General features: G+C 41.7%; 1 protein-coding gene across 8 annotated transcripts; it reads left to right on the plus strand.

Annotated features, from left to right (window-relative positions):
• The first annotated feature begins 3,060 nt into the window (after positions 1 to 3,060).
• On the plus strand, positions 3,061 to 121,271 carry mef2aa (myocyte enhancer factor 2aa). Of its 8 annotated transcripts, XM_072695877.1 has the most exons (12): positions 3,061 to 3,234; positions 9,169 to 9,306; positions 45,605 to 45,854; positions 60,268 to 60,471; positions 92,001 to 92,132; positions 92,203 to 92,337; positions 94,581 to 94,806; positions 111,458 to 111,642; positions 114,878 to 114,901; positions 116,915 to 117,041; positions 118,391 to 118,514; positions 119,844 to 121,271. In XM_072695877.1, exons 3-12 carry the CDS (start codon positions 45,801 to 45,803, stop codon positions 120,184 to 120,186), a joined length of 1,554 nt encoding a protein of 517 aa, XP_072551978.1. In that variant the 5' UTR covers positions 3,061 to 3,234; positions 9,169 to 9,306; positions 45,605 to 45,800; the 3' UTR covers positions 120,187 to 121,271. The 8 variants fall into 8 exon arrangements, with proteins under 8 accessions (XP_072551978.1, XP_072551974.1, XP_072551969.1 ...); XM_072695873.1 differs by lacking the exon at positions 92,203 to 92,337; XM_072695868.1 differs by lacking the exon at positions 92,001 to 92,132.
• Positions 121,272 to 125,844: the final 4,573 nt, after the last annotated feature.

The following is a 125,844-nucleotide window of genomic DNA, read 5'->3' on the forward strand; positions in this document are numbered from 1 at the left end:
GACCCTTATCGGGTCAATTTCTCACTTGTATTAATAATCATAACACAAAACAAAAACGCACCCAACGCCCTCGGTGCGGCTGAGTGACAGCTGCGGCTGGTCCAAGCTCTCCCCTGAGCCAAGCCCTGTCACACACACGCATGCCCAGAGTGTGTGTGTCCATCTGGGATCCTACCCTTCAAACTGCTGTCGCCCAGCTCCCTCCCGGCAGAAAGACTGGGGGACAAGAGGAGGCAGAGAGTGTGAAGGAAAGCCTCACAGGGGCGAGAAGGAAGCCGTCCAAAGCCAGCTGGTCTGGCTTTGAGGAAAGCAGGAGAAAACGAAAGAGAGGGCGAACAAGAAAGAAAGGGAGAGCTGGAGAGAAAGAAGGGAATGAAAGAAGAGAGAGAGAAGTGTTGAGGTTAAAGGAAGATTGCTTGTGGGAAGGGGAAGAAGCGGCCCAGCCAAAGAGAAGAGAGAAGCACGTGGAGGAGGCCATCACAGCAGGTTCTGTGAAGGCATCAGTAGCTCAGTAGATGCAGGTGAGATGCGGAGTGGGGGTGGGGGGTGAAGTCCATTAAAAGTGTTGAAAAGGAGCACAAATGATCCATGCAGCCCATCATACTATGATGTATACTCATATGCGGGAATATGTACATTTTGTGTATGCAAATTACAGGCCCTGGTTGGGGCCTGAGAGACAACATCCCAATGGCTTGTGTTACTGATTCTAAAACTAACAATGTAGATCTAGATATTTCAGAATGTATCTTGACTAACCTGAGGTCGGGGCAACACCCCTGCATGTGAAGCATTACCTGCAACTCATCTCCAGTATTCCACCGCCAAATGTTTGGTGACAAATTGGCCATTGCGTATAAACTTGATGACAGGTTAAATTCACAGTAATCAGGTAATGACAGTATAACTGCATGCAGAAGCTTCTGTGGACCTCAAGCACGCAGTGTGAGCTGGCAGTTCAAACCAAGCAGAGTGAGGGCACATGAAACTATGTCCCACTGGGTTACAGCTAATCCCAGGACCACAGGTGGCTGAGTTTTAGGGGTTTACGGTGGTCGGTAAAATCTCTGGTGCCAATGAGCACTTGCTGAGTGGACCTATATGTGCCCAGCCCTTGACGGCTTTACTCTTACATACAGCGCCAGACTGGAGCAGGAGTCGGAACCTAGTAAAAAAAAAACTGGGTATGTTACACACAAAAATGTGTTTGTTTTTATTACGTTGAATCCCAGGATGAATAAATGTTGGCCCTCTAAGGTCGAGCTGTGGTGTAATATTGCATGATGCACCACAGTAGTAGAAGGTTGTAGTAAAATGTCTGTAAAACAAATGTGTTTCTATTACACCCAAACAGGTTTTGCGTAATAGAAAATGTGACACCCCCCACCAAAAAAAACCAACAACAAATCAATAAAAAATCACTTCAGTCTGTTCAAAAGTAATCCACCGTCAGCTGCTAACTGAAAAGCGGACGTTTTTTGTCCATCCAAGATTTTACTTTTTGCAGAGTGAAATGAAAACACATAAAAATGTTATTAGCCTTCAGTAATGTGGGTCTTCTTCTATATGCATATAGAGGCAAGACAGGAGCCGTCTGAAAATCTTTAAACATTTCTTCACTTTTCAGAGAACATTCTAACACCTTACTTATTATATATACCTAATTTTATTTATGAATATGTATGCATTTATTAATTAGTATGTTAGTAATATATCTTATATAGCAAAATAATAAAGTCATTATGACCTAGCACAACTCTTGAGTAAATGATATGAACTGATGTAGATCCTGCTTTGTCAGTTATACGTAAAAGCAATGACCTAAACCCTGTTCACTTTTTTAGCTTCAAGTTAGAAAGTAAAGAAATAAACCATAGCTAAATTTAACATGCTCAGTACACTTATCAACCTTTTTGTCCTATGTTAGCTCAGCCTATACATCAGACAGAAATGTTGCTGTTTGCTGTTTTATTATCAGCATTGCACAAGCTGGGACTGATCATTACAAGGATTATCAGAAACTTGCAAGTGATACACAGTCATCAGACCCAAATCATGCTATATTAGTCATGTTCATTTTTCAAGAAAAGTTCCATGGCACAAAACAGTGAGGAGCATCAGTTCTGCAGAGCTGCTTTGAAAAGAACGAATTCTCAGCAGGCTGGTGTTGATTTATCATGTTTTTTATTTAACCTGATTGACTTGTGATGACTGAATAGAAGGTGTGACTTGTTTGAAAGTGAGGGTAGTCTGTGCGGGACGTTGCTCCTTTAAATCCCGGTAAAAACAACTCGTGTTGTTCAGCACCACACCTCTCCCCTCAGATCCTGCAACTACACGTGACTCGGCCACATGCAACGCAGACGTAGGCGAACCTCCTCTCTGTGATTGGCCGCTGTCAACCCGCCGACGGATCCCATTGGTCGAGGCGCGTGTCACTCTCAGAGAGCCGCTCCTATTGTTGCTGTTGTTTTACCGAAATGACGTCAATCGTATCTAGGGCCGCGCTGCCTACAACTACAGTAAACAGTGAAGTTGATCGACTGTAACACAGTCCAGAGCTCAACAACTCGCCCATTTCACTAACCACACAGTTCGAGCAGAAAGTTGTATTAAGTTCTGCCTTATATATCGTTTAAAATGTCGGACTTTCTCTCTCTCTCTCTCTCTCTCTCTCTCTATATATATATTCTTCTATTATTCTAGGTTGTGACATGTCTGTTTTATCTAGCGCTAGCTAGTTTCTTGTACTTTGAGCCATTGGACCGTCTCTCTTGCTCCTGCTTCCTGACTCATAGACTCTCCAAGCAGTGAGTTTTATATCCTGCACTGCTTTTTTCACCGGCTCTTTGTCGCATATAAAGCTGAAACGGCTTAAAACTGACGGGCTTAGCGACTCAAAGTCATGTCTTTATGTGTTCCGAAACGAACCGACGAACCCTCTGTCCGTAAGTTTCCATATTTGTTGTTAATTGAGACACGAGGAGGAGGAGGAGGAGGAGGAGGAAAGGAGGAGGAGTGGAGGAGGAGGTTGACTGACTTTCGTCTGCTGTTCGTCAGAGTCGGGGAGGAGCTTCTCTTTGACAAGAGACTGCTTCTTCTGAGTTTGTCAGCTCCCGAAAATAGAAGCCCGTGTGCGAATGTGACTGAAAATACACTGGTGTCACACCGCGTCCACAGGACCCACTCATACACACGTATCTATATACAGCGAGGGAGTGTGGAGGAAAAAAGGTGAGTAGCAAAAATAGCAACAATATTGCACGGGAGAGCGAGAGGGACTTGGTGTGGAAGAGAGGGAGAGGGGGAGAGAAAGCGCAAGAGGGAGTCGTGGAGTGCATTTTGGGAGCGTACAGTACTACACATAGTTCACAGAACGGTTAGATTAGGTCTTTTCGTCTGAGTAGGACCACGAGCCTGTCGCCGCGCGTTTACGAACTTTCCTGGCTAGAAGGCTTTTCTGCCTTCACGTGTACCTAATGCTCTGTCCGCGAGCGTAGCTAGCTACGTGTTTTAACGTTGTGGGCTCCGGTGGGCTACGCGAAGGTTTAGAGGGCTATAGTTGTTTGTTTACTTGCGGCGCGTATTTACAAACAAGCCAATTAATGAGGCACGATAGTCCTGAGACTTCATATGTAAAGTAGCGAGCAGACAGTGAGATTATTGCTGTTACTTAGCACTACCTTCAACAACTGGGACAAGTGTGTGTGTGTGTGCGTGCGTGCGTGCGTGTGTGTGCGTGCGTGCGTGCGTGCGTGTGTTCTCCGTTAAGGAAGAGAAGCTGAAGTTGTCACGAAACTGCACGACTGTGTCTTAATGTATGAGTTATATTCTTATAGTCTTTTACTGACAAATCAGAGCATACCATGCTATAGATAACGAATTAATTTATTACATCTATTGTTTTTATTGTTAGATTTGCAGCATTAATACAACAAATACAGTAAGACATACGGTGTTTATTGCTGTTAGTTATGCACCCGGTTGAAAGGCATGCATTTCATAATGCTCAATAAAATGTACAAATGTTTGGCAGGCTTCAGGAAGGTCCTTTGGTCAGACGTTGCTGGTCACTGTTGGTCCTGCATGACTTTGGCACATAGTGTCACAGCAGTGTTCAGCTGGCATGCTTTAGAGAAAGCCTCCTTTTGCTGTATGCTTGTGAACAGTCGTGGTGTCTCTTGAGAGCAGTGCTAATTGATGCCATCAATTACACTGTAATACCATGTTAATTTCTAATTTGATTTACGGTTGTTCATAACGTTGGTCCACCTCATGCTCAGCCGAGTGATCCTGACACATCCTCGAGGGTCGCCACCGCAACAGACGTATTCAGTTAAAATTCATTTCAAAGGCATGGTTCATAGAGCAAGTGTTATTATTAGTGACTAACTAATGCTAGGAAGAATACAGAGGGCCAGACCAGGCCTGGTGTTGAGTGACAGCACTGAATAGCTGCCTTCAGTGAGCTGATCATGACTTTCTTGTTTGTGGTCCTTAATGTGACTCTAGGAAACTTGGTGACCTTTGCTACTGTCAGATGTGTGCGAAATGCTGCTGTTCTTATAAACGGACGATTGTTGCCAGGAAAAGGCAGTTTTGTATGCAGTAAAATCAGAAGTGTTGAAATAACTCTTACTGTGTTCATTCTGGACTCAGATGAACTCTCTAGGAGTTAAGACGGCACGGGGGAGTGTACGGTGTAAATCTGAATGTACTGTAGATTCAAAGTTTCTGTCCCTTCTGCGCTCACACATGTGGTCAGTTGGATCATATGCATTGGCATACACTTTTTACAGAGCTCATTATTAAGATTATTTCATGCTGTCATTACATTACAAATATAGTCATATGCATAAGTTTAGATGCATGTATTGTTGATTGATATTGTTTGAGGAAAAATAGGTTAAAATTCCTCTATAGAGAAAAAAAGCACTGCAACTTTTGTTTTTATTATTAGTTAATTTTATTATATTATTTATATTAGCTTAATTTAAAATATTGGAAAGACATAAAATGTAGGATTTGTCATGTACAAAAGTAATGGCACATCTAGTATGTTTCATTGTTTCCAGTATGTAAATTCAGAATAAAAAGTTTGCAGAAGAATGCAGTATTTAAGTTTATTTTCTAAAGTGGAACTACGGGTTTTTTTTTATCGTAAAAAAAAAAATGCATTTTCACCAGGGGTTCACATTTGCTTCTGATTGTACTATATAAATATTGTACACGGTATATATTTTATATTAAATGAACTATATAATCATATGCCTAAAGCTTAGATCTTTAAAGACACCATCTTCCAAGTAAATATATTTTTTTAACGCTTATGAGTTTGTCATGTAGAGGTGGGAAACATGGCTAAATTAATGATGATAATATACAATAATTTTCATGATACACAGCACACATCACATTGTTTTAAAAAAAACAAACAGGGTTTTACACACTGTGATACTGTACAACAAACAGTCGGCCTTTAAATACTGACATTGTCTATAATGTCCATGATATGCTTGTGGCCCAGATTCATCAGCAAGGCACATATGCAAATTGTTCAGTATTATGTATTTATTTGTTTATAATATATATATATATATATATATATATATATATATGTATATATATATATATATATATATATATATATATATACTATGTGATGTATTCTGTGTATAATGAAAATTATCATATGTTATCATCGTTAATTGTAAATAAAGGAGTAGATTTATTTATTGTTTTATTGTCACTTCAGGCCAACAGAATGTTTAGAAGTGTCCCCAATAACTATGATATACTCAGAACAACATATTGTCAATTCATATTGTTTTAAAAAAATGAAGACGCAATTCAATAAGCCCGCCTGCCCCATCTGCCTAATCACCCACAGGCAAAAGACTTTTATGAGTAAATGATTATGTCTCAAAGATTGCACATGCCATTCCAGAATACCATATAATTTACCTGTGTGTAACCACGTCACGTTTGGACTGTTTCCCAAGCCTTGACAAAATGATCTTTATCTTGACCTTGTTATTAAAATTTCAAGATAATAAGTACTTTGTGACCACTAAAAAAATGTAATTTGCAGTGTTTTAGTAGAAAAGGTGAAAAGACTTTTCTTCAGGGTTATTTCGCCACGGAAGAGAATGGCTCCTCCTGACTAAGCCAGTAATTACATGAAGCAGGCAATCAGGTCATGGTATACAGTCATGAAAATGACCTTAGGAGCAGTGCTTGCCTGTCACGCTCACTATTTAGTTTTATAAAGGCTTGTGTACAATGCGTTGGGGCCTTGTCCGACAGCAGATGCAGAATTTTTCAGCTTCTCGGAAAGATGAGATAATAGCCTGTCGCAGCGCTTTGTTTTATAAGAGTGGTCCGAAGTGAATGGCAGATAATGGCTTTTGAGCACGTGTACTTTCTCCGAATGAGAGCTGGAGTGGATGTGTTGGAGCAGCGCCTAAACCATGACACACTAAAGTAAACAAGCAGGAAAGAACGTTATCAAGCAGAAATCAAACATCATAATTGCATAACTGGAATATTTGATGTAGGGCGCAGTTCCATTTCAAATCTGTGTTATGAAACTGATTCGTGAGTAATATGATTGGATGTAATTTGATGTCATTTTAATTATTACAAATGCATTTCATTTATCAGTGCTGATTTTCATTTCCCTGTTGCACAGTGAAGAGAAAGCTTTCTTTTTCACCGTTCATCTTGCACACATAACAGATTAATAATTTCCAAACTTGCTATGGTTGCAAATGCAACACCAACCATGTCAGTGAAACTCAGCGGTTATGCATTTACATATTTCACACTAGATCAAGATGTAAAACACATTCTTTTCTCATTCATACATTTCACTGTCACCAACCAAGCTCTCGCTCCGCAGACATGAGACAATATGAGAAACTTTGGCACGTAGGCAAACAAGATATCATTAGGCCCATTGGCGTGTGGTGGGCCTACTTGTGAAGAAGAAGTCCCTCCTAGACAAGGTTGAGAATATAATCATTTTCCTCTCAGTCAGTGCCTTGCATAAGGCCAGGATGTAGAGATACAGAAGACAGCTCGCAGAAGTTTCCGTCCTTGCTCACCGTATGAGGTATTCCTAGCTTGGTGGTTAATGGAAATAGCACCTTTTTTAGGGGGGTGCTAGGCATCTTGGCATGGACATAAAGCCCTCTTTGTGCATTTTTATTGAGTGTCTATTTCTGGTCTCAGCGCGAGTGGACTATTATTATTTTTTTTTGCACCTCACATCGATCGCATTTACATTACATCCCTGATAGTCTCCTTGTGACTGCTGATGTTGTTGGCTAAAGTTCTGTCCAGACTCTAGCTTAAAGTAAAAACACAGGGCTCCCACATACATCTGTTATCATGTGATGTTTCTGTACCTAACATACTTAGGTTGATGTGTTGATGAGGTGCATGGAGGAGTGTAGCGTGTGTAGAACCATCTGACAGCAGCTGCTGGTCTGCATGGTTCGTATACACCCCCACAACTCTAGCGCATAGACTGGAAACTTAGTAACCACATTATTCTTCCATAATCGTGTTTGTGCCATCTCACAGTGATTCGAGTGGAGATTGTTGGTTATTGTTGGCCAGTACATCGCTTGTACCAGTAAAGACAGCAACATAGATTTTTAGTTTTAGCATTGTTGCAATTGATAGCTAGTTAACTACAGTTTACATGTCAAACAACAACTTTAGCAGTAATGATATTGATGACTAGTTAACTACAGGTTTTATGTTATTTCCAGTAATATATCAGTTCTGAGCAATATTGATAGTGATTTTTATTTTATGAATTATATATTGATTGATTTTTTTTACTAATATTGTGCAGTCCTATAACTAACTGACGTTGCAAAAAAATTGTTGTCAATAATCCATGTCATGTTATGATATTAATAATGCAATCTGGGTATACTGAGTACTGGAGTAAAATATACAAACGATACTGGGCAGATATAATCTACCTCTGGTAGATATGTCATGGAAAATGAGACCAGTGCGTAATTTCCTTTAGTATCAAAGAAAGAAGTGTTTTAATTTGAGTCTTATGTGACACTGCGCGTCCTGCGGTGTGCGCATCCACACATGTGAAACTGTATATTGTGTGGCTCTAACTACAGTCATTAATTAAGCGTTTCAGATTTTAGTTTAGAGAAACATGTCACATGGTGTGGGCAGTATGATGGTGTAAATTATGTCACTGTGTGCTTTCTGTGCTAAACACTGTATGTTTCACTAAAGTGAAAGGAATAATTAGCCCCACCTAACCAGATTTAGGGTTTGTCTGTTCCAACGTCAGAAAAACTAAATATTGTGAAGCATATCAAATATTGTGAAAATGTCTCCACGTACCGCAGTATTAGTTTTGGCATACTGCCTACCCGTAAGCTTAAAATCCATGAAAGCATAAACAAAAATGTCTGTTTTCTTTCTGAGAATGTGGTTTCTGTTCATTTGGAGAACTGTATAGGGTGTCATTTTAGAAGCCAAGTACAGAACAACACGTTCTGATCAATCATTACTGGGTTTCTTACCCTCATTCATGCAAATGGAAGTATCACATGGATTTTATCAATATGGCACTACTTCTAGTGAAAAATAGTAATGCGGCAAAAAGCTGTAGCACACTTTACAACATGCCGTGGATAACAAGTTTCACGCCCTGGTTTCTGTGTGTGTGTGTGTGTGTGTATGGCCCATGTTGTGTGAGATTGCAGAGTATGAAATAAAGTTATAGGTGAAACTACAGAGGTGGTGATTGGTGTGGCACGGGTTTGTGTGTGTGCGTGTGTGTATATAGTGATGGTGGTGATGGTGGGAGGGTTGAAGTGTCTCCTACCGTGCTCTTCACAACCCCCCGAACCCCCCCCCCCCCCAAAATCTAACAGCTCCTTCCAGGAGAGCGCGCGTGAGAGAGAGAGTGAGAAAGAGAAAGAGAGAGTGAGGGTGAGAGAGAGAAAGAGAGAGAGACAGAGAGAGTGAGGGAGTGAGGCTGAAGTGTGTGGGCGAGCCTGATCTGCAATTAACGCTGGCTGTCAGAAGGAGAAGGCTGGCGTTTACACCGTTGCTTCTGAATCACTGAGCGCAACACTTTCCTTCTTCTCCCCACTCCCCCAACCTCCCCCCACCTCCCAGGAAAATTTCTTTCCCAAGGAGGAGCAAGCAGCAGGAAGCTCAGAGTGAAGCACTGAGAAAGGAAGGAAGAGCGAGAGCAAGAGTCGAGCTGGATATTGTGGGGCCAGAACGAAAGGTTATCAGCGCTTTGATCGTTGGGTGAGCCCTGTTTTGTTTTTGTTTGTTTTGTTTTTCTAGAGCAGCAATGTGTGGCTATTTTAGCTATGGACTGGGGTACTGGAGTTTTTCTCAGCTGCTTCTAAGTTCAGCTCTGCTCAGTGCTGTGCGCTTTGAATACTGTTAAGCCAAACATGATATAATGATGATAATTGACTGGTAGTCCTGCGACGGTTGCTGCAAAGTGGGCAGAGTAAATATAGGGCATAGAGTGAATCTTTGGCCTTCTCATCCAATACAGTGATGAGCCTTAATAGTTTGACTGCCCTATTCACACGTGTTTCAGCTTTGCAACAATATCGTAGTCTTTATGTTGGCTGCATTGTGAGCGCAACAACCTGCTCTCGAGTGTCTAATTTGTGTCAGCTGCATCTGGCAAAGGGTGCATTGTTCAGTCTCAAGGTTAGCCACAGACGCACTTTAGTTGATGCGGAGATGTCATTGTAAATGACTGTGCATTTATATATGTAAAAGGCCTTGTTAAAACAATGATGTGTAATGCGACTTTCATACAGTGGTTTACACACACACACACAAAAAAAAAGTTGTCAAATTATTGATATGTCAGCTAAACCAGCAGCTACAATGAATAATTTGAAAATATGAGTAATTTTATTATGTGAGCGAGAACAGCAGTGACTCTAGGACTGTATAAATGTGTATGTGCTATCAGTAGATTACTTTAGGGAATCGAAAGTTCTCTAAAATTATTATAATTAGTATAATTGTCAAAAAGGAGACTGATTGCATATTTATATTCCATCCATAATTTTGTGCAATGTGCAATTCAACGCATAACAGCATATTTCCACACACAGTGTGTAGAGATACAGTAGGGAAAAGATACAGTGTGTAGAGATACAGTAGTGAAAGCACTGGAGGCCATTACTTGACCAATAAAGCTTCTTATTCAAACTTTCCATTCCACCTTAAATGGTGCAGCATCTACATTTTAGCCTGTGTACAGCAATACGAACAAGCAGGAATGCTACTGCTGCACCATTTAAGGTGGGACAGAAACTTTTACTAGCACATTTCAGCAAGCGCATACTAAGCTCATTTTATGTTTCAGCTAAGGTTACTTAACTAAAATATTGTTTAATGCAGCAGTGGCATATTATATTAATCAGAATAGTGTTTCTGGTAGAACGAAATACCCATTTTCCTTCACCTAACTACTGTCATACTGGAAGTAAGCGCACACGAAAGAAGATGCGCTAGCGACTAGACGACACAAGGAAGACATAGAGAAACATTACAACCTAGTTGCAGTTTTGCTAAACGTACTTTTGCTTTACTTTACTTTGCTTGACTTGATGGTGTCAAACTGCATTTTATGTTATGTGCTGAACTAATTTCTTCCAAATAAGAGCATGCAAGCCATCTAATCAGCCAGTTAGTTTGATGTGGAACTAGGGCTGGACGATATGGTAAAAATACCATGTCACAATATTTAAAGACATTTTTCCTGATATTTATCAGAATATTTATCATGATGCAGTTAATCACAGAATAAATACATCAATAGCGAACTACTATCAGATACTCTCCCATACTGAACACCAAATCTGCTGCACTTCATCTACTTACACAAGTCTATTTAACACTATTGAGACCTGCAGTTGATCAGTGGCCCTTAAGCACTTACAATATCCTCAATATGCTTTGAAAACTTACTTAAATAACAAAGTTATTGTCACAATACCAACATTTATCATGATAGTATTAAATATCGTCATATTGTCTGGCTTTGTGTGGAACTCAGGGGGACCAGTTACATTTCAGTCTCCCATTCTACATCACTGGCAAGGAACTGACTTGTGAACCCAATGCAAAGACTTAAGGCTTAAGGGTTTAAGAAGCCAGTTTCAGACTTTAACTTTACTTTTGAGTTGGGGTGTAGGAAAATACTGATATATCAGAGTATTAGTATTAGTAATATTATGTTTACCAGTACTGTATCGATTCTCAAAAACACAGCATTGTTTTTTCATGAACAGTTTAAGGTTTGTGACATACAGTGGTTCATTTTGTGTTGTGTTCAAACCCCAACCGCTAGATAGCAGTGTTGTACTGTCTTCAGATCCCACTGTAAACTTTTCACAAAATCTCAATAGTTTGTCTTGCTTACAGTATTGAAATATACCGCAATTTGAATTGTGTCATGCCAATACACAGCCCTACTTTTCTGATCGGTTACACAGTTTAAAAGTGTGGGACTTATGAAACAAGAGTTGTACATGTAAAGCCATTGTCTTCCTATAGTCACTAGTCACTGGTACACTCTTGTAGAGGGCCTATCCTTTTTCTCAGAGTATAGTGTGAAGGCACTTTGGCAATTGTGCTCCAAATATTTCCTGGATCAGCTGTAAGGAATGTGCCATACTTCTGCCCCACGTTTGTGAAACTCTCGCTAGCTTTTTGTTTTCATTTCGACAGCTCTCCCTCTCGCTCACGCATGCTCAGAGCCAACGTGATTCATTGTTTACTGGAGCACCATCACTGAGCTGGAGATTCCAGCGCTCTCCCGCGAGACCTGGAGGCAGGATGCAGAATCTTGAACCCAGCAGATAATGTTTTAGCCATAGTTGTGCTTGTGTGGGCAACGCAGACTTTTGTATTTTCCTCCTCCAGGAAACATCTCTGAGGATCTTTTATTGAACAAGAAAACGGCATAAATGAAGCCGCTTCTACCGCCGAAAAGGGCAACAGGGCTATGAATATGCATGGCTTCTGCGCTCATAAGTTCGGGGTGATTTAGCCACTGCTGACTTCCCCCTCTCTATTATCTGTGGGTTTTGGATCGGCTCGCTAACCAAGTGGAATGCACAGCGTCCCAGCGGGGTCACCCAGCAATCAGCCCAGAGGAGCAGCTCCAAAACCAGAAACCTCTGGCTGCCTCCTGTCCCACCGCCGCGCCACCTCGCCACACGTTTGATGCTAAATAGGTTACCCCAGGATACGAGAAACACGCTAGGCAAACAGAAAGATCATCGCTTAAGACGTGTAGCAAAATATTAGCTCCTCGTCACTTTTTTTTTGCCCTACCCACTCCTTCCTCTGCACAGACCTGGGCCTGTTACAGCCCGTAAATAGGCTTCCCTGACACTTGCCAAATAAAACCATCTATCAGGTTCTTAGGCTCCACAGTTTTAACTTTATTAGGTAGGCCCTTAATATGTAGCGATGATGACTTCCAAAGCCATTGGCCTGGGGATTAGCGAGCAACGTTGGCACAGGCCTCCGCACCACATGTGCTTTATAAATACTGCTCACTTTCTGACATGCGGATAAGGTTTCAAAGTGAATATTTATCAAATCATATTTAAACACTTATATCCAGTGTTCTTACATTTTGGGGGGGGGGGGCTTAGAGGGGGGACCAGGGAAGCGCTAAGTTATAATTAAACAAGAACATGTGAGGGGGCTTTCAGCTGCGAATTATCTGGCTAGACACACGTCAGCTGAATGTATTTTTGTTGCTTTTTTTTTCGTTACCTGGAAAGACTTTTTTCGGATAGTCACACATTATTGGTTGTCTGCATGTTGGAACAATTAAGAGGGTGCCTTGTTAATCAGTGGACTGACCCAAATACTTATAAAACTAAAAACAGCTTTTCCAGACAAAGATCTTGGGAGTTGTTAGGTTAATAGTGCACAATTGACCCAACGCTATGCTTAAACTGAGCCTGAAACCCTGCTTTCTTGGTATATATATATCAAATATGTAAGTCTGAACCTCACCAAGAGTTTTTAATATGTGAACGTGCCGTGTGCTAAAAACATTATATTTCATTTCATTTAACAGTAACGAAAGCTGGAGATGTGGTAGGTTTAATAAAAGTCTCATAGAGCACAATGCATACAATGCCACAGGGCCACTGTATCAAATATCCAATTAAATAGATTGTTCATATTGTGAGTGTTCAGGAAAATTAGAATTTTATTATGGGAAAAAAGAAAATTTTTCCACTGATATAAAGAACCCACGTCCCAAGTCTGTAGGTTATGTGTTTATGACCTTAACCAAGCTTTGTGAATCATAAAAACCGTTTCATTACATTTAATATGCAGTTTAAGACTCGTCTTTGACATTGCCCAGACATGAGACCCAGTTTCTTGCCACACAACTTCTCATTTGCGTGACATGCTTGAACCCTGCTACACCTCCATGCTAACCTTACTTGCCCAGTGGAATATTTAAGGTTTCTCACACACACTGGTAGGCATAAACAATAACAACAAATCCCTTTTGTAACTGTATCCGTGGGTGCAGCTGACGTTTACGCCCTCTGCTGAGTTAATGGAGCGCGGCCGTTGCACTGCGACTGTTTAGCCTAAAGAATCGCCCCACACTGACCTTTCAACTGCCCTGCCCTTGGCTCTGACCTGTGGTGGTAAGCCACCTTATACGGCGCACTCAGCACATGTGCTGCTGAGCAGGACAGAGCGGCTTAGGGATCGCCGGGCTCCTCCCTGCCTCCTCTTTGCCCTTCCTGAAGGCACTATCCTTGCACCAGACTCCCTGGCTGGAGGCGTCCTCACCCCGGGCCTGGCTGCTCTGCTAGAATAGTGCCAGACTGTGTGTGTGTGTGTGCGAGCGGATGTGTGTGTGTGCGTGCATGCGGGTTGTGTGTTCAGCCTTGGAGCCAGAGCAGAAGCCCAAATCTCCAGCTTATCCTCTTTCCACCCCACACTGATCCTCCTCCTCTCTGCCTCCTCACGCCGCCAGGCCGCTGCCCACTCACAGTCGAGAGTGTGGCTAAACACTGCCCCACCAAAGACAAAACTTAGAGGAGCCAATTGGTTTAATTTGGAACTGGTGGACTCACTATAGGAATGGATAAATGTGTCAATCTGAAGACGATGCTATAATTTAGAAATGCTTTTATTAAAAGTTTACAGTTTATGTGAAGGATAACCTATGCATCTTTAATTAAAGTTCTGTGTATAAAGACGTTTTGAGTTTTGACCGTTGAACCAAACTGAACGGCACCACGCTTTTAGTAGGTAACGCTAACACAACGCTACTAGTAGGCTTTCAGAACGGTCAGATGACCGAAACTCTGTGCTTCTAGGTATAAATAGGCCGCCGCAGTACAGCAGAAATTGCTGCTTACACAGTTAATTTAACTGCTTATGGGTCGTCGCAGCGTTAGCCAAAACAAGCTAATGTTAGCCTTACTGAACACAATTCACACACTGTAAAGATAACATTTCAAATTACAAATGTTTTGACGAAGTTTGCTTACCTTGAATTCTGTGGACAGATCTGGATGTGTGATCTTTGAGGTGTTTTGACCTTTCGTTCTGAATGCTTTGTGACATCATTTACATACAGCTACCGACACCTTTACACATGTTGTTGTTGTTATGGTTACTTTCCTTCTTCCGCCTCCCTTATTATGTTGCCTTCATCAGTTCCGGGAAAATCATTATGCGAATTAGTGACTGCTGTGGTAGTTATAGTTCCTTTCGGTAACATGAAACCAATATCGATATTGACGTATCGGTTCTTAAGACACACCTAGTACTAACACTTGTTAAAACTAACTAAATGTGTGGAGGCAGTACTTTGGCCTGGCCAGCTCTCGCTATGAGTAGTTAACATGTTTCCAAGTGTTGCTATATTACAGCTTCCGATACAGATAATATGATGTAATAATACAACAATTACAATCAATTCTGTTTATATCAATGACTGGAAAAAGTTATAATATAAATATAGACTTTTATGGTAAAAAATACCATTTTGACTGCTTATGGTCAAAATGTGCAAATGATATTTCTATGAGCAATGTTCATGATCCACTTGTTACATTTCTCCTTCATATTATACCATTTTTGTGTTGCACTAGGCTTGAGCCTGCTCTATATTGTGAAGACATTTTGTGCTGTAAGCACTTTTAGCTGAGTTTCATGTTTGTTAACATAAGCTGTTACTAGAACTTTGATCTGTTGTGTTGTCACTACTGGACCCAGTTTAATTGGAACAAAACTGCTGTTTCATCTCTTTTACTGTGAATTCTTGAGGAATCTTTGATGGGGACCAGGTTTGATATTATTAGTCAGAGACGTACTGTAGAGCTATGATTCTTTCCTGTGAGGTGAATCCCCTCTCCACCACCATCCGCCAAATTTGTATTTATTGTGTTGATCGGAGAGCTGGAGCGAAGAGCCAGCGCCCATCTTTTGTTTCCTATCTTCTCAAGCTTTTTTTCATAGTCTCATGGGATTGACGCTCAACTCACTATCTTTAGACGCATGTCTCTGTCCTTTTATTACAGTGAGCTCAGCTGGAGTTGTAAATATAAAACTTTCAGTCGCAGTGGAGTAAAACTGTCCACAATAGATATGAAATATGCAAAGGTTTAATAACCTTGACACAAGCCAATCTTAGCATGCAACTTTGAGTAATAGGTTCTGTTCCACCTGATAACGTCTTGCCCTACTCTCAGTATGCCCTTATAAGAAATGTTTGCCATTTTCTTTTTTTTATTGCATGTGTATTTGTTCAGAGAGTTATCAGTAAGCACGTCTGTGAATATTCTAAAGCTTCATATTCCAAGAATATTCTTGTTTTAGACTGTTTACCTGTCTAACAGGTCTAAACATTGGCCCAGTTCACTCCAATATAAGCCAAAAAGTGCTGGAACTGTAGGGGCAATAGCATATTATTTATCTCTTACCCCAGATGCAGTCAATCAGCCAAGGTACCTGTCATGTACCTTACTTAAGTTTAGAAAAGGACATGCACGGGTAATGTTCAAATACTGGACTACAAAGACAGTCACCTCATCAATCTAATTTCTGGAAACATATGCACAAAAACATCTGTAAATTTACACAAATCACATCAAGATCTTCATTTGTTCAGCACAGGCAAATTAATATGTTTAAAATAAGCGCAAAAGTCACTGTAACTGGAAACATTTTTACCTCAACACAGCTTAAAAGTGTAATAGAACTACAAGCAGAAGGTAATATGGACTCGTGCCTGTCTGACACTATTAATATTGCCACTACTAACTTTCTGTTGTATCTGCTTTGGTAATTTTTATCATTAATGTTTAAAACAGTCTGGCCAGAGGAGGATGGGTCCCCCTTGTGAGCCTTGGTTCCTCCCAAGGTTTCTTCCTCCAGCTCTGAGGGAGTTTTTTCCTTGCCACTGTCGCCGTTGGCTTGCTCACGGGGGTCTTTGACGCTTCATGTTATTCCTTCTTTCTTCTCTGTCTCTGTTCTTTATTAAGTACTAATTATGTAAAGCTGCTTTGTGACGACAACAGTTGTAAAAAGCGCTATACAAATAAATTTGACTTGACTTGACTTGACTTAATATGTAGATGATAACATAGTTCCAGTTTCCGCCCAAATGTTTAAATAAGTTTAGTTCATCATGTTTTGCTAAATCAATAAAATAAAAAGAAAATTGGTGATATTTGTGACAGTCTCATTGCATTGTTTGTTAGCGACATAAGCATCTAGTATCTCCCATTGTAAACTAAAGAAGCGGACATCAGATATCAAACATATCTTGGCTGATCAACTGCATTTGAGGTAAGTGATAAATTATGTTAACCCTTTATGCTCTGTGACTTTTATTAGACCCTAAGGGTTACTAATTGGTTACTACATGGAACGCGGTGCACTCCAGTCTAGCTGCATTGTTCCTAAGTTAACCATTGAGGAAAAGAGCCAGTGACCGAGGTTAAGTTTGATTTTATTTGCCTATTCATTTAAAGCCAGCATCCTGATAGGAATCCTAAAGGAATAAATCTTGCTGAGTGTTATTCCTACGTACTCTCAGTTTGCAGAGGTTTATGTAACAGTGTTACTGTTGTGGTTGTGGTGAAATACATATGAAATGGCAGACAAATTCCATAGAATTGTACAGTAAAAATGCTTTCAGAAACTCTGATATACTACAAATGCAGGGATTTAATGCTCTCCCAACAGTTTTTCATCTTGTAGTTCCACTTAGGTCCATAAGTATTTGAACAGTGACACAATTTATGGAATTTTGCCTCTGTACACCACATCAGTGAATTTGAAATGAAACACATCACGACATGTGTTTGACATACAGACTTCCAGCTTCAATTCAGCGGGGTTAAGTTCAAATACTGCTGTAACCAATTTTAACATAGTCTCTACAGGACGGTTGACTGATAAGTAGTTTTATGGTCACGCATGGCCTGTTTCTATGTTATTGCAGAGCGAATAAAGAAAGAAGAAATTGCAAGTGTTGAATTTACATTTGGTAGCTGTTTATGTAACTTATAGAAGTGGCCAGATTAACTCTGCACTGGTGAGTTCACAAACCTAGAAGACCACAGACAAATTGTGGCACTGTCCAAATAGTTACGGACATGTATGTTTAAAAAATATTAATCTTATAATTTACATGGTACTATTTTTTCGCTGCTCATTTGTTTAAATGTTGTGGGTAGTGATATGTTTCCACACGTCATCACTTTCCACTTCTGAGTGCTTAAATTCAGCACTCCCTCTTAGGCATGGGAACGCAGATCACTTAAGCTTCTCTTCTTCAAGATCATTTTGAGCACTTTTTTTGTAGAAGTATAAAAGCTGAAGAAAGTTTTCATTAAAAAAACCTTAATTGAAGACCTCTTACAAAAGCCTATGAAATAGTGACAAAGACCCTCACTTCTATAAGGTCATATCATGCAATCAGTTGCAATAGCTGCATGGCAGGAAGTGGGTCTTCTGAGGTGCTCCCAAGAGGAGTGCTGCCTGAGACAGGGGGGCTGATGGCTCTGAGTGATGCAGTGTGCACCTGTGTTCTGCACTCCCCCCTCATCTTTCATTACCTCTGCGCTGCGGGCACCGCTAAGGTAGCTTCAGACCGCAGCTGCGTGCTGCGCTGCATGTTGAATTGCATGTTCAGGATATCCTAGTTGAATGCTGTCATGCATACACTTCATGAGTGACATGTTTTGAGCAAGTGCTGTGCAGTTATACTGGCAGTTGTTTTGAGTGAATAGCAGAGCTCCAGCACTCATTCTGTTGGGATTGTTGTACCCCTTGATCTCTGTCTAGTGGGTAGCAGTTTTAGAAACTTAATTTCATACCACTGTGTTTGATGGCATTATTTGGTAAATACTTATGTTTTATTATCTCCAAAACACGGTGTCATAAAGGGTTCTTTGGAGGAGATGCTAAAGGAGAAGCACTTTTGGCAACCTCAATAACATTTCAAAATGCCTGGACCATAGCCAATTAGAATTAAAGCCACAAACAAACATCTATCAAAATATAAGCATCTTTCAATGGTGACTAGATCTAATGTATTTTCAAAGCTATTAATTCTCAGGCACCTAAAGAAACCCTTCTTATCTGAGCCCTCTGGCACACAAAACTGGGTGAGATTTTATCAGTTCATAGGAGCTCTCACCCTGACCACGTCATTGAGTTCTCAGACATTCCTCAACTGCACACTGACATCACCCAGAGCTGAAAGCATGTTTGGCACTTTAGGAACAAAAGCTGAGCCATGGACTAGTTCTGGGCGTGCCTGCTTTGTTTAACATCGTATTCTACCAGAGGCATGCTGCTCTTGAACTCCAAACCCGCTGCTGAACCCCAGCAGCAAATAACATAACGTCAATTAGCTTGATTGCATCACAGGCTTAGGAATATTGGCTTGATCGTCTCATGTTTTTTTTGCCATTTGTTGCCATTGTGTGGCACAATGTGCAGCTTTTATTTTACATCATCATACGTCATCCAAAGAGCTGGTATGAACTATAAGTTTAGGCATAGAATTTAGGTTTAGGTTCTATAAGTTTAAGCACAGTTAGACAGAATTCCTCCACTTGTTGAATTCTTCACACTTTTGTTAGCCCTAACTACAGCTTGTAAAAGTTCAATGTTACTAACCGGTGAATTGTTGTGGGCTTGTTCTCAGTATGAGGCCTCTGATTCAGCAGGTGCTGTGTCCAGCAGGGAGCAGGAAGAGGGGCCTACATCCGTGTTTTTCTCTCAGGCAGTAAGCTCTGCCGTTCCGGCCCCACCAGAGGGATGTGGCCGTTCCCACTGTCCTCTAAGGCTGAGGAAGTGACCTAAGATGTGGTCTAATTGACCTCATGGTCAGCGGGAGAATGGAGAACGCACCATGCTGAATCCACAATGCTGATTTTGTAGGATGGCTGTGTCATTTGAGATCCCTTTCGTTACCCAAATGTTGTAGCAGCGCTGTTCTAATTTGCTTTTGCTGAGATTTTAGCCTCTCTGGGGGAAAAAAAGCTAAGAAAATCAATTACTGCCCAAGAGCTTGTGCTTAGGAGGCGGACGTTTTGTGTTTACGCATGACTGGAGTAATTAGTCGTGTGTCTGTTTGGAATATAAGATGCTAAATGACGGTATTTTGGACAGGGCCGCACCTCCCTAACCCCAAACACATGTCTGATCTGGCTGAGAAGGCTGCTGATATGGGCTTGGCACAGACACTATGTCACTTTTGACTGCCGGGGAGTTTTAAATGACCCTAATCCCTTCAATTTGCGAAGATGTAATTCCTGTAATATACGACCCTAGTGATTTGTCAGGGCCTCCTGGAACATGCTCCATTTTTTCCCACTGTCTGCACTGCCCTGATAGTGGGATGGCCGTGTAAAATCTCAGTTGCTGGATGTAAACGGGGTTCTTTATCTTAGCTCTCTTGAAAGATGAGCAGTTTCTGGACTGTGGATTCATATTCATATGCATGCTGCAATGTGTTTTTATTGCTAAGTGTTTTTGGCTCAAAGCCAGCTTTCTGCCTCGATTTTTCAACCCGCTCTACAGCCTCTTCTCCACGGTCTGAAGTTCTCTATGGATTCCGGCCTCAGAAAAGGAGCAGTTTGTTTCCTCTCATTAACGGCCACCCAATCCTATTAGGTTTCCCCATGCTGTAGCCCGAGCATTGACTTTACTCTCATCGAACACAGATCAGTATGCGAAAGGGTCAGCCGCGGCCATCTGTCAATAGGCTTCCGCGACCCTACACCAGTGGTCAGGAGCGAGTGAGATACAGGCGGGTGGATGAGATGAGATGAGAAGGTTCGGAGGCCAATACAGCGCAGCTGACCTCTGCCATGTAAGGACAAGAAATGAAAGGCAGGACAGGGAGGTATCAGCTTTACTGGCATGACATCAGCCTCCCTATGGCCTCAAACAGGCACAGGCGCTTTTGAGCCAGGGAAAACATGACGCCACTCCCTCCGGGAAGAAGGGCGCAATTACGAAATCACAGTGAGCAGTCTTTAACAACGAGTAGTGCACTTGATGAATATGTTTTACAGTACGTAGAAAGGCGTCCCAATTATAGACAAAATTGGTCAGTGTGCAAATACAGGCACAAAATGTTTTTAAAATAAAGATGTAACCTGTAAACTGCAGGGCTAGTTTTAAATGTTAGGATGATATTTATGTTAGGTTGATATTTAGCAATTACTATATAATGTTCAGTACCTGTCAGGATAGGTCAAATATGTCAGTTATGTGGTTTTGAGAATGAGGAATTTAAATGTGGACACACATTCAGTTCTTAGCAGTTTAAGAGTTTAATAATTGTTGATAATTACTTGATTTTTTTCATTGTATGAAATTGATTGAGAGTCACATAATTATTTAATAAATTAAAGAATTTAGGGATAAGCAAAACTGTCATTTTTAGTTATGAGCTTCTCTGACGTATCTGCAATCTGCAAGTGTGTAGGTTCAGCTGTTCATCAGCCTATTAGTCGTTCTTGCCTCTTGCCTCTCTCTCTCTCTCTCTCTCTCTCTCTCTCTCTCTCTCTTGCTCTCTCTCTCTTTCGACATCATCTCCCCCTCTGTGACATGCTGTGCTGATCCAGGTGAAACAGTAGACTTGGGCGGGGGCGGTGGTATCTCAGCTGTTCTCTTGCCGTACTTGGCCAGGGCCTCTCTGGGCCCTTATCGGTCGAGCTGCCCTTCTGTGGCCCTTCACTGAGCTCCTGACAGTGTTCCAGTTGCCTCTACATCTCTGGCCTTGGGTTGGAGGGAGGTGGGTGAGAGCAGACCAGTCACAGGACTGCAGTCTCAGCTACCATCAATCAGGGACAATTGACCGATCCATGCTCAGCCATCAGATTTATACTTTTGCTGCACCTGTTGGGAGATTAGACAACTTTCCAAACCTTTGTGTAGTCCACAGCACCTCTGAAATTGTCCTATGGGATCTGATACCAAGACGTTAGCAGCAGATTCTTAAGGTGCTGTAACCCGAAAGGTAACCTCCAAAGATCACATAAAAAAATCTTGGGCGCCCATGACCTTGTCACAGGTTCATTTTTGGTAGGTACCATACTGAGTGCATACTGAGACCATCCCATAGAACAGGAACTGTCATTTGGAGATGCTTGGACCAAGTCATCTAGCCATAACAATTTGGACTTAAAGCTGCTAAGATCTTTGCACTTGCTCATTTCTTCAGCAATAACTGTCTGTTCACTTGCTGCCTAACATCCACTATATTTCCAAATGTTTGTGGACACCTCTTTAAATGAATACTTTCAGCTGCCTAATATATTCTATATTTCCAAATGTTTGTGGACACCCCTTCTAATGAATGCATTCAGTTGCACCCATTGCTGACAGAGATGTGAATGTCAATGATAACTGTATTTGAATAAAAAACAGGTGTGTTGCGCTACTTCATTAGTTTGAAGGGAATTTTTGCCAGTGTTTCATAAAGCCTCGCAACACCTACTGTGAAACAACACCTTTGTGGGCGGAGCAAAGATTGGCTGATTGGACTCTAACCACCGGCCTACTCTGTCTCTGCTTTATACCTTCATGTTTCCTCTCTGTGTCTGTACTATATCATGTATCCTCTCTCTAGCTCTGTCAAGTGTATCACGCACTATAAGGTTTCTTAAATGCCTTGTAATTCATATCTGGACTAGTCCTTCAACTGCTTGCACAGTCCATGCCTTTAGCAGATGTATTCTTTGTATTCAAGGTCATTATATTTATTGTGTTCAATCTGTTTTTTGCTCCTGCCTGCTGGTGTTCATATTTAATGAGCCCAAGTAGAGCACATCAGGAATTCTACACTTTCTACACTGAAAATGGGTATCTAATTGAAAGTCCGAACTAGGAGTGTGTCGATCCTTGTTCGAAGTTTCAGTATGTGCAGATTTAGTTCATTACTAAAAGAGCTGTGAGTTTTCTAAGGAAGAGCCTCCATCGAAGGCCACATTGCGTAAACAGCAGTGCTGCTGCGAGCAGATGTTTATGTAAGAACATCTATATTTTAAAATGAAAATTGTTACTCAGCTTTGGCTCTGAATGAAAGAAGGAAAAAAAAAGACGAGACACAGCAGCCATCTCTTCAAATCCTCCCTGGTGCCTGGATGCTGCGATGATCCTCGGTTCTACATCTTTTCTAGTTTCTCATCAGGCAAACGCAAAATTGCCTGCGGTTTTAGCCTTGCAAAAACTTAACACAGGATTCAAAACCAAGCAAACCCTGAATGAATCGCACCATTTCAGCCTTTTAGCCTATAATGAACTGAAAGGATTGGTTGCACTTGCCAGTTGTTTTCTCTTTTTCTGCAGTTGTGGCCCAAGGAAATTGCAGGGTATAAGGCAATTCCGTTTTTGTTTAGCTACCCCACGAGGTCTGGGGGGGGAGGGGGGAGGGGGGGGGTTGTGGCTCGGACAGCTGTCATGTTACTTTGAAAAATATTCTCTGCCAGAATGCTGTTATTAGTATTGTTGTTATTATTATTATTATTTCAGTCATTTTAATAAACTGTATCACCGGTAGAACTCCTGTGGTATTTTAAGGGTCTCATATTTTGAGAAAATTGGTGTTAGTGACAAAAACGATGCATCTGGGCGCACCCTATTCGAATAAATTCGAATAACCCCCCCCCCCATTTAAATCACTGTGCTTTTAATATATTATAATCTGTGGGGGTTTTTGGTTTTAGGTGTGTATGTGAGGGCGGCACAGCAAGCAGTAAAATGCTTCTAATGGAAAACATTGATTCATCTCAGCCAAACTCATCTGTGTAATATAGAATTAAAAGTCAGTTCATTCTTTTTGTCATGTCTAACTTAAAAACATATTTTTTTAACATTACATTAATGTGAGGCCTGACAATTTCTGTTATACCCTTAGTGTATGTAAGCTGAACTCATGAAGTCCATTATCAGGCATTATTCATTATTTTTGCTGGTTGAAATTGGCATGTATCATATCGAGACACCTCCATATTGTTATCACATTGAATTTTTAATGTACACCCACAATTCACCTGCAGTGTATATATATATATATTTCAATGCATATACTGAGAGATTATTGTGCATCAATTTTTCTTATAAAAAATCTCATCAGTTCACAACCTTTCCCAGTTTGTGAGTCATAGGCTTCCACGCTGCCTGGATTGCATAAACCTTTTATATAATGTAGCATTGTGGAACATAGCCACTATGAAGAGGATTGAAATGTCACAGGGGGGAAGAGCATAGTATCAAATATTTATTCAAAGCCATTTGAAAGTTTTCCCATAAAAAGCCGAAGCACTAACCCACCAATAAGAGGGTGCTGTAACTGCTTGGGAGTTACAAAAATAAAGTCTTCTCTGTGTGTTTGAACGGAGGGAAGCAGCTCTGTTCTCTGATGTAACCACAACGCTTGTTTTTCCAGTACAGTATCTCCTCTCAGATGGAAATAGGCTATGATGCTAGTAGAGATCTTTAGTACCTCATGCTTACGACTCTGCCATCTCTATATTCTGTGATTTGTGTGTGTGTGTGTGTGTGTGTGTTTGGTGCTGAAACGCATTAACTCGTGGCATCTCTAATATCCTCATGTGTTCCGTTCCCTCAGGAGGAAGATGTCGATTCATCTGCGCTGTTTACCATTTCTGAGTTGGGATCTGGGCAACATCAAAAGGCTGCCATGCCACTTAACACAGCTCGCAGACTGCCTTTGGGGGCAAAGTGTGTGTGTGTGTGTGTGTGTATGGTGGGAGGGGTAGGGGTGCTTGCAAGGGTGGTTGACTGCTCAATTCTTCCGTGGGATTGGTTATCTCTAGTAACGACTCACTCTCCGTGTTTCTATCTCTCTCTCTCCCTCAATGCTAATGGACAGCTTTGCCAAAAGAGCCAGGGTCACATGCCATCACTTCACATGGCAAGTCCAGAAGAATGCTTTCATGGAGACTTTAGCGAAAGTGTTGTGTTCACGCAGGAATGTGTGTGTGAGCGGGCGTTTGCGCGTGAGAGATTGAGAAGAAAAGAATAAGGTCTTCATTTAGAGTATAGCGTTTCAGTGATTCGCCTCAAGCAGGGATGATTCACTTATTGACTGATTCATGAAAGGCGACAAAAAGCTTTGAAATCTTTGAGGCCAAGTGCGGAACTGTCTGCATAATGCTCCATCCCCACCCATAGTGTTATTTCACCACCTATTATCGGTTTAGATAAAAAAAATAGAAAACAGGACTAGAGATGACACCAATGTGATACGTTGCAGTGGGTTGCGGAGCCTACCCGGATTTATTGGATGCAAGAATCCAAGGCAGGAATACACTCTGGACAGGGTGCGAATTCATCGCAGGTTACCACACATACAGTATATGGACACTGGCTCACTCATTGTTCCTTCCCAAATCAAGGGAATTAAAAAAGAGTTAGAGTGACTGTCTGTTCGTGGAAGGCTTTCTACTAGCTTTTTGAGGATTGCGTGAGGATTTGACTGCATTCAGCGACAAGAGCGCTAGTGAGGACATGTAGTGTTTCCATTCCCTTCATACACTCTACTTGGGCCAATTTACTATAGCCAATTCACCTATCATGTGTGTTTTGGGGAGTACCTGGAGGAAACCTACCCAGACACACAGAGAACACACCAAAGTTCTCGAAGGCAGTGACCAGAGGGTAGCTCAAACCCACAACCCCAGGCCCTTGGAGCTCTGCGGCGTGCACACACACTATGGCTGCACCACCGTACTGTACTGTATTGTGCGCGAAGACATCATTGCATTGGAAGCTTGTGAATCTTTGTCTTGTTATCACAGTGTGGATTACCTTCTAAAGTCAAAGTGGAACCTCTACACTCTTATCATCACACCACAGTAGTTTTTAAAACTAAAACTATAGATTTAAAAATGAAACACAGTGTTTCAGTATTGGAACCAAAACAGAAATAAGTGGCATTGTAAAATTCCTAGATAATACAAAAGTTGAAGAACATGCAGAAATATTGATGTGCTCTTCCAAGAGGGTCCTCGAAATACATTGCTTCAGCGTCAAGCCGTCTGGTCACTCAATTGACAGACTGTCATGCTGAACTTTTGGGATGAAATAATTTCAGCTAAGCTCACAGTTCTTCCTCGATGACAAAGCACTGTGATGGAGATGTTTAGAGAGCTGATGAAAGCTTGGCCCTCCATTTGATTTGAAAAGACAATCAGGTGTCACTTGTAGACACTATTGTTTCAGCACTGGAATGTCGCAGTGCTTCAAATAAAGCTTCTGTGTAAGCCTCAGTTTGGTTTGCAACAAAACAGGCTCACTTGAAACCCCATTCAGATGTTGAATCCATTCGTGTGCAAGCTAGCTGCGTGTTTTGTTGTTCCAGGCATGCATTTGATAGGAGGTGGCAGTCTTAAGTTAAGCCTGGTGTGCACTAAATATCTCGCTCCATCACATTATGCCTTTCCAAACACACATGCACGCATGCATTAAAGTGGTGCCAAATAGTTTTGCCTCTCTGATCACGGAACCAAAAAAAAAAAAAATCCCAGATGCGCTACAATTAGCACGAGCTGGAAAAAAATTCCACCAGGAGAATGGCCTCCCCACATGAAATGGATCTGTTCGGTGAGGGTCATCGCTTTATCCTTGAGAAACTGAGAATCCATTCATCGGCTCGGCTTGGAAACCTGACTGACGCAAATGGATCACTGGGAATAGGAGCGTCCCAGCAGTAATTATGTTACAACGCTTCTACTGCACACGACCGTTGGGGAGTGGGGGGTGGGGGGGGCAGCAGTGGTGGCATATCTCTTGTTCCATTGCAAGTTTTTTTTTTTTTTTTAATCTCATGTCCTTTTTTGATTGCCATACACATAGAGGTACACATGCACACACACACACACACACACCAGCAGCCTAATGTCAGTTCTGTTGTATCAGCTCAGACACAGTTTTTGTTGTACCAGCCCAGATCCAGATGGCAAATATCCTGACATCCTGATGTGCGTTGCTCTGTTTGCAGCTCCTCACTCTTTCTCCGCCTTCCAAAGTTTTAACCACATCATATAAAATGACCGATCATAAGGAAACTGAACCAAATCCATCAAGGAAGGCAGAGTAGGTAGGTACTTCTACTCCAGAACTGATTAGTTTTTAGTTCCCTTCCTTTTAAGGTGAAGTGCTCATTAGGTACCACTCAGGTAGTGTTGTTGTGCAAATTCTGTAGATATGTAAGCTTTAGTATCAGAACTCATAGAGACATAATGAATGACAGAGCCAGAGGGACTTTTCGAGTGTAGGAGCCACGCTGACATTTCCTCTGTGGCTTTTTCTACGGAGTCCCGGAGGCGTCTAGTCTAGTCAAAGTCACCTTGCGGAGTCCTCCCTCCATGGCTCTCGCCCTTGCTGGGGTCCGTGATTGATTGTAGCAATGACTATTGTGGAGCACTCTTGCTTTCTTTTATACTGCCCTGTTCAATTTCTGTAGTATCTGCTTCCACCATATTAATGTCACTCAGAGTGGTTTGGTGTAAATTGTGCTGTTGTCAAGAAACTTACTAAGTCAGTGGTGTTGGTGAAAGCTGGACATCCATTAAGTGTTCTATGTAGACTACCTTAGCAGTGCTAAGCAGGATTTCTTCTATAATTTATTTCAGAACGATGGAAAATGTACTAAAATATGACATAAGCGATGAAACACAATGAAACTAGACTGCACTATTTTGTTAGATCCATTCATACATTTGGCATCTTGGCTGTCGCTGTTATGTGAAAGATACAAGCTGTACAGGGCTAGGATAGTAATGTTATCTGAGGTAACGTTAGCTTAGCATTAGTTTGTATCCCAAAAGACTGGCTGCCTTTTGTGGTCTTGATATGGCTTTCATTTGAGGTAGTACTGTCAAAAGGCAGCTTGGCGCGTTGTGGTGCACTGAGGAACTGAAAAGTGCTATAAAGATATAAAGTGCCGGCGCCTGCATACGTGCCTTTATTAGAAGCAGTGGTTTCGAATTAGTGCATGTGGCGCGGGCTGCGACAGGCTTTATGTTACATGAACTATGAAACCTATCTTAACTTAAGTTAGGTAGTTTAATCTGTTCTCTCTTTTCTCCTCTCCCGGTCTTTGTTCCCCCCTTTTGTCAGGTGGTAGGAATCAGAATCAGAAATTAGAAATACTTTATTGATCCCAGATGGGAACTTACAGTTGTTACAGTTGCAACTGTTCATTTAAGATTAAACACTCTATAAAATAAAATATAAAGCAAAAACATAAACAATTCAAATATGTATATAAATTATATTAAGATAATAAAGTGGCAAAGTGGCAGTAACTGTGATAATAAATAGGGAACATTCTGTATAAAGCAGTTAAAATTATTAAAGTGCAATAAAATTATTGCACTTATGAGTTATTGCACATATGAACAGTATAATTTGAGTATTGCACTGGTGAACCATAGTGTCACACATTGAGGGAGGTATAGAGTTTGATGGCCACAGGTAGGCATGCCCTCTTTTGGCGCTCTGTGGTGCTCTGAGGTCATTCCTACCTGTGGCCATCAAATTCCCTAGGAAGACTAGCTTGGGCATTATCATATGTTTCTGCTTCTTATACCCGTCGTTTTAAATGAAGAGTCCACTGCAGAGTTTTGTATTTGCGATTTCATGACACTTTATAAAGCTGTAAAGCAGTGGCAGCAGTCATTTTTGTAGCAGTGTAGCAAAAACACTGCTTAGGGTTGTTGTATGGCTGCATTACTCACAGTTAAGCCCTAGATATGTTGGAAGATGTTATATTTATATTATTTTTAGCTTGTGAAGGAATAAAACCTATGTTTTGCATCATTTGTTTGTTTGGGTATTCTTTATCTAATTTTATTTTATGGAACATCTAACCACATTTCAGATCAGAATGTCTATATTTTTTATTAATATATTATATTAATACAATTATTATAAATAAATATATATATATATATATATATATATATATATATATATATATATATATATATATATATATTTATTATTATTTTATTTTATTTTTTTTGCCCAAAAAATGTGAACGTCTTTTTCTTCTCCTATAAAGTGACAGTTCATTGTGGAGCATTAATGTATCAGTTACAAGGAGCGTTCTCAGCTGAACATTTCTCCACTCTTACTACTAGGTTTGCTGCATGATCATCAGCTATCAAGCTGCTGAAGAGCAGTGGGAGCTTCTCCATCTGGGGGTTTTGGATGTGGTGATGGTATTCTGAAGGTGATAAGTGACTTTCTCTCCTGCTCTGTGGCAGGCCCCTCCCTGGTTGAGGTTAGCTATGTGTTAGCAGGATAGGTGATTGATCCAGCATTGATCCGGCTTGGGATTACAGTGTGGTCAGTGGAGACTTGAAGAGAGCTAGCACTTGCTGCCAGAGATTAACCACTTGCTGCTTCCTTTCTCTGCGGTGTTAGTGGCAAGTGCTGGCTGTCCTGGGACCAAACAAAATGTTCACTTCCTTTTTTTTTCTCTCTCTCTCTCTCTCTCTCTCTCTCTCTCTCTCACACACACACACACACACACACACACACACACAAAACACACATACGCACACTGGAATATTGTCGCTATTAAATCAAAGTGTTTTAGCCTATTTTACATGTCTTTTGAAAATGCCACCTGCCCTTTTGTAAACATATACCGACAAATATACCAGTGGAATTGTGGAAAAGTTCCAGGAAAGACATTTTTGCCCATCTGTAAAATAATTTTAGACTATTGTGACACCGACAGTGTGTTGTAAACGTTTGCACATGCATACAAGTATGCACATGTACGGTAACACATGCACATTCATACCTGCTAACCACAAAACAGGATACACAAATCCACACTCTTGGCAGACCTGTATGAGAGATTGAACGCTTGATAAAGGGATGATTAAAGAGATATTCCTGGCAAGAAAAAAAGCGAGCTATCATTGGATCTGGCTGGTCCACCACATTGCTTCACTTTAAATAAAACCCAAAAAAACAACAACAACTTATGTTTGTATGACATTAAGTCGGTATGGGAATTATGCTTTGGAATGTGTCTGTAAGGCCGGGTGTAGCTGTCTGTGCAGTTCCAGACAATGAAAATCTCCGGCTTTCAGACACACCTCTGAAACGTTGCCATGTGGAACCATGACTTCGAGACAAATCTCGGATTTGCTCCTCCATAGACACATCCTCCTGTGAGGAGATATGCTGTCAGCTCCTATTTCTGTCCGTTTTGGAGAAATGAAACCGTGCTATTTCGGATCGCGCCACATCCTTCCCCTTTCCCTCCCCTCCGCCCATGCAAAACATGAAATCCCTCCCCAGTCAGTGCAAAAGAACACTAAGGGTAGCGTAGGCAGCATCACATGTGGAAGAAGCATGACCACCGATTTCTTCAAAATTAGTTCTTTTTGCACAATCTCTTGGCTTCCAGGCGCTAAATATAGACTTCCCGAGGTCACCTTTTTTTTTAAAGCATCTTTTTGGACTGTCCCCTTTGGCCTCTCAATAAACAGAAAGCTGTTAAGAATTTTCCGGAGATGTTCAAGATTGCCAAGCGCTCCTTTCCTCTGCAAAATCTTTTAGAGTGCTAACATCTTATTGACTCTCTCTTGAAAGTAATTTGCAGATTGTACCCTGACCATCATATATGTGCATTATAGGAAGTTAACACAGTGTGAAAAGTCCATAATGTACAGCACAAGCTTAGCGTTTCACATGGTTCTGGGTGAGCTCTCGTTGTTAAAGCCTTCTTCTCACTCATTTCTGCAGCCCCCCCCCCTTTGGTAGATCTTATTAATTATATCTCATTAGTTGCCTTGGAAACAGGTGAGGGAATGAAGAGTGGAGCGAGGAGAGTGAGAGAGAGAGAGAGTGAGAGAGAAAAGAGAGAGAGATATAGACAGAGAGCGAGAGAAGTGGCTCCTGTAGGATCAGGCTAGTGTTAGATTAGCATCAGTAGACATTAACACCCGCGCCACTGCTGGCTTTGCTTTGGGCCTGCTGCGGAGAGTGAGATAAGAGGTATGCTTATCCCAGCCAGCCGCACTGTCTGCAGGTACACAGCGGCCCAGAAGACCCTCGCAACACAGCTTCAGTCCCAGCAACTCCTCTTTCACTCTCGCTATCGCTTGCCCTGTAGTCTGTGTCCTCTTCTCCCCGTGTCCTCATCTCACTGCCTCTCACACATGAACTTCATCTGGGAATGCTGCTGATGCATCTGAGCTGTGTAACACATGGATACTATTCACTTGCATATTTAACCATTTGTATTAAGAACACTCTTATATAGTCATATCCTATCGTAGTGCCAGTTAACTCCACTGATTCGTAACTCCTCCTCTCATTAGAAATGCTTTCAACACTAGAAGGGTAAGGATTTAACGCGTCTCCTCAGTTACATGCAAAGGATACTTGTCAAAAATGGCTACATTTTGGAGCTTTTGTTATAACAGGAAGTCAGTCTCCATGCATGGGTTGTCTCTTATAAATAGGGAGTAGTAGAACAAAAATGTTAAAAATCAAATGACACATTTTGTTATATATTCTCATACCGAAGAACTACGAGATGTCTGACATGCATGAGACGTTTCTTATCTGTTTGTTCCAAAGAAGGAAACTACTGCAGAGAAGCTTCATGCATGGCACCATGCATAAAGTAGCATAACGTTTTAAGCTGTAAGAAAAGAAATAAACAAACATCTGGAGTTTGTTTAGCAGTCAGTGTATTTTTATTTAGTGGAATAAAAATGTAATTGTTAACAAAGTAAATCTTCACAAATGTTCTCTTTTTGAGCTAATAGAAGGTATAATTGTTGTGCCGGGACCCTGAAGAGGCGTCTATAGATATTTATATAGATATAGATAGTTGTTTTACAGATTTGTAGATTTGCAGTTTCTTTAACGTTTGATAAACTTCCCAATTACTTTTCTGTTTATGATTTGATGGATCTTTTTCCACTAATCTCTAAATCTATCTCAATTGGAACCATGACCATTTCTTTCGCTTTCACACTGTACCAAATGTTTGTGTTGGGCTTAACCTACCGATTTGTGGTTCAAAAGTTCCTTGGCATTGCACAGACATGTACTCTCTGCTTTGTTGTTTTCTCACCAGTTAACTGACTCAACAAGTCCCTCTTTGGTATCGCTTGTTGTTATCACATGCCGATTCTCAGTTATGTAAGCCAGGGCATGTTTCAGCCCCTTATCAGCTGAGGCCAAAATAAGGAGAGGCTTGCCATTTCCCCCCCCTCCTTTTGTCAAACAGCAGAAAGTGAGAGAGAACATGCGGGGAGGGCCTGGAGTAGCCCGCGAAAAACGACCCTGGTTGTAAACACAGCGAAACGCGGCGCTAGAATCCACTGGAGATGGGCTCGTGTTGTTGTTTAGTCTCTGACTTTAGAGGCAGGAAAGATAACAAGGGGAAGGATCAGAGCGGATGCTTGTCCCAAAGGCGTGCTGCCTTTTTTTTTTTTTTTTTCTCTTTTTCTTCTCTCTCTCATGTCTGACTGCCTGTTAGTGGTCATCTGTAGGGGTCTGAAAAACAGGAAGTGGGGAGCAGGATGTAGGAGCGCGCTCAGCGCTGCCCACGGGCCTTCGGGACGCACCGCCCACAGGAAGTGGCGCTGCTGCCACGACTGTGTCTGCCCGACGTTCTGGCAGCCGCCTTCAAGTGGGAGAAACGAGGGACTGGCCAGGACACTCAGGCCTTTTTTTATTCTGCCGCTTTCATTCACTTTCACTTGTGAGGGAAAAGCTACCTTTGAAGTTCGGGAAGGAATAAAAGGGTTTGTTTTGCTTTTCATCACAATAAAGTTCATGGATGTTCTGCAAATTTCTGGGCTCTGTGCAAATGCAAATGCAGTCTGTCTGAGCCCCCTTTCCTGTCACTTGAAAATGTAAAAAAAAAAAGAAAAAAGAATTGCTATTTGCAGAGTGTAGTTCACTTTTATACTGCTGTACAAATACAAATACAAATCATGGACAACTGTACACATGCATTTGTTGACATGCTAAATGATACAGAACCAAAGTAACACTTGGTGGCAAGCAAGCCAACACAACTAGACAGTGACCAATGCAAGAGCACATATTACCAGTAGTGATTTCCAAATGTGTTACCTAGCATGTTTGCTAACATCGTCTTCAGATGTCTTGCTAGCGGCTAAACCTTGTTAAAATGGGCTGACGTAGCTAACTTGCTAAGATAGCAGAACATCAAGCAGGCACAACAACACAAAACAAGTGAGCCATACTCCACCAAAGTTGCAGTAGCAGCGCTCTGAGCCCAATGTGGCAATGTAAGAGACATTCTCCCAATTAGAAGTCAGTGTACCGTAGCTCATTTTAATGCATTTTTTTCTGTCTACAGCCGTCATCATGATAAGCTACGTTATTTATGCCCAACAAGGGGTTGTACTGCAATGCAGAGGGTGACCTGCAGTGTTGATATGGATGATGAATTTAGCCTCAAAATAGTTGTTTTGCCAGTGTTCATTTAGTTATAAGCTTCTTTCCAGGCTCCTTAAAGGCCTCTGTTCCTCCCAGGTTGGATCTCTACAGGGGGGTATCCCCTCAGTTTGAATCCTCATCATATTGCTTCTACCAGTAAAAAAAACTTGTAGTCATTTTGATTCATTATAAAATGTACATAGACTGTAAACCAGGCTACTGCCATCAACATGGTATATAAAAAGGATAGCAATAATACAGCTTTTGAGATGACATGATGCCGCGATATTGGAGTTATGTGAATTGGGCACATGAATCAGACCAGTCATTTATCAGGGTTGTCAGGAAACAGCTAAAAAGCAAGTGTATGGAAACACTATAGCCCAATAAAAGGGCTATTATGTGCAAAACTCCTGTAGATTTAATGTTCAGTCCATTTTTTTAAACAGCCCACTAAAGTGAGTTGTGGAAAGGGAGGATTAATGTAGTAAGGGATTAGAGCAGCCCTCAACAAAATGATAGGTTTGTACTACAGTGAGGTGCTGGGGTTGTGAGTAAAGGTTTTGGCAGCCACAAGAGGAGTAGTACTGTATGCTGTGTGTATGTGTGTGTGAGAGTGTGGTGGGAGGGGGATAATTACAGTGTGAGTAGAGTGTGTTTTATTGAGTGTGAAAGGCCTGACCCCAGCACGAGCCCTCCTACTCTACTAGAGCCATATCCCACAGGAGAAAGGTAAAGAGAGAGAGAGAGAGAGAGAGGGAGAGAGAGAGAGAGAGTGCCAACTAACACAAGACCTGCCTCACTCTTTTTTTTTCAAATACACACATACATACACGCCCAACACTCACAAGGACTGCAATTTACATTTATATTGAACCTCTTATCCTCCCATCTCAGATACAATACACACCACTCTAAAGTAGTGTTAGGAACAAGCGAGTTCACTTGTTTTCTAAGGCATGAGAGAGTAAAGACCTTGGTGAGAGGTGTCTTTTCTTGTCTCAGTTACCTTTACCGTGTTAGATAAACAGGTATAACACCTAGGTTCTGACTGCATTATACAGTTGATGGAGAATATGGAAACATATGTGAATCGATATTTCGTTTTGAGAAATGTGAAAGACTCATTTTAAAAGCACTTGAATTCCCCCCCACACACTTTGAAGACAGGAAACTTTGCGGCATTTCTCACAGTCACCCACTGTCATCTGTGAGTGTTACGAGTGTGAGGTAAACCGGTTTGAAAGTTAATGCCGATTTTATCATGATATGAATTGCAGCATTTCATTAGTACCATAATGAGCCACAAAAAGTGAAGCACCAGTAACCCTGCCCCCAGTGGAAATTATGATTATTATTATTACTGTTACTGTAATCTCCTGTCATCTCTATTTTTGACATAATTTTAATCTGACAGTTCTTCTAAAGGTCATGATAAATGGACCAATAGAAATGCTCTATAATCTTATAAAAATCATATTTTTATGACAAATAGAATACATTTTGTTGAGATTGGACAGATACTATTGGGACACCTTCTTATTCATTCAGTTTTTTTCTGCAATCAAGGGTATTAAAAAGGCTTCATCTGGCAGTAACTGTCTCTATTGTCCAGGGAAAGCTTTCTGCGAGGTTTTGGAGCACTGCTGTGAGGATTTGATTGTATTCAGTGACAAGAGCGTTACTGAAGTTAGAATGGTGGATGAACTCCCCAACTCATCCCAAAGGTTTTGGATGAAGCACCAGCATTAGGCATGGAGTAATAATCTATTCTATTGGCGGTACTAGTCAAGCTGTGTGTTTGCATGTGCACATCTGTCAGAAATGGGTGCATGGGTGAACTTAAAGTAGCCAAATGCATTTACATACAGTGTAAATTTGAGTCCATATTGCCCAACCACAGTGTGAGTGTGTATGTGATGTGCACACACGTGTGTGTGTGTGTGTGTGTGTGTGTGTGTGTGTTTGTGTGTCTTTGTGTGTGTGTGTACTAACAGGTCAGGGTCAGTGCAGCACATGGACATGTGTGCAAGCAGCCCGGTCAGGCTGAGCAAGTTCCATGTGCCATGTACTTGCCATTGATTTTTGTCTGAAACACAGGCAGCCGATCCCACAGAGGCATGTTTCCAGCTTATTGATCAGCGCTGCTACAAACGTTTGGTAAGCACCTTTCACGAACACTGGACTGTTTTAAAACAGAGCCACCACGAAACAGGTGCAGCCCAAGCACGTCAAGCAGTACGAGCAAACTGCTCCCATCATGGGGAATAAAATTCATTGTTTAATGCTTCACTTGATTCAAATCACACTGGACTATTTACTGTACTCTACGTATGCACATGTATTTCCTCTGCCACTCGTTTGCTTGGTAAATAGAGCATAGGGAAGAGAAGAACACTGAGGAGGGACAGCAGATTGTCGAGGTAGAAGATGAGTGCTGGTAAGGTTTTACTGTGTCTGTGCTTGGGGGTGGGGGTGGCTCCGGCTCCTGTGCGACAGCGCTGGATCGGCTCCCAGCAGCCACGTGCTCATGCCGTCCAACAGAGTCTTAGACGAGTCACTGCCAAAGCAGATTTGTAACTGACCACAGAACAGAGGACAGAGGATCCGCTCTTTATATGTACTAAGCTCCTCTGACCTGACCATTTTAGGGTCAGTTTTAAATATATTTATTCAGTATTTTAACTTACATACATAGGTATGTACACCGATCAGCCATAACTTTATTGTGATGGCTGGACCACTGGGTCAGAACATCTTGTGGAGTGTTCACTATATGCAGTGGACAAGTACCTACCAAATGTGGTCCAAGAGAGGACAACCGGTGAACTGGCGATAGGGTCATGGGCATCTAAAGCCCATTGGGGTGAGCTGTAGAGACCTCACCTCACAATATACAGGACTTAAGGGATCTGCTGCTTACGACTGGTGCCAGATTCCACAGGACGCCTTTAGAGGTCTTAAAGTCCTAGTCTCAAATGCTCAGATTTGTTGTTGTGGCACATGGGGGACCTATTCAATGTTAGGTAGGTGGTGCTAATGTTATGGCTGATCAGTGACAGTATTAGACTTAGACTTAATTTTACACACCGATTTACAACTCTATGACTTGGCCCTTGAATGCAACAAGCTGTTTTTCTCCTAATGGTGGGCTCATGAATAATTTGATGAGCTGACTCATTTACAGCGAGGCTATGGCCTACACAGAATCACAACCTAGTATCTAGTCACACTGTTAGCACAGTCATAACCTTGTTCCTTGGCTAGTGGAATCAAGCAAAGCCACATGGTCATGAGGCCTGGTTTGGGCCTTACAATTTTTCCAATATCAAGCCCAGTCTGGCGGCGATGCACATGCTCACCAGTGTTACTGATGCAGTGTTAGTGGTTCATGGTATGTCATGTGGTATACAAGGCTAATGTAGCTACTGTGCACACTGCATGCTTAAATCAACAGCACTAGCTAAATACTCTCAAGTAAACACAATTATGTTGTTTTTGCTAAATTTTCTAGACAATAGTATGTCATATAATGCTAGGCCAAGCTAATCTAGCAGCTACACTAAGGAAAAAATATAAATGTGATTTTTAAGGTAATCATGCTCTATATATGTACAAAGCATGCCCTATGATTAATATTCCAGTGACTTTTCACATAAGCACTTCCCTCACCAATCCCAAGCGCGCTTCATTGTCTCACTCTGTTCAGTCAGAAAAACATAGATGCCAAAAGCTAGTGAGCTAAAGGTAACCCAACTGCTCATAACCAAGTGAACTCATCTGTCTCACTGTCAGCCTGTACACTATGTTCCCTGTGACTTGACCATCTATGGATGAACCCTTGCTATAATAGATCTAGATTGTAACTGCTACCTATTCCAAAAGAAGGAAACCTAGCATAGCCTAGCCTCAGTTCTAGCATCAGACAGTCTTTCAAAGCAAAACAGATCCAGAAACAGCTCCATTATTTGCCCAATTATATCAGCCTCCTTCCTCATCTACCTGTGCTCCTCTCACACACCCTACCCGTCAGTCATGTGCCAGAAGGTACCGCAGCACACATGTCAGTCTCGCCATTCTGAGCTGTTTAATTGATGCCTGTCGTGTGCGCGTGGCTTTTTTGCGACAGGTGCGAGAATACTGCACTAACAGACAGGCGATAGATAAATAAATAAATAAGCAAACAAACACCACGGGCCCCTTGTTTCCTCCGACGAGGTGTTGATTGTCTAAGCAGTTCCATCTGCGTGTCTGACTGAACGTGTGACTCAACTCACATGTACAGACATTAGTGGAACTTACCAAGTGGTGCCGTGCTTAAGGAACTGCACTCTTACTAACCGTGTTCAAAATGTCTCAAACAGCGGATTGGGCTTTTGGCCAGTGATAGAGGAATGGATTGCCAGCACAATGAGGTAACTGGGGAATGTGCTCCTTTTTTTAAAACACAGAGCACATCCATCAGCCCGGATGAGTTATTGTATTTGTGCACCTGGCTATTCGTTTTCTCTCTGCTCCTTGCAATGTTTGATAATATATATTGGAGCCATGGACTGAGCATCAGTACTTCCACCAACTTAAGCACACACTGTGTAGCCTACATTGCTATTAAGGTGACCCAGTATGTTTAGTCAGAATTCTTTGATAGCTTGTCTGTGCTCGAAAGGCCTACAAGGTACCTTAATAATTTTAACAATACATTCATTTTAGGAGCATACAGCACTGTACAGACACCAGAGGCCATGGTTTGTTTATTTAACAAAGTTACATATTGGTGTATCAGCAAAAATAAAGCATAAATATGGGTTTAACAGAAAACTAAGGATAACATCACATATCTCACTATTCATCATGCCCTCCCTTTTAATAAGCCTTTTCAGACTCTCACCCTCCAAGTAATCCTAAACACATTCAGTGATGTAGAGATCTGGACACTGAGGTGGACAACCCATTGTTCTGAGAGCATCAGTGACTTCTTTGTGTGATTTGCAAATGTTCCTATTTTATGTTTCTTCCTTTTTCTCAGTAAGATCTTCTTGATCAGCTCCACGTTTTTTTAGATCCGCAGTGTTGAGATATCCTCTGTCACACACACACTTCTGTGGATTCTATTCAGATCTGAAATGATAATGGAGCTTGATTTTCTCCTCTCTCTTAAAGACGAAAGTGCTATATATCTGATGCAGCAGTGTTTGTGGTCTACCAGGTTTTGCACACTTGCTAGAGGCTTTAATTCCTGTGTATTTTAAAATAATTTTTAAAAACTCTCCTCAGAAATATCTTCTGTAAAAACTTGTACTTAATTATTGAAAATCCAGAAAAATGAAAATATTATATTATGGGTGACATTTACACAGTGCTGGTAGTGTAGTAGGTTAGTAGGTTAGTTAAGCACCATCATAGGAGCTTTTGAGACAGGTGCAGATGGGTCTGTACTGATAAGTGCATTAGTCCACACTTTGATTATGACTTTTTCCGTGTACTTAAAACCAATAGTGTCTAGTAAAGCTTTAAAGGATGGCAGCACTGTGATCAAAGAAATCCTAATGGGACAATTAGTCAAGTAATCAATTATTGAATAATAGTTGCCAGCTTCATTGATTATAGAAATAACCACTGGTTGTAGGCCTATTTACAAAGTGTATTGCAAGCAAATGCCCTTGAGTGTGTGGTGTTATGGGGAGTGGGTGTATGCAGTAGAGCTCCAGTGAATTGTACAAGACAGAAGGTGCCGTGAGACACTGGCAAGGTGCTGCTTCCATCTGCCCTCCTTTAAAGTACTGCATGGTCTGTTCTCCAGAGCAGAAGCTCTTAGAGAACCTGAGTGAAAGCAGGCGGCGTAAGCACGGGGCCAAATGGCATCCTTCCTCCTCCGCATCCCCCGCCTGATCTGAGCATGCCGCCATGGTGCTCCCATCATCCGGAGGCAAAGCACAGAGACACAAAGAGGAACACACGAACGCTCAAGTTCCATTCAGGCCCATTAGGCTGAGCTCTGCACTCCCTGACCACGGCCTCACACAGTGCAACCTTTTCTTACCTATAAAAATGGATAATACTACAGACATAATACACATACTTCAATAAGGCTGCTACTACAGCTTTAAAGTGCAATGTACTTTTACTCCAATGTACAATGTACAATGTACAATGTACTCCAAATCAGCTGTCTGCTCCTGGAAAGCTACCTTCACACACACTTAGGTTCCAACCCTAAGCTACCCCTCCTGATCCAACTTATAACTATCTTTAGAAGTCCATGATTGGCTAATTGGGTTGTTTTAGATAGGAGGTAGCTCTTCAGATGGACGGTTGAAAACCACTGGTCTATACACAATATTTTGTTTCCATAAAGAACCATGTTTGTAATAGAAGGCCTAAAAAAACACCTCTTGATGGAAAGGTTGTTTGTGACACTCACATATCTCTATTACAAATTTACATGGTTCTTTATGGACCTTCTTTGGCATCACTCAAACAACCTTGCAGCACCATTGTTTTTAAGAGTGTATGCTCAGCCAATAAAATGACATATTTAGGATGCTCTCAGGACAATTTGACAGGTCCCACAGATGTAAAGGATGTCTTTTCTGACGTCCTTTCAATGTTACAAGAACTTCACATACTACTAAGTTTGTATATTGTTTTTATACTGACCTGGACATATTTTTTCTCCTGTTAGCTCACGTCATACTTTAAAGCATCTAAAACACATTTATTGAACACTGCAAATTATGCTAACATTAACTAACCAAATATTTGCTTTGTTCCGCAGTGTCATGACTGAAGGGTCAATTTCAAACATTTAGAGGACCATCACAAAGCTCTCAAGACGTCTTTCTAATGTTATTCAGCTAGCCAAAGTTTATAATGTCAAGATGTCCCCTGTTAGCTGGGTTCTTGGAAACAACTGTCCAATCATAGAAGGGCAGCTAATGCAGTTTGCTGTATAACAAATTAGCAAGCATTTAATTGGCATACAAAGCACCCAATGTTTACCATAAGATGTAGGGGCAGGTGTTTTATTGGATAGGTTTGTTAAAGTATTGGGACACCTGCGTATTCTTTCCTTGGAAATCATGGTCATTGAAAATAGGGAAGACTTTCTACAAGATTTCAAGAGTATTGGTGTGAGGATTTGATTGCATTCAGCGGCAAAAGCATTAGCGAAGTCAGGATGATGACCACCTCACCTCATCCCCAACTCCTCAGCTTATCTCATCCAGAGAACACAGTTCCACTGCTCCACAGCTCAATGCTGGGGGCTTTCTACCCCTGTAGGCCACACCTGGCATTAGGTATGGTGGCAGTAGGTCACCTGCTCCCTAGTCCTATTCCTACAAGGACTAGACAAGCTGTGTGTGTGCATTTGCACATTTGTGTCAGCAATGGTTGCAACTTAAAGTAGCTGAACGCATTCATTAGAAGCGGTGTCCACAAATATTTGGACACATAGTGTACATGGAAACAGTGGTGGCTCTGCAGCTAACAGGAAAAGCTGTTGGGTTCAGAAAATCTGGGATGCTGTAAACCTGTAACCCTTTTTGTTCCTGTTGGTCTAGCATTATATGACATACTATTGTCTACTGTTCCAAAGCCAGAAGTAAGGCGCAGACACCTCCTTACTTCTGTTCACTAGTGATTAGCTGAACCCCCCCAAACATTACAGCCCCCCTTTCCAGTTTTAAAATCAATCCTAAGCCTGTGGCTGCATTAGACCCTACCATACCTCCAGTTCTGAGGAGCTCCTCATAGCTCAAGAAGCAAACCTCAGTGACCAAACATCCTGGTTACTTATGAGCAAGTGTACCTCACTGAAATGTCGTAACAGGGTTACGCCCCTCCTCCCCTTTGCACGAAATCTGTGGCAGCTCCCAAGTACACACAGGATAATTCGGTTGCACTGTGTTTGGATAAGCAGAACACCGTCAGTATACACAAACACAAACAGAAAGACACACAAACACACACACATACAAACACCGTCAGACAACGCATCCCAGCCACGCGAACATTTCCATTCAGAGAGCTTGTAAGCTCTTACACAATACATTTAATCCAGATGTTTTTATTTCAATTTGACTGCGACTGAAACAAAGAGGGGAAAAAAAGATTAAATCTATCTGAAACATTTATTGTCTGCTGTCCTGCAGCTCTTTTATGATTAGAATGTGTCAGGAGGGCATGTGTTGTCTAGCTTCTGTTAGATCAGACAAAATCACCAAGCTGGGTCACATTTCTCAACACAAAGCTGTATTTCAGCTGTGCTAGAGTGGCCTTCAGAATTATTGCTTTTTTTTTTTCTTTCGGCTGAGTAATTCCACAAAGGTTAGGTTTCGCTCATATTTCAGTGTAAGATAATGTTTTCAGATAAACACTTTTCAGCAGCATTTCCTGCTGATCTTTACCATGGATAATTCTGAAGGTTTTGTATTGTGTTGTGTTGTGTTTGTTTGTTTTTTTTTTTTTCCTCCCAAATACTACATAGGCAATTGCTCAACCCACACCTTAGTTCTCTCCCTATCACATGTAATGCTCCCAACACTGGGAGAGTAAGGACTGACACATGCCTCACGCAACGTCACAGAGCAATCAGTGCGCTCTGAGGAAAGTGCCGGGTACCCAGCTCTGATGCAACAGCTAGCATCACACTGAAGTAGTGTGGAGAGAGAGAGACATCCTCCCACTCTGGCAGAGCAAGGCTGATTGTGCTCTCTCGGGCTCCGGCTGCTGATGGCAGACCTGGGTATTGTATTGATAATTGACTTCACAATCACAGTGAAACTGGAGAATTTGAGTGAAGAGAACTTAGCAGGCAAGTTTTTAAACAACATTTTGGTAGGAAATAATGTCTGTCATAATCAGCTTAGTAGCAACCATGTTGCTCCATAAAACACTGAAACAAAATTGTTGAATTGACTTGAAATGTAGGGTAATTTATTTTAAAGAAGTTGGACATTGTGATCTGCACATTTAAGTAACTTGTTGCATACGAGCTTCCCTCTCAAAGTTTCCAAAGTATTCCACATCATCTGTCAAATTAATCAAGGCACTGTTATGGCCTGGCATGTATGGCTGCAAAAGCAACTGGGTCATTGTAGGCAGAAATACAAGAAGCAACTGATGGATGCTGCAATTAAAGCCTGATTAAGCACCTCAAAGGGAGGAAACTTGTTGACTACAAACTATTCACATCCAGGCATTAAATATACTTATTATAATTATTTGCTTCTATATTCCTGAATAGTTATTGCAGTATATTTGTTAAAGCTCTTCAATTGAAACACATACCTAAGCCTAAATCCCACCTAAATTGTTTCATTTTAGGTTTGGTGAACTGAAGTTCAGCGCAAAACCATGAGCTGAAAATAACAATGTTTTGTAATAGACAATAAAACAGTTACTTCTTTTTATGGAATTACTTGTTAAAATAAGTATTCTTTCAAAATTGACTTGGGTTCCAATAATTACTCTGAGATATAATGACTTTCTCAATGTAAGTGTTTTTTTCTGTAAACCAGTTTTAACTTAAAACGTCTCCTGTCTTGTAATAACAGACTTTCAAGTAAAAATTAAAGAGCTATTTAGTAAATCATGTCATTTACATTTCCAAAATAGTGTTTGTAACAGCACACAAAATGTTTTTCAAAAATTCATTTTAAAATTCAGTTCCATTATGGTTGTGTGTTTAGTACCGCTCTTTTCTCAAGGCTGGCTTGTCAAAAACAGTAACCTGAGCATGCAATGGATATCAGTACTTGCCATCATGTAACCATGCTTGTAGGATGCAGTGGGGGTTAGTTTCAGCCCTAATCTCACACACCTGCTTCTGATATTCAAATGCTCGTGCTTCCACATTGTTTAGTGCACACACTAAGCACACTCCATCATCTTGAAATAAAGGGGCTGAGGGTGTGTTGCAGCTAGCATGATAGACAGCTTGTTACTGTAGAGTATTTGAATATATCTTAAGTCCAGCGGATTGCATGTCAGAAAGTGTGCAGAGCATTGTCCGTGTGCGCGGTGTGGGATACGGTGCGCTGAAAAATGCCGTGTCCCATTCATTGTAGGGAAATGTTCTCATTTGCCGTGGCCAGAGTTTCCAGCCTCCATCTGCCGGGGACATGACCTCCCGTGAAAACTTTTCTGCGGCGCTGGAAACACCTAAACACCCCTGTTCTCTTTTAACCCACTAATTACTGGCCCTGGGCACCCGCTGCTCCATTCCCAAACCTCCTGGTCATCACATTCTGCTGCTGTACGGCCAGGGGAAAAAAGAGGCAGACGGAGGGAGGGCTGCTTTTTCCTGCTGCTTCTCAATCTCTGGAGGAGAGAGTTCAGCAGTGTCTCTCTCTGATGAGAGATGTGTTTACATAGGCATTTTCTATTTGGGCGCACGCTCGTCTGTCCTCCTGTCTCGCGCCGGACCGGGGGGGGATGATGAATGCCTCTGCGTAGGTTTGGGACGGGGCAGTGGCGCGCCTCTTTGTGAGCAGGTTGGGCCGGAGCGAGGGGGCAGACGGAGCGCTCCCCGGGGCGAAGGCAAAAGGGGCCCCGGCTCGGCTTCCACCGCATATTGCCTCATCCTGGGGCCCAGAGGATTTAAGGCTCGTGTCAGCCTGAGACTGGGTGCACTCTTAATCATCTTAAGCGCAAGAGGCTGGCAGCAGCCAGGGTTACGGTGAGGGACCGTGAGGGCGTCTCTGGAGGCACTCGCGTATGTGTGCGCGCGTCTGCTTGTTTGTCTCCTACAGCACGACAGCGAGACACAAACATGGACCTGATGAAGGGAACTGAGTAAAGTAAACCACATCCAAACACACCATGAGAAAACTGAAGGCAGACTCTTGGGGTAATACACATTGCGAAACCAGACAGACAATCCGATCTGCTTTCTGGTGTCATATTGATTATAACATCTCACTTCCCACTCAATCAAATGTCAGGCTGTCAAGCAGCAAGGGCCTATGCATCTGTTTTACTTGTAGCTGGTGTGTTTGGCCATTTGCTTGTTTGCCGAGGCTGTGGAACCAGTGTTGTTTTTTCCTCAACTTTTTGATTTTGTCCTTTTTTTAGTGTTTTGGTCCTGACATATTTATGAATTTCAGTCTAATCTGAAATGAGTCTAAAATGACATTTTTGCCTTCTGTAACGTCACCATGTTTTTTTTCATTGAACAGCGATGATACTCGGTTTAATACTTGTGTTTTTGCACCCCTGGTCAGATTTAGTGTTGTTGATTTCCTAAATGAAAGTAAGTCACATCCTCTACAGAGACACACTTCTGCTCATGCTAAAGCAGAATTACTGTTTGCGTAATTTACCATATTGCTAAAAACATATATAAAATACATTTATTTTCAATGTGTTCCAATATGGTAAATGTAAGTTTATCTTGTGTAGTTAGGTCTGTTTAGTTCATTTACATTTTGAAAATCAACAATTTTAAAAAAGGTCCCCAGACCTTTGCATAAGATCTTTGCATTCACATTTGTGACATTTGACTGATGCTCTTATTCAGATCGACTTACATTGAAATTTTGTTACACAGGTAGGCGAATATAGCATTAGGAGTCTTTACTGTGAAAACATTTGAATATATCTTAAGTCCAGCGGATTGCATGTCAGAAAATGTGCAGAGCATTGTGCATGTGCACGGCGTGGGACACGGTACACTGAAAAAAGCAGCGCCCCATCTATTGTAGGGAAATGTTCGCATTAGCCATGACCAATGTTTCCAGCCTCCATCTGCCGGGTACGTGACCTACCATGAAAACGTTTCTGTGGCACCGGAGTTCTCTTTAGACCCACTCATTGCTGACCCTGAAACTTGGACTGTATAACTTTACATGGCATTTACAAATGGCATTTGGCTGATGCTCTTATTCAGAGTGATGTACACATGTACACACAGATGGATGGAGTGTTAGTCGTATCCATCCCTAGTCTTAACTTTCATCTCATGTTTCTATTGGTCTATTATTCATGAAATTTAGACACAATGTAAAGAACAATTACAAGATTCAAGAGGTCCATTAATCCACTTTAATAGCAAAACTCACAACAGAAATGTGGTTTATTATATTGTCTTTTCTTAATTCAGTGCAGCACTTCGGTTAGCTATTGGTGTTTTAAACAGGCTTTCCAAACGAACTACTGCTTCTCCGTAGTTCACTTATCAATGCCCTATATTAATCACCCACAGACTGCATTCTAAAGCCGCATGCATGGCTGGAGTGTGGCGTATGCACAGTGAGAGCGCTGTGCGTTGCGTTGTGTTGTGCTGGGCTGCGTAAGAGCGGCAGTGGGTTGAGCCCCAGCTGTTCTCCGAGGTGCAGGTGGGGAGATAAGAAATCATCACAGGCCTTCCTCTCATATCCTCTCTCCGAGTGGCAGCCAATAGAGCACAGAGTGCTCGCCTCCTTTCATCTGCCTCGCAGCGCTTCCTATGAGTTTGAATGTCACTAACTCCAGCTCTCTCTCTCTCTCTCTCTCTCTCTCTCTCTCTCTATCTATCTATCTCTCTCTGTGTCTCTTTCTCTCCATCTCTATCTGTCTCTCTCCACAGATAGTGGTCCGGACACATCAAGAGAAAGGCAGCGAGAGAGAGAAATCGCAGGAGAACGAGTGTGAGAGAGAGACAGAGAGAAGAAGACGAGAGAAGAGGAAGGTGGTGTACAATGTGCTAGTGGAGTGGAGGAGGACAAGCACAGGTGTTTTTCTGATATTCTCGGGGTGTCAGAGAGACCGAAGAGGACGTCAAGATGGGACGGAAGAAGATCCAGATCACGCGGATTATGGATGAAAGGAACCGGCAGGTGAGTCCTCCTGCTCTTTTTCACCATCCTCTTCCTTACAATGGTCCAAAGAAAGCTGTCCTGTAGCCTTAATGCCCAGATCAGTGATGTTTATCTTGTTTGCCCACACCTCAGTTCCTCACTTTAACTTACACAACAAACTTGTTGGTACAAGGCCTGATAGTTTGTAATAGGCACTGAATAATATATTTTAAAGCAGCATTATGCGAGAATTGTCATCAAACCTTTCTGGACAAGCAGTAAAGTAATATTACAGGAATATAAATGTAAAATTGGGTTACTTAATACTAAACAGTGTTACGCAGTTTTCCTGCACATTTCACCAAAGTTACATTGCGCAGTGTGCAGAGTGCTGGGCACAAAGTTGCAACCCCCACTGTTATGACTTAGGAGCAGCTCAAACAACCAATTGCATGGATTTACCTATTAATATTGAGTTTAATAGAAATCTTGGAGCACGAGGGGTTTGAATGTTTGAATAGTTCTAGAGAAACCTGACTGATTGATTCTACAGCAACATCTATAAAAGCTTAGCAACATTTAGATAGACCAGCAGTTTCAAATGCTTGGTTAGAAAGCATTGCTGCAGCTATTGTAGCAGTTATAAGAGGCTGACTTCCTCTAAAATCATCTGAAACTTGAAATGCCACAAATTGGCAGCAGAAGAAGTGGGAATTTAAAAGGATTATAAAAGCAAACACACTACAGTGTTGCAGCATTACTAATGAGCACATATACCAAAGATTCAATTACCATGCTCCAGGTTCAATACATAGACCAATCCAAAAATCGACAGGTCAGACAGGTCGTTTGATTATTGGTTAATTAAGGGTCATCTGCACATTGGCTGAAAAATGCTGCCCCAGCATCTCAACCAACCCTCAGCTGCCCTCGCCCAGAGTGTACCCAGCCAGCCAGCCAGCCAGCTAGTCAGACAGGCCGGCAGACAGACATGTAAAAAGGGCTGGTTGTTAAAAAAGGGACCAGGACACGTTGTTGCAGTCGTATTTACAGACGCGCCTCCCACACGCCACCCTACAATTTCAGTGCTGTGGAAGTTGATGAGGCAGCAGAAGCTGGCGTTAGTCAGGCAGTGTGTGGGTGCAGAGGCTAGCAGGGGGTGAGGGAGGTGAAGAGGGCTGACTGTGGCCTCTCTCTCTCCTTTTCTCTCTCTCCCCTTCTCTCACTCTCTCTCTCTCATTCTCTCTGTCTCTCCTCACTGGAGGGCTCGAGCCGGGGCCCAGAGGGGGCCCCTTGCGCTCCCTGTGGTTGCAGCTGGTTGCTAGTAATTAGGAGTAGCCACTTCACCACAGCACCCTCTCATTAGCAGGGAGGGTCAGCAGGACACACAGCGCCCTTCTATCTGTCTGTCTGTCTGTCTGTCTGTCTCTCTCTCTCTCTCTCTCTCTCTCTCTTTATTCTCTTTTCTCTCTCCTTTTTCCCGCACACACACACACACAAAAATGCCAACGCTCTGGCCTGCCACAGAGACAGGCTGGAATTCACCCTCGTCTGCTCACGCTAAATATAAACAGCGCAACCCAGCTCAGTCTGGCCTGCTCCAGCCGCTGTCTCCCACACACACACACACACACACACATCTCTTCTATTCTCTGTGCCTGCTGTCTATGCCATCCAGGACTCATTGCTGTTCCACTATCAGGACAATACACTGTATGCTAATTCTTGGGTCAGGCTGATGTAGCATATTACTGTAATTGAATGTCCGTAAAAAAAAAAAAAAAAAAAACCTCCTCTGTATAATTCAGGCATCTTCTTCTCGACAGCTTTTTGTAAAGGCTCCTCTTATAGATAATGAAAAAAAGAGAAAAAAAATAAAGTACCATATCAAAACTGCCTGGATGCACCCCATTCACACCCTCTCAAAATATCATTTGCACCGTCTTGCCGGCGAAAGAACTTTCTTGCCGCGCTGGCGGAAAGCTAATTGAGGTTTTGCTTGCTCTCCTGAGGGTGATAACATAACAGCCAGCTCCCCCCCACCCCGTCCTCTCCTCTCCAGCTCAACCCCTTCGCTCTGAAAGCAAGTGTGGAGGTAGCAGTTCGTCCGAGTGAGAAACTCAGAATTTACAGGACAGGCCAATTATCAGCATAACACCCGGCCCTGGGTGGGATCCAAACATGGAGGCAAGAAGACAGAAAGACGGCTGCTAGGAGCATCAGCATCTGCGCTCCCTGCCCTGGCCTACACCTACCTACAACATCAGCAAAAAAGAGAGAGAGAGAGAGCCAGAGACAGAGAGGGAAAAAGAAAGACAGACAAGAGAAGGGGGGCGTGTTAGCGTAAAATCACTTTGTTGCTGGCTGCTGCTGAATTAATGAAATGTATTAATTTATGCCAGAGTGAAGATTCACAGGCAGGTCTAATTGAATTGAAAATATGGGCTGGAGTGGGATGAAGAGGTAAGGAGTGGCGGTTTGAAATTCACCACTTTGGTAGTCATCATTAGCAAAGCGTGTTGTTTCAGGAGGGCCTCGGCCCTAAGCTGCAGCTGTAACCACAGAACAGCTCAAAAGACAATGGCTGGTAATTAACAGCTATCGTGTCCATCAGATTTTCAAATGTCGCCGTCTGCATCTTAGCGAGTGGTTATCAGTAGCAGGCAGGCATCGCGTTAGTGGCATTTGGCCTCATCAGCATAGGCTTCTCACTAGAGACTCTGCCTCTAAGTCCTTTATTGGGGAATGTGAATGTGTGTTGACTGTACGTGTGTATACGTCTTCCTCCACGGACTACGAAGCTCGTCTCCTCTACTCTCCGGGGTGCCTTTCCTCACCCAGGCGAGCTGGCCATTAGCATACCGGGCCCACTGCGAAGATCAGCTTGAATCTTCATCTGTGCAGCCGTGCCGCCAGCGGCCCCGTGCTCACGACACGGAGTGGAGAAAGCGCCCTAAGTAGGCTAATTAAATACGCCGGCAATGCTGCACGCTGCTTCTTGCATCATTATGGGAAGTGCTCTGGAAAGCCTGTTGACCTATCAGGGTTTGTATGGAAGAGGCTGGCAGGGGTTGGGAGGTCTGTAATTGCAGTATCCATCAAAACAAATGGATTCGCTTCAAGAGCAAGCAGGGAAACAGGACATTTAAGCATATCAGTTTTTTTAAAAAACATATTTCATAACAGTGTTGCAGCCTGAAGGTTCAGGGCCGCATTTATTGCTCTGTTTTGCTCTCGGAAAGAACCCTGTTTGGGTGCCCTGTGTGTTTTGCAGCCTGTGGTGCATTTAAGCGATCCTTGTCATGCTGGACATTGCGGATGTAAAGTCTTTTTGACTGATATATCCGCTAGTATATGGTAGGGATAGTCCCTGGTTTTAGTATTTCTATATGGTGGCAGAAGAAGGAATCACCAGAATATATAATTAATCATTAATTATCAATGTTCATATTTTCTAAAACAATTTGATTTACCTCTCTGATCAGTTTTTTTAAGTTGAGCATCCCCAAAATGGCTGGTCTTGTGGAGTTTTTCTGGTATGCAGTGGTCAACCCCTATCAAAAGTGCTCCAAAGAAGGACAACAGGTGAATTGGCAACAGAGTCACAGGCGCCCAAAGCTCATTGATTCAAACCATGGAGCCCCACCATGAATCTGCTGCTGATTTCTGGCTGCCTGGTACTTTCAAAGGTCTTGTAGAGTCCATGCCTTGATGTGTCAGGCCTGATTTGGTGACACGAATAAAACCTACACAATATTAGGCAGGTGTTTTGATATTGTGGCTGATTTGAATGGAAAATCTCTATGCAAAAGCTTGAGTATTCCATGCCTAATTGTGAGAAAACTGACCCTGAATGCTGCAGAAAAGTCACTTCCTAGTGGTATGCATAATGATTTCCACGCTAGAACTACAGATATTGAATGTTTTCAGGTTAATTTAATGTAAACTAAAACGAACCAATAACCAATAGATTCATTAAAATATACCAGAACCAACTGCGTTTCTGATCCACTGGATTAATTCAGGACATCCCTAAGTAGTTCTTATCTTACAATTTGTGGTGCACCCAGTACCTGTACACGGATTGAGCCACTGAGGTTGCTTTGTCAGAGGGTGTAGGTTGAGTTTGACCCTGACACTGTTTCGTGATGATGCCAGTAGAGATTGTTCCTCTCTTCCCGGCTCCCTCGTCGGCATGAATTAAAAATGGAAGAGGCAGAGGCCCTGTCATGCATGCCACCCTATCCTTCTGGAACGTTCCCCTAGCTGCCCCTTAAGTGCGTCCTGGCGGAGCACTAGGAGGAGAGACGGGGGAAAAAAGAAGAAGAAGACGAGAGAAACCGGCAAACAGGCCAGGGTTGACAAGCTAATTGCAAAGCTGTGTAGGGGCGGACGCCTGCCATAATAGCGCAGGAGGGCAGAATTATCCCATAACAACCCCCACCGTTCTCCCTTCACCATCCACTGCTACCTGCCCATCCGTCCACTCAGTTCAAGTTCCGATTTTGCTTCTCGCGTTCTCCAAGCCTGCATTTATTAGCCTTGACGATGACATGCACCTGTCTCACTTGGACAGCACAGAATGGATGAGCGAAAGCAGAAGTGCACTGTTAAATGAGCTCCCCCAGTGAAACGAGCCTTAATTACTCTAGTGGACTCAAAAGCCTTTAACGAGAGATGCCTCTCTCTGAGAAAACAGTGGCTCTCCAGCGCAGATTGTATAGTGACAGCTCTTTGCCTGGTGGATGGCAGAGCATAATATTATGAGCGCTATTGTAAGTAAAGACCCCAGGGGACAGTCCTGCGAAAGCGTGCCACGGAACTTTCCTCTGGTTAAGTGGAAAGCGAGAGCGCGATTGAGAGCGAGAGGTGGAAGGGATTGTAGCGGGTACCTTTTCAGTTTGTTTTTACACATTAGGGTGTTTAATTCACGTTTGGCTCGTTGTGCGCATGTGATCCTCATGCCTAACGACGTCCTCTGTACGCCATTAAGCAGGCTCACTGGGGGTAATTGCTTCAGTCATTAAAAGTTTGATGATTTTCGCTGTTGGGTGGAGTGCCGCCCGCCCTTGCCTCGGCTTACTTTGGCTTCTGCATGTCACATGCTCACGACACGCTCTCTCTGTCTCTCTCACTCTCTCTCTCTCTCTCCTTCTCTTTTTTCCTCTCTCTCCTTCCATCCCCCTCTCTTTTTTTACCAGGGGAAGAGCAATGCGCATCCCTCCAATCCCCTCCCTTCTCTCTCCATCCAGTTCCTAAAAGCTCTTGAGCTAACACTATTATTCTTTAATGGGTGAAAACATGCTTGATAGGGAATGGAGTGCTGAGAGAAAGGGGAAAAAAGAAAAGAATGGAGGGTTTACGAAAAAAGGCTAGCTTTAGAGGACATTTGCTAGGTGAAGTCTGCCTAGGTAACAGGGTTCTTAAACATTGCAGTGTATAATCAACGGGGGGTGGATTATATGAAGTGAAGTTTCATTTTTAATGTAAGTACATTAGCTTACAGTTATTGGTTTGTGAAGGGAAATAGTGTTGACCGTTTGCGGGTAATTTATGACTGATGTCACAAACATTAAGATGATTCAAACTGTAACACACCCCAAACACCCCCCCCTCAACCATGATCACCACCACCAACACCCTCCACCCCCAGCTGAGAGACTGTGTTGTGCCTGATGATTCATCATAGTGCCAGAACAAAACCATCTGAATCATGCACATCATAATTATATCATACGATGTGTGGTCATGAATGTCTTGCCCCCACATGTTTGTGGCTTTTAATTTTTTACTCTTAGTAAGAGTAACATGGAGTCCAAGAGCTATCTCCAATCTCCTCACTCCTCACTAACATCCTAAGAACGTCAGATTACAACATCCATAAAACTCTCTTTTAAGGCCAGCCCCAATCTAAAAACCCATCCCTATTCTGGTTTTAGTTCTTCTTCTTCAGAACTTCATTGTGATATTAAATAACCAAATATCTGTAGGATAGACCTTGACTAAAAACTTTTCTTTTTGTCCAAAATGACTGATTTTAGGCTATATGTATAGTACTTAACAATTATTTATCAAATTATTTATCAAAATTGACACATCGCCATGCAAAGGCTCTTTACCCACCGGCACCCCAAGAGCAGCAAAGGAGAAGACCTAGAGAACTCTGTTCCAAGGTCGCTTCATCACGGCCCCAGCTGGCTGCCTAGACCCTCTAGGCTTCCATAACTGAGGAAGCCAGTGGTATTTTCTCTGTACCCTGCCAGAGATGATCTGGCCGGACAGCAGCGAGGGACCTCTGCCTGTCTCGCAGGCCTGTGAACGGCATGGGTCACTCCACCAGCTGCTCACGCGACTGTGGACCACAGGAGCCTCCTGCTGCTTGTTACGTAGATCATTGGAGCTGACATGTAGCTCTTATGCTGTATCCCTCCCTCTTCTCTGTCAGCCTCCCAATGTTTTCCCCCTTGTTCCAGCATCCTTCCATCCTTCCCCATTAGATATCTGACACAAGCATCACCTCCAGTGCCCCAGACCACTGCAGTCCCACATGGCTTGTTTTTCATGTTGGCTGTGCTCCCTAAGGACAGCTTGTGATGGAGTGTCTGACTGACAGGCCAGTCCTTGTCATTTTTCGGAGGTGAAACATACATACACATAGGCACACACACACACAGCATGCACATGCATTTAAAAACCTAAACTTGAACCTAACTTATTCTTAAAAGAAATCATATTTGATTCCAGCAAATAGCTAAACACATACACACATATTTAGGTATTACAATAAGGCCTGGAAAACTGAGGACTCAAGTAATTTAACCTACACAGGTTTGCAAAAAAAGACATATACCACCAGGCCCAAGAATCACCCTTTAGTCAATTTGATTGTAAACCGATCAGAAGCAGAAATGGTGTATTCCTAGTATTTTAATGATGATCATGCAGTTGTTCAGCGTTCTAGTTCAGACAATGTATTTGGACATAATCTGAACAATAGCATATCATCATTTTGCACAGACCTAAAGGTATGCTTCTACAAATGAATGTGCACTCACACGGATGGCCAGATGTTCTATGATAAATAGACGGACACACTGTGTACACACAAAGCATTGAATGCATTTGTTTTACAGAATCCATGTGTCAACACTATCCAGAGTAAAGAATCATAAAAAAAAACATCAGCACTTATAAACATTACCCAACACACTTCACCCACACAATCTCACCCATTTCCTCTTCCGTGGGAATGCGGGCGGTTTATTTTTAACTCCATGCCGCTCTTGTTCATGCCCTACAACGATCACGCCTTTTTGGCAGACCCATTCTACAAAACCCCCTGCCAGCACCCCCCCACCCTGCCACGACATCAACCTCTTCACAACCATTACTGGCCTCAGCATCTACCTACCCAGCATTCTACACGAGAATGGACCAAACAGAGACAGACCAAGCTGAGGTATCTGTTCCAGGCTTGAACAGATTTAGCAAAGCAAGGTTCTCACTTGGAACTTAAAAGAAGAAAGAAATAGGAGAGTTATGAAAAGGTCAGCGTTTTCATTCCTGGCATACAATTAGATGAGAAACGCTAATATAATTACTGTATTTCTGGCATCGCGGGTCACCACAGTGACCTTATCAGAAGCTGCAAGAAGTTAGGAGAGAACAAGAGAGAAGTATGGCATACAGTACATGACTCATAGCTTTACTTCTTCGTCGTGCTCCTCTTCCCCTTCTCGTTAGATACTCAATATTTTTTTGATGTCGGATAAAGCTATTCCAGGGATATCTTTTTGTATTGACCAAAAACTTCCAAAACATCAATACTCTAACCTATACGCCTTTTATATTGTTGAAAGGCAACTGGAGGTGTAACTCTTGAAACTGAGACTCTTGAAAGGGCCTCAGCCCTATAAATTCATAATTTACTGTTGGAAAATCTGTTGTTTTAAAATTAATTACAGTCTTCCTCAGAACCCGGCTGTGTTTAGTCTCGGTAATCGAGTGGAAAACACAAGCCCAGCATTATTTCATGTACTCTCAGACTGCTCTGTGGTTTTCCACTGTTTCTATGGTCAGCCATGACTATGGGGGTGTTGTCTAAGGTTTACCCCACTTCCCCCATCTCTGCTTGTTCTTGTAACTGGGGTCATGTAACTATCACATTTTGGGACATTTTTGCAAGACAATATAATGTCTGCATGGCCTGGCATGAGAAAGTTGTGTAACTACAGCTCTATCAATCCATTCTCAATCCAATAAATGTTTCAATTCAAACAGACATCAGGAGAGCAGAAGTGCAGGTTGACATTGTTGATACAGTCAAGTTCACACAAATATGTTGGTCTACAGTCAGATTTAGGCATTTTTTTGGTCCACTGTCGAGTTTAAAAAGACTTTTGTTGTTCTACAATTAGGTTCAGATGGAATTTTGTTGGCATGCAGCCGACAGAATTTTATCACATTGCATTCTCAATCGAATAAGTTATTTAATCAGATGTCAGGAGGGCAGGAAAGGCACTGTTTTGATGTTAACACTGCCATACAGACTTCCTCTTTTTAGCAAGGCTTAAGGGGCTAGTCTTGTGAGTGTCACTTAGTCATTATGTGTGTATGTGTGTGTGCACACACCATACTGTCCTGCTCTGCAGGTGAAATGAAGCGCTAGCCTGGGTCAGCAGCCTTGTGCATGCTGAGCAGCAGTCAGGCAGAACAATGTCACAGCACAGCACTGAACAGCAGGACTTTTCCTGCTCAGCCGCTGACACGTCCAAGTCCACCTCTCCAGCCCAGCCCCTAGACTGCTCTCGAAATGTTTGTCCAATCCCATTGAGGCCCAACAATTTATACAGGGTTCGGCCATCTTTTCTCAAATACTTGTCAAGCTGAGGTTGAGTTCAGGTTTCATGTACAGGTGTCTCTTTTTTCCTTCTTCCACTCTGTGTGGAGGTTGGCCTGCGTTTAACACGTGGCTTTATTTTTTCTCCCTACTTTATTCTTCCTCTCTACTTATTAGACCTCCTTAGACCATTATTCATCTGACCCGCAGTTGTGGTGATGTTGGTTCAGACAATTTTGTTGATCAACAGTCCGATTCAGACAGACATTTGTTGGCCTGCAGTCAGATTCAGGCAGAATTATGTTGGTCTACAGTCAGATTCAGGCAGAATTTTGTTGGTCTACAGTCAGAATCAGACAGAATTTCAGATTCAGGCAGAATTATGTTGGTTTACAGTCAGGTTCAGACCATTTTGTTGGTCTACAGTCAGATTCAGGCAGAATTTTGTTGGTTTACAGTCAGAATCAGACAGAATTTCAGGTTCAGACAGAATTCTGTTGGTTTACAGTCAGGTTCAGACCATTTTGTTGGTCTACAGTCAGAATCAGACAGAAATGTGTTGGTCTGCAGTCAGGTTTAGAGATTCATTATAGAATTGACAGATTTTCAAGCAGACTTGCTTTATGTTCATAGTAAGTGCTGTAGGCTGTGCCATGAATAGAGAATGTTCCCCTAGCTGTTAATCTGAAGAGTTTTTAATATAATATTTATAGTCGGTTGTCTTTGTATACCTAACTCTCTTCTTTTCTAGCAACAGTTATTTTCATTTCCTTAATCATTCATCTGCCTTTCATTTTCTCTTAAAAAAGTGGAATCTTTATGTCTTCAGAAATAATACAAAACATGTGATCATTCATTTTTACTAATAGCTGTTAAGGGGTTTATTACACACACTATTGTTAATCTCCAGAACACTTTTACACCACTCAGTTAGGCATCCGTCTCTTCCCATCTGATCTCAGTGCGCATGCTGCAGGAAAATTTGGAGTGTACCATGGTGCGCTGTGCTGTGCGGATCAGTTTGTCATTGCCAAGGCTGTGTGCGTTTGCAGTGAGAGCAGGCGGGGAGAGAGCAAGACTAATGACAGTTGGGAGGGAGCTGGTCTCACTGGGTGTGGGGATAAAGAGGCAAACAGTGCAGGCTGCTGTCTCGCCATGCTCAGCTTACTGCTCTCTCAGGACCACTCAGGTACACAGCCCACCTCACCAGCACACTCCACAATCCACTGCCTTAGCCAGAACCAATGCCTCTATCCTTTCTCCTCTCATGGGGCTTACAGAGAGGACAAATACACCTGTAATCATCCTGTTTGAGTGGAACAGCTCTATCTGTTGAACATTTCAGTGTGCACTGTTGGCTGTTGTATACCATGCGATCCACAGCTAATTGAACAGGGACCATTTTTGTTGTTTTGGCTCTGCATTCCAGCACACTGGATTTTAAACGAATCAGTGATTAAGAGGCTAATCCCTCTATCATTCATTTATTTAGGGCTTTTAAAGGACCCATAACATAAAATAGTTGTTTCCTAATTCTGTGGTTTGATAGTTTGTAAACATTGTTAAAAGTTTTAAAGGCATCAGTTCACTCCCCTGTCAATATAGATATACTATATGGACAAAAGTATTGGAACCCACCTCTTAGTCATTGCATTCAGGTGTTTCATTTAGTCCCATTGCCACATGTGTATAAAATGAAGCACCTAGCCATGCAGTCTGCCTTTACAAACACAAAGCCACATAGTGCATAGAATTTGCCAACACTCCCCAATAACTGTCTCAATAACTACAGAGTACTAAACATGCTGTTAGAGCTGCAAAGAGGGACCAACTCTATATTGATGCCTGTGGATTTAGTATCGGATGTTCTAAAAAGAAAGCTCCTGTAGAAATAACGCATAGGTGTCCGAATACTTTTGTCTGTATAGTGTATATGAAAACTAGGAACAAGCTACAAAACACAGCAGCCAGTTAGAACACAGGTTGTTTACATATGCCAGTCTTAAGCAGTAACAAACAGATTAAGATCTTAGAGTTGGTCTGTTTATCTTTATCTACACTAGGCTGTCAACTGAAGAACACTGAACACTGAGATACACATGATCAGCAGCAATACTTAAAATGACATTCAAGCGATAATTGAATGGTATTAACCGTTAAGGCTCAAAGTGTGCCAACACCATTTCACCACTTCTACCATCCTGATTTGTCAGACCAGGCAAATTTTCTAGTCTACAGCTGTCTAATTTTGTGCCCACTGCACCTTCAGCTTTCTGTTCGTGGCTGACAGAAGTGCAACCTGACATGGTCTTCTGCTGTTGCAGCCCACATTCATCAAGGTTCAATGTGTTGTTCATTCTGAGATGGTTTCCTGTTCACTACAATTGTACAGAGTGCTTAGCTGAGCCTTATTGTAGCCTTTCTGTCAGCTTGGACCAGTCTGACCATTCTCTGTTGACCTCTCTCATTAGCAAGGCGTTTCCGTCTGCAGAACTGCCACTCACTGGATGTTTTTCCTTATTGCAGCATTCTGAGTAAACACTAGAGACTGTTGTGTATGAAAGTAACAAGAAATCAGCAGTTACAGAATTACTCAAACCAGCCCGTCTGGCACCAACAATCATGCCACGTTCAGAATCACTAAGATCACTTTTTTCTTCCTTCTCAAGGTTGATGTGTACATTTGCTGAAGCTTCTGGCCTGTACCAGCAGGAATTTATGTTATGCACTGCTGCCAAAAGATTGGCTGATTAGATAATTGCTAATAGATAAAAGTAAATGTACGTTAGATGAATTGCACTTAATTATGGTCATCTGAAGTAGTGGGATGTATACAAAGAGCCGTGATTCCTATACAGTTTACTTAAAAATTGTAGTTGCACTCCCTCCACTTACAATTTTATGTCATATTCAGTGTGCTAGAATACAGAGCTAAACCAATTACTGACACACGATCCAGAGGCCAGCTGTAATATTCAAAAAGTGTATGACTTCAGTCGCTCCCTGGTTGCATTTGTGTACACTTTAGAGAATGAATCGCTTTAAATTCCCATAAATTGAATGAAGAGAAATGAGAGATGATTTGTGTTGTGTTGGAGGAAATAATTGGGCGCTGTAATCACCTGTAATGTGGAACATGTGACATTACTCCCACTCCACTGGCGCTGACCCAGGGGCTGTGTGCTTTCAGAGACACTGTATAGCTCATTGGATTATATTGCATTATACCATTCGAAATGAGGCTTGCCGCAAGCTGTGACCAATTAAAGTTGAACAAAGCCAGCTCATCTGCTCAGCTCTGCTTAGTAGGTCAGTGAAATTGGCGGAAGTGAACACACACATACACACGCTCACACAGTCACACTGATACACACATTTACCCACATATACACACACCCTCCGACTCCTTTTTAGCTCAAGGCATCGCTTTTCTGAGCTGCAGCACTGGCATCTTTGACCGTTTTGCCATGTGCGGTGCCATCCTGCTCCATGTGAGAGCACATTACCATGCTTCCACATGCTGCCATTCTGTCACATCCAAATCACACACACAAATCTTGCCTTCACTCCGTCATGCGTTGCTTGTTAACCAGGGTGTAAGCTCTATTCCTTTAAACAGCCGTTTGTATATGATAGAAGAGGTACGCCAAGAAAATATATAACCCCCATCAGCCTGGACTGTTGAAACAATGCAGGTTGGGTCTGTGGAGTCAAGCTGCTGGCTCATATTCTGACCCTACCTTCTGTTTGCCTCAGCAGACATCGAGATTCATCACACCAGGGTACTGTCCAGTTTTTATGAACCTGTGCCCAATGCAGCCTCAGCTTTCTGTTCTGAGCTGACAGTGGAAGTGGAACACGACATGGTCTTCTGATGTTGTAACCCATCTAACTAGAGGTTGAACGTGTGTTCTGAGATGCTGCTCTGCTCACCACAATTGCAGTTTTACCATAGAGTGGTTATCTGAGTTACTGTAGACTACACACACCCTCCAACTCCTTTTAGCTCAAGACAGCTGTACAATAGGTACCTTTATTCTTCTTTGCCATATGCAGGGCCTTCCTGCTCCATGTAAAAGCCCAGTACCATATTTCTGCATGTTGCCATTCTTTCACGAACAATCACCTCCACTTCACCTTAAATTTCATGCTAACCACAGTCTAAGCTCTGTTCCCTTAAACTTGCTCTGTTGTGATATTTGGTGAATCAGTAACATTACTAAAGATTGCTACTTTATACGTTTGGTCGATTTTTCAGGAAGTGGTTGATTAAATGTCTTAGCCCTCTGGCAAACTAGCATTGCAACATCCAACATTGCAAAAGAATTTAGCAATTTAGAATTTATTTGGCTCTATTGCCTTGTTTTTTTTACTACAAGTGCCACAGGTATAAGCAGGTAAAATGGCCCAGCCCAGTGGAGCCTAAAGCATGACGATAGGTCATCTCTGTATGGCTCGGATTACCACAGGAGTGATGCACGAGTTGCTGTTATGCACCAGAAGGCTCGTGTTACAGTAGCAGCAGTTACAGGAGAGAGCAATGAGGGAGGGAGCAGGGCAGGAGCAATGGAGTTGCTGTTTCACTAATGACACTGATTGTGCAGGCCGAGGATCCACTGCTGCGTGCGTCTGCTGCTTATGTAGAGATTGAGGCTGGATTGGACCAAAGACTAAGTACAATACTTCTGCTCAATATGCTTGTTAGGGCTCCCCCTATCATATGATGCCACCAGCCAACCGGCCCATATTTTTGAAAAACCACATTATTGGACACTTAACGGCTAAGTCTGTCTCCAATTTTATTACAAATTCTGTATTCATTCTTTTAAAATTCTGCCAGATCATCCCACTTGTCCAAAATACCCAGCCACGGATGATGAAAAAAATCGATTTCCTGACAGAAGGGCTCTTTATTTGCTTTCATTTTTCCCAGTATATCCCATAGCTGATTCCCTATCATTAAGTGGACCTTTACTTTATGACCCAACAGCTCCAGCAGTTTCAGAGGTTAAAGGCCAATAGAAGTTGAAGATGAACAAAGACTACTTATTGTTTAACTGTATAATACTTATTCTATTATTGTTATACTTATTAATATAGCCCTTTGTATCATCATTTGTTATTTTCACTTTATTGTAGTTCATTGCAAAGTAATAAAACACATTTTAACCTCTACCTCATCTGTGTGACGCTAACTCATCTGTGGCAGTAAACACACACACACTTACTCACACATACTGCAATGAATAGGGGCACTGAATAGGGGCAGTGAATGCACACACACACCCCTGGGCAGCAACCTTAGTGCCCAGGGAGCAGTTATGGGTTAGTTACCTTGCTCAAAGACACCTCAGCCATAAATGTTGAGGGAGGAAAAGGGCTGTCCCTTCACACCCCAGCCCCCCGGACTTCACTTACTGGCGGCGACCTTTTGGTTCCAAGCTCGCTTTTCTAACATTTAGGCCATGGTTGCCCCAATGTAAGCAGTATTAAATATAAGACTTATTATTGAACCACTATGAATTGTTTCGCGACAGAGGGAGGTTATCTAAACTGTATTTTCCATTATCGTTTCACCAAACACAATGGTTTCTGTCTGTTCTTCTCTGCCAGGTCACCTTCACCAAGAGGAAGTTTGGTTTGATGAAAAAGGCCTATGAGCTGAGCGTCTTGTGTGACTGCGAGATCGCCCTGATCATATTCAACAGCTCCAACAAACTCTTTCAGTATGCCAGCACTGACATGGATAAAGTCCTGCTCAAATACACAGAGTACAACGAGCCCCATGAGAGCAGGACCAACTCCGACATCGTGGAGGTGAGTGGGTTTTCATCCACCGCTTTTAGCATGATTAATAGCGACTACAGAAAGGGCTGAATGGAAACATGTGTGAGGATGTGGTTCATCTGCTGTTCTCAGGTTGACTAAATATTTGATTCCTTTCTCAGATACACATACAGTACAAAACATTACCGACTACATCAACAGAAGATGTATTTTAGCACGGCTGTTTTCTAACATTTGTAACATTTCAAGATGTAGCTCTGAGGGGATATTCTTTACCACATTGATAACAAGAATAGGATTCTTAGTAAGTTTAATGTTCATCTTAAGTTACAGCTGGTAAAGTATGGGTTCTTTACCATTTCTCACACATTTCATGAAAAAGCTGTGGTGATTAAATGTGAGACTGTGTTCTGCAAAAGCGACAGTACACAGATACAGTATATTTGTTTTTGGGTTCTCTCAGTGCTGATCAGCTTAGCACATATGACAGTGATGTGTACTTGTAACTACCAGCCGCCAACACAGAATTACAGTGAATTATGAGCTGAAAGCTGAATACTGTATGAATTGGCCTGACCAGTTAATAAAACAATGAATATTAATTTCATAACAGTTCAAAAAATGAATGGTGATTGAATGTGAGACTCTGATTTCCCATAAGAGTTTATTGTTTTTGCATATGTGGGTGCTCATCAGCTTAGCAAATATCACGAGAACATCTGCCATTATGAGCTGAAGTTATTATGTCATTTCCTTTAGTATTTCTTAGCGTAACTGAAGAGGCACGGTTGACAAAGTTTGCAAAACAGGGCTACGTGCGGACGTGATTAACCCCCCACAGTGCCTGACCAGCGGGTGACCGTTTTTGTCTCATCTTCGCTCTGATAGGGCCTCGGGACGTCTGCAGTGCCTGATAAAGTTGCGCCCAGCTTCGGTCTGGCAACTGACAAAGAGCACAGGTCACGAAGCAACTCAACTGTTGCCAGACACGCTGCATATAGGCTTCTGCTCTTTATTCTATAAAACCATCTTCAAATTCCAAATTTCTTTCTTTCTTTCTTTATTTATCTATCTCCTAATTTGCACAGTGTAGGTGTGTTTACTCACGACAAGCCGACCCAGCTGGTCCTCAGAATGCAGAATGCAAAACATAAGCATTCTACTGTAGTGCTTATTACACAGCGGTAGATTTGCCAAGCGTGCACTGTCCTCATTTGTCAAAGCAGCATTCCAGTTTTGTAGGCCAAGACTATCGGCGAGTGGAGAACAGGACTGACTGCGGCTTCCAAATTTTCCCTCTCTGACGCAGTTGAGGTTTCTCACTCCGTCCAAGACACCCTCGGCTGTAGCTAGCGTCCGCACCTTCGAAGTAAATGAAAAGCAAAACAAGTTGGCGCGGTAGCGATAATAACAATAGAAAGGGGCTTGTTTATTTTGAAAGCCAATATTCGGCTGAGGCGTTTTATTAAACGCTTTCATCCTCAGCACAGCCACTACATATTCCTGATTCCGCTGACCTGCGTCGCCTCGGCCACGCTATGTTTTTCGGCCTGTGTTTGACATCGAGAATTTAATAGCTCGATAGCGTGACGTATGAAAGTCTGTGATCCTAACTAAAAGTGTTTCACTTAAAGAAAGAAGGGCTAAAATGGCATAAAAGGAGTCAGCTGTGGCTGTGTTATCTTTTATTCATGCTGATGCTGCTGCTAGTGAATTACCTGCTCGGCAGAGCTGCAGAAGAACGCAAGATGTCTGGGAGGCCTTGGCTTTCCATCAGGGGCCTTCTGCTGGCCCAGCCCTCCCCAGCACAGTGCAGCCCCTCACCTGCATTAAATATGAATAGGCAGACGCTTCTTCTCTTATGTAACCGCCAACCCATCACAGCTTTGCCTTTTCTCTAACTGTCTTTTTCTTGTCTTCCCTTTGAGGAGGATGCTGCAAAGCCATGCTAAGGACACTCTGTTTGTTTCTTAAAGCAACAGTTAGAGGCAGTTTTCATTTACACAGTTTCCCCCTTACTCTAACTGTGGTTGATCTGCCAAGGCGTTGTGTGTTTCCAAAAGTGTGTAGACACCTGCTTATGTAAAGTTTCTGTATTGATCAGGGGCTTGCCATTCCACTGCTATGCAGCTCAATGCTGGGAATGTTTATACTCCTAAAGCCAATGCTTGGCATGGAGCATGCTGACCTTAGGCTCATGTGTAGCTGCTCCAGAGTATGCTGCGGTGAGTTCATATTAAAATATATAAATCCACTAGAATTAGCCATTCCAACCTAAAGCATTTTCATACATCAAATCAAAAGGGCAATGTCCCACTTTTTAGGCACATTGAGGCTCCTAGTTGACGTCCTTTGTAGATGATTTAGTGGCTGCACTGTCCTGTTAGTTGCATCTAAGACACCCGAACAGCAGAGTGCTGTCAAACAGTGAGGCCAAGCACAGAAGCCGGTGGCGTGGCGCCGTTCTTTCCCACGTCAGCCCAGTGGCCGCTCTAGGGGAGCCTGGCCCAGTACACGAAAGTGGCCAACAAAGCGGCCCTTGTCCCTGCTCAGCAGGCCAGCATCTGCGCATGGCCATCCAGATCCCCCCTTCAGCCCCGCTGCCTCTGCAGCCGGGGTTCAGAAGTGAAGAAGCAGAGCAGAAGTAAGCCACCCAAAGCCTGCACTCTCTTGTTCCCAGCCCAGGGCACACGCACCACCAAGCTCTGCTCTGCCAGGGAATGGGTTGATAAAGTAATCCAGGATTGCCGTCAGCAGGAACAATGCCTTTGATTCTGGCTGTGATATCTGTACTGCTGCTCCTTAAGACCCCATTGAGATATGATATGCAAAGCCATGTAAGAGTGGCACTGTACAGTGATAAGGTGCTGGAGTGTACTGGTGCTGCCTGTACTGACTGAAACTGTTAAAGAGCAGCACCAGTAAGATTATATATATGTGCCATAACTTCAGCATAAACTAATGCCGTAGCTTTTCATAAGCTAAACCTCTGACGCTGGTTAACCAGTAGATTTGGTCTTCTGACTGATAACTATAGCTAGCTATCAACTGTTTCAGACCAGCTAACCTAGCTAATGTTAGGGATATTTGGACAATATGCCTCTACAATCAACCTGCTAGTAACTGTCACAACACTTCTGGTGTTGTGTTCATGAGGTTTCAGGTGTGAGCAATTTCTCAAATGTGCACTGTGACAGTGCTCAAGACCACACTATAGACACTGAGCTTGACTCTTGACTGAAGACAGCATTGAAACGGTATTAAGTTAAATATATGTCCCACATTTTAACATGTTGGTGATGTTCTAGCACCCACATGTTGAAGAATGTTAGCATCACAAGAATGGTAGTGCTTGGACATCCAACGAAAATGCGATCTTTATAATGAGTAAAATTTGATGAGTAATGTTTCTTAACTTAAACAAGTGCCGCAACGCTATAGTTTAAGCAATTGCTACTGGCCCTCTGTCTGTTAAAACCATAATTTGAATCAAGAAATGTCCTCAAGTTGTTTGAGAACACTGAAATTGTCAAGGTTTACTGCGTGGTTAATACCCTGACAGAGTTCATGTCAACAGGTCATTGGCATTGATGTCTAATTCATATATCTGTTATTCTTCATTTCAGAATTTAGTAGGGCTTTGAAATAAGCAACACAGCAGTACAGTATACAGAGAAAGCTCCTATCTGACTGCCTGTGCAAGAACTGGTGGCTTGTTTCTCATCCGAGCGTCACAGTGTTGTGCAGCCACGCTATCCGATTTGGCTATGCACACGGCTCATCCTAATGGACGTGAAAGGCTCTGAATGAGTATTTAATGGATGAATTCTCCCCACTCCTCCCTCCCTCTCCCTCTCCCTCCATCTCCCTCCCTCTCTCCATCTCTCTTTCTCTCTCCTGGTGAAATGTGCTTCACATGGAGGCACTTATACTTACACTTATCTAAATTAAACAATTGCATTAAACCTCTAAACGCCACCCAAAACAGTTTGTGCTCATTTTTCTCTCACCACGCTCCTTCATTGGGCGGCAAAGGCTTCCCGTTCCACATGAGACACCGAATCAAAGGTCACATTTCTGCTCGCCGCCACCATCTGTAGATAAAAACTCGGCCTTGTAGTGGGGAAGAACAGATGCCGCACTTTCCACAGATGGATGTGTGCCTGGGGCACAGTTTGATAACCAAGTGCGGGGCCTATGGACTTCATCTCAAGCCGGGCTTCTTGCAGTTACCACCAGAGCCCGACACTCAGATTGCCGGGCAGGGGAGGGGTGGAGAAAGTCCACGTCAGAGTGCGCGAGTCCTTTAGAATGTGTGTGTGTGTGTGGCCGGCGCGCGGCGGTTCAACTTCAATAACACTCCAGGCGACAGGTGAAGCGTTGCGTGAAATCTCCCTTTGTGGATCCTGTCCACTTCTCCGTCTGATTAAAAGTGGCCGCGATCCCATCTGCGTCTCCCTTTTCAAAGGCTCCTGGTCTGAAGCGAGCCCTTTTATTTACTGAATAGCGGCACGGGGTTGATGGAGCGTTTCCTCCGAGGTTACAGCTCCCATTCAAGGGAGCTTGCGGGGGTCTTTAAGGACCACCGGTGTTCCGCTGTATCAGGTCTCCGCTAGCACATTCTGTCCTTGCCTTCACCTTCTGCGCTGGCCACGGAACGTGTGCGAAAGTGGGCCTGAAAAAAGCGGGCCGGGATGGATGTTTGCTCAGAGACCGCTTTTTAATAACACACCTCCGCAGAAGTTCATTTGAACAGACTCTGAAAATGGCCAGACCAAAGAAACATGAGACATGGACAGGTGATTTTAGCCAGCGGTGAAACTTCATCTCCCATCCTCTTTCGTGTTTACTATGGCAAAGCAAAGGGCATGTGTTTAGCCAAAGCCGTAGCAGATGAGCCTAGCGGAATAGCTTAGATGCAGGAATTTACATGCTATAATGATTTACCATCAGTACGCTAGAAAGGAAATGCACCCAGTGAACGCAGGCTGATAAGCGGCACAGTGCAGAATCATAGATTGGTGTCTGCGGTCTCCCCACTCTGTAGAAAGACCCCTATAGTTCCTGTTCCTCTTCCTGTGCGTTTCAAATTCAATTTTATTTGTGCTGCAAATGAAAAAGCTGCTGCAGGTAATTAAAATAATTCAATGATCCTTACTCTTCTTCCTCTCCGACTGGAGGTAATGAAATCTTGCCCTAGTCGCTCTAGGAGCTCACTCTCTTATTCCAAACACAGGCTCACAGTGTGCGGAGGATTCCTTGAAATCAGATATCAACTTCACAGCAGATATGTGGCGTCTGCTCGTCCCCTAAACCCCTCACCCCCCACCAATCGTCTCTCTGTGACACTCCCCACGGCGTTACAGTGCCATGCTGGTAGAAATTCATTCCCATTATCCAAATTGTCATGCTTTGAACAGATTAGTAGGCCCAGCTACACAGTGGAGATTCCATTGAATATTTGGCTTACGGTTTAGTTGCCTACTGTGTCTGTACTGCAAATGCTTGCGCTGATTGCATTTGAATGAAAGATTAAGTTGCAACAGACAGAGTTGGCATGTGGGCTCGTGTGACATGGACTGACATTTGAAATCACTCCGCTGAATATTTGGATTGGTGTCTTGCAGCCTGCCGTGTCCGTATAGCAAAGACTTGCTTCATTAAATTTGAATGAATGATTGATTTTCGAACGCAGGTCCTGTGAGTCCCAAAATGACGAAGCTCGCACGCGTGCTTGTGCAGTGCAAGTTGACATTTAGGATCACCCTGGCTGCCGTTCAGAGCCTTCAGTCGATTAGAATAGTAAACAAATCAGAGGCAAATGTGGCGTCTGCTTTTCGGAGGTCATGCAAGGCCGGTATTGTAACATGTGGTTTTGAGAAACAAATGTTTTATTTCCTCTGCTGAGCAAATATTCAAAGTCTGAGTAGTGTATGCAGCCAGAGTTTGTAGAGTTTGAAAAGTGAAGACGTACGGCATAGTAACTGATCCTGCACACAGAGTAAGGGAATATGAGTTAAAGGAAACACATCCCCATCATTCTTTCTGTTACAGTTTTTTTTTTTTTTTAAAGGCATCAAAAAGAAAACGTCTGGCCGTCCCTTAAGGGCGTGCTTTTGAGGATGTCTGATGGTGAAAAATTAAAATGAGCAAGATATGTAAATCTTGACCATTTTGAAATGCCAGCCTTGCCTTTCTCTTTCCTTCCATGAGATTCCAGTTTTGTTCCACGTGAATCGCACCATTGTCTTTCCACAAAGCACGAGACCAAAAAAAAAAGGTCCCTCAGTCCCTTCGCTCCACACTCTGGAGCTGAACATTTGAGCTGGCGTACAGGGCTTTCCAAACAGCAGCGCTACTGAATTTGCCATAGCATACATATTCATTATATAGCCCATAAAAGCCCCTGTGATAATGAGCTTGGTTGGCGGGTAAGGCTGCGAACATGGGATAGGGAAAAACGAGTGTTGGAGGGAGGAAGGAAGCGGGCCGGTTTTGTGTGTCTGGGGTGGGGAGATATTTCTGATAAAGGACCCTCCTTCGTCACCCTTGTCTCGAGGGAAGGCGAGAGTGTGGGTAGGGGTTGTAGCTGATGTCATGTAGCCTCTGGGACATTTTTCTTTAAGTTGACCACTGCACATGGGGGCCCTGACATTCTTGCTAAGTTTCTGCAGAAATACCACAAGAGTTAGATCACCCCTGCTAACTCTTGATCTGAGAGAGGTGCCAGTGTGAACTCTCCCGCAGACTTTTCACAGAAGAGGCCCGACATACCCTTCAGTGCATATCATAAAACTGACGGGAAGGCACACACTGTGACACACTGTCACACATTTGGGACACTGAGCTTCTGAATACAAGTGAGCATATCATTGCTGTCACACAAAAACTTGCAAAATGCAAACATTACAGGAGGCTTAAAAAACATCTTAACTTTCAATGGAAGTCAAAAATGTAAAAAAGATTTTATTCCAAGTTGATTTGGAGCATTTTTTTGTATTGATCCATTGAATCCATTGATCATGAACTTTTAAAACCATTTTAAAAACAACTGCAAAATTTTAGTTGTGTCAAAAAGTAACAAAGGCAGTACAAGGATTTCACGGGACAGCTAGGATATTTTCCATTGTGAATTTGCAACAGATCTACCTTTATCCTTTAATAAACTAAGGTTGCATTTGCTGCACAAATCAAATTTGTTTTTTTAATAATTATGTTTCTGCCCAAATTATACACAATTTATAAGTGTTACCATGAACATGCATGAACAAATGTTCATTAAACTGCCTTTAAGAGATGTGCTCTATGTAAAGATATAATTTCCTGAAAAACATAAAGCCTTATTCGGACAGTTTTACACAAGAGGGTGGGGTTATTTTAACACAGGATGTCTGTAATGTCAATGACTGATTCGCATGGGATGAGAAATCTTGGTATAAGTGACGGAGATGGGAGTGGCTTCTCGATTTATGCATGACTGTCACACCAAAAAAAAATCAATGTGACTAGTCTACCTTTGTTTCTAAGTGTGAGGGAGTCATTTCTCACTAAAGGTGATTGATTTGTGTCGAATGTTGCAGGCTTCACTTACCGCAACTAAATGCCTGCTTGAGTGCCTCCACACTTGAGTGAACCTGCAAAAAACTCCTTTTCATTGGGATGTGATGGAGGTATTACCAGCATGCCCATTCGCATAGGATTAATATGAACTGGGTGTTTTTATGTTTTTTATAGAAAGCAAAAGGTGCCAGAATCTTTACTAATGTGGAAGCACTGTAATAAAACAACTTTGATAATCGCAATCGATAAGGAAAAGTATTTGAAATGTCTACCTTGTTGTTTCTCTCACTAATTTCTTACAGATAACTGTATGTCTTACTTTATGTTGCAATATGTGTACATTTGGCTTTCCTGGAGAGATGTTTTTTGGACATCTCTCTCTGTGAGAGCATTCCAGCTATATCTCCCTGCCCATGCCACTGTATGAGGGAAATCAGTCACATGACAATTCTTTGCATAAATGCCTTGTTCCCTCCTACCAAAAACAAATCAATTTCAAATGTAGGTTTAAGCGACACTCACCAGTTACTGACAAACAGTTTGTCTGCTACAGCTAAATTTCTGTTTTCGTAGCCTACATTCACAATCTTCCACAATCAAGTTCTTCAAGAAAAGTTCTTTAGGAAAGCCAGTAGTTCCATATAGAACTATGACCAGCATTTGAATGCGTAAAGGACTATTTAAATGTGTTTCTACACGAGGTGTCCCCGAACATTTGACGGGCAGTGTGTGTTTGGAGCTAAAAGAAACAGAATTGTTTGTGCTGTCAATCACAGTGGGCACAGTGATTAAGACCCCCACTCAGTCTTAATGAATGCAAATTGGCACATCTGCTTCTGTGAGCTAGATGGCCAGACTGTTCAATTAGCGTGATTGATCAATTATCCTCCTCCTGGTGACGGGGAAGACAGAGAGGAGGAAGGGAAGGAAAAGCAGCAGCGTGCTAAGAAGGAAAAGGGCCAAGAAGCCCTTAAGTCCATTAAAGTACAGTTTTGAAATGTCATTTGGCTAAATTGTCGATGATTGAATCACTCAAGGCCTTCGCAAACGATGCAGCCTTCAAATTCTCTTTGACAGGATATCAAGGTGCCATTCATGTCCTGGCAGGAAATGCTAGGAAAGTCCCATGCATGATTACATTTAATCCGTGGGTGTGATATTTTTTAACAGGAACCTTGTACGCAGTGCCTTGGTGCCACAGCAGATAAACTCACATCACATTATCCATCTAGAGCATGAACTTATATGTTGTTATGGTGGTGTTATTTCAGAGATGAAAAGTGAGTTGTGTGATGCCAAGCGTTTCCGCTAATCAGTGCCTTCAAGAGACAAATTCGCTGTCATTGTTTTTACTTGTTCATTTTTAAGTCTAGTTAATAAAAGCAAGCAAAAAAAAAAACCCACTACATCAGAGCAAGCTGTCAAATGTTTTAATTGTCTTTGTATTGCTGTTTGTCTGCGTTTCCCGACTATTAAATCAAAGACTGCTCTAGGGTGCTCCCTGAGCACAACATGTGCAGTTAATGCCATGGCAATTACAAACCCATTTCTCTTTTAGCAGGCAGGGGTGGCAGTCTTAATAGGAGTATTATTTATACGCCGCTGTTGATTCGGCCTTAGCCGCTAAGCTCATTTTCCAAACATTAGGGGGCTGGGTGTCTCAGAGGGGCCCTGTCTGGGCTTTTTCACTGACAGATCAGGCCCAGAGTGCTGTGGAGCTGTGATCCTGACATGCCTTGATAATGGAGCCTCACTCACAGGAGGCTGGAGCTGGCACCATGCGGCCCTGTCACCACCCCACAGGCCCCCGGTGCTGTAGTTAAGTCCCCAAATCTCCAACCTGTCCAGTCATGTGTGGCACCCCTGCCCACTAAACTGGCTCTGAGTTGCCTTCTTTGGGGTTTAATGAGCACCAATGAAAATCCAAAGTCAAAACGTCTGTTCCATCTCTAAAAAATGTAAAATGTTCTTTGTTGTAAGCCACTAATTTTGTGTAGCTAAAACAACCTAATTTTAAAATAGAACAGTTAAGACACATCAAGCTGTTAACTGGTAGGTCGGTAGGTTAGGAAAGTTTCAACTTAGCCATTTCCGATGTAGACATCCTGAAGCCTTTGCGACACGACGCAATGCATGTTACATTGTAAGGGTATATAACTATTGTGCGTCATTTAGTTCTACCGAAGTGTTAAAACCACTTGCGTTAACCACAGTTAGTCATACTGCAATGGCTTTTGTTCCAGTTTGATATAAGTTGCAGATCTCATAAGAAGTCAAACTGTCTGTCATTTAAATATATGTATCATATATATATATATATATATATATATATATATATGCCTGTCTTTATACCCCTCTAGCCCACATCTGGCATTAGGTATGGGGCCAGTGGATGCATGTTTATCTGCTCCAGAGAGTACTGTTCGTTTGGCAGGACCTCTCAGCAGGGACTAGGCAAGCTGTGTGTGCATTTTCCCATCTGTGTCAGCAGTGGGTATAACCTAAAGTAGCTGAATGCGTTCTTTTAAAGAAGTGTCCACAAACATTTGGATTTGGACATAAAGTGTATCTTGCATTTACATTCATATCATGTTCTCTTTCTTTGCAAAGAGTAGGCTTTGCCTAAATAATGGTTTGACAGTAGTTCTTTGCGAAAATGTTGTTGACACTTTGATAATGATTAAATCTTTAAAATTACTTTTGACTAAATGAGAAATCGAAATACATGGTGTGCTGCATGGCATGCAGTGGACCTAGCCACAAGCTGAAAGCCAGCTTCATTTGGATTTATGAAGGGCCAGGTTGGGCATATTGCATATTTATGAGGTGCCTTTAATTGAATCATGCAACAGCGTCGCGTAAATGAGGTCACTTTGCGAGGTCATCCCTGGCACAGTTTCAGAGAGAGGCCATTCTTGAGCTGAAAGCAGGGGCATCCAAGGCCTTCCTTGGGGTTCTGCGGGCCACACACAACTGTATACACGCTCATTCACACACACACATCTCTTGCACTCCAGCAGTCACTAGCATTGCCCCGAGTCTACCAGGATGAATCTAAAAAGGGGTCAGGGGCTTAATTTGTGTCTGATATGTACAGATGACAACACGAAACACGAAAAGATGGGGAGGGGGTAGAGAGGGAAAGATGACATTTAATTGGCAAGTGCTTAACTTAGCAGCTTGATTTTGAGGCTGGCCAGAGGCCAGGCTCCCTGTATGATCTGCTAAAGTCTTGTTTGACATTTGAGACGGCTCAGGGGAACGCATGGTCAGTTACAGTGCTTGGCACAGCTTGGGCCGCTCCCTGGAAGGATCAGACATACGTATCAGTCTTCCATGCTTTTAATGCAACTCTGACATTAATGCCATTCTCTTGTTCTAAGATGGGCAGTGGTGTTATAATAATGTTGTTCCATCGCCATTACTGCAGTCAAAAACGGACATAACACTATCTGAACATGTCACTTACATGTATGTTCACATATGACAGACTAGACAAAGTCCACTTTAGACATGCATCTGTGCTAACACTACACTAAAATACATAGTGTGATACCTACCTTTATTAGGATTTGTAAAGGGCACTAGTGTAGTGTTGCAACTGTGCACCAAAGAATCACATCTGAGGAGACTGATTTATCTTATTCACAGCTAAAGGTAGCGAAGGACATGTCAGCTATGCCAGTTCAGTGAGAGCCGGCAGATAACTGACGAAATACCAGAACCTTATCAACCTATAAAAGGCCAAGACTCACCACCTCACAATAGTCAAATGGACTGTATTAGGGGTGGCTCTTTTTCATGTCCGATACTGATACTGATACCGATACCACAGCCTGGGGTATCCGCCAATACTGATACCAGTACTGTAATGTATGTTTTTCTCTCTTAGTCTTACCATCATTCAAACATTCAAAGGTGGATAGTGGACGGTATGATGCTTAGATAGGGTTAATCTTGATGTTTGTTATGATATGTGGATCATGTGGATAGGTTACTCCAATCCTAAGTTACTAAGTATCGGATCAGGTCATCCCTATTCTGTATAGGTGGTTATACAGTAGACTGATATACTGTAAATACACCTATAAATAGCTAAATAGCTCTGCCACGTTCTCTGCCAACACTGACTAGCTTAAAACCTAGTAATATATGGCAGTTCAGTGTGACAGAATTGAACAAATCATAATGACAGTAATAGTAACACTAGCTGCAGTTCCAGTCCAACAAATGTTATTCATTATGTCATCATTTAATTATTCATAGCACATAGAAATAATGCAGTTATATAAATATAAAAAACTTGTATTTTAAGTTCATATTAACACCATAATTTTTACATAACACTCAAAATTGAGGTCTTACGGAGTGCAGTATATACTTGCACACATGTTGGGGTTAAGGTCCCAAAGAAGTCACTGTATCCAGCTGTATAGACATGTTCTTTTTGAGCTGTTTGTGCTGTTTGTTCCTGGATGTGATGGGCTTTGTTAGGTCACATTCTGTCCATATGGAAGTAAATGCTCCAACAGCATTGAGAAAAAAAGGCAGAAATATCCACTTTAGCAGTAAAGTGTTAAGGGTGTCATGGTGTCCATCACATTGCAACTGTAGTGCGATATGAAATGATGTCACCATTCATAGTTTTCTAAGTCAAGGCCAAAGCTTAACAAAAAGTTCTTTGTTCTTTGCCAGACTTGGGGGTGGGGGGGATAAGAAGTTCTTGACATGATAATTTGAGCAATCTTTGTCGCCCCGTTTTTTAACAGCTGTCGGTTCGATTCAGATATCACTCAGGAACTGTGTTTTTGATCTAACAGTTATTAAGGCTTGTCTAATTTCCCTCATGATCTGTAACATTTCGCTTCATTTCAGCGATCCTCGTCTCTGTCTCTCCTCAATTCCCTAGCGCTCACCCCTTAACGTCTCTGCCTCTGCAAGTCTTTAACCCACCACACACACACACACACACACACCACCACCACCACACGTACCTCTCTCTCATTCCCTCGCCCTTCTCACATTGAGATGTCTCCATATTAAAGAAGCGATTAAGCCAAACCAAATGTCAGCTGTATTGACACAAGGCTGAGCCCTCTTTTATGGGGCAGTCGGGTGTAGCGGCATTTTAATAATAAGTTCCAGCCACAAATAGAGGCAGTTGTGTGCAGTGAAAAGCTTGAGTTTCATAAGCTTATCATTTATTTGGTCTCCTCATAATTTCATAATTCTTGGAAAGCACAGCAGAGTATAGGCCTCATGTATTTATTAAGGACTATCTCCTGCTGTGCTCAAGGGGATAAATTATATATATATATATATATATATATATATATATATATATATATATATATATATATAATTCTTCAATGAGATATTTATATTTCCATCTCTGAAATAATCTGATGCCTCACAGAGGGATTATGTAAAGATTAAAATAAATATTTGACTCTTAATTCATTTTGTCAGTCTTAGGTCTAAGATGTACAGTACGTGTGGTGTAAATATAAATGGTCCTTTCTTTGCTTCTGGTATGCATTTGGAGCATGTGGTGTTTAATTAGAAAATACCAGAATAGATGTACCAGGTTGATGTAACACAGCACAGTGCTACAAAAGTACAGTAGCCCGTCACTGTCTGGGAACGCCATCTATGCTTTCCCTAGTATAAAGCGACGTTCAGTCATTCAGATTGACATGTGGCACGCTGTGGGTACCTCACGTTACACCGGATCAGCTGCAGCGTCTGTACTGTCTCTGTCCCAGAACATTGCAGCCATTTGTAGGAACATGAAAACCCAGCAGAAATGCGGGTCCATTGAAAAGCGTTCCAGGAAAGCTCACTTGCCCGATCAACCTGTTCTGTTGGTCCGCATGATCAAAACAAACAAGGTATTCTGAGCACAGCAAGGGGAGTTGGGAGGGATCCGTGTAGTCCCTCCATTCAGCTAAAAATATTCCAGAGAACGGCAGATGTATACGTTAGCAACGGAAATAGCGGCACTATCTTGAAAGGGTACAGTAATAATAGAATAGGCCCTCTGGCCGTTGCAGGCCATGCTACTATATAAACAATACAAAGTAAACATGTTTCTGCAAAGGCAGGAAGGCCTAGCTTTACTTTGCTCTTACTTCAGAGAGTAGTAATATAGATATGAGCAGGGTAAATGAAGACATCTCCATGACCTACAGTAATGTACACAATATAATAACAGTACTCTGCAGTTTGCTAAACTAGAATACTGTATATGCTGTAAGAAAACTAAGAAATAGTATTTTTATGTTTACATGGATGTTTTTACATATTTTTACATTGAGTACTATATACAATCACGCTTGTTTTGAGTCAAATCTGTAGTCTCGTATGAACCCAAGAGCACATTAAGTATGATAAAGTAAGCAATGAAAACCTACATTTACTAATTTTTTCACAAAAGATCAAAGAACATGTGGACCAATTAAATGTTGACTAGCACTGTTAGTCATTGCTGCTTTGCATCAATGATGCAGTGTTATTGTACAAGAGCTATAAATATTGTATATAACATACTGTAGGTCTTTATTCAGTGCATCTTGAAAACATCATATTCGAAACAGTGTATCACTGAAATGCCCCTCCATCTTTCTGAGGGTCTCTCATTTTTCATCTTTCATGGAAACCACTATCAGTGATCAAAACAAGGCATCTGCTTAAAGTCTATGTGAGTAAAGTGGGAGGGGCTAATCTTGTGCATGCTTTTATTTGATTGAGTCATGTTCAAAGCTACTCCATATTAAAGCCCTCAGAAATCCCCCTTGAAGAGTCCAGCTCAACGCCGTGATGGTCAGTCCAGGAATAACTTTTTAAATATATTGGTTAATCAACTTTTTGAACTTTGTGAACAATCATCAAGCCTTGCCTGTGTGACCAAACATGTTTGAAAACCCTCAATTAAATCCACATTGGCTTCTTAATAGGGCATTTCCTGTCAGAATTGTTCATGTGGAATTCTTTGTATGTTGGTAGGTGCAACTGGACCAGGACAATATTAACTTTTAATGTAATGGGAACAAGTATTATTGCTTTTCTCTCCTAACCATTAGGATAGCTCTGTTTAACTAGGTAGACTTTGACAGTTAAGTTCACTGTAAGGTGATTAATTACCTTTTACAATTTGATTAGAAATGTTTAAGTCCTCTACTGGGGTGTATGCTTTCATTTCCTCTAGTGCATCTGTCTGTGCTTTGCACAAGTCCATCGGAGGTCACAGACTAGAAAGAGAGCTCAAATATAATATAGCTCTCATGAAAATGATCATTTCCATTTTGGAAAAGGCTAATGGAAAAGCCTCTGCTGTGTAAATGAATTGGCACTAGCCTTCCTCTTGTGCTGGGGTGAAGTATGTGTAGCAGGTTAAAAAAGCTCTGCCTTAATAGACCACGCTGAGTTCCGGAACACTAATGGTGTGGTAGCAAGCGTCCTGCTGCGTTTCAAAGTGCCCTCTTTTATAGGACAAGGACTCCCTTTCCTCTGGGTTTTCACTCTAGGACAGGGCCGACGCTCTCGATGGGAACATCCCATTTTTTTCTCCTTCTCTCTCTTTCCTTTAACTAAAACAGTGGCTTTTTTGCTGCCACATTCGGCTCCTATTCCCTCCAAAGTACCTTCTGTTTCATTTGAGGAACGGTTTGAAGTCGTTTTTTTCTCTCTTTTTCCTTGTGTGTTAGGTTTGACCAGGTTGCTGTGGAAACACAGTTGCGTATTTACTTCCTAACTCGAGAACAGACGGCGAGCGAAAGCAGCTCAGATCCTCCTCATTCACACCAAGCATCCAAGAAACATTCGGGGTCCATTACGAGAACCGCAGCGATAAACAGTGTGAAAAAAAAAACAACAAAAAAATTAAACAGGCGACTGATGCGTTGGATTGAGCCTGAACTTCTTTTCCATTACTGGCCTTTTTCATCAGATCACATCTAACTTTTTCATTATGGTCTATTTTTTGTTTGCTGTGTTTTTGTGTGTTGTGTTGTTTAACCATTGGCACAATGACGCATCAATTAACAGAGCACGGCTAAGAAGCCCTGCAGCGTGGCTCTGTGATGCTCGCATGTCCGTGTGCACAGCCTACATGTGCGTGCGCGGGCGCGCGAATCATACCCTCTTGCGCTCGCCTCATTCAGCGCGCCCCTGCCCTCTCGAGCGCTGTGCCTGTTACCTGGTTACTGCCAAGAGAGTCTTGTTTTCAGCACATGTCGTGCCTCATTGACGTCAGCAGCTGTCTCTCGCTCTCTCTCTTTTCTCTCCCTATTCCTAAGCCTCCTCTCTTTCTCTCCCTTTCGCTTTCTCTCTCTTGCGAGTTTGTTATATATATATATGTGTGTGTGTGTGTGTGTCGTTTTTATTTCAAAACCAGGTCTTCTTCGAGAGACCAGAACAAAAAACCAGCAGACAAAGCCGCAGTGAGGCGTGTCCTCGGTAAACATTAATAAGACTAATGAGGCGGCCTCTAATCTCGAGTGCTCGAGCATGGGCCCTGCTGACTCTGTGCAAATAACCCTCGCGCCCATTCACAAATGAAACAAGAGGGAGAAGCAGCACAAGCACGCGTGGGTTCAAATGAATGACTCATTTCGCTGTATCATTTCAGCCCTTCAGTTTGAGAGATAAACATGAGGCTTCCTTCTGAAGTATCTCGAAGAGAAAGTTGTACTCTGGCTACAGTGGTGTAGTGCCGTCTGGAGAGGTGGCCTGCCATGCCTACTTTGGGACCCAAACCTTAGCACACCCCAAAAGTGTCCGCCGTTCGTTAAAATAATCGTTCATTACTCGGAATCAAACTAAAAAGTTCATTGGGATATTTTGTGAGATTATATTGCCAAGCGCTACTTCTACCAGTTTGTAGCTGGTCACTCTCATATGTCTTGAGAGTCTGAGACGCATTTGAGTCTACCCTTCTCAGTACAACCAACGCACAAGGAATAATTGGATTTCCGCCTGACTTACCGAAGACACAATTGACTACCAAGTGTAAATGCATGTGGCTAAACTCCTGTACCTTGTCAGGGTACAATCCAGATTCTGGTCACATTAAGATGTAAATGGGGTAAACGTTCTCCATGCAGTAGTGAGGGTGGGCGAGGGTGGTGTTATTAGAATAATATTTGTATATTGCCTTCAAAAATTAAATAACAATGGCTAAATGCCTTGTGGTTTCCAACCCTGCTCTTGAAGAGCTAACTCCATACAAACGTTGGTTCCGCCTACCAGATCCACCTGATTTCTTCCTTCAGAAGTCTTTGATTGCTAGAATACGTACTGTAGATCTTCAGAAGGATGGTTGAAGATCAGGAGGTCCTGAATATTAGCAGAGCTGACTCTCAAGGATTTACATAATTACTAGATGGTTCCATAAAGGACATTGTTTCTAGTAGAGATGTGTGAGTGTGGAGATTCTTCAAACTTGGTAAAGGTGATGGTAAAGTATCAGGTGATAGCTCTTTAGACCTTTAAAATGTTCTTTACTCTCACACATGTCTATTACAAACATGGTTCCTTATGGAACCAAAAGTGGTTCTTCTATGGCACAACCCAACCAAACCTTTGATGCACCTTTATTTTGAAGAGTGTAGGAGAGTAAACTTAATGAAAGTACATAGGAAAAGAAGTTTGGATGCTGTTATACGGCTGCCTCTTCACAGTGATTACAATTTTAGGAGCTTAGATCAGTGTCATGGTTAGATCTGAAAGGAAACCCACAGCACACAGCTTTTAGTGTGTAACTACCTAGCTCAACGTATAAACTAGTTCATGTGGTGCAACCCATTTTGGTTCAGTGATGATGCATTAACATTATGACTAGCCTACATATGAACATGCATCCAACTGGTGCAGCTGACCCCTGTTTCTTGGCACATCCTAGTGCAGCCACTCCTCCCACCATAGATTACAGTTTTTAGGACTGTTATTCTTAGGCATTTTCTCATGTGCAGTCTCGATTGCTGAGGAATTTCTTAATGACTCTGTCCCATACAGCTCTATGCAATACCTCGGTCAATTTTCCTTATAATACAGAATGCTTTGGAGTTCAGTGGCTGACCTGTAACAAAGTTCCTTAAAGCTGCAATTTGCACTGATCTAAATCCACATAATGCTACACGGCTGTGTGTCTGTGGATGTTTCAAGGCCAAGAATTCGGACATAATGGAATTGATGAGGAGCTTTGCGTCATGTCATACTTGAACAGTCCTCAGCTCTCTCGAGCAGAGGCCTCCTGCTAATTTACAAAGCTCTGATGGGGGGGGGCGCGTCGGCATAATGGAAGCAAAAATGGAAACAACGAAGGACCTTGCTGTGTACAACATTCTACTTGAAGTTAACCAACGTCCTTTCTCCCCTCTCTTTCTCCCTGGCTCTCTTCTCCTGGTTACCATCAGGACCAGTCCCTAGACAGCTAGAGGGAGGGCTAATGGAGGCCGCCTCTCCAGCTATTGATTACGCTCCAGAGGGAGGGGGGAAAGCATCACCAACACGGCCAAACATGATTGAATGTAATTCAATAAGAGGGAGAATGTATCTCTCTCCCCTTCGTTCCCCTTCTTTCTCTCCCACTCTCTCTTTCTCTCTCTAACGTTTTCTCTCTTGATGGTACTTATAGTCACTGTTGTAAGAACAGTGGTAAACCTGGTACCTCCAAAAACGGAAACTTTATAGATTACATTTCCTTCACCTGCTTTAAAATATCCTTCTGGTATTGTCATTTGGAAGACATGAAACTTTTTGGTTACTTTTTGGTTAATTTCATATGGGAATGATGAAATGTTTTGGTTATTTTTTTATTTTGTATGGAAAAGATGAAACCTTTTGGTTACTTTTTGATTGCCCCATCTCACACACAACTTACTTGCTGTTTCCCTGTGCCTCACACACACACTTGCTCTCACTGTCTGATACGATTCCAGCTTATTGTTCTGGCATACTGTCTCTATGCAGGTTTCAACAGTAAATTGCTCTCAGGTGAAGTAATCTCAAACGGCTGCTGTAACGGTTCCAGTGTTGACATGAAAGATTATTTCTCCTGGCTCGGGTTTAAATAAATCCTGGGAACAGTTCTTTTTTAAATATATATGACGTGTGTATGAACTGGCACACACATCGACATACCTGTGCTTTCAATTAAAGTCTGTTTGCTGGATTATTTGTATTTGGTGGACTGATCTGATCTCAGTGATGTTGTGGGCTGACAGAGGAGGATTTTCATGGGGTGATCGGTATGACACCCTCTACATACACTGTGATTCAGCCTTAAAAAATAAGAGAAGACTAGAAACATTGGCGGCCCACTACAGGCCTGACTTCAAAGGGCTTTTATGTGTAGCAGATCTTTAAATGTCAGAGGGCAAGGTTTACATGGAAAGCTACAGTATTTCGCAGTTGTAAAATAAGGAAGGATTTGCAAACATTTATTCCCATCTATACTGGTTCATGCATTTAGATGCATGCCATCCTGCAGGCCCGCTGCCTTACTTAGTCTCTCTCTCTCTTCCTCTTGTGCTCCCTCTCTAGATTTGAGGCCATGTTGCCCAGCACTGTTCCAAAGGCTTACATTGCCTAAAGAAGGTGTTTAGAGCCAAACTCTGCAGGATGGTAGATCACTTGAACAAGGACTAAGCTCCTTCGTTCTATGGTATTGCCCAATAGACTCTTTAATGAACACAAACATGCACACTCAAATCTTTCTACCATACCCTCTTCCCTGTTCCCCAGGTGTTGACACAGGCGTAAGCTGTAAAGGGACCCAACTGAGGGTTAATTCAGGTTGGCATGAGAAGGAGGGAGGGGGGGCCTTTTTTACAAGGCCATGGAAAACAGCCGAGTGGTTCACGCTCTGACTTACAGACAGGAGTGCTTGATTCCCCCTGACCATGCAAGTGGACCTTGTGTTCAAATGTAAAATTTCACAAAGCTATCAATCTGACATCAGGATAACAACAGACCACTTTGAATCCAATTGCCTTTACTCTGCAGTCATGTCATTCTTTATCCACTCATTAGTATTATTTTTTAGCTCAGTACTAGGAAACTAATATGTAAGTTTAAAGTTTGAGCTACAGGCAGCTTCTAGGGTTACATTTTAGCCTTAATATTCAGCCATAGAATTTTCACGAACACTCACTAACCACAAAATGTTGCTATTTTGTAACGAAGAGAGTGATGAACTGACATATTTAGGTCTCTGCAGTTTACAGATAAGACTTTTTATCTGGAATTTTAACGCCTGCATGTAGTGTGTTACTCCTCATTGCTCGCCTTTTTCACTGAGCAAGGTTACTTTGGCAGTTTAGTGTAGCAGAACTCAAAGTATGTCATTAGCTGACCTAATTTGGCTGGAATTGCTAATGACAGCAAGGCAGCCTCGCTCACATGAGGATATGGATGAGGGTTACCAAAGCGACGCCCGGCGGTTTCTGGAGCCCTATGGTATGTGACCTGAATTTACACTGTGGGCTCGAGGTAAGCATAACCACCAACCCATGTGTGACCTTCGCAAACAATGCTGCTCTTTTGCAACATCGTATAGAGCATTGTTTGTTAGGTGTCCACAAATTTGACTATCTACCAACCTCCCTGCATACACACAAATGAGTTAAACACACAAGACGTATGGCCCACAGTACTAGGTGATGACTAGATGAGATTACAATAAATACGTACATTGACTTTAACTTGAAATACGAACTTGAACTTTGTGACCCCTAACTTATACTAATGCTGGACCAATTGAAAGCAAACATTTCATTAGTTACATCAAGCTGCTTATTTCACATTGAACATTTGGATATATGAGGGTTCTTATAACATTGATGACATGTGACATATACACTGTTAAAATGTAAAGTCAGAGCCAGAGTCAGAACTTAGTTTTGCATTTCAATTTGTTTATTGATGGATATTAAATTGACCCCCCAAAACAGGCTTTTGACAATGGAGTGATAAGCACTTGCTTGGGATTTGAACTTATGATCTTCTCACACTTCATGATCAGGTAGTTAGACCGTTGTGCTACTTTAGAGCTGTGAAACTACACTACATAGAGCATAACCTTTCCGTTCATTCTTGAACACAGATATGTACATGGGCTTTGCAGCTCTAGAGTGGTGCAACTGTCTAACTGCCTGCAGAGAATCAAGGTTCAGTCCCATCAACACTACCAAGACTTACCCCTGTATGATTGGGGCACTCCTAACCTGCAGATGGGAATGAACAGCAATCGGATTGGTGTGAGGGGACACATTTTTTGATTCATCACTTTCTTCAGTACATCAGGGGCCATGGTGATTTTTTGAGGGTCAGTGGCATGTCAGAGCCGGAAGGCGGTGTGTGTTGAATAACAGGACGCAAGCCAGTGAGGGTTGCCCGGCCACAGATTGATGAGGCCTGCTCTGAGGCGGGGGTTGGGGGTATAGAGTGTTGCAGTACAGCCGTCCTGCTGGCACGTCCTGCCCTCTCTCCACTCTCGCTCCCTGCCTTATCGGAACTCCTAATTGTCCTTATGAATATTTTAGAGGCAGCAGGAACAGGGGTGGAAGGGGGGGGGGGGGGGGTAGGGGGCTGCTATGGTTTCAAGGGCTCTGACGGCTAATGATCCAATCTGTGGGCAGAGAAGGGAAGCAGCGAGAGAGCAATGGAGAGAGAAAGAGAGGGAGAATGAAGGAGAACGAGAGAGGTTGTCATTTATCTGGCATGTTCACATGTCTCGTTATGGGATGCCTTCAACTTTGAGCTTATTATTCAGTTATTAATCTTAAGGCTTATTTAGGCAGTGGAACACAAGAGGCAGTGTGTTATCACGAGTAACGTAATGTGATTTGGACACATGCCGTAGATCTTCACAGCCATGATGTGTTCTATTGCCTTTATGCAACAGTTTTGTAAAGCAAAAAAAGGCTGTATTTTGAAATGTCAATTTTATCCACCAAAAAAAAATCTAGCTCTTTTTGTTACTAAGAAACCGATGGAAAGCAGAATGATACCAGTGGTTACAGATTGGTCTGTTATCTGATATAAAGACATGGGTAGAAAGGTTTTCAAACATGTTGTGCAGTCGGAACTATGGGTGTTGTGGTTTAAGTTTATTGTGAAACCATTACACTGTAACCACCCTAGTCAGAACTTATAATACAGATTTTATAATATGTACTATGAATTATTCAGGAACTAAGTCTTAAAGTCTGTAGTTAAGGAAATAACAGGAGAGTTTAATGGGTTATTAAGGGCAGACTTTGTGAACACTGTTGAGTTCTTGCAGTTTTCCTCATCAGGCTTATCGTACAGTAGATTGGGAACAAGATATTGAGGCCAGTGGGGATGGGAGAAGTACTTTGATGCCACATCGTTTGCACCAGTTCATTTCCCTCTGAAGCCCATACAATGACTTTGAGACGCCTTCATCCTCAATTCGGAGTTGAATTCCCAGTCTGCTCCCATGTCCCAAAATACCCCCCTGATTGAGAGTGCGTTCCTCTCTTGCACTGGCAACTAATAGCTTTGCCGAGCCTGTCGATGTTTAGTGTCTGGGCAGCTGCTGTTCTTAGCCAGCTTGCTATTGCTCCCCGAAGTGCAACACACCCGCTAATAGGTCCCTGCCATATTCATAAAAGCGATAATCTCAGTGGTCAACCGCCTGTAATTATCTACCATATATGGCTAAGCCCAGATGAAGGCATTCTCTTTCTCACGCTCTGCCCGAGATCTATCGGCTCGACTCCCAAAGTGAGCATAAATCCTCTCGTGGTGTTTAGATGTGGATGGCTGTGATGTGAGCACACAGCTATTGTCTGGCTGGAGGTGGTGGTGGAGGGGGGGTATATTGGATTTCAGTGTGTATTGTTTTTTTTCTAAACAGCTGCACAGCAATCATAATTACCAAACAGCCAGCGGCAGAGGCTACAAACGAGCCCCCGCCGCTCCGCTTCCTGTGAGGACAGCGCGCAGACAATAGCACTATGGCTAGGCAGGACGCATGTGAGGTCACTTCCTGCCCTATGGCCCAGTCACCCGCGGCGGCAAGACTTTTGGAGAGGCTGGACAAGACATGTTGTAGACAAACTGATTAACATTAGCACGTACGATAATGGACGGAAATGCTTTTGTCTCCTTCAGACAGAGAAAACAACTTGATTGCTGTGGTAGAGCTACAGGTGCTGATGCCACGCAGACCATAGATGGTCAGGAATGAGAGAGAGAGAGAGAGAGAGAGAGAGAGAGAGAGAGAGAATGAGAGATAGAGAAGAGCAAGCAGTAGCACTGAGAGCCATGTCTCTCAGATGTCCTGTATGTGCAGAAAAGCTTCAGCAGATAAAAGGCTTCCTATCAGCAACCTCCCTGCGCTCAAAGGCCCCCTTTGATAAGCCCGTTAGACGGAACTCTCTGGACACAATAGTGATGTCATGAGGATCAACAGGCCACCTTGCCTAGTGTGGCCATGTGGACATCGACTCATTTCTGATCTGGAGCGGCTAAGGAAGGGGGGAGTTGGACCACCAGCACTATTAGAGCAGTGGCAGTTCTTAGTTACTTCATAAGCATTTCAGAGTTTGCATTACATACTTTATTAGTCTAGATCAGGAGTCTGCAGTTGTATCCTGACGTGGTCGCAGGTTTTCTGCTTGATTGGAACGAAAACCTGCAGCCACCCTGGTTGTTTGTGGGTAAGATTAGTCCCAAACTGTACTATGTTTTTTATTTTCCCACTTATCTCTTGAGTCCACTCATAATGTTTGTGGTCACAATACATTTTTATGTGACCATTTTTCAACCTCAAGTTAAATATTTTTTGTTACAATGCCTTTAAGACTGATATTCATAAGTGAGCTCTATTCGGATTGCCTGCCCTGTTTTGAGCTTTATTCAAAAAATTCACCACTTATTTTCCATGGGAACAATGGGCGGGACATGTCTGCTCTCATTAATTTGTCGAGGGGAAACCAACACCAGAACATCCTTACCCAGAGAAATGGCATGGCTATGAAGCTCCAGTGAAGTGGCTGCGTCAGGTACTTGTGAGGCTCTCAAGATGGCTTTTAGGCTAACTAACATATTACATGACAGGCTCCGAACACCTGATGTGTCCGCTTCTGTAGAGGCTCATAACTTAAAATTGGTAAGATCAGACATATAGACTTTAGAATTTTTATGTTTAGATGGAGGTGTTATATGGTGCCCCACAACACTTTGATATTTTTGTGTTTTGTTGGAAGGCTAGTTCACTATGCTCTAAATAGTTCTAAATAGCATCTAATTGCCTAAAGAATGTTGTACTGTATTATCACTGTCCAGAGCAGAAGTCTACTTCAGACTGCATTGGCTTACGATACGATACAACCAGAAACCATATGATATGAAATGACTGTAAACTGAAACATTTTTAAGACATAAGGAACATAGAAAATCCCGGACATGTAGTGTACATATTAACAGCTGTCTCTAAATCAGTGTCTGTATACAAATCAAACTACCAGCATGTTCAAACTAATTTCACTTCAGTTTTACAGCACATTATGTGTGTGTGTCTAGGCTTAGTGTCTGAATACATATTTATATAAAGCATATTTGGCCATAGGAAAAAAAAAAACATGCAAAACTTTTTGTAGTTGGAGGCGGAGAACTCCACCCATGCTACAGCTTTTACACTCCACCCATCTTTTTTTCTCTGTTAGTCTCTCTCTCTCTCTCTCTCTCTCTCTCTCTCTCTCTCACACACACACACACACATACAGACATATACACACTTGTTTTTTTCTCTCCTAAGACCATTTCTCCATTTTTTTAGATGTTAAGCTTTTAGACCCTCAATCTCAGTGTACTTTTGTATCCCCCTTTTATTCACGTACAGTACATGAATAAGTCAAACTCAAAAAGCCCTTGACACGGGGGGTGGGGGGGGTGGTGGTAGGAGGGGGTGCAGTAGACTAATGGTTTTCCAAGGCATAGAGTTGGGCCATTTCACCAAAAGTGCTTCACAAGGAACAGGTAATGTACGTGGCTTGTGGAAGAGCTGTTATTTTTAGCTCCAGAAAATGTGTTGAGATTATACTTTGTAGAATTTTGGACTTAATTAACGCTTGACTTCAACAAGAAAAGGCTGTAAAGCTGTTTTCAAACAGATATTTAGAAACGGAAGGTTAACAGGCTTTCATATCACTTTCATATCACACCTTCTAGACTTGCTTATTTTCTGAAAAAGTGTGCAGAGTGCTTGTATGTGTGTGTATGCATACAGTAAAGCAGTATTAGCTGTAGAGAGGGAGAGGCTTGGAGGAAGTTATGCTTTAGAAGACTAGTGGGCTTTGGTGTGCCTATCTTTCTCTCTCCACGTTACACAAACGAACAGCTATGTCCTGCTGGCTTGACGTCAGTTTCTCTCTTTCTTTCTTTCTTGTTTTTTCAGTATGAGCCAATTTTTTTTTTATCAATAGGGCCCTGGCCAGCTTTGTATAAAACACGGATAATGGCTGCCTTCCCACTGTCCTGTGCCTGCTGCATCCAGGACCTGCTGAATAGATTACACAATATGGGTCTTCAGTGTTCTCTCCAACCCCCCTCTAAACCCGCTCCTACCTACACCACCACGACAACACTATGCCCCCTCCCCATCCCCAGCCCTTCTCTTATGACACACTCTTTTACGCACAAGCAGCCCTCGTTGTGGCCAACTCTGCCTGCTCTGAAAACAATATACATAATCTCTTTGACATCCCAGACATGTTCCTGTCCAAGCGCTTTTGTGCCACTGCCTAGAAGCCGAGGTCCGTAATCACCGTCCGCTTTCCACAGTGAGGAGGACCTTACTTTTAAAAGTATAATTACGAATGCAAATGATGCAGTTTAATCAAACTTGTGAATGACCCCCTCACCCCTCTTCTCTGTGCTTGGAGGTAATGGATTCAGACCCATCCGAGTGCATTAGCGCTTGGCAACACCTTGTATACCGTTGGTGCAAAGTGAACCGCGGCCTTTGAGGATCTCGTAGGGCGTCAAATGACAGCAAGTGTTGCAGTGGGGTTGGTAGTGATGGTGGGTGAGTTGGTGGGTGTCATGGCTGATGACCTTCAGGCCCCCTTCTATGGCCATGTTGGTGAGTGGAGGCTTCTGATTGGCTCGGGTTGCCTGGCAGGTGTTGGGGAGAGGGCCACCTGTTTGGCCATGTGCTGATTCCGTGATCCGTTTACTGGGAGCTGCAGGCGGAGACTGCGGGACAGCCGAAACATGCCAAGTCATTTAAGAAGGATTTACGAGTGCGCTGTCCCAGCACTTCACTCTGCAAAGTGCTCCCCAGCGCAGCCTGAGAATCTCTCTGAGTCTCTCTGAGTGTATAGGGTTGGTATGTGTGTGTGTGTGTCCGCTCTCGTCTCTTCAGCATTTTTGCAATTAGTGTGTATGTGTGTGTTTACTGCATGGAGTGGGAGGCCAACATGAATGAGGAATATGGTTGTCTTGTCTTGTCTACTGGATCTACAAGGCTAGTGTAGCTTATCCCCACAGATTACCATTACACAAACTGCATACACATTTGTATAACGCCATGTGGACTTGTTAAGTATTCTTATATAGACTTGCTCATGTAGTTTCTGACATTGTACTACATTGTATGACATGTTGTATTAATCTGATGTACCTGCCTTTCTTTCCATAAGTTTTTAACTACTCAAATCAGAAACAATATACACTTAAAATGTCCCAAAAAAAACCTGCCTTGTGAAACTCTGCTTTTACAAAGGTAGTTGGTGGGGCAGTATAATTCTGAGATGGCTTGTGACACAGGAAGCCAAGACAAATCTGAACGAAAACAGTGAAACAGCAATTTATAGGTTGGGAGGCACTCTAGATACCCAAATGTATATTCTTAAGCACTGAAATTGTGAGTTTCATATGTCCCTCTTTAGTTCAGTTTTTCACCTTACGCTCAACACCAGTGCAGTGAAACTCCAACTATCACAATACCTTCATCTGCTCCCTCTGTTTGCATTGTTCAGCCAATTCGCGACATCTTCGCAAAGTATCGCACGCACTGCATTTTTCACATCAAGCTATGCACCCTGGCACTGACGCTTTGCCCGGGGCCCAGTGGATAGGAGGGCGTGCCGCAGGGGTTAGTGTGCAAGGCGGCGGCCCTGCCCTGATCCCCGCCTCTGCTCCTCTGGTCCGGCCGCACCGTTGCCCACATAATGAGCAGGTTGGGACTTTAATTTGCAGGTCCTGATGGAATCTGTGGCACTCTTGGGGAGAAAGTGCATAGTTTCCCGGGTAAACACAGGCCTGCAAGCGCACTGAGGCCTCCGTAAACAGGAAATGACTCAGGAAGGCGTCGCTTAGAAAGAGAGAGCGAAAGCCACTCTCGTCCGACCCACCCTAAATAGTTGTATGGGTATGCCGAGGGCCTAGAAAAGTCATTAGCAGTGAACCACCACTGCAGATTCAGAGATGCGGTGTTTCAGATCTTCTTTGTGTGTGAACTGCTTTTAGTACAATGTGTAAAAAAAGGGATTAAATTAACTTGAGTTAAATGTTATAAATATAAATAAACATTACATTACATTAAGTATCTGCAGAAATAAAAAAAAATCTAAATACTAAATTGTGTGTTACGATAATTTCACATTTATTAATGTGACAATAATGTACACAGACACACTGAAATAATGTGTGCAGGTTTTGGAAAGGCTAAAGAATGCGGGTAATGTGCACATTATTTTATATTCAGCATTGCATTTCATGTCTTTTTAACTTTTAAGAACAATTCTAAGAACAGGTGGTGTTCATAAATATCTTAAAATAGTCTCACAATTATCTTTGATGGCATTTGTGTTGAATCCTGGATCATAAATGCTAAAAAAAATTGTGCCGTATATAATATCTAAAGTTTAAGAGTCTATGAAAAAGCACTAAATTATATAAAAAATACATTTTGCTTCTTGAACCTTAAAGTCCAGGATTGTGTATTTCAAAGCCAAATACTGTTTCAATGGTGTCATATAGTCTAAGCCCCTTGGTTTTTAATAAGTAGTTCTTGGCCCTTTGTGTTTAATGACTCTATTTCTAAAGTTTACACATGGGGCCTGGGGCTTCTTGCTTGTGTTATTGTTAGCAGGTTCAAGCCTCTGGTGCTCTATTTGACATAACATATATCTCTACTCTGTAGAAATAAGGCTTAGCCTTTTTCTGGAGTGCAGGGCTTGGAAAACAAGCTGGACCTTTTTTTTTTAACAAAATACTGACTTTTTGAGAACTTTAAGGAGCATTCATATGAGCTTAGTGTTTGATTGTAGGCTTTTTCTTATGACACCTTTCATAAAAAGAGTGGCTTAACTTACATACAGTACTGACTAAAGCTGATGTGATGACGTTGCAAGGAAGCTATGTGAAATACAAGAGGGTTTTCATTGTAGTAAGGAGACTTTTCTTCAGCACTTCACTTTGCCCTGCTGCTAGAGAAAGATCAGGTTGACCTACTGTTGTCATAGCTGTAGGATATTTAATTGCTTTTGTGACGTACGTTTGGGACTTCTCTACTGAAGAATTATAAGGTGCAGAGGAAGAACACAGAGTACATTTTACAAGTAGTTCTGTAACAAACAGCGTCTGAAGTAGTGAAAGCCGGCCCCGAGTGCACAGTTTGGCTTCACAAACTGTTAGATGGACTAGATAAGATCAGCACAGGTCTCACCCTAGTGCTAAATACCTGCTTGAGAACAGCAAGTGCACCACATGCACACATGCACTGCCTCATTTGAGTGACGTTGACTTTTCAGGTGACACTTTCTTTCTTTTTTCTCAACATAAAACCACTGTTTACTGATGATAATACTTTGTGGAACAGTAGGAGCTTTTCCAACAAACATTATTTAATGTTGAACCCATTTTTTTATCCTGAAGCTGGTTTGAACCCCAATCAGTGTTTGACTGCTCATATAAAAAAAATGGATAAAATATGTGGGATCGTCCTACCTCCTTGTTAAAACCCCTCTCACTCACAAAACATTACAGAGTCACTTTTACTGCTGATATTTTTGCTGATAGGCTTTGTATCCTACTTTTCCACACTTATTCATATTTGCCATAGATTTGAGGTCAGCAGAATGTGACAATCCTGATAAGCATGAATGGCCAAGACCTCCTTTATTTTTCAATTATGGCAACTTTTGTCTGTAGGAAAAACTGAAAGCTCGAGTATTGAACAGAAAACACTGTTGCTTTGTTTGGAGGGCCATGCTGCGTCGCTTTTGCATATTAGCGGCTGCCCACAATGACAGGGTCGATTTTAGTCGTTTCTGCTAACTAATTATGTACAATATACACTCCCATAGCATTTTTACTTGCAAACCTAAACTCAAAACTCAACTTTCAAACTAAAGTTTGTCACAAATTAGACCCCCCCAGTACTTTCTAGTGAATTGTATTAGGTGTCACGCAGGTAAACTACACTGTGTTCACGCTCAACCCCTTTCTGTTCAATTACTGGTAAAAGTGCCAATGTGAAAGGAGCTGTAGTTATTCCAACTGCCAAAGGAATCATGATTATTTGTTTTAAAAACATTTTGAAAAGCTAAGTTTGCCACTGTTTGATTTCACATTTGCTTGATTTCACATTAAAACACCCATTTTCCTGAACCACATGGGCAAAGACTTGCTGGCACAAACAGGGAGACAGTCAAACTTAGCAGTCAAACGGGTCAAAATCTCCATTTAAGCCTGGGAGGGTTATGGAGCAGTTCTCGAACAGTGAAACTTTAAACTTTAAAATTAATTATATAAAATTCAGTGAACCTCTGACACTGCTCATGAAAAGATTTACTTTTACTTACATGATGGCGCTGACAGAATGTAAGTGGGGCTGGAAATTCATTTTATTTAGTCAGTAGGTGACCCAGTTGTTTTTTCAGTCAGAGACAACTGAATGATAAAAACTTTAGCTAAATTGTGCTAATGATAGGTAATCTTCTGTAGCAAGCATTAGAAAGAATATCATGTGATCAACATGGTCCCTTTCCAAAAGACGTAGATACACAGTGTCAGGTTTTCTAATAAAAACTAGTCCAGCCCACTTCAGATTGGACTGTGTGTAATGTGGCCCATTTTACAAATGCTGGGCTACCATAGCGCCCAAACACTTCAGACACAAGAAGAGAAAAAGAACTGTTCCCTGTAACAAGATCAATGCAGACTTTTTTTTTGCACTGAGCATCCGTACTATCAGCGTAAAAATAAGGCTAATAAGTATATCACAGTAAAGCAGGCTTCTTCCCCCTCCATTGCTCTTTGCTCTTTGAATAAATCTGTCTATTTCATGGTCAAATAAGCATTAGTGACCTGATATGGTAATCCATTATTTCGGCACGCTACTCTTACACAGCTTGGCTCTTGTGAGTGGCAAGTGTGCTGGAAGAAACTCAAAGCAGCTTCCAAATGGCCGCGCTGTGGGACTTTTCTTACGTGAGGCTGCCTTCCAGCTGGGTAGCTTATGATAACTGAAAGATAATGAAAAATGCAACGAAACGCACACATGCTAAGAGGGTGTGCAAGGGAGTGTTTGTGTGTATGAGAGAGAGAGCGAGAGAGAGGGAGTAAGAGAAAGAAAGGGAGAAAAACATAATTTGGCTTCTCCAGAGCTGAATGTTTTTTAAGGCAGAGGATAAAGACTGACAATTCAATTTCCTCCACAGTGGCTAATGCAATAGTCATGGACCAAGCGTCACAGTATTAGCTGTAAAAGCATTTACCAAATTAGCCTCTGGAGTGCTACCAGTGTAAGTTCAGTGCCCTCACTGTGAATCTATTGTCCTCATTATCCATACGTTAAAGCACATATGTAGCTATAGATAACTGAATTTGTAGTGTGGCTGGGAGTTTATTAACTGCATACTCTCTCCAGTGGCCTAAACGTGATGTTGGATATTCAATTTTCTATTTAGGATCTGAATAAAAACAAAAACGTGATGTTGGATATTCGCTTTTCAATTTAGAACCTGAATCAAAAAAATCATTAATCAGGAATAACTGTTAGTACTATGTAAAAATCAGTCCTCTTATCATTATTCAAACTAATAATAATAATAACATTTCAGATTTGTTAGTGTATAGTGTTGCTTTCATTTAGTTGCGGGGACATTTTTCCATGCCTCCAAAGTCTTAAAAGTTGAATTAAAAGTAAAAGCATCTCAGTGTTCAAGTCATCCCAAACACATTCAATGATGTTGAGGTCTGGGCTCTGGCATAGCAAGTCCTCCATTGTTTTACAGCAGCAGCAGTAAACAGCAGCAGCAGCAGCTTAAGCGTTTTCATTTCTACTTTATAGTGGCATGTAGTTTCCTTTTCTTAGTAAGAGCTTCATAATCAGCCTCACATCCTTTCAGACTCACATGGTTAGTTGTGTTCTCACAGTGGAAGGATGGAAAGTAACATCTGTGAATTATTTCAAATCTAAAGCAAGAATGGAGCTCGATTCTCTCTCTCCAAAATGATAGCTTCAAGTGTTGTTTGTATGATGTGACACTTTTGATAATTTGTTTTTTTGGGGGGTTCTCCTTTCTTATGCAAGTCCATTGTCTCACATTTAATCTTCTCAGATAATGAAATGTGGAAAATTATTAATTTACACTTATTTTAACTGGAAATGAATTGAATGTAGGATGGTTTATTGCTTTTATACAGTACACCAGCTTGTAAAGTCTTATAAAGTTGCTGTCATGAGAAAACCTAATAACTTTTTATATAACGACATTTGAAAATTGAGTGAAGTTAAGTTAACTTTGCTGAGTCAAAGTTAAGTTGGCTTTTCTGAGATACAATGTTTTCTCACAACAGTGATGCTATGCTGTTATTGTAATGTATTTTCTCTTATCAAAACAGTGAATTGTTTTAATCAAAGCTAGCAGCTGGAGCCTGGACAAGCTACTGCAACCTCACTGTGTTTGCATGTTTCTGTATGTACAGCGTGTGTGAATTCTATGATTTTATTGCAGAAATTAAGAACCAAAGGCCATAGTGACTGTGCCAGTCCCGATCCGGATGACTGTTTTGGCCACAGTCCCCTCATGGACGACCGTTTCAGCAAACTAAACGAAGAGAGTGATTTAATATACAAGCGCTCTGCTGTAAGTACTGCCTCCTCCGCCCTTGCCGTTTTGTGTTGATCCCTGTTTCTATTGTTGATGTTCACTACAGGCGCTAAACAAGAAAGAACACAGAGGCTGTGATAGCCCGGACCCCGATGCCTCATATGTCCTCACCCCCCACACAGAAGAGAAATATAAAAAAATTAATGAGGAGTTTGATAATATGATGCGAAATCATAAAATCGTAAGTAAATGCAACATTCTTGCTTGGCTTTGTGGCAGAAAGGATACTCCCTCCCCTCCCTTTTTTTTTTGTTCGCCTTCTAATTTTTTTTTTTTGGTTGTTCTTTTACATTACCCCACCCTGCAAACTCTGTCCACACTTTTTTAATGCAAGCACAGACTTTTTTCAGCATTAACCTTCTTTTTTTTGTTGGAAGTGCACTGTTTTTTTGTGTTTTAAATTTATTTATTGCAACCCGTTTTTGCACACCTCGATAAGATCACATTGTTTGGATAGGTGTCACTCTTTTTTAGAGGCTGGGCAAAAAAAAGCGAATGCAGCCGCATTAGGCTTTGTTATGATAACCAAAAACCACAGGGAGAATTTCAGCCAGAAGCCTCAAACAATGAAGAGTGTTTTTTTTTTTTTTTCCTTTTTTTTTTTTTAAGTTTTAGAAGTAAAAGTAAAGACAGATCGCCATGAAAAATATTTCCCTGGGAAGATTCCTCCAGTTCAGAGTAGTGGCTTGAGTATTGACAGATCCGGTGGCTCAGGGTGATGGATGTGTTCTTTTCCACAAGCCCAGTTTACACCCCAGCGGATCTGGAAATTGAATCTTTTTTTCCTTCAGAGCTACACTCTGCCTGGGTCATGTGATAGGGGGGGAGGTTGTGAGGAGCTTGAGTGTTCCCACTCTCTCACTCTCTCTCCCTCTCTCTCTCTCTGTATCTCTCTTTCTCTGTTTCTCTCTCATTACAACCACTTTCTTTTTCCCTCAGTCATCTTAGTGGATGATAATACCTGGGTTGTTTGTTTATCTCCAATTGCAATTGCTTTAGTCCGTTTAAAGGGTCCATATCATGGAGAGATGGATGTATGGTATTTAGTGTTTCCTCAGTCCATATAGTCCAAACATGGAAAACAGGTTTCCTAGGAGTTTTTCAACCTATACTGCTTACAATACTATGTAACCACCCCAAAACAAAACAGCCTCTTTAATGTAGGATATGGGCCCTTTAAAACTTGCGATTGCCAACCCAATCAGCTTTTATTCTAAAGGCCACACTTATATGAAAGAATTTCTATACAGCACCCCCCACACCCCCATCGCCCACCTATAAAAAAAAAGCTAAAATACACTCCAAGTTTTTTATAGAGCATTTTTGTTTTTTGACCTGATACAATGGTGATCTTATTGCGAGTGGCGACCATAACACTCTGACAGAGACTTGCCAAGGAGACCCCTCCCCACCACACTGTCCAACCTGCACATTGAACCAAGCACCACTTCTTTTGTGCCATTAACACACTAATGATATCACTAACTGGCTCACTGACTGTAAGCGTGCTGCGAATGGAGTGGTCTCACTTTCACTGCTCACTCACCCGCCCAGAAGCACTGCCGATAATCAGCACTGCACTGACCGTATATTGTATTGCACTTCACGAGAGTGCCGAGCGCTATCTGTAATTTCAGTTTGTTACATCAGATAAAGAAAAGTATCTTAGCTTATGCACACTGCCCTAATCTTCCGCAAGGACTTTTTGCTGTATCTTAAGCAGTGTGAACTCACTGATATTGTAATTTGGTTCGGTTTAGTGAAAATACACCAAGTGCAGTGCTGACTATTGCCCCAAACTCCAAGATTTCGTGCGGATATATATGCATGTCTCTACATGTATACGGTATATCTAACAGTGTTATGTGTTTTGTGCCTGGATGGCAAATGGTACAGTACTGTAAAAGTAAAAAAATTGAAAACAAAGAGTTGTTCTCCGACAGTATTCCTCACACTAGGCAGGACTTTTTTGGACAGCCCAAGGTGATCCTGAGATCGCCCTCCTGAGATTACCTTTTTTTCCACTGTGCTATCCATCTTCTGGTTTGTCTTCCATTGTTTGATAAAAGCACTAAAGCCCAGGAGTCGTCTTTCACTCCTGATAGAGGCCCGGAGATATGTACGCACACACGGACACACACAAACTCTCACATAGCTATTATGAATCGTGCATCTAGGCTAAAAAATATCATACCTGAAATGAACAAAATCCACCTTGATGTCAATGGTGGCACTATTATTTTATGTCATTTTATAGTGTAGAAAATCAGTGTACTGTTGCCAAATGGATGCTAGCGACCTTGATAATGTGACACTTAAGTGGTTATGCTGTTGTTGTCTTCACTGTATGTATTACCTCTCAAACACAAATCCACTGAAACTATTTGTGTGTGTGTGTGTATGTGTGTGTGTGCGCCTGTGTAGCCCACAGCTTTGCCTCAGCAGAACTTCTCCATGCATGTGGCGGTGCCAGTGACGAACCCCAACCCTATGTCCTACAACCCAGGGGGCTCTCTGAGTGGTCAGGGTCTGCCAGCTGCCACAACTTCACTGACTGACGGCTCCATGCTGTCCCCTCCCCAGGGCTCCCTCCACAGAAATGTGCTGTCCACCGGTGGCCCACACAGGCCGCCCAGCACAGGCAGCGCAGGTCAGTTAGGCATCTAATGCCCATTTCTCACATTAACTGTAAACAATACACTGTGATTTTGTGATTATTTCACCAGTGCATTATTTTCACATTCTATGATTCTGTGGCTGTGACCGCAATGGTTCCCAATCCCTATTTACACTTTAGGGCTCTAATGAATATGTCAGCCACTTTTCTCTGTGTGTCCGAATCGTGGAATTCAATCGTGATTTTGAAGACACTACAATCTCCCACAGTGCACTCATAATTTATAGTAAACACCATGACTCAATCAGCTGAATAAGCAACAGGTTGTGGAATAAAATGGAGCAGATGACGTTTGCTCATAGAAACTAAGTAGAGATATGACATTATCTCCCATCTTAATTTTGGGAGATGGACCACACCCCAAATCCTCCTTCTTAGCCCTATATATATATATACTTTTTTACTCTCACTTCACCTTTGTGTCAAACAACATCGCACCCACAACCACTTTGTCCTTCACTCCTCCCTTCTTTTTTTCTGCTCATCTCAGCCACAGGGAGGCTCACGCAGCTCCACGCACCCACCACCAAGCACACCAAGTCACAGGTTTATTTCATGATATTTTTGTGTTGAGGAACTAATATCTAGTTAACTCATAAAGAGATGTTATTTCATGATCTGGACAAGTGGATTTTGGTGTAAAGTTAAATGATAGAAAATTTTAAGAATTTTGAAGGGTCTAATTAGGAAGGCAGTAAAGGATGTTTTCATCCCCAAAAATGTTGGTGCTGCGTGATCTTTTTGTTATGAATTAGAGAGTTTTTTTCCCCCAGTGATGGAGAGCAGAGAAAGTCTACCTTCAGGCCTTTGACATTTAATCTTATTTCTTTGCTGTATCTTGAAAAGATCCAAAGTTGTGATGTTATAAATGTGAAGTAACCTAATGCTACACCATTGCTGCAGCTACACAAGAGTCTTTCAAAACTCTTCAACTCTAACATTTTATTTGGTATGTCATCATGGTTCTTCAAATTGAAAGACCATGGGAATAAAAGGTTTCTGAAAGTGATGAGGTTAGACTGTTTTTTACCAACATATGGTTACAAGCACAACGCTATGAAAAACCTTCTTAGACCTCCTTTTTGAAGAGTGGAGAATGCAAGACATGCTTTTTTTTTCTCTTTGTGATGCTTTAGCAAAAGTTGTTATAGGTTTCTCCACATTTCACATTTTACTCCTTTTCAGTGCTCTCACAAAGGTAACAGAAGTGAGATCAATTAGTAATCTCCTGGAAGTGGTCTCCATGGCGACCACATGGAGTAATATAACTGTGCTGGACTGGTACCGGAAGATCTGTTGATGTGTGTGTGTGTGTGTGTGTGTGTGTGTGAGTGTGTGTGTGTGAGAGAGAGAGAGAGAGAGAGAGAGAGAGAGAGAGAAAGAGAGACTTTTAACACCTAAAAAGCCTTTATTTTCAAGGTCCAGTTTTCAGTAACTGTGAATTTTCCCTGCATTTTTTGCAGTTTTGCTGAGATCCTTTCTACACTCAAAAAGCAAAATGTGTTCTTAATAGCACTGGAATAAGTGGACTTATATCAATAGTGCCTTTTCTAAAACGTACTATAAAGAATATCTACAATAGGTGGTCCATCATCAGAAAAAAAAAACATTTAACCAGGCAAAGAACCTTTTAAACATTCAGATTCAGTTTTTTGGGGTATCATGTTGTTATTTTAAACCGCTGTCTTGAAGACCATTGAAGAAACATTTTTTTTTAAAGAGTGTAGTTAATGTTCATGTTGCAAGCCAGCTAAGAAAGCTTGCTTTTTTATATATAAAAAAACATTTGGAAACATTTGACAGTGAGGCTGTATTCATTTTTGGCACCTCTAGTCACCACCATGCAAAGGTTTGGGCACTCCAAGAGATAAGAGCCACCTGACCAGCAGCCATGGGCTCCTCTAAACTGCTATCTAGCAGTGAAAATATTTGATGCCCACAAAGCAGGACATATGTTTTTTTTTTTTCAGGTATCAGTTTCATCAGTTTGTAATGTTAATAAGCAATGGCAGTTAAAAGGAATGGTAGATGTCAACATTACTTTGGGAGAGAACTGTTCATAGAATTACTTAAGAAGCAAATCAAATCCCTTGTTTGGCTGTATAAGACCTTCAGGAAGCTTTAGCAGATTTTATAATGTGGTGGTGGACTGTTCTACTTTGCAGCGACACCTGCACAGTACCTTTCCTGCGTCCTCACCACAAAATACAGCATCATGTAAATGAACATCTAAACAAGCCCAGTGCATGTTGGCTCTCCGGGCCAACAATGTTCTCTGGGCTGATGAAGCGCTACCTCAAGAGGCGCAAACTCGCAAACTGAAGGTTTTCCCATGGCCACCAACCTAAACATCACTCAGAATCTGTGGATAGACCTCAAAAGAGCATTGCAAAATTGCCCAGAAGTCCCACATAAGTAGTAGCCTTACATAACTAATGAGTCCCCAATGAGAAATTACATGTTTACAAGCTGTGCTACTTGCCAAAGGAGGTGTTACTAAGTAGTGACCATGCAGGGTCCTCAAAAGTTAGCTTCAGGGTCTTTTTTTTATCTCAAACTATTAAAGGAACGTGTTACTTTTGGCTTAATGCTTTTACTCGCGTAACTATTCACAGTAACAGAACTTTTGCCCAGGGGTACAAAGACTTTTGCATGCCACTGTATTTACTTAAAATCTGATTTCTGGCTTTGAGGTTAGATTATTATATCACATCTACCACAAAAACACATAGAGTACAGTAGAGGTACTTGGGAGTTACAGACAGAAGCTAGCACAGCATGACCTTTTAAGACATCAGAGTAAATCCACTTTGCAGGTTTCAAATGTGCACATTTTCAGAGAAAACCTTCAGTGGTTCTCTTTACACGTTTTGCATTGCCGGAAATACCAGCCTTCACTGTAGATGTGCTCGGGTCTGTTTGCGGGGTCGTAGAGAAAGCGTGATTATAGGTGCAGAAAAGGGGAAGTCGGCCTCTGCTGCACTGTTGCAGAACGCCGTTGCGGTGTTGCCACAAGCCCCCTCCACTGACCACAGCCATGGCCAAACACTCTCACACACTCTCTGGGTGGTAGCACATGCTTCCTGTTGTCATCCTACAACTGCACTTATCGGTGAAGGTCGCGGCTGCACAACTTGTTCACAAGTATATTTTCTGCTGTTTTTGTGAGTCAGAGTACAGGTTTCTGAATGAGATCCTAACCTTTTTCAATACAGTGCAGACCCCTATAGGGTTGGTGGTCTTTTAAAGGACGTAGGGTATCAAAGAAATTACAACTGCCTACAGGTTGTCATATGAACTAGTGCATCATTGTGATAAGTTTTGCGCATCTGATTAGATGGCATGATGGTTAGCCTACACCAATGTATGCCAAACAGTGCATGCATGCATGCAGGAAAGTCTGGAGTTAATGACTGCATCTGCTAGTCTTAGCTTAAGCATAGTATTTATTACTTTTTATTGCTGCCATGTGATCATGGATATCAACAGCCTGTAAACAGTTAAAACAACCAATATAGAGTTTAAATAGTTTCTTTTTGCGAAACACTGTACGTAATGTTTTTCTTAGTCCTTTAAATATAGCACTGTTTAGTAGTACATATGAACTTAAGGTACTTTCACACCTACCTTGTTTAATCCAGAACAAAATAGGTTGTCTTGGCCCAGATCTTGGCCCAGAACAGATGGTTCTGTTTGTTTGCAGTGTGAAAACTGCCTACCCAAAACCTTTTTTGGGTGGTTCAGACCTTCAGATTAATTCAAGGAATTTGAAGCATTCTATCATCACCCATTAAACAATAGAAGGCGAAAAAGAACTGGGCAAAAAAAAAAGCACAGGACGACAACACGAGGGACAATTACATCTGTAGATGCTGATATAATTGTTGCACAACAGACCTGTTGATTTGATGAATTTGAACTAGTCTAGAGTTCTACGATTGAAGCTGGTGCAGCGTGTAGTATTGCCATACTATTAATGGTATAGTGGCAACCAAATTAATCTGTTCATTCATATTTTTCTGAAAATAAAATAAAATAAAACATGCAAACATCAGAAACATCCTTCTACAAATCAATCAATATCAGGTATAGAGAAACGCAGCACACATAGGGGATGATGGTGGGACGTATGTTTATCATTCAAAGTTCTTTAGTGCACTTTCTAAATTACAATGTAAAACCCAAACTAACCAGATAGATGTGTACAATGTAACACCTTGGTTGCGACTTTTAGGTATAAAAGCACCCTTGTACGCAAAGCTGTTGTGATGTTATATTCTTCCCATAATGCCTGACCTCTGAACTCTTTCTGATTCCTCTACAGTAGTTACTACAAGAGTAATGCTTACATGGCCAACAACTAATGACAGCTAGTAGTCACTGCTTGGTATGTCATATAAATGGTTGAAGTATCTCTTTAAATTTAGTTTTTATAGCAGTGAGTAAGGGGAGCAGTACAGTTGTATTAGCAGTTCCTTTACTCCCTTGGATATTTGGAAATCTAGGTCATGTGTGTTCACTACCTTTATAGGCTTGTGATTGATGGTAAAGTGACTTTGTCCTTTAGAAGGACAACTGAAGGCGACCACAAGCATTTGTTTCTAATGCTGCTTATCCAGAATTTGTTAACACCTTGCTAAAACCTGTGAATATGGCAATGCAGTAAGTTGAGGCTAGTGACTACCTCATTTGTGTATTTCTTACTGGAATCTACTGGCTTTTATTCATTGTTAAGGCTGTTAACATTTAAAAAATTAAAAATTAAAAAAATACCAAGCTATTGAGTGTCACCCATCAGCGTGCACATGTCCAGTCATGTTTTTGACAGAGTGAAGGTAAACAGTGAAATGCTCAAAGAAAGTGGTGGCAGCTGCTAGCGTCCCTGGCCTGCTGCTTGTGTGTACACATGCTGTCGAGTCGCCAAGGACGTCCACAAGGTCATATGTCCAACTGCTCCTCGCTGACAGTTACAAATACCAGGATTGCCTCTGTTTACCAGCAGCCTGCTCTGTCTGTGTCAGTAGTTTAGCACGCCTGCTTTTTCACCATTATGGAGCACCTCTCTGCGAGGGAGTGACTGTTGGAAACAGTGCACAGAGATACCATAATACTCCATCTGTCTCACTGCACCAGCTTTAGACACTCTCATGTTAGGTGATTTTCGTCCGGTCATTTGTTTCTTGTCTTGGAATAGTTCTAGGTAATGTATTGACTAAAACAGAAAAGGTTTAGGCCCTGAAAAAAGGTAATTCCCCTCATTTTAGTTCCTGTTTTTCATTTTGAATATTTGTAAATTGTTTCTGAAAGGTTATTGAAATATACCAATGTGGAAAAGGTTACAAAGGCTCTGGGGTCAAGTAAATTGCAGTAAGAGCCATTACTCCCCTAATGCAGGGAGTCACAAAAGAACCCAGGCAACCATCAAAGTAACTGCAGGCCTCTCTCGCCTCGGATAAGATCAGTGTTAATGATTCCTCCATTAGAAAGAGAGTGGTAAAAAGTTTAATTGATTAAAGTTATTTAAGTTAAAGTTGATTAAAGTTACTATTGCAATACTGAATTAATATTATGGTTATGTATTAATAGGTTATGTAGTGGTTTTCTAAGCTGTCAAGTGTTTGTTAAGGCATCTGTTTGGAAAATTGGCCCCATTACAATACAATAATTCAACAGTCAAACACGGTGGTGGAGGTATCATGGTATGAAGATGCTTTGCTGCCTTGGGGCCTGGCCGACTAGCCATAATTAATGGAACCATGAATTCTGCTCTTTTTACCTGTTCGTGATTAATCTGTGATCTGACACAACAATCACAAGTGCAAGTCCACCTCTGAACAGCTCAAAAAGAAAAAAACATTATTTTATTAAGAAGAGTGAGCCAAAAATCCTCCACAATGATTTTAAAGGAAACTCTTGCAAAACTGAATTAATATTGGAGAGTTAGGCTGTGTTCAGTACATTGAGACTGGTACTGAGAAGCATTTCCGGATAGTGAATCTGTAGTGTAGTGGTTTTCTAAGCTGTCAAGTGTTTGTTAAGGTGTCTGTTTGGAAAATGGGCCCCATTACATCTGATGTAAAACTAGCACAGCATTCTACAATAATTCAACAGTCAAACATGGTGGTGGAGGTATCATGGTATGAAGATGCTTTGCTGCCTTGGGGCCTGGCCGACTAGCCATAATTAATGGAACCATGAATTCTGCTCTTTTTACCTGTTCGTGATTAATCTGTGATCTGACACAACAATCACAAGTGCAAGTCCACCTCTGAACAGCTCAAAAAGAAAAAAACATTATTTTATTAAGAAGAGTGAGCCAAAAATCCTCCACAATGATTTTAAAGGAAACTCTTGCAAAACTGAATTAATATTGGAGAGTTAGGCTGTGTTCAGTACATTGAGACTGGTACTGAGAAGCATTTCCGGATAGTGAATCTGTAGTGTAGTGGTTTTCTAAGCTGTCAAGTGTTTGTTAAGGCGTCTGTTTGTATTTGCACAAGCAGTTCAGCGTTATATGCCTTCATGTTTAAAGCATTGAAAGGGATAGGCTATGCTTTTGAGGGCTAATTCAGACAGACAGGTAAATAAACATGCTGTTTCCTTTAAGGCCTGTGCCCCCCTTCTCCCCTCCTCTAGTTTCCTTCCCTCTATTGACAGGTGCATCTGTTTTCCCGGTACCGCCGCAGTCCTTATATGGCTGGTGCGAGCCAGCAAGATGCCTAACCCAGCAGAACCCTGAAAGCATTCGGGCCATGACATCCCTCTAAGTCCTCTGTACACAATGACCGGACAGGCTGTCATAAGCACTCTGTGTGTGTGACTGGCAGAGACAGGTGGGCTTTGGCTGCCTCACTGCCGAATGCGTACACTCTCACACACATATACTCACTTACACACACAGTATGGGACAGAGAGTATTAGGGTTGGACACCCACATGTAATGATGAGGATTGACAGCTATATGCAGTGTTTTGATTATTACACTTAACCATGCACAGACTAAAGCTCCATGTCTGTGTATCTGTGTGTTTTCATAGGAGAAGTCGCTCTCCTGTGAAGTGCCAGAATTCATGCACTGGCTGCTGATCATTCAACGTCAAAGCCTTTTACTCTATTGCATGTCAGAGATTTTCCCGCTGACCCATTTCCAATGGTATGATAGTACGAGACTGTAGACTAAATTATTTAGTAATTGTATTAGCAAGGATTGCTCTTGAAGGGTCTAATGAGGAAGTATTCTGCCCCAGTATTCCTTAATGAGGGTCTGGATGTTTTATAGGTGATAACCAATAGCAATGTTTAGAATGTAGCTTTAAATTAGGACAATAGTACAGCAAATTATTACTCGTATTAGCATATTTTGAAAGAAATTGTTTAAAGAAAACAACCAATAATTGAAATGGTTAAATGGCCTAAGACTTGGCCAGGGCTTGACAATGTGACATGTATTGTATTTATATATTATTATAAATCTGACACAATAAGTACATTGTGCATATGATTCATACTTTGTGCATACTAATGTATTTGTTTAATTTCTTGAAGCATTGTGCAAAGGCCTGAGATACCTAATCACTAGCACATTCCCTTCATACTCATACACAATAGAGATCGTCTACACACTCCTATCCACAAACATGTTACTGTACACTCTGTCCACTCAGTTCTATCCACTAAGACATCCCTTCTCAACAGAAATAACAGCATAGAATACCAAAACATAGTATCACAGTAACTACCCAAACTAGTGGTTGGAACCAAGCACATCATTGTTGCCATGTAAAACCCCTCCAAAGATTTCTAAAACAGCAACTTTACAGGAGAAGGTTGTGGTGGATGCGATTGAATAACAGTAACCAGTTACAGCTCCAAGGATAATGCTAGTAGATTTTGGAATACAAGAGTTCATCATCTTTAGAAAGATACCACAAAATGTAATTCCGTAATTTATATGACTGGTAAACGAACTAGTTGACACCATCTTCTTTAAGCATCAAAGTTAAAGAAGAACTGTTGACATCAACAGGATAATAACATCAAATCGCCCAAGCCTCCTTCAGAGCCATGCTTAGTTAGCAGTGCCATTACAGGGTGTGGCTTAGGGCCTGATGCCCAGGGCTCTCAGCCCTTTTGGCTCGCTTGCCACACGGCGCAGCTGTTGTTTGTTCCAAACAGCCCTTGACTAGCACGGCCGCCTGGAAGACGAACCACTTCAGCGCTCCTGTCAAATGGGCATTCCGCACATACCTCTGATTTTTCTCGAGCAGCACTGGGGTGGGGGGACATGGGCAGCTCAGAGCAGGACTGCCGATCACACTGCTCCATCTAATACTGGCAGAACGAGCACTGGGAAATGCTGTGGATCACTTCTGAAGCCCAGGGAATGGCACGGATGAGCCAAACTCTAATCCCGGCGCATGCTCGGCTCCTTCTTCTGAGAAGAAAAAAAAATAAATATATATATATATATATGTACATCTTTTTTATCATGTTGCCATGCTCTCTTAGGGTGGTAGAAAATCATTTTTTTTCCATGTGTGGAGTATCATGCTCTCATTCGAGCATGATTTGTCTCCCCTTTTCACTATTTTGGAGCGTTACCTAACCACTTGTATAGTTGCCGGAGGACAGAGTGACTCATCATATCTCTGGAACAAAATGGCTTACTTTTCTGCTCTTAGTTCTGCCTCTGCTGAGCTGCTAGAGTTCCAGTCTGTATTTCCAATTGCATTCCGCTTTTGATGTGTGGAAGAGGAACAGAAGGTTTTGCGTCAGTCTTCTCAAACATGCTCCGATGTTGACTGACAAATTTGTGGAAGTGTTTTTTTTTTTCCTATTTCTATTGACACACCATATTTTCACACGAAGCAGTAAAATCCCATCAAACATGGTGGATTGAACAAACGGTTCCAAACCTAGCCTGACAGAAAATATTGTTATTTTCATAAGGATTATACAGCTACGCCAAAAATGCATATAGTTTGTTGCATATGGTAGACTGCAAACGAATATTTAATCTATGATTGCTTTAGAACCTTTGTATTATGTGAGGGTTCTTCAAACCTGCTCTTCATGATTCACAAAAATGGTTAGTTAGGTAGCTGCATTTGGAGTTTGCAGCAAATGGTTCCAATCTGGACAAACCATTTTTAGATCTGTTACCATAATCTACAGCTTGTGCACATCAGATCAGTGGCATATCACATTTGTACATCAGTTTTTCAGCATATAGCTCAGCCATCAGTTTTGGCTGGATTGCATTGTCTGCATGGCATTGCCACCGTATACAACTCCTCCACGCCTGGTTGCAGGCACTTTTCTCTGGATGCTGATCCAGGTCTTTTTTCCCTAGCTAGCCCAGCTGACTGTGCAGCGTCTGTCCTGGTTGCTGAAGCGGAGGCTGTGTGTGTATGTGTGTTTGCGTGTCAGAGCGTGTATAGCTGGGCAGAATGGGGGCTTACAGTCCCCAGGCAATGTCTGAGGCAGCTTAGCACAGACTGCTGGTGGCTGAGAGGCTCACAGCTCCAGAAGGTGGTCTAGGCCTCTCTGCTTTGTGTCTCAATCTCATTTGATCCCAAAAGATTTTGTATCATCTTTTTTAAAACTACGCCTTTCGTAACATCTGCCTCTAGGTTTACTTAGAGTGTTCAAAAGAATCTTAGTAAAAATATATAACTCGAAAATTGGGATGAAATTGATTGGGTAACTTGATGATGACAAGATTGAAGAGTTTTTCTTGCTTGTGTTCCTGCCACAAGTGGCAAGCTTCGGTTCCAAGATCATGACTTTGTAGAATACTCATTAGCATATTTCCCGGTCTTTGCAGAGCATATTAAAATTAATATCACAACTGCAAAGCCTTGACAGAAACTGTGAACCATGTGCATGGGTACAGTCTCACACAGGCGAGTCTTCAACTTTCGAGAACACACTGAAGTTCACAATGTGTGATCGTGCACAGAGAAGCAGCCATGCGCGTTTAATTGTTCCAAAAATATGTCGTTGGTGTTTTGATGAGCACCAATTAGCGATCTAATGTGACGATCTACAGGGCAATTTCGGATTCAGCTTCAAGCGCGATGCGCCCCGCTACAGATGTACTTTTTGGCTGCTCGGCGCCTTCTCTGTTTTGCATTAACAATGAGAGGGTTGTCGGAATGTGAGAGTATTTACTGAGTTATGCAACGTGCCTAGAAGCATGGCAGATTCCCTCATTAATACCGAGGAGTTACGCACTGTTAAAGAGCAATTACAAACCCTCTTTGTGTACTTGAAGAATATATTTTGCAAAGAACTGTTACTGTGCATGTTACACTCCACCATATCTTGAGGTTTGTAGCCACCCCAGCCCCCCTCTATCCTGCTTCACAGACGGACTTTCCAGTCCTAAATCTCTTTTTTTTCTTTTTTTTAAGAACTCTCATAGAGGCATTATAAATGATATTTATTTTTGTACTAAAGTGCTCTCCAAGTAAAATATGAATTGGATTTTCTTGGCGACAGCTGTTGGAGCTCTTTTTGCAGGCTCACATTGTTCTTGTGCGCAGTTTCCTGAGCCAAAACAATACGGCTGCACCCTCTAAAGAGGTACCGTTCAGCCTCATTAATTAAAACTATAATTAGAATTTGGTCTCTTTTCCACTTAATCTATTAGGGAGTCAAAGCTTTGATTCTGGAAATCCATTAGACGTCTTCTCACTCACACAGACGCGCATACACACACACACACACACACACACACACACACACACACACACACACACACACACTCTTTGCCCTCTTTCAACATACGATAAGTTGCTTAAGGTAACAATAGTTCAGCAGCAGTCTCATACAGGGCTCATACAGTGCCATGTGGTGCATTCTGAAGAAATGGCACTTTGTTTTTCTGCTTTAAAAAAGAAAACAAAATGTTTGTGTTTGTGAAGGCAGGTCGTTACATAAGCCAGTTTCCAAAGGAGCTTGCATTGTTCAGAGCCGCGAGAGGCTTTGTTTGGGAACATGCAGTTTAATAAGGCAGCTCTCCCATGTTCCATTCCCGTGTTCGAATTTAGGACAGGTTTTTGGTAGGTTCACTCAGCAGGGCATGGCAGTTTCCAGCATGAATCAAAGGATAAACCCTTTCTTTTGAGAAAGAGAAATGGTGACAATGTCGTATGATATGGTAATGCATAACAACTAGGCTGCATTAAAATCTGTAACATAATCTCTGAAAAAGAAACATAATAATTTTATAATAACACTGAAAAAAAAAATTACAGGTTTAAATATTATTGCCCAAACTGTGCACAGTAGATGCGACACAAACAGTTCTTTAAGCAATGGCATAGAAGAACCACTCCATGATAGTAACGTTTACTTGATGCAAAGGTTCTTCACACGTCTCCAAATTTAAGGTTTTTTACACTTTTTACCAACATGGTAACATTGGCTCTTCATGGAACTAAAAGCGGTTCTTCTATGACATCGCTCAAAGAGCTATTTGTTGTGCCTTGATGTGTGGTTGATGAAGCAGAAGACCTATTAACCCTGTCATGTAAACCGTTGTACCTGCTGGCACACAGGCGTTCGATCAGCTTGGTAGTTGCTATGTCAACTACAGAAACAACAGAGACTGACCGCAGAAGTTCATGCCGCCTACAAATGTTTGCAAAGGCTAAATAATGTGAAGTCACATTTTCGCTCATTGGAAATCTGATTACTGCCTTGTTCCTGTAACTGTAATGGAATACAGTTACGTTTTTACAGTCTTGTTTTGTGGAAAGAGGAGGATCTTTATGTGCTCGCCATGTTTTTCTGATTTCTTGACGTTGAAATATGTATGCACAAACTAAAACCTGCTGATGCAGAAAAGAAATTGAATAAAAATTTTTATTAATTGCGTAACTCATTATGTAATTAAATGGATACATTTATACATTAATGAAGGCAATGTCTTGCTCTCTTGAGCAGGTATTTGTACACCAGGGTGTGATATGAGGGCGTTTGTGCCTATTTTCGCTGAGCTGAATGTGGCTTTGGCAACTCAGAGCTACATGAGTTTGTTGCTCCTCTGAAGGGTTTCAGTTACTGTGTGCAAGGCAACACCTCCAGTTTCAGAGTAGAACTTTGGAGCGTTTCCATGCAGTGATATCATAGTTTAACATTCCGTCCGATCATTATCGGAGATGCTGCGCACTGTCGTTGTGCCTTTTACAGTAATATCAACACGTGTTCCTTCCCCTTTTGCAGACCCCCTCCCCCCAGCCAACACCCCCTGCTCAAGCACACACAGTCGCACATGCTCACCTTAGACTTCCTGCTGACGGGTACAAATTTTACATTGCTTACAAATTTTTTGTGGATCTGGCTAGCTTTTCCTTGTGTGCTTAGTGAGGGTGAGCATTATTGTTAAATACTCTTTTTAAATATAAAGGGTTTTTCGAGTGATGCCTTAAAAGAATCATTTTTGGACATGTTTGTATGAACCATGTTTTTTTTTATAAAAGCGAAGAACCTTTAAACTGGTAAAACGTCTTTTAAAATGTTCTTCACAATCATGCATCTCTTTTACAAACATGTTCTAAGTGAAACCAAAAGTAGCTCTTCAATGGTTTGTCTTAAAAAAGTCTTCGTCACACCTTTATTTTTAAAAGTGAAGATAAGAGTGCCATTAAAAGTTCCTAAATACATCTTCACATTCATCTTGTTGAACTCGTATGATGGTGTAATATATAAATGACTATAATCCTGACAGCTCACTTATGGGAAGCTTTCATGTAAAAGCCCAGACAGTTGTTTTGTACACTTATTACATATTTCTCAAGACATGCGCTATGAATTCAGTAGTGGAAAGATGATTGGCGGTGATTTGAAAGGTGATTTTCCACATGGGGTCATGTTTACGTGGCATTTTCACTGTGTGCCAAATGAAGAACCCTACAGGGCCAGACATGAAACTGTTCTTAGAAGAGCCGGACATGAAACTCTTCTTAGAAGTTCATCTTAAGCTAAAGCTACGCTCTGTTGCTCCAGACAAATCCTTGCGTTTCAAAGAAATATCATGCTGCAGTGTTTCCTTAAAAAAGGAACAGTTAAGTGATCCAGATGTGTTTTACAGAACTGAGGATTGTGTTCCTGTTTTTTATTCAAGCCTCAATGTGTTTCTTTATTGCGGCCACATTTTTTTTATATTTAGTATTATACAGCAGTTAAATCCAGCCACGCAGGCTGATTGGTGGAGAAGCGCTCTAACACACTTCACAAACACTATCACTTCGCTGAATGCCGGTGCTAAAAAGTCATATAATGAACCGAGAAGTAATGTAGATGCCCAGAAACTAAAAGGATTAAGACTAGAACACACAGTGTGTCCCAATTCAGGGGCTGCGTCCGTATACAGAGACTGTATTTAAAGCCTCTGCGTTACAGTTGCTTGACAAGGCTGTCCCGTTTCTAAGGCTCCTTCATATGCAGCCGAGAAATGTATCCTTCTTTTTCATGGTAATGAAGGAACCGACAGGTGATTTTTTCACCAGCCATCATATCCCGAGAATCATTGATTACTGGCAATGCATATTTGTTGGTCTATGTGACTAAGTGACTAAGTTGGTATATGTAACTGTGCCGCAGCAACAAGCTGCTTGTTAAACCATGATTTGAATGTAGATTTAAATATGTCAATGCTTGACTCAAATATCTTAGGAATAACATTTAAAAAATGACATTATATTTCGGATTTCGGACATTTCGGATTTGATTATTATTGTAACTTCATTCTTAATGCCATAGATCTTTCTTAGTCATTTTAGAATCACACACAGCTCTGTTAGTCATTTTTTACATGTCTTTCTTTTTTCAGATGATCTGTTTCCTAGAAATAATTTGAAAGCTGTCAACAGAACCAGTATTTTAGTCTTTTATGTTTACATTTAGCTGTAACCTTTCATGGTGTTGAAAACATTGATTTCAATCTTATGCACAATCTGTAAAGATCAGTAGCAATATTAATGTGAATACATAAAAAAAAGTTGATAATTGTGAATTCCAGTCATCCTAGTAATTCCCTGCAAAGTGCACTACACATGGTATTCAGCCATTTTTGCTCAGTTATAATCATTACATTCACCATTTACTCTGACACGTATATATATATTTACCACAAAAAAACTTAATTTAAAACTTTTCATTTTAACTTAATCTTATAGTGGCTGTTCTGTATTTCCTGTTAGTTCATGCTTAGCATTACCCTAACTGGGCAAGTCACCCAGCTGGTTGACTTCTTGAATGGGTCATCGGAAGAAAAAAAGAAACCTAAAAGTTGTTCAGTGAGTACCCAGGAACACAGTTTTACCAATATTTTTTTTTGCAAATGTCTTTAGTCTTTTAGTCTTTAGACTATTAGTGGGTTAAAGTTTAAATGTAATCTGGCACAATTATGTTCACAGACATACAGACATTATGTACACATCCATCTAAATGCAAGGTGTAAAGAAGCTCATGTAGCACTGTAGCAGTAGTGCTAGTGGTAGTAGCTCCTACGATAATATACAATGTATACATGTCTCGAGTAAGTTACCACAGTTAGGCTGGTGACAAGGTTCTGTCCAGCCAGTCTTTTTTCTGTGATGTCCCTTCTCTTGATGACCCACTCTCCCTCTGTCCCAGAGCAGCCTCTCAAAGGAAATGAGCATAGGGTGGGGGGTGGGGGTGAAAAAAGCCCCATGACTAACATTTAATCAAGCTGCCATCGTGGAGAAAAACATCCGGAAATGACAGTGCGCTTTACCATGCATGCCAACTCCCAAGTGGCTGCAAATGAAATGGTCCTTTTCTTTAAAAGGAATTTTTAGTCGTTCGCTTTAAGTCCCACGTTGTTCAGTTGCTTTGAAACCATAGAAATCAGGAAGGCCCTATGAGCTAGTGCATTTTTTGGGGTGAAAAACTGACACTCTGGATCACTGTTTCCAGCTTGCAGAACATTCCTAGCTGTGCTTACAGTAGACACTCATGTATGGTTGCATTATTTTCAGCAGTCAGAAGTAATTCCTGTGTTTGTTTGGCCGGGATTGCATGTTGGTGTGGCCGAATGACCTGCGATTGTTGGAGAATATGTCAAGCAGTCGTGTGAAGGAAACTCCAACAATGTGGGCCAGCAGATGGTAGAAAGACAACTTTGTAATGAACTGACATTCACACAGGGAGCTGGAAAATCCTACAATGAATATATGGATGACCATGACGTCAAGCCCAAAGATACTGTCACAATGGATTAGACTCTTTTTCTCATCAGTAAGTGTATAAGTATTTTAAGGCGGGCAAATGCAGGACTCTATAGACTCTATTACATTATAGTACACTGATATTTGTATATGCCAAATAGATACTATAATATTCCATCAACATAATTGCTTTTTTTTTTTACTTGTTTTGGCAAGAATTATGCATGTTTTTATTCATTTGCAGCCGCTTGACTTTGTATTTTTATTGACCTTATTGTGAAACACTGAGCCAGTTGTGCCGGTTCTGTACTTTGGATTCTTATTCATACAAATGACTGTGGTTAGTGGTCTCCAAAAGGTTAACTCCCAAGCCTAAATATTGGTGCTTTTTATAAAACCCCTTTTCTCAGAAAGTGTATTTTGGACTGTAAAATCACTATATCATTGTTGTCACCCAAAACACGTATCTTCAATAGGGCAACATTACAGAAGGAGGAAAAACCCTCAGTGTGATTTCATTCCAACTGATGAATTTAAATTGATACATGATACATGATTTTTCATGTCACTGGAATAAATATAAACAAACATAAACACAACAGACAGTAGAAAACGTTTCTAATAGATTTGGTTACTGACTTCTCTGCACTTCTGCCACTATATAAATGCCACTAAGAGTTTACCTGATTTCATGTATAAAAGATCAAATATGTATTACATGGTCACTGTAAATATGGAGCTCCCTGATGTGAGCTCTGGAAATAATGAAGCTTTACACCTTTACACACATCAGATAATTTTAATGTTAGTATTTTGTGAACATTTACATGTTTACTGCCCTGATAAACAGCTTTTGCATATCATGTGTTCTCAGATATCGGAGACCATTTGCTGAGTGCTGCAAAATAAATTAATGCTTTATAAATATAAGAAGAAAGGAAACATTCACTTGAGAGAGCAAAGGTGCAGCAGAATTCTAGCTGCGAGTTATGCACTCGCAAAGTTTTTGGCTTTCCTTCAAAAATGGAACTTTAATAGTCTTTTATGGCAGTGAGTGGTTGTGCTCAGCTCTAATGACTTTAACCATTCCCTTCTTAAAAAGCCCTAGTCACACTACATTTGTTAAACTGAATTGCCTCTCTCATCCTTGGACGCACAAAGCCGGCTTTGATATCGTTCGCTCACCAAGAGGACCAAGGGCTCATCAGTTCTAAAATGCTTGTTTTATTTTCGTAAATGTGGGGGATAATTAGCGAGTCTATTAGAACTTTCCCAGAGGGTCGGGAGCGCTTAACGTTGCGTGCTACTCTATGCCATGACTGCAGCTGCGAAATGGCGTGTTGTCGACTCTGCTCACGGTTGATGGCGATTGGTTGATTGAAACGCACTCCCATAATGCTTTCTGTCTCTGCATGTCTCCGCAGGAAATGGCTTTGTTAACCCCAGGGGCTCGCCGGGGCTTCTGGGCACTCCAAGTGGAAACGGATTGGGGAAGGTTATGCCCACAAAATCCCCACCCCCACCAGGGGGCAACATGGGCATCGGCAGCCGCAAACCAGACCTGAGAGTGGTCATACCGCCGTCCAGTAAAAGCATGATGCCTCCACTGGTGAGTACAGTCCACCACCTTTATCACAGACCCTATTTTCCTAAGGACTCTAAGGGGTTTTTGGTAATGGTACTGGTACTCCTGTTGCCACTAATGTGTAATTTGTATTACTACCAGTAAAGTCGCCTCTCATAGCACTGTAATGTGACTTCCTACAGTATAAGTAAGTAGGAGAAGTGCGAACAGTCATACAAAAGAACAGTATGGTGGAATATCTCCCAGGCCCAGGTGCCATCATACTCCCTCAATTATTCATATAGAAATTAGAGGGCCTCTCTAATGATTATAATTAAGGTGCAGAGCGTTCAGACCACATTCAGCACCTGAGGCTACGCCAGCCTGTCATACTCATAAATCACTGCAAATGTAAAAAAGAAAGTAGAGAAAAAAAACTGTTTTCCAAAAAAGAACAGCATGTAATGCTGAGATATATTTTCAGCATTGCATGCCGTTCTTTTTATTTCCACTCCGAGTTCTTACTGAGTTGTTTGGGAAAAATTGCCAGGGTTACCCAAGGTTCTCCTCTTCCACTAGTTGCTCTGTGCAAATGTTTGTGTGTGTAAGTGACGCTTGCCAGCATCTGGAAATGCTAAGGGTTTATATACGAATCAAAACAAAACCCAGCTTTCTAGTCTTGTGATATCAGAAGCCTAGTAAATTAAGCAGTTAAGAATGTAGAAGTGGATGTATATGTGTGTGTGTGTGTCTATAAGGATTGAGGACTCCCCCTCTCTGTGCTTCAGACAGACAGGCAGGCTAAGGCAGGGGCAGGCAGTGTGCCCTGCAGACAGCCTGTCATTAGGACATAATGGTATTAAATTAATCACATCCCAGTGTGACAGAGTGGGGATGAAGGCTTAATCAGAAGCCCAGAGTGTGAGCCAGATAATATCTTGTCGCCCTTGTCGTGTCTCCCCACTGTTATTGATTGAGTGTGGGTATTAAGACAGTTGTGGCCCAGGCACAACTGAAAGGCCATCTAGCTTCCTTCAAACTTCATACCATGCAACTCCTCAAGCTACACCATATCAGAAGAACAGCCCTCCAGGAAAAAAGAAACATACATATGTATCTCATATGTATCTCATTCTAATCAACAGTGCTAGTTGACATACTTCTTCTAGGCAAATATCAGTGTCTGGTGAAAGCAGATAAAATTTTCTTTTGGTTAGTTGTACTAATTGTGTGTATCCTCATATCTCCAAAATGGAAACTTTACAGAAGGAGGAGAAAAAAGTGGTAGTCAAATAAAAGATTAAGTAAAGTAAAAGATTTTAATATATATATATACTGTATAGTACACACACACTTTATATATTTTTTACTATATATAAGCCAATAACTCATTTCTAAGTTGACCTGGCCTCGCTTTTACATGTCTAATCTAGCATATCCTTGAGTCAGTGCGTTTTTTGTTACTCTCCTGTGGTGTAACATTTATTCTATCCCCTCCAGTAAACGATCAATTCAAGTAAGTGGAAGAAGCAGAAGGAATTGATGGAGCCATTGGGCTCAACGGTCAGCGTATTGACGAGTCTCTGACGTGAAAGGTTAAGCACTTCTTAGTAGTGAGGTCAAGTCCCTGAGACAACTTTCCTTGAGCATTTAAAAACCTATGCTTCTACAACACCCTTTCATCTTCTCCCATTATATAAACCGGCTCTAAGCTCCATGGGCCTTATTTCAGTTGGCTTGAACAGGATGTGTTCATGCTGGGAGTGCACAAAAGCAAGCTCAAGCTGGAGTGTAAAAAAAAGTTGTGGTAACACATTTGACTGGGGAGCACAATTCATTTGACTAAAGGACGCATTAGCAGGTAACCCGAGTAGCGTTTGGTTTCACGCAGCAGTCACTGGATTTGAATAGAATAAGTCTAAGACATGCTCAGGGTGGCTTTAGAATGATGGTAGGGATAAGAGATGCCACTGATTTTGTTTTCAATGCAGCACTAAACAACACCAAGATTGCCAATACTGATAAAAATTATATTTGTGCACCTTATTATGAAAAAAGTGAAAGTATGTAAATGGAAATTCATAAATATGAAGTTCATACTTGAAGTCTTACGTTTGGCTGTTTAGTGGAGTTAAATACTGAAATACTTCAAATTATATACCATTTATTTCTGTGTGTATAGTTATGAGAGAGATGAGATGGAAGAGAGTGGAAACAGAAGTAGTTCCTACAGAATTACTAGCTAAAATATTTTTCCCCTTTTACAGTTTCAGACACATCCCGTTTCTAAATATAAAAACTTGACAGTTTCATAAAGTAATATATGTTCAGATTACTGCTTAAAGGGAAATTCCACTACATTTTCAGACCTTTTCTGCATAATTTAAAGGTTAGGAAACAAAGTCAGGACACAGTATTTCACCTAAATCAGAATAATTCACGGTGGTGGTGATACGAACCAGATGTCTGAAATGATTACTGCCTCTAAAAGCTACATATTTATAAAATTCATTTTTCTAAAACGTATATATTTGTTACATTTAACCTGTTCTACCTATTTCTCCAAATTTGGCACTGCAAAATTGAAAATGAACCTACCTGTTTGTAGCTCTCGCTAGCGCTAGCAATGATGCCGATATGATCATTCAGGAGGATGAAGACAAGCACATCCTTGGATACATGCAGAATCCACTGCCTCTTTTTGAACTGCCGCCGATGTAGCATCGCCAGGCAGGCAACATGCTCGGAGGAAAGCACAGGGTCCCCAGCTCAGACACATCAGCTAACAGATGAGGGAAGAGTGCACCATCTACCCACCCTGAGTGAGCACGGGTAATTGTGCTCTCTCTGACTCCAGCTGCTGATGGCAAGGCAACATGGCTCGGGATTTAAAATTGAATATCGTGCCATAGTGGCAGCTCAATAGACTGCTGAGCCACTCTGAGCCCCACCAAAATATATTGTCTGTAAATATCTATGTTAATAAATAGTTTGTAATGTAATGTACAGCTTAATATCAAACCAGTCTTAATGACTTTGTTAAACAACTAGATTATGCAGAAATGTAGAATAAGTGATCCTCATATACAAATACCCATAGCACGGCCTTTAAATAATCAATTCTGAACAGCTTTAGAAGTAACAATACTTCAGAATCAATCAGCCCATCTATGTTAGGGGGAACACAACTTGCATAGCAAGTCACGATGTTAAGTGTAGGTGTACTTCCCAGGCTCTGTACTGATACCATGCTCTGTTCTTTTTCTGTGGGGGGGGACAGTCGGAGGAGGAGGAGATGGAGTTGGTGAGTTGCACTGCTTGCCTGAACCAGAGAATGACCAAAAATGTTTTCAGCCTTCACTGTTTAAGCTAGCCAAGCCACAAGTTAGCACAAAGAAAAGAAAAAAAGAAGATTAACACAAGTGCACTTGCTTGAGCTGGAGGCCGGCTAAGCCTGGCTGAGCTGAGTTCTGGATGAGTTCACAAGTGCAACCAAGTGTGCAAAGGAAGTCCGGTTTGAACCTGGTTTGTTCAGCTCACACTGCATGTTTTAGTCTGGCTGAGGTTAAGCTCAAGACAGCCTGTCTCAGTTCCTCCAGTTTGTATGTGTGTGTGTGTGTGTGTGTGTGTGTGTGTGTGTGTGTGTGTGTGTGTGTATGAGGGTGTGAGCGCTCATAGGAAGAGGTAGTGAAAAAGAAATTCCCCTGACACTCCAGTCATCAATAATTTTCAGCGTTTACGTGGAGCTGTCCAATCTTTTTGTCCTCCAGAGTTTCTTCCTTGTCTAGCATCTGATTACTTCATTCGGCATGACGTCATAAGGAGATAGAGCAGAGGCCAGGATGAGGTCATGTTATTGAGGGGTGAGGCCAACCACAGCGAGAAACGAAATGACTCGACTGTGTTTTTGCTCTGAGAAGAACTCTGAGAAGAAGTATTATGAAAAGAGCAATTGCAAGATATTAACCCATTCAGCCATCAGAAGATGTCATCGGTTCCTCTAGAGATGCCCAGAAGTCTTTTATATGCATAATCACTGACTCATTTCAAACATAAGCACATTTCAGATGTACAGAAACTTCCCACTCTGGCTTTCATATGACTATATTGTTGAAGAATAGGTTTTAGTGGGGTATGCTTTCTGTCCTTTGCAATAATGAAGTTTTGACCTCTGCTCACTTCTTTAAAAATCAGATGTCTTGAGTTTAATGTGAAAACAGGTTTTCTGCCGAACCTCAGCTTCACAGCTGAAGCAAACTACAGGCCTTATCCCAGTGTTTGGTTTGAGTGGCTTTTGCAGAACCTATGCGTGTGTGCCCACTTTGCATGAACACATGCCAGGAGTGACTGGATGCTTGCACTGCATGCTTGTCACCACACTGAGTTGTATTCACAACAAGTCACTTCATTACCTTAAACACACCGGGCAGTTGTTTTGTTTTGACACTATACCTGAGGGGACATTTCAAGGTATGGAGATTACCTTTAAGGGAATCTGTCCAAATGTTTCTAATAATTATTCCTACTAGGAAATCATGTTTACAAAAAGGCCTCCTCAGAACGGCTTTTGAGTTTACCGATGTGTGTCGCTTTAGACTATTAGTGCTGAGGATGAATTACACTGACAGTGATCTTCTATATCTAGGAGTTGGCCTGGACATGAGCTAGTGGGAGCTTATCTCACCCACTCCCCCCTCCCCGCATCCCCTGGACTTTGTTTAGCCTAGAGCTCCTCCACCAGCAACCTATGGTCATATCCCCTCATGATCGCAGCAAATCACAACACATTTCTGATCATACTCCTAATTTGTACCGATTTCATGTTCTCCTGTGCTTCTGAATCCAACCCATCTGGTAAACAGTGTTGTTCAAAGCAATGAAATCATTCTGCTTTTTGTGATGAAGCTACAGTGCCCCACTGTGGTCAGAAATAAACGTGCACTACAATATTGGCTGGAAGTTTAAGACGGATTTTCCACTTAGGACATTTGTTGGCTAGTTATATGGACAGATTTCAGTGGTAAGAACCCCATGCTATTAGGTAATAATGGTACAACATTAGTAAAGTCTAGCCTGTGAAGGTGTATTGAAATCCATTGAGGCCAAAAATTGAAAGCTGTTCATTAGCACCAAACTAAATGGAAGAAAATGAGTGAGGGCACTATGAGCACTGCAGGTATGCTACTGAAATGCACTGATGCATGTAGCAGGCCTTTCCTATCTAACATGCACCACTTAAGTGTGTATAAGACTGACAGAAGACAAGCACAGATGTGTTTCTGACATTAACTGTATATGGCTTTGGTGCTGTGTGCAGAATACCCAGAGGATAAGCAGCTCCCAGTCTACTCAGCCTCTAGCCACCCCAGTGGTGTCTGTCACCACCCCGAGTCTACCACCACAAGGCCTGGTCTACTCAGGCATGCCTACTGCCTACAACACTGGTGAGTTTAAAACAACACACACTCACGCACACACACACACATGTTTGTATCTTATCTCAATTTAAAAGTCAATATAACAAGACTTAGGGCATCTTCACACTTGCGTTTTTACACTACTGAAGGCTGCTTTCAGGACCAATTCTGGCCATGTTTGGAGGAGGGGCTCATTATTGCCAGTTTGCTTTCACACACAAAAATTCCTTCCAAACTGTAGACTGATTGTGCCATATGTCCATATTCCATATGTCACCTTTCTGCATGCAGCTTTCCAAAATATTAGTCACTAGCTACATCTTTTGGCTGCTTTTTAATCATTGTCTTGGAAACAAACACCCAAGCAGAAAATAACTCGGATACATGGCATTTCACTGTGCAGGATCCGTTCTTATATGAAAAGGCGTTTTTCATGATACTCTCAGTACACAGTCACTCCACATAGGTGGAGTGAACTTATTACAATAACATTGATTCAATCCTATGACAGTGTGTTTGAGAAAATTTGGCATATGACTCTTTAAGTCAAAGTAGCCACATCACAAAGCCAACCAATCACACAACTCCACTCACAGAGCCAGGAGCAGCTAGCTTCCAACATGTGCAGTGGCCCACGCCAGAGTTCACTGGAAGCGAACCCTAGACCACTGAGGACCAGAGGTCGGCTTCAAAAAAGCTTTCACACTTGACCAACGTACTGAACTTGCAGAGGAAGCAGTCCTGGGTCCAGAAAAACTGTAGTGGGACAAAGACCTTTTTTTACATATGTATCTCATCTGTATATCATCGCGGACACGCAACAACTTTTCATCTCCATCTGTTGGTCCTGTCATCATGAAATTCACATTATGTCAAAAAAAAAAACCAACCAAACAAAAAAAAAACCACTATTTTACTTACACTCTACCAAGTTCTTATTACTTACTTATTGTTGTTATTTGATGTGAATCACCCCATGGACATGTAACTCACTCTCATAGGATGATTCTCCACAAGGGGGCGCTTTTGGCACTTAAATAGCCTTTGATGCTTTGCATCAGCAACACTGGGTCCTTGTTTTGTTTTCTATAATAGTTTATACAAGGTACATTTATATAGCTTAGAACAAACCAGCGCTCATCACAGTTTTCCGGAGATTTTGTATGTTTTACACACTGACATTTGGACTCATCCTTAATTTATTTCTTACTGAAAGTTTTGCCCATCAAATATACATGTCCCAACACTTTGAATACAACACAAACGTTTTCACACGTGCACACTCACACACGGTCATTTCCCACAACCAGCTGTTCTCCTGAGGTGTGGAGGTGTTAGCGCTGCTCACTGGCGGCCCGTTGTTTTTGTTGTTCCAGAATATTCCCTGAGCAGCGCTGAGCTCTCCTCTCTGCAAGGTTTTGGTTCTCCAGGGCTCTCACTGGGCTCCATGTCGGCATGGCAACAGCATCAACTGGGCCAGGCAGCTCTCAGCTCGCTGGTGTGAGTAACTCAGACAATGCACGCTTACGCACATGCAGCAACACAACACACATGCACACATAGACGCCTACATGCTGGCATAAGGTCACACGTTCACACTCCCAACAAAAGTAGTTGCACAGAATTCACATCATGGCCTTTCTCTCTCAACAGTGTATGTGTGTATATGCACATGCAATATTCTCTCCCTCTCAAATGTGTGCGTGTGCATGGGTTCCTCTGTGTTTGCATGGCACCAGTTAACCCTCAATGGCCTACAGTTATAGCGGTCATTTTATTTTACTGAATAAACTTAATTTCTATAAAATATGGATGTGTTTAATTAACCTGGATTGGATTTAACATGAGGAGGTAAACAAATGTATATTGGTGATTTTAGGCCCTTCTAAATGCATCATGTCACTAACTGTAGACTGTACATTTTCACATATGGGCCCACTATTGGCCCTTCTAAAATAAAATCTAAAATATTACTATCAGTATTAACATTTAATGAATAAATGAACCGAAACACAAAAAAATGTACTCAGTAACTATACACCTTAAGTAATACATTCATCATAGTACGCTTAATATAAAATATTTAGAAAGTAACACAATCTTTGTAATTTGGCTTCTGTACATCACCTCAGTAGATTTGAAATGAAGTAGTGCAAATATGATTGAAATGTTGTGAACTTTTCAGCTTTAGGTGGATACTGCCATTTAAGATTTGCTTTCCTTTTATGTTTTGGGCCTTTATCCATCCATACAGTGAAGCACCATCCTATCAGTTGTCAGTATCCTATCAGTATTGCAGCATTTTATTGAATCTGAGCAAATTAAAGTATGGCTCTATACACTTTAGACCCTGCTAATTCTGTCAGCCGTCACATCATCAATATACACTAGTGTCCCAGTTCCATTGGCAGTCATACATGCCTTCTCTTCCTTCTCCATACTTTTAATCTGAGTTAATCTGGCTTTCATCCATCCAAACAATCTTGTTCCAGAACTGGGCATACATTTTCTGACCTTTCTGTTATGTTAGTTTATTCATTTATTTTTGAGCCTGTAAAAATAGAGGAACTATGTAAAAAATAACTGCAATTCCTAAATATTGAATGCAGTTTACACTCCTTCAATTAAAGCTAAAACTCAAAATGTCGCTCATCAAATAGCTACATAGGACCTGACTGTTGTTGTGCTGCATGTTTAATTGTATACCACAGAAATGATGCTGATATATAGTATTTCAGATATATATATATAATCATGTAAAGAGAGTAAATCCAGACAGTGTATGCTTTTGGAATAGTAAGTGTTAATGTTTCTCTTTTTTCTGCTCAGGGGTGGTGGTCACGTACCTCAGGGTTCCAACCTCTCCATCAACACCAGCCAGAATGTCAACATCAAATCGGAGCCCATCTCGCCTCCTCGTGAACGTGTCACCCCATCTGGCTTTCCCCCTCAGCAGCAGCCTCAGCCCCCTGCCGGCCGGCCGGACATGGGCCGCTCGCCCGTGGACAGCCTCAGCTCCTCCTGCTCCTCATACGATGGCAGCGACCGCGAGGACCACCGGCCCGACTTCCACTCACCCCCTCTGGGTCTGGGACGGCCCCCTGCGCCCGGAGCAGAGGAGCGCCAGAGCCCATCTGTCAAGCGCATGCGCATGGACACCTGGGTCACATAAAGAAATGACCTGGGTCGGCCCCAGCTCCGGTCAGCCACCCGGCAAGTGGGCCACACAGAGAGAGAGCAGGAGGCCACAGCAGGAAGGGTCCTCATTGTTATTATTCTATTATTATTATTTAACTTCATTTTTTTTGTTTGTTTGTTTGTTGGTTTTCGGAGGGAAGCTGAAGGAAATTCAAAGATGTCCTGACATATCGAAATTAACGTGATGCAACTAAGTGTGGAGAAAGAGAAAAATCGGTCGTTTACTCGGACTGGTTCAGGCGTTATCAGGTACTTGATGCAGTGCAGATTTTTAGCGTGAGTTCAAAGTTTAAGACGAAAAGAAAAGAAAGCCGTAAATTGAGATGTTTTAGGTTACTGTAGTCACTGGTCCGGTCTGGCACTTGTAGTAGCTGTTTTTTGCTGATGAATTTGCTGATGCAGGTTTTAAACAGTCGGAGCAAGTTTAAAGCCCTGCTTTCTGTCTGAAGGCTCTTGCCTGCTGGCCTCTTGACTTTAAATCTTCTAACTTCACACACCCCTTAGAGAGTAAAAGTCATGTGTAAACTCGTTCAAGAGTGACCATGTTAAGGTCTTTTTGGTTTACAAAGGGAAGTACATGTCTAAAATGAGATCTCTAAGAATTAGCATATTAGCTATTAGCTATGTCATAACATAGGAAAGAAACACCATCCACACAACTAGTGTTTTTTTGTGTGTGTTTTTGTTCAGACACCACGAAATGTACAGTGTATTATTGATACACTTCTTTTTTTTCTTGTAACGACAGGAAAATGGAAAATGAGTTATACATTAGCCCAGTTGAACTGGAGACAGGAGTCCTCAATTTAATGCAGCTCAAACAACTCAATGGTAAAATAAGCCAAAGCCTGTATGTTAATTTCTGTTTTGTTGTAGGTTTGGAAATTTCTCTTTCACTATCCATTTCATTCTAGTTCTGTCATATTGTACTTTGTTACAAACTATGAAAAAAATATAAATATATATATATATACATACACATGCAAACCAGATCTTGAAACAATATCTAAAGCCATGAACACTTGCTGTTCTGTTTGTAAATTAAAGATTTGAGCCAAACATTTTTTTTCTTTTTGTTATGTATATAGCAACTTTAATATATATCACATTCGGTGTAAGTACGTATGTATTGTAACTTCACCAGATTGAAGAAAAAAAGTATATTTTTGTGGATTACTGCCAGGTTTACAAGGCGAGATCCTTACTAAGTAGAGTATTCACTGGTTAATATTTACTATTTTGTTAACTATACTGTACTTTCTTCAAATCTGACTTATTATTGCTAATAATAATCAAAGTGTTTTTTATTTGAAAGAAGGTCATTTTTTCTTTTCTTTCTTTTGTTTTGGGTCGTTTTCCCTTTAATGATGGTGAATGTCTGTCCTCAAGAAATTGTAACAACAGTGCTGTAACTCTTTTTTCCTTTTTTTTGGTTTTGTAAAAGGAAAATTGTCACATTAAGGAAAGGGTTTTTTTCCCCTGCTCCTTTTCACTGTACCCATCACGGAAGGGGTTGGGCCAGCGGCTGCTGAACACACTGCCTAAAAAAAAACAACAACAAGGACCCATTTCAAGCTTTATTCATTTGAAACTCCAATCGAAGACACATATCTCATCAGATTTTTTTTTTATTGAACTTTTTGGATTTTTTTTCTGATTGGATTAACACTCTCACCCTCCTTTCAATCAAACCTCTCTTCAAAGGCACTTAATGCTCCACATTATTACCCGTGTACTGTAAATATTAGCCTATAACCTCCTCAAACCTTATACATACTATGTACAGAACACACTATTTCCCCTCCCCTTTTTTTTGTTTGGTGAATCGGCTTGGGACAGGGGAGGGATATTCGATTCTCCGAGGCATCAAATCGCTCTGTTAGTGCTGGAAACCATGACGGGGGTGTATGTGTGTGTTTGTGTGCGTTGGCTCTCCGTTCTGCATATATACGCCCCTCCACGCCGAGGCTCTACGTCTGCGCTTCTTCTTTCTTTTGTCCGCCAGCCCGCAACAGCAGCAGTAGTGTCCAGCACACACCTCACTGCCCCCTTCCACGCTCCTGGAGGTGGCAGAGTGGCAGGGGCGAATTCAGCAGCAAAAAGACAAGCTCAAACGCTAGACAATGCAAACCCATCTTTCTGCAGGATTGTACACGTTCGTACATTCGGTTTCGCCTTCTGGGGGGGAAGAAAAGAGGCTCCCTCTCTTTACATTTGCTATGTATTTGTCACCTACCTTCTCTTTGGGTGTTCACACTGAGTTTTAGATACCTCCCTGCCCTCACAGGCACCATAGCAGCTGGCAATAAGCTCCTGTTGATCTATGCAGTCTCCAAAGCAACACACAGCCCAGCACACAGGGCCACTGAGAAGGCTCCACAACCACAGAGTCCACACTGATATGACCATCGATGAAAAAACTGAGGGGGAAGAAAAAAAGGATCATACATTGGATATAGTCATGTACCCATTCATGATGTTGCCTAGCATACAAACAACATGCTCAGTGTTTGAGCAGTTGAGAAAATGACTGTTAACCTTAATCCCTTAAGTGCTTGCACCTAAAGTAGGCCCACGTTTTTATTGGTTCCACTATTAAGTATGACAGAAAGCCATTTAGACTCAGTCACCTCAATACAAGCCCTTTGGTTTATGGCTTTTGCTATCGGCTGTCTCACTGACTCACCCGCTTAATAGAAGTTCATTAAAAGTCCATATTTTTATGAAGATGTCCATCACAAGTGTATAAACACAATCAACGCCTTCAGGGTAGACAAGCAATAATGCAATAATGCCACTGCAGTGCTATGCACTGCAGGGTGGAGTAATCATGCAGGGCACTCAAACTGCAATGTACACACGCATGCACACACACTAGCTCATGATTAGCAATCAGGGAATTTCTAGAGTTTCTCTCTTGTGCACAGTTAGAGCCTTATTCCAAAGAGTAGTTGGTGTTCTAAATCGAGCTTGAAATTTCTCATCAACATCAACTTCATCCCCAATGGAAAAATCATAATGCATAAAAAAGAAGACTGGCCATAGTCACATCTGGTCTATCAGCCCCCCCCCCACCCCCAACAAACACACAACAAATACATAGGAAATCTAAAGGGAGGGAGTCGCACGTTTGGATCCGAGCGTCGCTTGCGGCATCCACAAAATGAACTGAATGTGAAACGAAGGGTTAAGACAAGAAAAAAAATACGGAATTCTTTGTAGAGAACTTTTCTTCACTTTGCTGTGCAAGAGTTCACCGCTTTGCTTTTACGGCTTTTCTAAAAACAGAACTATGTATTTGGTAATTGTTTGTAGTTCCTAGTTCACTTCAAGAAGCTGTTCGCAGGTTTGAGCGCTCAAACCGTTTGGCGGCACAAGCTGGACTTTGTTGCCATGAATGAAATTAAATGTTTCAGATAAAATGGAAGAAAAAAAAAAGAACGTTAAGAGAAAACTTTAAGTTAATCTGCATTATATTTCCCTTGAATGTGTTGTTTTATCTTCATTATACAATAAATATTCTAGTGAACTTTTTATTGAATGACTAAGATATTATGCTAGAGATTGTTGTACAAATTTGTATTCTGCATTCACTTAAGTAAAGATATTGGCTTTTACTGTGTAACATAGGTTCTCTCGCTTATTCTGTACAAACTGAAGTGAAAACTGAACAGCTCTCTGAATCTGAGCAGACTTTGTCCACCTGTGAAGTCCCAAATATTAGAAACTGTCCGCTTTATTAAAAACCTCAATGTACTCTCAACTGCTAACTCTACTTGCCTTCCTATTACTGCACTGAGAAAACCTAGACCAATTGTTGCAAACATAGAACAACTCAGGATACAGGAGACTTTATTGTCATTCGCATCACATGTGGTACATGGGGTGGAACGAAATTGTGAAAAAAAAAGAGTTTCCGCTGGGAGCGTGAGAAGCCACTGCACACTGCCATCTTGAGGTCAAGCTTCATCTCGTGAGGCATCCCAGTAATGCTCAGAAATGAAAAGTGAAGAGTTTGGGCTGGGCACTTTACACATGATGCTGGTGAGTGGTGCCAGGCCTCAAACACACATTAGCAGGGAAGTCACTGAGCACTGAATCTACTGAAACCTTTTTATATTTCAGATGAATTTTATTATAGTTAACTTATTACACTGGAGCAGTACGATGAAAGGGTGTCTTCAGAAATCCCAGCTCAGAAGCCCAGAGTCAGAACACAAGGTCCTCCATGCTATGGCACCACTGGAGAATAGAGAGTTAAAGGCCTTGTTCAGGGACTCAACAGTGGCAGCATGGTAGAGCTGGGTGTTGAGCCCACAACCCTGTGAGGTTTAATCAATAACCCAGCGCTTTAACCACTGAGCCACCACTGGCTCAAAAAAAGTACAATTAAAAAAATATTACTTATTAAAAATGGCTTTTTAAACCATTCAATCTTGTCAGATTCTAAAATGAAAAGACACTTTTAACAGGCTTCTGGAAACTGAAAGCAGAAAATGTTAGCATTAGATAGCATAGTTTAGTATTTCCTCTGTTCTAACACATCCTGTGGAGGCTTGTTCATTAGCTGATTGGTGAGTATCAGTTGTGTTAGAGCAAAAAACAGTAAAATGTGTAGGGTAATGAAATTTCAGAACCAGGTATTGCAAATACTGCTGTATTAATAATAATAATAATTATTATAATAATAATATGTAAATAGTTACCTAGTGTGATTTTACAGAGGCATCATAATCCCAATCAATATTTAAAAGTGGAGAAATCAACAGGTCACTAAAACTGAATCAACAGTAGCAACTGGACTGAGAGGGAGATAAGGGTTTGAAGGTGAGCTTTAAGCTGAAGTTTGAATGATGACCAGTGTGAAAAAAAACGTACATATATACCAAGACCAAAAACTATTGAATCTAGTCAGATTCTAAAATAGAATAAAAGAAAAAACACATTTAACATGGTTCTGGAAACTGAACGTAGGAAAAGCCAGCATTAGACAGCATCAAGAGAATCTGCTTTGGTTTAAAAGGTGACACTCATTGTGAAGGTGACCTCTTAGTGGCATCAGAGTACCTAAGCAAAGGATCCAGTTTACTCATTCCAGACAAGACTACAGCCTGAAATGAACACAGCTGATATAATTTTCCATTCCCAGTGCTGAAAAACAACCTGGAATGGAATGACAGACAAGCTACAGACGCTTCCTCTTACATGAAAAGGACATTTTCATTGTGTAAAAAAAGCCTGCACCCCCCGCCGTCTTCCTGCAACCGCTCAACAGGACTGACCTGTCTTTCCCCAAATTCATACTACACAAACCGGAGTGCTGCGATCTGAGCAGCGAGCCAGAACCCAAGTTCATTTCAGTCACATCTCAGCTTTTTACTGTGTATAATATATATATGTAAAGTCTTTTTGGACTAGGTGACACACAAGCCTCTTAGCACAAGGATCAAATGGTAGAGCGAGAATCTTATTAAACACTCTCTCTTCCAGATTTTTATACTACTCTTTATACTACTGGTCCTCAATCAGAATACATCTCTGTAGTGTGTATAGCATATAATCTTAGCTAGTGGCTACATTTAACAACAGTATTTTCTTCAGCATACAGCTGCAACATCACACTCACCACAAA

The sequence above is a fragment of the Salminus brasiliensis genome, chromosome 13, assembly GCF_030463535.1.
Source record: "Salminus brasiliensis chromosome 13, fSalBra1.hap2, whole genome shotgun sequence".
Taxonomy (NCBI): Eukaryota; Metazoa; Chordata; class Actinopteri; order Characiformes; family Bryconidae; genus Salminus; species Salminus brasiliensis.

Coding starts and splice junctions, on each gene's coding strand:
- mef2aa (XM_072695877.1), top strand. CDS start 45,801: ATGGGACGGAAGAAGATCCAGATCACGCGGATTATGGATGAAAGGAAC. Junction 92,338..94,580: donor TGATGCGAAATCATAAAATC/GTAAGTAAATGC, acceptor GCGCCTGTGTAG/CCCACAGCTTTGCCTCAGCA. Junction 94,807..111,457: donor GCCCAGCACAGGCAGCGCAG/GTCAGTTAGGCA, acceptor ATGTCTCCGCAG/GAAATGGCTTTGTTAACCCC.